The following is a 120,792-nucleotide window of genomic DNA, read 5'->3' on the forward strand; positions in this document are numbered from 1 at the left end:
AGGATACAACAGAGACAATTAAGGAAGGATTTCTAGAATCTGTGAGCAGGATAAGACTACACTCAATTACCAAAGGACAATGACTGCCTCTTGCCCCTGATTTTACCCCCAGACCTTCTTCAGTGAGTAGGTACAGTACTTCAACCACACAAATGAGATCTAGCTGGAAGACACTATAATAAACCCGCTACAGAAAGTACCATGGGCTTGGAAAGTGAAAACACCTTAGAAGAAAATTTAACAAGAGTTGGTGACTCCAGGACTGGGACTGAGAAAAGGTGAAGCAGGTACCCCAACACTCCCACCAAAGAAACTAGAAAAGCACAGAGCACTCTAAATGTGGGTCTATTTAGAAGGGAAGATGATGAGTTTGGCTGATGGGTTTCCGATGTTGTGAAAGTTCTAGTATTAAGAGAACTCTCCCAGAGGATCTTGGAGAGGGTGAAGAGTTGGTTGGGGAGTTGGTGCAAAAATAACTGATCTAATGAGAGAAAATGAATTCCACAAAATAAAATAATGAAAAGCAAGAAACTCATAGTTAAGAACATTTGGATAGAGAATGCCCTCCAAAGGTCCATGTGTTACAGTCAGCAACCAAAAAGAGGTTAAGCCTAGTGAGAAGTTTTGTGTCACTGGAGGAGAGGACTCAGAGAGTATTTGGCGATCCCATCCCCATCTCTTTCTCCTCTCTCCCTCCCTTTCTCCCTCCCCCCCTCTCCTCCTCCTCCCACCTTCCCTCTCTCCTTCCCTTCCTGCCCTTAGCAAATGTGCTGCCTCCCCACAGGCCCAAAACAATAAGTCCAACTGATGGACTGATGGGATGGAACCTCCAATGCTGTGAGATAGAAATCAACCACCATTTTCTCTTTACAAGTTAATCTATCTCGGTATTTGTTATAGTAATAAAGCTGACTTACACAAGCATCAACTCATAGAGATACATAGGCAGCATAAATGAAAGACAGAAGGTGAGAGAAATGTTTGGATCTTCTCGGTGGATAGCCCTCTGATTCACTTATCACTGCCTTTTGATGAACTCAGCATTGATGGCATTCAGAGTGAGGCTGAATCAAAGGACACCTACATCACTCAGAATGTTAGTACCACGTTAGCACAGAATGTTAGCTACAACCTTGTCCCAGTGGTTGTCAGGGAAACAGAAGTAATGCTCTCTCTGTTCACACTCTCCTAGAACACTGGAGACTGGTTTCCTGAGAGCACAAAAATTATTCTTTTGCACTTTAGAATCCATATTATGTACTTAGAAAAAAATCTCCTGGAGGAGACTGTCCAGCTGAAGAAAAGAGAAACAGACACACAGTCCCATGGGTTACCACAAACCACACTACAACCGTGAATAAATCAAATCACTGACCCTGGAGAAAGCTGGGAGAGGCCCAGCCTCCTCCCTGCTGCTGGTTTCTCTGAAGACTCTAGCAGGCTCACTTCTATTATAATCAGAATTCTCAAATGCAATAAATACTTGGTTGAATATGCAGGGAGCTGTTAAAATTGTGTGCTTTAAATTTGAACAGAAAAGACAGAAATAGCTCTGGGGTGGTTAGCACCCCTTGGAAGACAGAGTCCCAAGAAGCGAGCCTCTGCAGCCTTCAAGGCTGCAGTGTGTCCCGCAGAGCCCTGCTCCAGCAGGCAGAACCTGGCAGACACCGCGTTCCCGGTGAGGTCAGGCCGGTCCACCCTGATTGCTGGCTGTCCTCCACCAAATGCCTTGAGCGGCTTTCGCTTTTCTTTCTGTGAAAACATAACTGAGATTGGGGAAAGTTCTGCTTTTCTGTTACCAGTGCAGCCAAACTCTCCACAGACAGAGACGAGGAAGGCAGAGTTTTATGGGCAACAAGCTGACAAGCTGGAAAATGGGCTGAGGAAGGAAGATCGCTGAGTTTGGTTCTGATCTATACTACATAATGAGACACTGGCTCATAAAGGAGGAGGGGGAAAGAGAGGACCAGGGAAAGAAGGAGGAGGGGGGGAAGGCCAGATAGAAGGATAGGAAGGAGGGATGAAAGAAAGAAAAGAGAGATTGGAGGGAGGATAGGAAAAGAAAGGTAGGAAGAAAAAAAGAAAATACATTGAGTCTTTTTCTGAGTTGCTGGAGACTGCTCTAGTTTCCCTTCTGAGCAGATATTGTAGGTTCTAGACTTATTTGGCAATATGTGAGTAGTATGAAGATGAATCAGACACAGATCCCTTTCCTCTGGCATAAACACATAATTGCCTGAAGTGTCCTGAAAGGTCCTAGCAGGAGATAGATAGTGTACTCAAATGGATAATTGAGAATTTAGGAAGCTATTACACCTAAGTATGGCCAGATTGTTAAGGTAAAGAATTCAGTGACATTGAAGCACCAGTGTCCCCTATTCCCCCCTCCATACATAGCATTTAGGCAACTGGAATGAGGGAAGAAACAGCTGCTGGTACCTGGTAAGAGCGATACCCAGGCAGGGTGCCATCATCAAGCAAGAGCCATAACTACTTTCCAGAACCAGTCAGAAGAAGCCCTATGAGCCTTTCTCTATTCCCTGACAGCTTCAATTTCAACCAGTCATCTGAGAATGGAGCTGATTCAGTACTTACGGGTCAGCCTCCAATACTACCCCTAACGCAGCAGGGTGATTTGATTTCATATTTGCATTAGTAGAGACAAATAGAAATACATGATTCAATGTAATTTACATACAAGATGTAGAGAAAAGTTCCAATGTTAGTGGTATTTGAGTATAGGATTTCTAAAAAAAGAATGGGTAGAGGGACAAGCCAAAGAACACACAGGATAGAAATCAGAAGCATGAAAGCATCACTTGGGCTTTTGTAAAGCTGGTAGTCTGATGTGATTAGATTCTACTATTTCAGGGTGAGGAAAGGATTTGAAGTAAGCAAATAGAATGATGAATAGCTGATAGTCACACCACTGAGTTGAGTTTATTTTCTATGTTAGTGTTCTCAAAACCTTATTTCCAGACTAGCAGAATCAGTACCACCTGGGAATGTTTTAAAAATGTAAATCTTGCCCCAATGTCAAATCTATTGGAGGGTTATTCTCAGCAATCTGAGTCCAGGTGACTCTGATGCAAGGTCAAGTTTGGCAAGTGCTACAGTGGCTCAGGAAGCCAAAAAAGGACAAGGCCTCAGAGCTGCTTTCTGAAAAGGTAGTGAATCTGTTGATGTGCCAGCCTCTGCTCTCTTAGCAGTGTGCATGAAATTTCTGATTCCACTGTAAAGATGTTTACACCAACCTCCAAATAAGTAAGCACTGTTATTATGAGTTACATTTGTTACAGATGTCCTTATATTAGTACCTGACATAAGCTTATGATTGCAACAAACAAGTATCTTAATGAAAGGTTTGCTTGTTATTTGGATGATAAAAAGAATAAAGTATTTGGGTAGAAAGAGGAAAGATGTTTTCAATCATAACTAACCAGTAGCTACCCTACTTCAAGGAGAATAATTTTGTTTTATTCTTTCTCATTAAACAAGAAAGATAGAATGAACATAATCTCAATTTTTGACACTTGGAATCACTGGATCAACTGTCAACTTTGGTTTAGAATACTTTTTTCTCAGAATTTTAGAGCATGATAATTTGTATGTCCCAACATTCTATTCTTTTTTCTTTCTTTCTTTTTTGTTGATCATGGGGCTTGAACTCTGGGCCTGGATGCTGTCCCTGAGCTCTTCAGCACACAAGCACTTAAACCACAGTGCCACTTCTGGTTTTCTGGTGGTTAATTGGAGATAAGAGTCTCACGGATCGCTATTAAGAAAATTTCCGCCTGTGTCAAGGAGCCCTAGAGTTTCTCCTATTCCTTTCTGTAATATTTTCATGGAGTCTGCTTTTATTTCGAGGTCTTTGATCCATTTGGAATTGATTCTAGTGCAGGGTGATATATACAGATCTAGCTTTAGTTTTCTACAAGTGTTTAACCAATTTTACCAGCACCATTTACTGAAAAGGCTGTTTTTCTTCCATTCTATTTCTTTTGTTGTTGTTGTTTAATGTCTAGCCAAGCAATGTTTTATTACTTTCTTTTTTATTAATAAGTTTTCTATTGTGAAAATACAGTACAGAGGGGTTACAGTTACATGAGCAAGGTAATCGGTACATTTCTTATCAAGTGTTGTTGCCTCCTTCTTTGTTTTTTCCCTTACCATCCCTGCCCTCCATCTCCAAGACTACACTACCCCCACTCCCACCAAAGATGTAAAGTTCAGTTTTCGACATAGCATCTTGTACATTTCATTGTTGCAATGGGTCCATCTGTATCCCTATTGAAACAATTTGATTTTTTCTCTTCCCTTCCACAAATTATACCAACATCAAATACAGTGAAAACAGGGGTTATGCTAAGGGGGAGGGACATACAAAGCAATAAAAAATCACCTTATAAATATGTTAGAAACAATAGCAAGAAAGAAAAACCACTTGAGTCCTTATTTTTAGGTTAATTTCGCTTAACATCAACTTGTCTGACCTTTTCTGCCTGTCTCATACATATACTAGCTATGGCAAATAAGAGAAACCATGGGACCCATGTTTCTTTGGGCCTGGCTTACTTCACTTAATATAATTTTTTCCAAGTCTTTCCATTTCCTAACAAATAGGGCAGTGTCATGCTTTCTGATGGAGGTATAGAATTCCATTGTGTATATATACCACATTTTCTTGATCCATTCATCTACTGAGGGGCATCTGGGTTGGCTCCATATCTTAACTATGGTAAATAATGCTGCAATAAACATAGTTGTAATGGTAGCATTAGTATGCTCGTTTGTGATCATTTGGGTAAATGCCCAAAAGTGGGATTGCTGGGTCAAAGGGGAGCTCTTTGTGGAGTCTTTTAGGAACCTCCATACTACTTTCCAAACTGGTTGAACAAGTTTACACTCCCACCAACAATGCAGTAGGGTTTCCTTCTGGCCACATCCCCTCCAACATCTGTTGTTATTAGAGTTCTTGATTATAGCCATTCTAACTTGGGTGAGATGGTATCTCAGTGTTGTTTTGATTTGTATTTCTTTTATGGCTAGAGAGGTTGAGCTCTTCCTCATGTGTCTATTGACCATCTTTCTTTCCTCTTCAGTGTCATTTCTCTGTAACTCGTGCTTTTTCTTTTTCTTTTTTCTTTTTGTCGGTCATGGGGCTTGAACTCTGGACCTGTCCCTGCACTCTTCAGCTCAAGGTGAGCGCTCTACCACTTGAGCCACAGCACCACTTCTGGTTTTCTAGTGGTTTATTGGAGATAAGAGTCTCCGGACATTCCTGCCCAGGCTGGCTTTGAATCGCAATCCTCAGATGTCAGCCTCCTGAGTAGCTAGGATTACAGATGTGAGCCACCAGCAACCGGCTTCTCTGTAAATCTTTAGCCCACTTATTTATTGGGCAGTTGTTTCTTTGAGAATTTGTTGTTGGGGGATTTAATTTTTTGAGTTCTAGTTATATTTTAGATATGAGACCCTTGTCCATTGTATGGTTAGTGAAGATCTTCTCCCAATCCATAGGTTTTCTATTGATTTTGCTAGCTATGTCCTTTGCTATGCAGAAGCTCTGCAATTTCATGCAATCCCATTTGTCCAACTTTTCTTTGATTTGTTGTGTTTCTGGGAGCAGCAAGCTAAGCCCCAATCCAATAAGTGGATAGAAATAATTAAAATTAAATCAGAATTAAACCAATTAGAATCCAAAAAACTTACGAAAGCATCAACAAAACAAAGAGTTGGTCCTTTGAAAAAAAATTAACAAAATTGACAGACCCTTAGCAAATCTTAACAGACAAAGAAGAGAACACACCCAAATAAACAAACTCAGAGATGAGAATGGAAACATCACCACAAAAACAACCAAGATCTAGAACATTATAAGGGAATATTTCTCAAAACTTTATGCTAATAAGTTTGAGAACTTGGAAGAAATGGACCTTTTCCTAGCAAATATCAACATGCCGAAACTAAACCAAGATGAGTTAAACCAACTTAACAGGCCCATATCAACCATTGAAATAAAACAGCAATAAGAGACCTCCCATCTAAGAAAAGCCCAGGACCGGATGGATTTACAACGGAATTCTACAAGGCCTTCAAAGCAGAGCATTCTATTTCTTTAGCTCCCTTGTCAAAGATTAGGTGCTATAGGTCTGTGGGTTCATTTCTGAGTCTTCAGTCCTATTCTATTGGTCCTCAGGTCTGTTCTTGTGCCAGTACCAAGCTATTTTTGTTACTATGGCTTTGTAGTAGAGTTTGAAATTTGGAATTGATATTCCTCCAGCGCTGTTCTTTCTACTAAGGATTGCTTTTGCTATTCGGGGTCTTTTATTGTTCCATGTGAATTTTTGGATTGCTTCCTCTATTTCTTTTTTTATTTAATAAGTTTTTATTGTAAAAATACTGTACAGAGGGGTTACAATTACATGAGCAAGGTAATAAGTACATTTCTTATCAAACATTGTTGCCTCCTCCTTTATTTTTCCCCTACCATCCTTGTCCTCCCACGACTACACTCCCCCCCCCCAAGTTGTAAAGTTCGTTTTTCAACATAGCATTTTGTACATCTCATTGTTGCAATGGGTCAACCTGTATCCCTATTTAAACTATTTGTTTTTTTCCCTTCCAGCTAAATTATACCAACATCAAATACAGTGAAAACGGGTTATACCGTGAGGGAGGGACATACAAAGCAACAAAACAATCACCTTATAAATATGTTAGGAACAATAGCAAAAAAGAAAAAACTGCTTGTGTCCTTATCTTGGGGTTTATTTCGCCTAAGATCCACTTATCTGACTGTTTCTGCTTGTCTCATACGTTTTGCAAATAAAGGAAAGCATGGGACCTATGTTTCTTTGGGCCTGGCTTACTTCACTTAATATAATTTTTTCCAAGTCTTTCCACTTCCTAACAAATGAGGCAATGTCATTTTTGATGGGGGCATAGAATTCTATTGTGTATATATTGTTGGTGGGAGTGTAAACTTGTTCAACCACTTTGGAAAGTAGTGCGAAGGTTCCTCAAAAGACTCCACATAGAGCTACCCTATGATCCAGCAATCCCACTTTTGGGCATTTATCTGAATGATCACAAACAAGACCATTCTAAAGCTACCAGCACAACTATGTGTATCGCAGCTTTATTTACCATAGCTAAGATATGGAACCAACCCAGATGCCCCTCAGTAGATGAATGGATCAAGAAAATGTGATCTATATACATACATACATATATACATATATACATATATATATATATATATATATATATATATATATATATATATATAATGGAATCCTATGCCTCTGTCAGAAAGAATGACATTGCCTCAATTGTTAGGAAATGGAAAGACTTGGAAAAGTTATATTAAGTGAAGTAAGGAAGGCTCAAAGAAACATAGGTCCCATGGTTTCCCTTGTTTGCAATGACTAGTATATGTCTAGGACAGGCAGAGAAGGTCAAAGGCTATGTACATATGACCACATGAGATAATGTTAAGCAAAATGTACCCCAAGACTGGGACACAAGTGGTTTTCTTTCTTGCTAGTGTTTTTAATGTACTTACAATGCACTATGTGAGTCTTTGTTTCTTTTATATGTTCTTCCCCCACAGTATAACCCATTTTCACTGGATTTGATGCTGGTGTTCTGCACTTTGTATATACATTTTTGTAATTTGGGGAGGGGTAGGGATATTGGGGAACGCTTAAATGGGGATGCAGGCTGACCCATTGTGAGGATGACGATGAGATGTACAGGACACTATGTTGAAAACAAACTTTTCAATGTCAGGGTTGTGGGGGGCAGGAGGAGTTGTGGAGGTGGGGAAGGAAGTGATGGTAGGGAGAAAACAAAAGAGGAGGTAACAATGCCCCTACAAAATGTACTCATTACCTTACTCATGTAACTGTAACCTCTCTGTACAACATTTTTACAATAAATATATTTTTTAAAAAAAGAATCTCACAGACTCTCCTGCCTGAGCTGGCTTTGAGCCGCGAGTGTCAGATCTCAGCCTCCTCAGGAGCTAGGATTACATATGTGAGCCACCAGTACCCAGCTTCTATTCTTTTTAAGTATACAACAAAATACCTGCAAATACCATACTTTGGTTAATACATTTGTGTGTGCTTGCATGCAACCCCATATGTGTTTACTTGTACATTCATAATTAGCTCACATATGAGAGAGAAAGTACACCCTTTGTCTCTCTGAGCCTACCTTACTTCACTCCATGTATTTTCCCAAGTCCAACCAATTCTTTGTTAGATGGTAACTCCTATGTGCAAGTGCTTAAAGATAATAAAAATGTATTTAAACAAAAAAAGGTAGTGAAGTTGGTAGTGAAGAGGACCAGGACAGAGAGAGCCCATGAAAGTATTTCAGTCATCCTGGGGAGGCAACTTGGAAGATGTTAAAGGAAGGTGAAATTTGAAAATCTAAAAGGAGACTGGGTGCTGGTGGCTCACAACTGTAATCCTAGTTACTCAAGGAGACTGAGATCTGAGGAAGCTAGCCAGGCAGGAAAATCTGTGAGACTCTTATCTCCAATTAACAAGCAAAAAGCTAGAAATGGAGCTATAGATAAAACAGCTATACATAAAATCAGCTCAAGACATCCATATGGTATAAAATTATAAACTACATGTGGTATGGGAAACACTCAAAACCTCAATCTAAGGGAAAAGGAATAAAAAGAGTGAAGGAAAGAACACAGACAATATCTTCCAAATGGTTATATACTTTTATTTAAGGCAGATAGATCATGGCATCTTTCAAAGAGGAAAAGTAGTAATCCAAATGCTCACCAGCCTTTCACATCATGAAACTTACATATACCAAATGCAATACAATATCTGGAAGTTAGCAGAAATCAAACTTTTACATTTTTGGAGAAAATGTAACTAAAAGATCAAAAGATAAAAATCAATCATAAAAATAAAAAATTAACAACTAACTAGAAGTTAAAGGTATGTATCTGTAATCTCAGCTACTATGGAGGCTAAGGTGAGAAGATCTCAAGAGTAAGGCCACTCTGGGTAACATAGCCAACGTGTATCTTAAAAAAATTAAATGCATAATCTGATTAAAAGACATGTCATTTACCTTAACATTCTGGACCAATGAAAGGAAAGGACTCTGAGTTTTTAAGGTTTGTTTGTGCTGGCACTGAGGCTTGAACTCAGGCCCTGGGCATTGTCCCTTAGATTTTTTTGCTCAAGGCTGGTGCTCTATTACTTGATCCATGGCTTCTCTTCAGGTTTTTGGTGACTGAGTGGATGTGAGATTTCCCTGTCTTGGTGGGTTTCAAACTAATTCACCAGTGATATTCACTGGACACTATATTGGAGATGAAGGATACAATTTGGGGGGAAGGGGAACGGGGAGAGACAACACTGTAAAAAAATAAAGGAGGAGGTGACACTCTTCAAAAAGAAATGTACTCATGACCTGACTTATGTAACTTAACCCCTCTCTACATCACCTTTACACTTAAAAAAAACTGTGATCCTCACCTCCTGAGTGGGTAGGATATGTTCTTCAAATTGGACTTCTTAGCAGGAAGTTTGCTTTGAGCACTGTGCAGGAATCACTGAGGGAAGGACAAGACATAAGGAGCTCCTCAGCTTGCTCCATGGAGAAGCAACCCCTTTTGAAGGCTGTATGGCCCTGGGGTGCATGGATTCAAATGCCAGTACTTTGGTTGTTACCCTGTGACTCTGCTGAAATGCATAAAATGGAGATTTTATTAACCAAATAACATAAAACTCTTAGAAAAGGGACAGAATAAATACTTAATAAATATGAAGTATTGTTATCAGGCCAAAAAATTTTGTCAGTGTGCACATTTATCTTTAGGAAAAGAACAAGACAAGTCATATTCTTCTCATTTTGAGAGAGAGGTGTGGCACAGGTAACCAGATAATTTGCTTGTTACAACTTTCTTCTGACTTGGAGAATCAAATGAAAGTAAATTTTGACATGTCATATGTTCCTTATAGTGAATTGAACTCTCAACACTTTCTTTTCCTGTCTAGAGAGCTAAAATATTTCTAACTTGAGTGGTTGACATTTGTGAGGGTTACAAAAACTCTTACATATTAGACCATAAATGTTAGGTCTGGAAAGCAAGGTATATTGAAAAGTACAACATATCCAGAAGAATAAATAGATCAGAAATATATAACATTTCCATAGCAGGACAAATGCACCCCTTTAGGCAGGTTCCAAGAATCATGGAGGAACCAAGGGCCAGGCTTTGGGCTTAGTCAGAATTCAGCCAACAAGTACCCAGCCTAGGAAACAGTTTCTAATGAAAGTTCTAAGAATGATTTTGTAATTCCTGTTGCTGCTAAAGATATAGGAGAGTATATCCCTCCACCAACTATTAGGAACCTGAGTCAAGCAACAAAAATATAACAAGTAGCAAAAGTAAGCCAGGCTCTGTGTGACTAACAGTAATTTCCTTACTCCAGTTATTACCCAAAGTGGCCTAATCTTGGCTCCTTAGCCACTGCTATGAAGAAGTGAGTGGCGAATTCGGGTCTCCAATTTTCCACCACTAAAACCTGCTAAAAACATTTTCATTTATGCAAAGGTTTCGCTTTCATAGCTAGAGATTAAATGGAAGTTAAAGTAGTATCCTAGAGATGACAGTGAGAGAAGGCTCGAGAGGCTGTGGGTAGAACTCCACTGCCCTAGATTTGATTTCCAGAACCAACAGGAAAAAAAAAGAGAGAAGGGGAGGAAGAGAAAAGGGGAAGGGAAGAGAGGGAATAAAGGGGAAAGAGGACTTCATTGTATAATAGTAGCTAAACTGAAGGACAGAAATTTCAAACCACCCCATACTCTAACCATGACATAAGAATGAAACTAAATTTCTGCCATAAAATCACACTGTTCTTTATCTTTACCTTCCATAAAAAAAAGCAACATCCGGGGCTGGGAAGGTGGCTCAGTGGTAGAGCACTTGCCTTGCAGGCCTGAGGCCCTGGGTTCGATTCCTCAGCACCACATAAGCAAAAAGAAAAAAAAAGCCGGAAGTGGCACTGTAGCTCAAGTGGTAGAGCGCTAGCCTTGAGCTGAAGAGCTGAGGGAAGCACCCAGGCCCAGAGTTCAGGCCCCACGACCGGACCCAAAAAAAAAAAAAAAAAGCAACATCCAGAAATAAGAGGCTAGCAGAACTTTACTCTTACACAAACCATTTCTTGAGATGAAAAGATTTTGAAAGTATTTCTATAGAAGGATTTAGATTGGCATTCATTCAGCCTCCTAAAACACATCTTCTGAAGGCTTGGATTAGGACTTCCCTCCAGGAGTTTTCTTTTCAATTCCTTTAGCTTTCAGCTCCTCCTTGACACGTTCCAGGTACGTGGGATCAGGGTAACCAAAGCTGAAAAATGAAAAAAAACAAAAAAAACAAACAAACAACTCTTTAGTTTCACCATTAATGGTTCTTAAGAATCTATACAATAGATCTTCTGTATTTGAAGGTTACAAACATTCACAGGTTACGTCCTGATGGTAGATGATGTATAATCATTATTTTCTTTCTTTTTTTCTTTGTTTTTTTTTTCTTTTTTATAGGTTCAAGACCAGGACTTGAACTCAGTATCTGCCACTTTTGCTCACTGGCTAGCACTCTACCAATTGAGCCATATCTCTAACCTCTGCATAATCATTTTCAGTGTGCAGATATGACTCAGCTAGCTAATAAGTACATTTAGTCAGGCCAGCAGGCTTTAAACTTTTCAGTTCATTATAAGCTGTAATGCTTTTAAGATTATGACATGCTGTATTTTACAAATAAGATTGTAAACTTTGAGGGATAGGAAAAGCTCCCAAGATATAGTTTGAGCTGGGCACCTTTGGCTCATGGCTATAATTCTAGCTACTCAGGAAGCTGAGCTCTAAAGATCAAAGCTTTTAGCCAGCTGGGACAAGAGAATCCATGATATTCTTATCTCCAATTAACCAGCAAATAGCTGGAAGTGGAGCTGAAATAGAATGACAGCCTTTAGCAAAAAAGCTAAGGAATGGTGTCTAGGCCCTGAGTTTAAGTCTAGTACCAGCATGCGCGCGCGCGCGCGCGCACACACACACACACACACACACACACACACACGTCAAAAAATATTTCTTTTTTTTGTCTGAGGTACTCTGAGTTTCATAAAAAAAAAAAAAGCAACTTGATTCCCTGATATTTGTATGTGATAGCTTAAGAATGTAGTCCTAGCTATTTGAAAAGCAGAAATGAGGCAGAGGATTGCCATTGAAGTCAGCCAAGGCATTAAAAATATAAACAAACATACAAGAGTTTTTGAGACATAATCTCAACCAATGGTTTGTCACAGTGGCAGTTACTTGTCATCTCCAATGATTCAGAGAAGCACAAATAGGAGGATCGCAGCCCAGGAAGGATGGGCCAGGCATAAAGCAAGGCTCTAACTAATCAACACACACAACACAAAAAGGTTAGCAGAATAGCTCAAATGATAGAGCACCTGCCTAGAAAGCAGGAGGCCCTGAGAGTTTGACCCCCAGTACCACCAAGAAAAAAAAAATCAGAGCTCCTATTACACAGCTTCTACTACCAATTAGTTCCCTTTTTCTAGCATGCCTTTGGCCAAGTGAGTTCAGATTCTTTGTGGACTGTTAAAAAAAGAATGGGAAAAGATAGGACCTCAAAAGATGACCTTAAGCAAAAGCAAATAATATTCCTATGATCAGCCCTTCAAACAGACATAAAGCCCCAAACTAAGTCAACATGGATACCACTGTCCTGAGTACATAAAACTCTGTGATTGGCAAGAGAAAAGGTTATAGAGACCAATCTTTCTGGCTTTGAAATTATTATATCAAATTAGTATCTCCTAAAATACTGCAAAATACCACTGTTAATAAAGTCTACTTAATCCAGGCTCCAGTGGGCTCATGCCTATAATCTTAGCTACTCAGGAGGCTGAGATCTGAGGATCATGGTTCAAAGCCAGCCCTGGTAGGAAAGTCTGTGAGACTCTTATCTCCAATTAACTACCAGAAAACTGGAAGTGGCACCATGGCTTAAGTGGTAGAGCTCTTGCCTTGAGCTGAAGAGCTCAGGGTAGCACCCAGGCCCAGAGTTCAAGCCCCTCGACTGACAAAAAATAAATAAAGTCTACTTATATCCACACCCTGAAATTGCCACATTTCATCACCTCTACACTTCGTTTACCAACTGTTGTATTTCAAGAAGTTCTCACTTTTGTGGTCCTCCATATTTTGATGTTTTATGGTGGATATCATTCCATGTGACAACATCAGAGACTCCCAATACTCGAGAATCCCCCACTGTGAAAATCAGCTTTTGTTCAAAGGCGATTTTGAGCAGATCCAAAACTTCCCTTCCTTCCTTATTATTAGGCAAATATGCAGTTCTCTGTGTTCCATAATAAGGCTTTCCTGGGTTTGGATGTTCTTTCTGTAAGAAAACAAGAAAATATCATTTGAAAACAGTCTGCTGCTAAGCTTTACATATTTTTTTTTCTTTGTAGATAGAACAAACTAAAAGAAAGAAAAGTACTAAAGCTGTCATCAGATTCCCGATAATTCATGTATCTTCTCTTCAAATTCATTCTGGGAATATTACCATTCAACTCCCCACATCCCAACATGTAATCCCCACCTACCCTTCTTCTACCTTAAGAAACAGACACGAGTAGAAAACTCAAAGAGATGGGTGGGGTGCATATAGATGGGAAGGGAAGGAACTATAGAAGGGATAACTCTGATCAAGATGAACTTTACAGCACCAGCACTACACAGGAGGCTGAGATCTGAGGCGGTTCCAAAACAGCTTAGGCAGGAAAATCTGTGAGATTCTGATCTCCAATTAATCATCCCCAAAAAAGCTGAAAGTGGAAGCATGGCTCAAGTGGTAGAGTGGTAGCTTTAAAGGAAAAAGCTGCAGGACAGCACCCAGTTCAACTACAGTACTGCACCCATCCCCCACAAAAATTCATTTTACATATAACTGGACATGTTAGATCAAAACACCATTGTACAACTATTGGAAGTTAATAATAAAAAAAGAAGCATTTCAAAAAGGAACGAAATAGACATGAAATGCTGTGGTTTTAGGTTGGTAGTACAGTGTCTGTTTAGCCCTGGATTCAAACCCAAACATGGGAGAGGAAGAACAAGAGAGGGAGAGAAAAGGAGAGGGAGAGGGGCTGGGAAGGTGGCTCAGTGGTAGAGCGCTTGCCTTGCATGCCGGAGGCCCTGGGTTCAATTCCTCAGCACCACATAAGCAAAAAAAATAAAAATAAAAATAAAAATAAAAAAAAAAAAAAAGAAAAGGAGAGGGAGAGAGGGAGAGAGGGAGAGGAAAACAGGAATGATATCTCTTAAAAGCAAAGAATGTTCAATCCCTTGCACAATGTCCTTGAAATAATTCTCTGGGAAATCTATTATCTAAGAGGTAACAGAGAAATCACTTTTGCTCTGGTAATCCTAACATAATGGGGGAAAAAGCAGGGAACTCAGAAACTTACACTTTGTATGCCTTTTTCTATCTTATATTGAATCTCAATGGTGCCACAGCCTTCATAACCTGGAAGTGGCTCTTTCAAAATGGTGTGAGTCATGGATCCATTTGGTTGATTCCCTTTATGGACACCATAGGAAACTTGGCACACAGGACAAACTGGCTTATATGTCATGGACTTTCTGATACAATCATCACAGAATTCATGCTTGCACTTTGGCAACACATGCTTGTTTCTAATGGTATCAATGCAGATGACACAAATGGCTTTCTCCTTCTCATTAACTTCTGAGACCTCAGAACGTGCAGAGCTGCTGAGGGAGAGAGAAGTTGATTTTGATGCATTCTGATCAATTTCCATGGGTGTCTCCTGTTCCATATTCAATTTCCCTCCAGTGGATAATACCTCACTTTCTAAGAAGATATGCTGCTTAGCTTCAGCAAAATGCTTTGGCAAACCAATCAAAGTCATTGACTCTTTGTTCAATGCCAAGTGTATATATGGATGACTTTTCCTAAAGTCATCAACAAATTTGGTCCAATGTAAGTGCTTTTTATCCTGGCCCAGATGTTTCAGTGAAAGATCTTCTCTTACCAGCTGACTTGTGACATATTGAAAGGCATCAATGAAACTTGCAGACGCATGGGGAGACAGATCCATCTGCTTATCCACAGGATTAAATTGGATGAATGTTTTCTGACGTTTCCTACAAACTGTACCACTAGTGTTGTACTTTTGCTCTATCTCTTTTATCTCCTGGAGTAATTCAACTTCTAGAAGCTTATAGAGAACAGTATTAACCTCGATTTCATTCATCCAACTGGGTAACATGTTCACAGGTATCCTGACATTTTCAGAGATTTTTTTTTTGGCAGCTGAAATGTCATCTTGGGTCCCAAGGAGAGTTAACATTCCTCCTTGTTCTTTTATCAGAAGCTTTCTAAAACAGTGACTCAGTTCCTGTTTTGTCCACTGACTGTCTGCTAAAGAGACAGAGTCTTGATTCAGAGATTCTGTGTTCTTCTGAAACTCCTTGGTAAAATACTCTCGAGCTGCATCCGGATCACCTGATTGACCAGGGATAAAATCTACATAGACTGCATTGGGAGGTATATCTTGAATTTGGATATGTACACCAAATAGTGTCTGTATGGATTCTATTTTATCAGAACAAGTATGCCTGAAATATTCGAAGTAAGGCAAAGAAAGTTTAAAACCTGTATCTTCTGATCTGGTGTTTGGTTCTGAAGTGTACAGGTTGCTGTCCCAGCCCTGCAGGTCAGATGACACGGTCTCCACGGTGGAAAGGGAAGACATCTCTTCCTGCTCATGTTCTATCAGTTGCCTACTGAAGAAGTGGTAGATTTTTTCAATGTCTCTGAAATCACCAGAAACCTTCTCAATTCCATCTTCACCCTCCATCTTCTTGATACCAGGGCAGAGAATGGTCACTTGTGCCCTCTGTTCTTTGGAAAACAGGTCACAGTTCAGGCTAGCCTCCACCATCTGAAAGACCTGAGATTTTAAAAAGAAAAGGTAGAAATAAGATTTCTCCCACACCTACAGTCTTCTTTTCGAAAGGCTGTCTTTCCTTAGCAGGGAATTATTCTTTTCAAATCCTTTGAGAAGAATGTGTGCTATAACCCAGAAGTTCTTAGTCCTATATGCATATTAGAATCATGTTAGTGGTTTAAGAAAGAAAAAAAGCCAGGGCCCAGACTCATCTCAGAAATTCATGTAATTGGTTTGTAGTAAGGTATAGGAAATAACTGTTTTTGTATGTGTGCCAGTTCTGGGGCTTGAACTCAGGGCCTGAGTACCATGTCAGATTTTTCACTGTTCTATCATTTGAGCCACAGACCCACTTCCAAATCTTAGCTGTTTAAATGAAGTTAAGAGTCTCATGGATTTTCCTTCCCAGACTGGCTTTGAACTGATATCCTCAGATCTTAGGCTCCTGAGTAGCTAGGATTACAAGTGTGAACTACCAGCACTCAATAGGAATAAGTATTTTAAAGCCCTGTGGCTAAGAGAGCTATGTTGTAGAGCTGGCATTAACTACTTAGCCTTGGGGGATACAGGATGAGGGTAGAGAGAAAGTATTTCTGTACTCTAGACAAGTTGCTGTGGTCTCACAAGAGTCAAGAAGCTTAGAAGGTAGCCATATGACAAAGGAGGCTTTGCTTATTTATCAGTCTTTTTCCTCTTATTTTCTTACCTTCAATAAAGCAAAACAAAATAGTAAGCTTCTGACTTTATGCAGAGTTGTTAGTTCCTTTTAAACCTTGGTCTCTAGAGGCTCAGTTATAGGAAAGAAGGATCAGATTAGGATTAAAAGGACAGAGCCAAATCAGATGCAAGATAAAAGAGAATTTTCTCATTTTAATTTTGCAAGGAGGACTGTCTGGGGGGAGAGGGGCATGGATTATTGGTCCTCTAGATTTTCAGGTGTTTTTGTTTTTTCTTCAATCTAGCCTCTTCTCATCCCTCTAACAGGAATGGTTGCCACTGGCAGGCATTTTGTTGTGTATCTACTTGTTTATGATTATCTGTTCCTCTTATTAGAAAGTAAGGGCCTCAAGTGCAGAGGCTGTGGTTCACCTGGGTGTGTCCCCGCCCCGTAGCCTGTAATAATTAATGTCTGGCACACAGTAGGCAGTCAGTATCTATTTGTTGAAGAAATTTTGGATGTTCGCCTCCTTCTCATCATTTAAGTTTTAGGCCACATATCACCTTTTGCAGAAAAGTAGATTTTGCCTTTTCATCAGAAGTAGAACCATCTCTATCTTCCCCTTCCTCACCCTGGCCCTGTTCCTTTCTGAAGCAAAACTGCATTGTATTCTCTTCTTACCATGTACTAGTCTCTGAAATAGGTTTGTCCCATTAATTCCTTCGTTTATTGTTTATTATTTCTGTGTACCTCTCTATCTCCAATACAAGCTGAATGGCAGTAGGGACCTTTTTGTGCACACCTCTGTGTCCCAGTTCCTAAACTACAGTCAGTCCCCAGCAAGTGGTTATTAGACCAACAGAGCAGAAGGTATGGAGACCACAGGGGCAGTCACAGGAACAGAACAGACTCCTATCAACACTCACCCTTTGGACACAGGCGTTCCCAGCTCTAGGAACAAGTCCTACGTTTGGATGCTTCTCATCAGACAGTGCTTCCACTTGCCACTGTGTCAATGAAGGAATTCTGGGTCTTGTATTCTCTTTTGACTTTTTAGTGGTTTCCAGGAAAACAGTCACATGTTTATTGTCAACCTCAATCTGGTGCTTCTCTTTTTCCAACACTCTCTTCTTGGCTTTGAGGGAGACATAAAACAAATGTCCACACAGAAACAAGAGAGAGTTCAAAACAAAGGAGGGAGACCACCCGCCCGCCCGATCACGATCGCAACAACCCGGCGGGGTCACTTGGGCCCCAGAGGTACCGAGAAGAAGCTGCCTGAGCGTGGACACTCTTGACCCAACAGCTTCGACAGAGGCAGAGACAGAAAAGAATCACACAGAGCCACCACCGCCCAACCCAGCCCGGATTGCAACAACAACTGACGACCTACACCACACAGAAACAACCAGCTCCAGGCACCCGGACCACAGGACCCACTAAAACTGGGAACTGTTTGAGAGCTCCACCAGCCCATGGAGCACACTCAGCTGGCCAGGCTAGAGCAAGAGCACCCCTGGAAGGGAGCTTAAATGCCCAAGCCAGGAACAGCGCCCCTGGGTCAAGACTACCAACAGTAGAAGAAATTTGAACTGTGTCCCCCAGGCTGTATAACCTAGGGGGTATACACATCAGCACAGGCCTAACAAGCGCGCTCCAGGCTGGGGCCGGAACCAAGCCCGGGGATCCCGCACCTGAACAACACAACCAACTCCTCCCAATTGAAGTAAAAAGCTGAGCATACGCCTCAACAGAGGGGAGAAAACCAGGAAACAACACTCCCCCGGGAAGCACACCTGTGACAACAAAAGACCTGGAGGCCCAGGACAAGAGAAGCCCAAACCCCACCAAAACTCCACCCATATACCCTAGACTGGGAATTGGGCAACACAGGCTGCCAGCACCTGATAGTAAGCAGGAGCTCAGACTGTTAAGGCGGCTCAGCAATAGAGTGATAGTCTTGGATGTATGAGGCCCTGCATCTGATTCCTCAGCATCACAAAAGCAAAAAGGGTCAGAAGTGGTGCTGTGGCTCAAACGGTAGGGTGCCAGCCTTGAGCTGAAAAGCTGAGGGACAGCACCCAAACCTAGAGTTCAAGCCCACAACCAGCCCAAAACAAATAAACAAAAACACATCAGGAGCCCATAGCAGACTCCAGCATTTGGGAGAGTGCAGCCAGAGCATCTGTTCTTCACAAGAGCACCCGTAGGAGCAAACACAAGCAGTCTAGGCTGCTCAACCCTTCCAAAGGCGGGAACTGTCAGCAATCTACAGCAGAGAGCTGAGAATCCTAAGTAAGTCAGAATAGCAGCTGGAAATAGGCTCCCAACAGAACCCAGATCAGGCACAGACTCTCTCTACCAATACAGAATCAGCAACCAAGCAAAGACAGACACACCAAAACAAAATTGAAGAGCAGTCTCCTGAACCTCCATGCGAAAATCACAGAGAAAAATCACAAGGTTTACTACCACCCAGGACAGCAAGCTCACCTCAAAAGCCAGCAGCCACACAGGGGAGAGCCCCAGTGGGAGCAAAGCAGGAATGGAAGACAAAGGCTACTTCCAAGGGTTGCTGGAGGCAATGACTCAAGAAATAAAGCGAGAAATTTATCAGAAATTGAAAGAGCACAAGGATGAACTATCCAAAGAGATACAGGGTATCAAACAAGAGATGCATGCAAAAATAGAAGCTGCACAAACCTCAATAAGAAGTGAGATAAACGCCAAATTAGAGGTAATGCATACCTCATTGAGAGGTGAGATCAGTACTCTGAGAACCAACATTGAATCCATAAAGGGATCCATTTCCTCCATGCAAACCACAATAGAAGCCACTGTCAACAGAGTGAATGAAATGGAAGGTCGAGTGTCAGATACAGAAGACAGAATACACCAACTGAACCAAAAAGTGACAGATATGGAAAAATTACTCAAATTAAACCAAAGGGATATTCAAGAGCAAGCAGATAATGCTAAAAAATTTAACCTTCGCATAATTGGAGTGGACGAAGGTGAGGAATTCCAGAGCAAGGGAATGCAACACCTATTTAACAAGATAATCAATGAAAATTTTCCCCACCTAAAAAACGACCATCTTAACTACATCACAAAAGCTTATCGAACACCCAACAAGCAAGACCCCAGGAGAAACACTTCTAGACACATTATAGTAAAAATGATAGATCTGAATAATAAGGAAACAATCCTGCATGCAGCAAAAATGAAGAAGGAGCTATACTACAATGGGAAAAAAATAAGAATTACTGCAGATCTCTCCACACAAACAATGAATGCAAGAAAAGCCTGGGAAAGCACCATACGAGCCCTGAGAGCCAATAACTGCCAACCCAGACTGATCTACCCGGCAAAGCTAGCATTCACATTTGATGGAGAACTGAAAACTTTTAATAGCAAAGAAAAACTAAATGAATACATAAACATTAAGCCAGCATTACAAAGAATTCTAAGAGGGGGGACACAACCTGAAGAAAGCAGCCAGGAACTGGGGCCTGCCCCAAACAGGCATTACTCAAAGTCTAACTGAGCAAGCACAGGAGGAAAGGAAAAAAGAAAAACTTAGGAAAACGGAATGGCAGGGACAACAATGCATCTCTCTATACTTTCTCTTAATATAAATGGGCTGAATTCGCCAATTAAAAGAAAACGAACTGAGGACTGGATAAGAAAACAAGACCCATCCATCTGTTGCCTTCAGGAGACCCACCTCTCAGCCAAACATACAAACAAACTCAGAGTGAAGGGGTGGAAAAGGATCTACCAATCAAACGCCCCCAGTAAGAAAGCAGGTGTAGCTATCCTGATATCTGACAAAATAAACTTTTCATTAAAATCAGTACAGAAAGACAAGGACGGACACTACATATTAATAAAGGGAACAATCCAAGAGGAGGATATAACCATCATCAACTTATATGCCCCAAATATTGGTGCACCCAGATATGTCAAACAAATGCTCTCAAACTTACAGAATAAAATAGATCCCAATACGATAATACTAGGAGACTTTAACACACCACTCTCACCAAAGGACAGGTCTACCAACCAGAGGATTGGCAAAGAAGCTACCGAATTAAGAGAGGCCATACTGCAAGCGGAATTAACTGACATCTACCGAGTATTTCACCCTAAAACAACACAGTACACATTCTTCTCAGCAGCTCATGGAACTTTCTCCAAAATAGACCATATCATAGTTCATGCAAGGAACTTAAGCAAATACAAAGGGATCGACATAATCCCCTGTATCCTATCTGACCACAGTGGAATCAAGCTAGCTCTCAATAACAAAGCATACCGCAGAAATTTCTCCAATACATGGAAATTGAACAGCACACTCCTTAACAATGCCTGGATAACAGAAGAGATCAGAGAAGAAATAAAGCATTTCCTACAACTCAATGAAAATGAAAACACCTCACAAAGAAACTTGTGGGACACAGCAAAAGCAGTCCTGAGGGGCAAATTTATTGCCCTCAGTGCCCACAACAAGAGAATGGAGACAGACCAAGTAAATAATCTCATGTTGCAATTAAAACAGCTAGAAAAACAGGAAAAAATGGAACCTAAAGCTACTAGAAGAAGCCAGATAACCAAATTAAAAGCAGAGATTAACCAATTAGAAAATCAGAAAACCATAACCAAAATAAACCAAACAAAAAGCTGGTTCTTTGAAAAAATAAACAAAATTGATGGCCCATTGGCTAGATTAATTTAAAAAAGAAGAGAGGAAACCCATATTAATAGGATTAGGGATGCCACGGGAAACATCACCACACGTACCCAAGATATCCAAACAATTCTAACAGACTACTTTCAAAAGCTATACTCTCTAAAGGAAGAAAATCGGGCAGAAATGGATGCATTTTTAGAGAAATACAAGTTGCCCAAACTGAGCAAAGAAGAAGTTAACCAATTAAATAAGCCAATATCCTATAATGAGATACAGGAAGCTATCAAAAGTCTTCCAACAAAAAAAAGCCCAGGACCAGATGGATTCACAGCAGAATTCTATAAGACCTTTAAACAAGAACTAATACCCATACTCCTCAAGCTCTTCAGAGAAACAGAGAAGGAAGGAGCTATCCCAAACTCATTCTACGAAGCCAATATCACACTCATCCCCAAACCAGGCAAAGACCCAACCAAAAAGGAGAATTACAGGCCAATCTCCTTGATGAACACAGATGCAAAGATCCTTAACAAGATTCTAGCTAACAGAATCCAGAAACACATAAAAAAAATAATTCACTATGACCAGGTAGGCTTCATCCCAGAGACACAGGGATGGTTTAACATACGTAAGTCAATAAATGTAATCCAACATATCAACAGAGCCAAGGTCAAGAATCACATGATTATCGCTACAGATGCAGAAAAGGCCTTTGACAAAATTCAACATTCATTCATGCTAAAAGCTCTGGAGAAAATAGGAATAGAAGGAACATTTCTAAAAACAATAAAAGCCATTTATGACAGACCAATAGCCAATATTATACTTAATGGGGAAAAGCTACAACCAATTCTCCTAAAATCAGGAACAAGGCAAGGATGCCCACTGTCTCCACTCCTCTTCAATATAGTCCTAGAACCCTTAGCCAGGGCAATAAGGCAAGAAAAAGACATTAAAGGGATCCTCATAGGAAAAGAAGAAGTTAAACTATCCCTTTTTGCAGACGACATGATACTATACCTCCACGATCCCAAAAACTCCATCCCCAAACTCTTAGAAATCATAAATCACTTTGGCAAAATAGCAGGATACAAAATAAACCCACAAAAATCAGTTGCCTTCCTATACACTGATAATGTACAGGAAGAGAGGGAAATAAAGGGAGCAACCCCATTCACAATAACCTCCCAAAAAATAAAATATTTAGGAATTAACCTAACCAAAGATGTAAAAGAACTATTTAATGAGAACTATAAAAAGTTAAAGAAAGAAATTGCAGAAGACACTAGGAAATGGAAAGACCTCCCATGCTCCTGGATAGGCCGACTTAATATAGTAAAGATGGTAATACTTCCAAAACTAATATACAAATTCAACGCAATTCCTATTAAAATCCCAATGACGTACATCACTGAAATACAGAAAACAGTCCAAAAATTCATATGGAACAACAAAAGACCTAGAATAGCCAAAACAATTCTAGGGGATAAAGACAATATGGGAGGGCTATCCATGCCGAACTTCAAACTCTACTACAGAGCTATAATAACAAAGACAGCATGGTACTGGCACAAAAACAGACCCGAAGACCAATGGAACAGAATAGAAGATCCAGAAATAAATCCACAGGCCTACAGCCAGCTGATATTCGACAAAGGAGCCAAAGACATACAATGGAAGAAACACAGCCTCTTCAACCGCTGGTGCTGGGAAAACTGGGCAGCCACATGCAGAAAACTAAAAGTGGACCCCAGCCTATCACCATGCACCAACATCAACTCAAAATGGATTAAAGACCTTAACATTAAACCTGAATCTCTGAAACTACTGCAGGACAGAGTAGGAGAGACACTTGAACTAATAGGCACAGGAAGGAACTTCCTGAACAGAGTCCCAGGGTCACAACAAATTGGAGAGAGACTCGACAAATGGGACTACCTTAAAATAAAAAGCTTCTGCACAGATAAAGCTATCGCAACCAAGCTAGAAAGACAACCAACTAATTGGGAAAAAATATTTACCAGCAATATATCAGACAAGGGGTTAACATCCTGTATATACAGGGAACTCAAGAAACTAATCCCTCCCAAACCCAACACACCAATTACTAAATGGGCAAGGGAACTAAAGAGGGACTTCTCAAATGAAGAAATAAAAATGGCAAAGAAACACATGAGGAAATGTTCATCATCCCTGGTGGTGAAGGAAATGCAAATAAAGACAACCCTGAGATACCACCTTACCCCAGTCAGAATGTCCCACATCCACAAATCAGCCAACGACAAATGCTGGAGGGGATGTGGAGAACGAGGAACGCTATTACACTGCTGGTGGGAATGTACACTCATACAACCACTTTGGAAAGCAGTCTGGAGGGTCCTTAGAAAGCTAAAGATTGACCTCCCTTACGACCCAGTCATACCACTTCTAGGCATCTACCCTGAACAACAGGAACCAATATACAAGGACACGTGCACCTCCATGTTTATTGCAGCACTGTTCGCAATAGCTAGGATATGGAAACAACCTAGATGCCCCACCACAGATGAATGGATCCAAAAATTGTGGTATCTATACACAATGGAATATTATGCAGCCATTAGAAATGACAAAATAATGGCATTTGCAGGGAAATGGATGGAGCTAGAAGGAATCATGTTGAGCGAGGTAAGCCAAGAACGAAGAGACAAACAGTACATGGTCTCCCTGATAAGTGGATGATGAATCCAAAATGTTAGGTGATATGACAAAACTAACAGGACTTAAGAAACAAAGAACTCCCACTCATCTGGTTGAACCACTACTAAATATCCCCATGCTGCTGATCACATATATGGTATATAACATATGAGCACCGTTATATATTACAGACTGTGATAGACAATTTGCTCCAGGAAAGTTAGAATGAACTTGTGACTTTAAATGAGCATCATTATTCCACAATACTGTGAATTTCCGGAAATTAAGTAATCACTTAATCACGATCAAAAAAAAAAAAAAAAAGAACCTTGGGGAAGGGAGGGAGGGAGGGGATGGTAGGGGGAAAACAATGGAGGGGGTAACAATGTTCAAGAGGAAGTGGAAGTGTACTCATTACCTCACTCATGTAACTGTAACCCTCTGTATAGTATCTCTACAATAAAAAAAAATTAAAAAAAAAAACAAAACAAAACAAAGGAGGAAGCAACAATGCTCTATAGGTAATGTACTCATTACCTTACTCATGTAACTGTAACCCCTCTGTACAATATTTTTACAATATAAAAATGTATTTTAAAAAAGAGAAAAAAAGAGAGTTCAAATGTTTGGCCCTTGGTATTTCCTGTGAGTTGGTTCTGGGAACCCCCAAGGATGTACAAATTCATGAATGCTCAAGTTCTTGGCATAAAAACGGCTCAGTATGGGCCTATCTTCTACTCACATCTCCTATCTAGTTTAAACAAGTTCTAGGTTACCTGCAATACTGTATTACTTATTACACTAATTTGTTTAGGGAATGTTGGCAAGAAAAATATCTACATGTTCACTACAAATGCTTTTTTTTTCCTCAAGTATTTTCCATCCCTGGCTGGTTGAATCCATAGAGGCTGAACTCATGCATCCAGGCCTCTTTCATTCATCTGTTTGCTGTCCCAGCTAGGTGGCAGTCAAGCTGTCCCCCTGCATCCTGGTCTAAAGGTGAGCTGGTAAGAAGTATATGGAGTTGTTCAGAACTCTGAAGTAGGGAGCTTGAGTTTTACTGTAGAAATGAAAGCTTAAGCTAGATGCTGGTGCCTTATGCCTGTAATTCTAGCTGCTCAGAAGGCTGAGATCTGAGGATTGTGGTTCAAAGCCAGCATTGACAGACTAGTCTGTGAGACTCTTACCTCCAATTGACCAGCAAAAAGTAGAAAGTGGAGCTGTGGCTCAAGTATGCACCAGATTTGAGCACAAAAACCCAGTCCTTGAGTAAAAGCTCCAGTACCAGCACCAGAGAGAGGGGGGAGGAGGGAGGGAGGGAGAGTGAGAGGGAGGGAGGGAGAGAGGGGGGGAGGTAGAGAGAGAGAGGGAGGGAGAGCTTAATGATAATGGAACATCATCTCATTAAATTAATGGAACACCCTCTCCTCTGTAAAATTATGTTTCTGAAAATTGTCTCTAATTCCTCATTTCAACGATATGAAAAAAAAAAACCTCATTCATTATGTAGTTAAGAGGGGGAAAAAAAGAGAGAATCCAAAGTTCAGACTTACAATATTATAAAGGCACATATATTTGTTGACATTTATAGAAAATGACCAGAAGGAAATATACCAAAATGGTCTCACCGCAAATTTCCACATAATTTTCTTCTGTTCTCTCTTTTCTATGGTAAGCAAATACTACTTTCGCAATCCTCAAACACAAGTTAATGGATAATGATTTAAAACTTGAAAGTGGCCAGGGATGTAGCTCAGTAGTGTAACACAAAATAAAAATTTTAAAGGAAAGAAAGAAAAGAAGAAGATCAAAAGCAAATGAAAGTGGAAGGCTTGCATGAAACTCCAGCAGTGACCAGGAAGGGCTGGTGCTTGGCGAGCAGATGGAAAGGGACCTGACTTTAGTGTTAGTCCAGATAAGCACTTGGAAAGTGTGATTCCTGGGGGGCAATGAAATCAGACCAGGGGCTTGGTACAAAAGGGGAGTGGGGGAATCTATCCTCCACTGTGGGGCTGGGAAGTCTGCTGGGGTCCCTGTCTCCCCCCTTCCCCAGGGGCCACACTGTCCAGACCTCCCCTTCTAGGACCTGCAGGACCTGGGGCCTTTGCACCCCAGCCTGCCCCCCCCCCCCCCACTCACCTGCCCTATCTGCAAACTCCACCAGGAAGGTATCAGGGACGCTGTGGCTCCCGGGTCGCACACGGCACTCCCCGCCGCCCGAGTCCTTGCTCTGGAAGTACCTCTCCAGCTTCCTGGAGATTGCCCCAGGCCGTTTCTGGATGGTCTGGGACAATCTCACTACGAGCGGGGACGGCGGCGGGCTGAGGCTGGAGGCCATGACTCCAGGTGTGTCAGTCCGGGCTGGCGTGAAGACGGAGACCTGGGTAGCGGCTTGAGCCAGGACAGGGCAAAGGCGCGTTGCGTCCCGCCCCACCCTGCGAGATGGGGCGCAAAGTTTCAGTTTCGCTTCCCAGTTTGCTTCCTGTTCCCAGCAGAGCTGCCTCTCCTGCTCGGTGCTGTCTTCCAGAGGTCTTCCTCGGGAGTGAGTAGATTGAGAAGAGGCTGACCCCCGTGGGAAACTTGGGGGCCCCTCTTGCAGGCTCGGGGTGGGGGACAGGTGGAGGGGGGGAGCCAGCAAGGACAGGGGAGTCCCCAAGTGCCAGGGCTCCTATTTGAGGATGTAAAGGAGGCAGGGGAGAAGTTTCCTCCGCTTTTCTGTTCTTTAAATCCGTTACCATTATGATTTGTCATTCTGATGTAATTCACATTTTGAGTTCTTTTTGTTTGTTTGTTTGAGTTGTGTGTGCTTGTCTGCATGGTGACTTCTTACGCGCTTCCTCCCTGCAACGTGCCCATTAGATTGGCACTTGGGCTGCCTGACCCTCCCCCCTGGAGTTGGCCAACAACACTGTACTGTTTGCTGACCACCTAAGGGCTTGGTAATGGGGCCAGCGAACCTGAGAACAAAGAAGCAAAATCCCTGAAGACACTCTAGAAGAAGAAGTTTCTAGCAGGATCTTCAGTGCTGGGGCTGGATTAGGAAAAGAGTATCTGGTACTTAGGCAGAGAGGCCTGGGGGGAGATGAGAAAAACCTGCAAGATGACCTGCTCATTAGGTCCATAGTGAAAAGCACTTGGGTTAACTTAAAAATTCCCAGCTATATTTGCAATTTGGAGTCAAACAAACCAGGTACAAGTTGGGCACTAGGGCCTCATGCCTGCCATCCTGGGTACTCAGGAGGCTGAGCTCTGAGGATCACAGTTTGAAGCCTAAGCAGATAAAAGAAAATCATAAGAATCTGTGTGTGTGTGTGTGTGTGTGTGTGTGTGTGTGTGTGTGTGTGTCACATTTTCTTTTTTTTTTAATTTAATTTAATTTAATTTGTGAACATACTGTACAGAGGAGTTACAATTACATGGGCAGGATAATGCCTACATTTCTTACCAAGCATGTAGCCTCCTCCTTTGTTTACCCTTCACATCCCTTCCCTTCCTCTCCCCTCCCCCTCCCCCCCAATCCCAATCCTTCTTCCCCCCTTCCCCCCCCCCCACCGACGTTGTAAAGCTGGTTTTGGACATGACAACTTGTACTTCTCATTGTTGCAACAGGTCCACCTGTATCCTTAAACGACTTGTTTTTCCCCATCTCCTCCACAAGTTATACTGACATCAAATATAGTGAAAGCAGGGGTTATACTGTGGGGGAGGGACATACAAAGCAACAAAGAGATAATCTTATAAATGCGTTAGAAACACATGCATGAAAGAAAAAAACATTAAAATACACATCTAAGGGTTCATTTCCTGACATCACATTATCTGACCTTTTCCGCTTGACTCATACATCTACTAGATATTACAAATAAGGGAAACCATGGGACCTATGTTTCTTTGGGCCTGGCTTACTTCACTTAATATAATTTTTTCCAAGTTTTTCCATTTCCTAACAAATGGGGCAATGTCATTCTTTCTGATGGAGGCATAGAATTCCATTGTGTATATATACCACATTTTCTTGATCCATTCATCGACTGAGGGGCATCTGGGTTGGTTCCATATCTTAGCTATGGTAAATAATGCTGCAATAAACATAGTTGTGCTGGTAGCTTTAGTGTGGTCTTGTTTGTAAACATTTGGGTAAATGCCCAAAAGTGGGATTGCTGGGTCATAGGGGAGATCTATGTGAAGTCTTTTGAGGAACCTCCATACTGCTTTCCAAAGTGGTTGAACAAGTTTACATTCCCACCAACAATGAAGTAAGGTTCCTTTCTGTCCACATCCCCTCCAGCATCTGTTGTTAGAGTTCTTGATTTTTGCCATTCTAACTGGAGTGAGGTGATATCTCAATGTTGTTTTGAGTTGCATTTCTTTCATGGCTAGGGATGTTGAACATTTCTTCATGTGTCTATTGGCCATCCTTCTTTCTTCTTCAGAGAAGTTTCTCTTTAAGTCTTTCGCCCACTTATTTATTGGGCAGTTGTTTCTTTGAGGATTTGTTGTTGGGGGTTTAATTTTTTGAGTTCCAAGTATATTTTAGATATGAGACCCTTGTCCGTTGTATGGCTAGTAAAGATCTTCTCCCAATCCGTGGGCTTTCTAGTGATCTTGCTAGCTATGTCATTTGCCCTGCAGAAGCTCTGCAACTTTATGCAATCCCATTTGTCCAACCTTTCTTTGATTTGTTGTGTTTCCGGGTCTCTATTCAGAAAATTTCGGCCTGAGCCAAGGAGACCTAGGGTTTCTCCTATTCCATCCTGTAATGTTTTCAGAGTGTCTGCTTTGAGTTCAAGGTCTTTGATCCATTTGGAGTTGATTCTGGTGCAGGGTAATATATAAGGATCTAGCTTAAGTTTTCTACATGTAGTTAACCAATTTTGCCAGCACCATTTACTGAAGAGGTTGTCTTTCTTCCATTCTATTGTTTTAGCTCCCTTATCGAAGATTAGATGGCTATAGGTCTGTAGGTTCATTTCTGGGTTTTCAATTCTATTCCATTGGTCCTGAGGTCTGTTCTTATGCCAATACCAAGCTGTTTTGATTACTATGGCTTTATAGTAGAGTTTGAAGTTTGGTATTGATATTCCTCCAGCAGTGTTCTTTCCATTGTGGAGCGTTTTTGCTATTCGTGGTCTTTTATTGTTCCATATGAATTTTTGGATTGCCTCTTCTATTTCCTTGAAGAATGAGGTTGGAATTTTGATAGGTATTGCGTTGAATTTGTAGATAGCCTTGGGAAGTATTGCCATTTTCACGAAAAATCATAAGAATCTTATCTCCAATTAATCACTGAAAAGGTAAAAGGGGAGCTGTGGCTCAAGGGGTAGAGCTTCAGCCTTGAGGGGGAAAAAAAAGAAAAAGAAGGGAAAGGGACAGGGCCCAGAGCTCTGAGTTCAAACCTCAGTACTGACAGACACAAAAGAATGAAAGAAAAAGAAAAAGAAGTTAATTTTACTGTTGTTATATAAGTCAGTATATCTAAATTGTAGTCCTTTCAGCAGGCAATGGGATAGTTTATTCTTTTTTCCCCTTAGTTTTTGTTATTTGGTGTTTTGTACACTTAAGCCTTACATCTCATTTCACACTAATCTCATGCACAGGGCTCAATTGCTTCATATGCCCAATGCTACCTTGGATAGCATAGCTCTGAGGATCCAGAGAGGAGAAATGGAAGGATCAGAAAGCGGGAAGCAGGTGACTCACCAGGCTTGCATTTTAAAATAAGGGGGATGACAATTGTGTGGAGGACATTGTTTTTTCTTTTGTGACAGTACTAGTGCTAGAACTTAAGGCCTGGGCACTATCCTTTAGTTTTGGTGTTTTTGTTTTTGTTTTTCCTCAAGCCTGGTGCTCTACCACTTGAACCATACTTACACTTCCAGCCTTTTGGTAATTGGAGGTAAGAGTCTCATGGGCTTTCCTGCTCTGGCTTAGCTTCAACTTCAATCCTCAGGTCTTAGCCTCCTGAGTAGCTGGGATTGCAGGTGTGAGTCACCAGTATAGTGTTATGTTTTAAATGGAAGAGATTGACTATTTTAGTCAACGTGCTTTCTTGTTTTCACTTTCTTTGGTGTTAGATGGATGTCACTAACTTCTCCCCACACTCAAGTCAAGTCTATTTCTGGGTCCTTAGGGCCTGGTTGAAGGACAGATACAAGTGAAACAACATCTAAAGAAAAAGCTTTCCAGCACCCCTTGGCAAATGCAGCAACCCTCTTCTTTTTAAAAACAGCAGTGCCCTCTGGAGGCACAAATGCATCTTGTTCTTAAATTTTAGAATTGTGCTGGCCTTATTCCTTAAGACATGAATAATGGTGTTCCGGTGTTCTCTTGTTTCTATTGGAAAGAAATTATACATCACTTCAGAGACTTAAACACAGCAACAAATGTGAGCCACTGTGTCTTTAAGCATTTTAATTATCATTCGTTTAACAACTCACAGTCTTTAATTCTTAGGTTGAGTATATTTTTCCCAAGTTTCTAAATTTTGCCCCGATATGCCCTGTCTAATTAGGTAAAAGTTGTTGATCATAAACGCAGAAATATGTACCTGATACAGGCACAATTAGTGTTTCCTCTTTCTTCAGACACTGTTCTGGGCTCTCCACTCCCTCTAAGGCTGTTGCATGAATGCTGTGCTCAATTGGATCACTTTATTGTCATGTTCATCTGTGTATGTGTATGCATGGGGGGGTGTGCATGCATGTGTGTGTGTGTGTGTGTGTGTGTGTGTGTGTGTGTGTGTGTGTTTATCTGTACTAGGGCTTCAACTAAGTGCCTGGATACTGTCCCTTAGCTTCTTCATTCAAGGCTGATGCTCTACCACTTGAGCTACAGCTCTGTATACTTCTGTACAGCTATAGCTCTGTATACTCTGTACAGCTCTCTACATTTTCTGGCTTTTTGGTGTTTCATTGGAAATAAGAGTCTTATGGAATTCCCTGCCAAGGTTGGCTTTGAATCTCGATTCTGAGAGCTCAGCCTCCTGAGCAGTTAGGAGTATAGGCTTAAGCCAACAGCTATCATGAACATGTTCCATGTTCATCTTTTTTAAAATTTATTTATTTTGTCGGTCATGGAGCTTGAACTCTGGGCCTGGGTGCTTTCCCTGGCTCTTCAGCTGAAGGCAACCACTCTACTGCTTGAGCCACAACACCACTTCTAGTTTTCTAGTGGCTTATTGGAGATAAGAGTTTCATGGAGTTTCCTGCCTGGGCTGGCTTTGAACCGTGATCCATAGATCTCAGCCTCCTGAGTAGCTAGGATTACAGGCATGAGCCACCGGTGCCTGGATTCATCTTTTAATTTTGTAAAATTTTGTTGTATCCTGGCTCCTGTTTCACCTCCACAAAGCTTTCCCTGCTCTAACCCTTGAAGTATTTTCCCTTCTCCGATCTACCATTGGAGCTTCAGTTGGAACCTTTTCTAGAAAGGCAGAAGGTAAAGAATATCAATGAGAATACAATCTCCTCATCCTCACCTATGAAATGCAAACTATTCAAGATTAGAAATAATTTTCACTCTTTGTATATCTTTACCAAACTCCCTTAGCTTCTCGTCAGTGCTTACTGTGCTCTTTCTATTGATTCCTAGTAGGCCACCAGTTTACCCTTGGAAACACCAACAAACATTGAAAGATCCACTGGGACTGGGACAATGGACTTCTCAATGGTAAAAAGCTTAATCTCTATATATCATGAACCCTAATAGTTTTATCTACAACAGAAGAAATCAAGAAATCTTTGGACAAATCTCTTGAATTTTTCTGCTGAGGCTGGCTTTAAAGAATGATCTTCAGATCTCAGCTTCCTGGATAACTTGGATTAAAGAAATGAGCCACTAGCACCTGGCCCATATGGTTTGAAGAGCACCCTAAAAGTGTTCTCTTTAACAGGTTGGCTCTGAGAATAAAATTGATGTAAAAGCTGAAAAAACAAAAAGTTTTCTCTTTATAACATGTGGGAAATGGGGAATCAATATACTGATCTAAAAATATAATATATGTATATGCATATTCAAAACTCCGTGTGCCTGGTGAAACTCCATGGTACAAGTAATACACTAAAATAAATAAATGACAGGAAAATAAAATGGGCTCTGTTAGGGCTTGTTTTTTGGAGAAAAGAGATGATGAATATGGTCAAAGTACCTTATATGCATGTATAAAAATAAGCCAATGAAACCTGTTGACATTGTTTTAAGAAGGAATAAGGGGCAAAGATAGGTGTTGTGTTTGATGTGATACACTCTGTGCATATATGGAAACATCACCATGGAACTCCTCTTATATAACTCGTGTATGCTAAGAAGAATACAACAAAAATAAAATATGCTAATCAATGCTTTCATAACATATATATGAGGCTCTAGGTTAAATCCTAATACTAAAAAGAAATCAAGGATGTATAATTTCTTTTTGGTCATGGGGCTTGAACTCTGGGCTTGGCACTGTCCCTATACTCTTCAGCTCAAGGGGAGTGCTCTACCACTTGAGCCACAGCACCAGTTCTGGTTTTCTAGTTGTTTATTGGAGATAAGAGTCTCATGGACTTTCCTGCCTGCGCTGGCTTTGAACCATGATTCTCAGACCTCAGCCTCCTTAGTAGCTAGGATTATAGGCATGAGCCATGGGTGCCCAGCTTGTAAAATCTTAAAAAAAAAAACTGTTTTCTCCGAAGTGCCTAGTATGACCTATCAATAAATGTCTTCTCCTTCTCTTCTAGATGTTCTTTACTCTTTCAGTAATTTTGTTTCCACATGGGATAAGGAGGTTGATGGAGGAGGAATGAAAACAAGGGACTAGAGAAAGGTCCCTTATGTCATGAAATAGGCAGTTGGAGGTGGCCCTGCGTGGTGGGAGATAGAGCTGTTGAGGCTTATGTCTTCAGGCTCTCTATTCTGTCTAGAGAGAGTCCAGGAGACTTCAGATGCTGGAGACTGAGAGCTTTGGGTCATTTTGATCTATGACCTTTGGGTTTCTTCAAGGGTTAATCGACAACCCTTCACAGGGCATCTGTGGCTCAAACTCATAATCCTAGCTATCCAGGAAGCTGAGATCAAAGCCAGCCCAGTAGCAAAGTCTGTGAGACTCTTGCCCTCAGTTAACCAGCAAATAGCTAGAAGTGGAGCTGAAGCTCACAGGGTAGAGTCGTAGCCTTGAGTGAAATTGCTCAGGGATAGAGCCCAGGCCTTGAGTTCAACCTCCAGTACACACACACTCAATCCAACTCTTCATCTCCTTCTGAATTAGAAGTGCATTGACTTCTAAAAAAGTAGGATAAGGTCAATGTTCAATGGAAATTTCAATGTTTCAGGCACAGATAAAATCAAAGTATGAAACAAGAAAAAGATCCAAGCTTAGTACTTTGAACAGATCTTCTGTTTTGTTGTGTTAGTTATAAGTAATCTGTACTTATTCTATGTCACTTAAAAAAATCCATTCTCATTTTCACAGGGTGTTGGAGCAGCAGCTTCCAGTGAAAGCTCAGGTAAGAGCACTACACTGTCACTCGTACTACAGAGAGGCTTTGCTCAGATCTTTCCTCAGTGAAGAAAAGGGTATACAAAGGGGACTGTGTCCTGCAAGTGCTCCTGTGAATCAAGGCAACCTCTTGTGGAGGCTCCAGTCCATACTTCAGAAGGGGACTGCTCCAGTGTGGCACCCATACACATGTTCTTTCCTTTGCTTTTCTCCCTTATCCAAAGTTGTTAGGACCCTTCTGATCACAACCATATGGCCAAATGCCAGAAGAGGTGACCAACTTATTGTCCCCTTGATCAGCAAGGCTGAAAGGCCAGATACTATCTAGGTCTAATCCAAGGAGTGGTCCATTTGAGATTTCTGACCAAAGCTCAGTTCATTTGGGGCCAACTGCTTATTTGGAGTATCTGAGACCACCAGAGGTCTTTTTAGGTGGCTCAAACTATAAATGAAATTCAAGTAACAAGTATTTAAAATCTAGTTTGTGGTGCACATTTCTCCATATTTTAACATCTCTGGAAGAGCAGTTTCATTTGTACCATTTTTCCTCTCTCAGAAGCATATACTATCTACTACTACTACTACTATTAACAATAATAATGTCTTAAACTCCATGAAAAACAATGTGGAAGTTAGGTTTTCCAGGAACTAGAATTGGAAATGGAATTAGATGTGCAAAAGATTCCTGATGAAAAAGAAAGAAAGCAGTAGCTGGAAGAGGCTGGGCTAACCATTAGGGTAAATATGGATAAATATGGTCAAAGTAAATTATTTGCATATATGAAAATAGCATAATGAAACCTGCTGAAATTGTTCTAGGAGAGGGGAAAGGAAGAGGGACATGGGGTGAGATTGACTGAAATACCTGAGTAGAAATGTCAAAATGAAAGCCTTCCTCCTGTATAACTAGTGCATGCTAATTAAAAGGGGAGGAGAAAAAGGAGAAGAAGAAGATAAAAAGGACAAGGAGGTAGAGGGAGAGGAGGAGGAGTAGGAAAAGGAGGAAGAAGAAGAGAAAGAAAAGATGGAAGAAGATGATAGGAGGAGAAGGAGGAGGAGGAGGAGGAGGAGGAAGAAAAGGAGGAAGAGAAGGAGGAGGAGGAGGAGGAAGAGGAGGCGGCCTCTGCCAGAATGGGCATATGGAGCCACCCAATTGTAATGAAAGCCTGACAGTCTCAGGCAGCCTGACATTGCCTGGCAGGTGTCTCATGTTGGGTGTGCATGGCCTTTGCTCCATCCCTATAGGGACTGCTCTTGGAACAGCCTGACCTTGGCTGAGAGCTGAGCTGAGCCCTTGAGAAGCTGCACTAATAGGCACTAATCACTCTTTCTACTTCATCACCAAACCAAGTTGGCAGAGGGAGCTGAGCAGCACATCATCATGTCTGCGATATACTGTAAATAACTTTTCGTCAATTAGTTTTACTTCTACATTAGTTTTAGTCATGTCATAGAATTCAAGTACTACAACGCATTCTTTAACAGACTTTTCAGTGTTCCATCTACCTGCTGGTTTAATTACTCCTTCACGCTTCCCTCACTAAGAAACAGCTTACACTAATAATCCATGGGAGTCAGTTACTTATCTCAGCTCCTGTATTGGCCCTCTAGGGGGTCTTACTCAGAGGCTCAGATCTACATTGTCTCTACCTGGAGTTAAGCTAACACACATTTTATTTATTTATTTTCTTTTTCTTCATTTCTTCTCTTCTCTACCTGTACCCTTTTACCAGAGCTTTTGTACCTACTAAGGTCACCTCCCAAATAAACTACTACCACTCAAATACTTGCCCCAAGGTGTACTTTGAGAATTCAAACTAAGATGCTGAAAAGGGAAAACAGTTCTTCTGAATATCACCTCCTTACATTTGTGAATCATAATTACTTTCTAGTACATGTGCATCTGACATGACCATCCCCAAGCTCACTGATTTCACATGACTTAAAGACATTTGTGAGTTCACATGCACATGGTTTACTCACCATCATTGTACACAGAGCTATCACTTATGGAATACTAAGTGCCAGGTACAAGTGATCAGCCATGGAAAACTCTTGGATATTCTTTGTCTAATTGTATGTCTAGATGAGTGAAAAGAATCAATGAGGAGGCTAGAGGAAGCTTGTCTATCTTTTGTAAATGAACTCCATCTCCTAATGTGAAGAGAAATGACATTATTTTTATTTGTTTGTTTGTTTTATCTGATGTGGGGCTTGAATTCAGAGCCTGGACATTGTCCTTGAACTTTTTTGTTTAAGGCTAGTACTCTACCACACTGAGCCACTACTCCACTTCCAATTTTTCTGGTGATAAATTGAAGATAAGAATCATACACTTTCCTACCTGGGCTGGCTTTGAACCATAATCCTCAGCAGCCTCCTGAGTAGCTACGATTAGTGGAATGAGCCACCAATGCCTAGCTGTCATTCTCCCCCACCCTTTTTTTTCCCAAGGAATCTTTGCTCATTCCTTTATTGTTTTGTCTTCTTTTCTAGATACCACATCTCTTGAAGAAAACTATACTTGGCTAGTTTCCACTAGTCATGATGCTTTCCAAATTTTAAAAGAGAATGAAAGTCTGCTGTGTGAAGTCCTCCTGAAAAAGTTTGGCTGTGTCTCTACCCTGTTCTTTCCAGCTCTGGAAGGAAACAGCAAATCTCTTGTTGAGCCAGTCTTCAGAAAAAGGCTGGTCCCTAGACTGGAGTTATCTGTTTGGAAGGATGACCTCACCAAACATGTGGTTGACGCTGTGGTGAATGCAGCCAATGAAGATCTTCTCCATGTGGGAGGCCTGGCAGGGGCCCTGGAGAGAGCTGGTGGCCCTGACATCCGGGAGGAGAGCAGAAGATTTGTGACCACCCATGGTAAAATACCAGTTGGTATGATAGCTGTTACTGGAGCAGGGAAGCTTCCCTGCAAAATGATTATCCATGCTGTGGGGCCTCAGTGGCACATTCTGGGTCCAGAGATATCTATGGAGAAGCTACAAACTGCTATTATAAATATTCTGAACTATGTCAACTATAAAAAACCATCCATTAGAACAATAGCTATTCCAGCTCTGGGCTCTGGAATTTATCAAGTTCCTGTGGACTTGTGTACACGTATCATTTTAGAAACAATCTACTTTTATTTACAAAAGCATCAAGTCGTGGGTCATTTGCAAGAAATTCACCTGGTGAGCAACGAGGAGCGTACTGTTGCTGCTTTCAAAGCTGCTTCAGAATTTGTCCTAGGGGAGAATGAGCGGGACCTCTGCAAGAGTCAAGAAACCACTCCTCCTTTCAATACGAAACTCCAGCTTGTCCAGGGCCACATTGAACAGCAGAAGGTAAATATTTGCTTCTGTTTTCCAGCTCTGCTCAAGGGGATCTGGAATGGTTTACTATGTATTGAGAGATTTTAGAGTATATAGGATCTAAAACTGTGTAGGCAGCACTTCGTTGGTGTTAAACATGTGGGCTTCACAGCCTGGCCATCTGGATTTGAATATCAGTGTTGCCATGGTTTTTTGCTTTTTTTTTTTTAACTCACTACTTAGGTTTTCCTTTCCCCCTTTTTTTGCGTTCATTCTTCCTTCTCTGCTCCTTGAAGATATAAGCAACCTCCTTATCACTTAGCAAGGCTGGTACTCTATCACTTGAGCCACAGCTCCACTTTCACTTTTTTGGTAGTTAATTGGATAAGAGTCTCTTTCCTGCTTGGGTTGCCTTGAATCTCTAGCCTGAGAGCTCAGCTTCCTGAGTATCTAGGATCACAGGTGTTAGGTACCAATCCCTTATCCACTGTTGGCCTTCTTATAAACGTTTCTTTTCATCCTAAATAAAGTCATACAATGAGAAATGTGTTTACGGAAAGAACAGAAGACCACATATCCGGGTCTTCATTATCTCAGGGTGTGTTAACTTGACAGAGTCCCCACATCCCAGAAAATGGATTTATCAGATATCCAATTGATATGGCTCAACCAGACCAACTTAAGATGAAGTAGAATTTATATTCACATACTCATTATTCAACTTAAGATGAAGTAGAATTTATATTCACATACTCATTATTTTCCAGTTCCAAATTGAAGTGAATAAATGAGTCCTCAGAAGATTGAAATCCTTGTGTTTACTAGTATTTCATGATGTTAAGGGTCTAGGCAGAACTGGGTATCTATAAACGAAAATGGACAGCTATTTGACATATCTTGCATATCTATCTTTCACCAGACATTGTATCTCAGAATAAGGAACAACTTATTCTGAAATATCTCTTATTATCTCATGGTTGCTATCTCTCAGACCAGGTGTTGTTCACTGGCAGACAGAGCTGGTGGAACACCACTGCCAAATTCATATCATTTGACTCTACTTTTCTGCGCTCCTTGCAGATTATCATCTAATTGCTATGAACATAGTCTTTCTTCAAAGTCATTGCTAGTGATTTATAGTTTTCCTTTACATTCTGTTCAAAAGTCTTGTCTAATTCTTTCTAATCCCACAACCCATTCTGTTTTTAAATTACCTTCTAGAGAAATTTTTAATCCAAGTGTATGGCAGCTCTTTATCAGCAGATGTTTCTTTATCAGCAGATGATATTACCTTATTTGTTTTATTTTCAAGTTTTTGAATGGAGAGGACAAGGAAATACCATGTAACTAAACATGGGAAGAACAAAGGCTTTTTGCTCTGGAAACAGTAGCTACAAATACAAGTTATGAAGAACATTCCCCATAGATTAAGAAACTTCATTGTTAAAGTTCAGATGGGAAGCAAATTTAATACCTCATTAATAACCATATGTCCACTAAATTAAACACTGACAACTCTGTTAGTCTTGAACAAGGAATAGACAGGAGAAAGTGGTTCTAAACTATAGGAAATATGATTGCAAATAGTCACTACAAGTGCTTACTGAGTGCTTACTGTGTGTCAGGTATAATTTTAAATACTTTGCAGGAACTAACTCATATAAAACAAACCATTCATTCTATCTATATAGTTTGATGAATGTAGAACATTTAAAGATGAATTTGTATTTGAAGTTCCTCTCTAATCCAGGCCTAACATAATAGTGCCTATAGTAAACAGGACATTAATATCTGTTACTATATTTTTACCTAGTTATATAAATTCTTTTTCATATTAGACTTTGTTTTTTCCTTATCTCTCCTGTACTTGTTTCCCTTAGATATTGAGATTGTGCAATTGCTGTTCACTAGAACTTTTCTACCACCTGTTTTAGATGCAGAGAGAGGGAGGCTGTCAACATCAGCAAACTCAAGTGTGGTGTGTACAGGTAGAAGTAGGTAGATTTTGGTGGCAATGATGATAAGCCCTACTTATGACTCTTTTTGTGTTTTTCTTACTATAGGCTTTCAAAGCTGAAATGACAAAATTCAACTCACACAATCCCAATGATAACAATGGTAAGAGATCCACAGGTCTAAAAGTACAGTTTGCTACAATAGGCACATTTTGCTCTTGATCATCTCAACTAATAGAAGAGAAATGAATAAGTAAAGCCAAAAGAAATTCATTGTGCTCCTGCTAGGATATTATCAACCTGCTTTCTTCCTTAACTATGATTCTACTCTTGCTCAGTCTAATTCCATGATACCAACAGGGAATGCTAGATTGTAGTAGATAATCTACAGCATGAGTAGTTCATTCACAAATGGCTGTCTAGAGTTTTTTCCCCATTTGGTAATTCTGCACCAGGCATGATTTTCACACCTCTAATCCTAGCACATAGATAGAAGGATTGTGAGTTTAAGGCTAGTATGGATATATACTGTGACCCGAGAGAGAGCAAGAGAGAGAGAGAGAGAGAGAGAGAGAGAGAGAGAGAGAGAGAGAGAGAGAGGGAGAGGGAGAGGGAGAGGGAGAGGGAGAAGGAGAGGGAGAGGGAGAGGGAGAGGGAGAGGGAGAGGGAGAGGGAGAGAGAGAGAGAGAGAGAGAGAGAGAGAGAGAGAGAGAGAGAGAGAGAGAGAGAGAGAGAGAGAGAGAGACCCAGAAAGTTTGTCCTCCAAAAGCTGTCTAAGCTAGTCCATACTTTCTGCTCCAAACACTTATTGATAATTATACAAAATGCATTTTGGTAATACCAGATAAACAGGTTAACCCATTGCTACTCAAATCAGAGTAATCACTGGGATCACCTTAACAAACAGAGAAAGATGGACAGAGAGAAAGGAGAAATCATATAGGCCCCAGATCTAAAGATTTTGATTAATAAACTCTGGCTGTAGGCCAAGCAGACCTTGTTATGAAAGCTCTCTAGTCAGTTTTGCAGCTGGGCTATATTTGGGATCCTTGGATAAACTTGTCCTGGTAGGTGTGGTGGTGAAGGATTAGCTATAACTCGTAATTCCATTCTTTTGATGGAAATTGAATGGACAGAGATGGAATATTCAATGGCTCAGTGATAGTGGAAATGAAGAAAAGGGAATTCTAGGAGTTCTGGTTTGATACTGAGCCTCTTAAGAGTCTATCTCTTTGTTTACAAAATAATGATTATAGCTAGGTGCTGCTAACTTACACCTGTAATCTAGCTACTGATGAGGCTAAGATCTGAGGATAATAGATCCAAGCCAACCTGGGCAGAAAAATCTGTAGGGCTGGTATCTCTACTTAACCAGCAAAAAAGCCAGAAGTGGAGGTGTGGCTCAAGAGGTATAGCACCATCCTTGTGCAAAAAGTTAAGTTCAAATCCCAGTACCAGTACAAAAAAAAAAAGGAAGGAAAATGATGACTATAACAGATTTTTATGAGGATAATTAGAGATAGATGTGAAGATTCTGTAAATTACAAAACATTAAACAAATGCAAGGGGACAAATAATGAATTAGAAGATGAACAAGCCTTCCTCCAGATAGACCAGGAGGAGACAGTCCCTCTGAAAGAGGGCTCAAAAATGGCTTTATGAACTAGAAGTGGAGCTGTGGCTCAAGCAGAGGAGCACTAGCCTTGCACAAAAAAGTTCGGGGTCAGCACCCAGCCCCTACTTCAAGCTTGAAGACTAGCATATATTTGTTTCTAAGTATGTGCGTATGTGTGTGTGCACATGGACACACACACACACACACACACACACACACACACACACACACAAAATGACTTTAGCTGGGTGCTGGTGGACTCACACCTGTAATACTAGCTACTCTGGACGCTGAGATCTGAGGAGCAAGGTTCAAAGCCAGCCCAGGCAGGAAAGTCTGTGAGACTCTTATCATCAATTAATCACAGAAAAAGCCACAAGTAATGCTATGGATCAAGTGGAAGAGTGCTAGCCTTGAGCAAAAAAATGAGCTCAGGGATAGTGTCCAGGTCCAGAGTTCAAGCCCCAGGACAGGCAAAAAAATGAAACAAACAAAAGAATGGCTTTATGAGCAGGGTGCCAGAGGCTTATGTTTGTAATTCTAGCTATTCAAGAGACTGAGATCTAAGGATCCCAGTTTGGAGTCAGCCAGGGCAGTAAAGTTCTTGAGACTCATCCAATTAACTTGCAAAAAGCAGGAAGTGGAGCTGTGGCTCAAGTGGTAGAGTACTGCCACTGAGCAAAAAAGCTAAAGGACAGTGCCCAGCCCCAGTAACAGCACAAGAAAGAGAAGAAAGAGAAAGGAAAAGAAGAGAAAAGCTTTATGGATTAGAATGGTTTTAAATTAGGCGTTAGGATAATAAAGGTTTTCAATGGTCAGTGGCAGAGGGGAGGCACCCAAAGTGAAGAAAACCCACAGGAGAACACAAATGCAGTATATATTTGGGGAACCTCAATACAGGCTATCAAGATAGAGGAGTAGTTTCAGGTGGGCCTAATATAGAAAAGGAACATAGGAAACTTCACTTATAATTAATCTAAAGTGTGGATGCAAGTCACTATTTCAACAATTCTTGAGTACATCTGTTAGTTCACATAGGGCAATAATCAACATCCATAACAACTGATGATGATTTTCTCATCAAGAAAAAGTTAACTAGTTAGAAAGGCAGACATATGTTTTCATTAGAAAGATTTAATATATAATTAAAGGTAAATTTAATTCTGGTGCTTAGAAGATTATCGTTTTGTGATCTGAACAATATAGCTATCTAGAAGAATAAGTCTTCTTAATAATGACAGATTAATACATTGTTTTTGTTTAAAAAAATAATGCTGGGTGCCAGTGGCTCATGCCTGTAACACTAGCTACTCAGGAGGCTGAGATCTGAAGATTGTGGTTCAAAGCCAGCCCAGGCAGGAAAGTTTGTGAGACGCTTATCACCAAAAGGCCAGAAATGGTACTGTGACTCAAAGTGGTAAAGCACTATGCTCAAGCATAATATAGCTCTGGGACAGCACCCAGGCCCTGAGTTCAAGCCCCAGGGCAGGTGCATGCATGCGCACGTGCACACACACACACACACACACACACACACACACACACACACACACACACACACACACACACACACACACACACTATATAAACTCCTAGGGAAGGGAATATAGTTTTTTATTTTCTCCTAAAAAGTAATGTAAAACACAATTAAAATATCTTTGTCATTTCTGTTGTTGAGAACATCCACTTTTCTTTTACTTTGAGTGAGGCCTTTGTTTCCCACTTACTTCTAGTTCTGTCCTAATGATTTTTCCTAGTTCCTAACACTACTCAGCTACAACATTGGGAGAAAGATGCTAGCTACCCAATTGTCCCACACCACATCTGCTAATTTTATAACTAACACTAACAAGTTTTATAGCAGTGGTTACTTAAGGATTTTTTTGAGTTTCCACTGACTTTCTTCGTTTAAATAATAGACTTGTAAGGATTGAATAAAATAATGCACATATATTGAACCAATGCCTAGAGCTTTAGCGATCAACTTACTTTTTTTTCCTCCTCAAAATATATTTCCTAGATTCCTCCATGCAAAGCTCATTTCTTTTTATTTATTACTATAATAATATTCCATTGTTGAGGGATATTTGGTTCTTTTCAGGGAATTTTTTTTTTTTGCTATGCCCAACAGTATGTCAAGTTTCTTGTATACTTTTCTTGTTAAACTAGTGGTTAGTGGAATTATAGATATTTTTCCTTTTGTTATACTTTGATAATTTTCTAGTTTTCCAATAATAAGCATATTAGGTTTGGGGCTTTTTTTGTCTGAGACCAGGATTTAAACTCTTGATCCAACACTTCTGCTCTTTGGCTGATGCTCTACCACCCAAGCCAGGCCTGCAACCTCTAAACATGTTAGTTTTATAATCAGAAATTCTTTTTTTTTTAATTGTATTTTATTTTATTTGAGAACATACTGTACAGGGGGGCTACAATTACATGGGCAGGATAATGCATACATTTCTTACCAAATATAATCAGAAATTCTTGGTGGTTGCTTTTATTTTTTAAAAAGTCTTTCCAAGATATTTGATTTTCAAACCTATTAGAAGATATTAAAGACACTTAGCAGGAAAAAGTTCAATATCCTAGTTGAGATCAGAAGATGAACTCCCCTGTGGGTTGACAGATGCTAGCAGGAGCCAGATATGATGAGGCCAGCCCCTTCTAAGCTAAATTTTGTATTCCTAAGATAAAATGTCCCTATGTGTTTCCTGTATATCTAGTGCACCTTCTAGAGATATGTATTTAAAAGCAGGGTTGTTACTGTTGGCAATGATGACAATATTCTTGGGCAAATAGTGGCCAGAGTGGTTTGTTCTGCGTTATTTAAAAACTCACTACCTTTCCATGTTACTTACAATGGTCCTATCAGTCTTCCAGTGGACCACAGAGGAGCAAAGAATAAATGGCCTTGAAGCTGGATCGCCTACTGTCAATCTGATGGGAGCCACCAAAGAAAAGATGCAAGAGGCTGAAGCATGGATCAAAAGGTTACTGACTTTCCAGGACCACTACATCATTGAGAATAATCATATTCTCTACCTTGGGAAAAAAGAACATGAAAAACTGGCTCTGCTCCAGAAAACCACAAGTGTCTCCATCAAAGAACCTATCCTTATAGGAAAGACATATTTGGAAATTAAAGGAGACCGATCTAACCTCATGAAGGTGGTTATGAAAGTTGAATGTATGTTGTGTGATGTTCAGGAGGAAGTGGTAAGAAAAAATGAGAAAGCCCTTTATAGCTTTTTAGGTGAGTAACTTCTTACTAAGTTAAAAAGTTAACTCTCTCAATTGTTCCTTCTTTGTGATGTGTGGAGAAGAGGTAAAATGGGAAAGAAGAAAGCAAACCATTCTAACTGTGTTAAGTCACTAAGGTTTTTTGTCCCCTTGTGTGTGGCTTGAACTGACGGCCTGGGGCCTGTCTTTGAACTTATTTTTCCTCAGTGTTAGCACTCTACTACTGACCCACAGCTCCATTTCCAGCTTCTTGGTGTTTAATTGGAGATAAGAGTCTCATGAACTTTCCAACCCAAGCTGGCTTTAGACCTGCACAATCCTTAGTCCTCAGCCTGTTGGGGGCTACAGACATAAGCCACTGGTATCCAGTTTAGGTCATTGAGTGGTAGAGTGCTAGCCCTACCACTGTATGCCAGCCCTGGCACTTGAACTCAGGGTCTGGCATACACACAGAAAAAAGTTTATCCCTAATTCTGTAAATTAAGCATTCAAATGTAGATAATTCTACTTGATTATTTCTTGTATTGAATTTTATTATACCTTTTTATTGCTGGCAGCATTAGGATCCATAAAACAAACTTTGTTCTTTCTTTTCTTCTTGCCTCCCTCCCTTCTTCCCTCCTTCCTTCTTTCCCTCACTCCTGTCCTCTTTTCCTTCCTTCCACAGACTTGCTAGGTAGCTCTTCAGGTTGGCTTTGAACTTTCAGTCCTGTCTCAGCCTCCCTAGTGCTGGGATTATAAGTGTGTACCACCATGCCTAGCCAGCATCCCCAACATTTCTTTGAACTCTGTCACCAATTAATGTATTTGTTAGTTCTGTAACATAGCTCCTTTCAAAGGATAATAAGGGGATTAGGACCCAGAGAAATCATTTTAATAGATCCCTAGTGCTAACTGGGAAACTGTGTCATCTAAACCCCATCCTAGGGAAACAGCTCAAATGATAGAGTACCTTCGTACAAAGGGGTGGTTCTGAGTTCAAATGTTAGTAATGCTGAGACACAAAAATAACTATACCATTGGTGGTAGTGCACCCTAAAATACTATGACTCAGGAGGCTGAGGCAGGATTTTTTTTGTGAGTTTGAGGCCAGCTTGGGTTACATAGTAAGTTCCAGACCAGTCTGAGCTAATTGTCTTAAAAAAAATCAGCCAGGTGCTAGTGGCTCATAAGTATAATCCTAGCTACTCAGGAGCCTTGAGATCTGAGCATCATGATTCAAAACTAGCCGGGGCAGAAAAGTCTGTGAGACTCTTATCTCTAACTAAATATTTTTAATAAACTGGAAGTTGAGCTGTGGTTCAAGTAGAGTTCGAGCCTGAATGCATAAAGCTCAAAGACAGCACCTAGGCCCTGAGTTCAATCCCCAAGTCCAACACAAAAACAAACAAACAAGCCAAACACACACACACAAAAAGTGACACCTGGAAGAGAAGATTATTTCATGTATTCATATATGTGTCAAACTGTGTAAATGGTATAAACAGATGGACATTGTCCTTGCTCAGAGTCTAATTGGGGATATTGACAAATGATCTAGTGAGCTATGGACACAGGGGGTAAAAGTAAAATGGACACAAAGGTGAGGCACTTCTCATGGATTTGGGAAGTCTGGAGAAAGGTCATTGACAACATAAGAGATGTTATGAATGAAGAATTTAATTGTCTGTGGTAAATAACCAGGCAATGAAAGAAAATCTTAAGAAATAACACTAGAACTCAGATCCAGTGGCTCACACTTGTAACCAATCCCAGATACTTGGGGAGCAGAGAATGGGAGGATTGTGGTTCCAGGCTAGACTGTACAGAAAAGTCCCTAAGAATGTGCTCCATGGAGGGAAGCTGACAGCACATGTCTGTGATCCAGAGAAAATGGGAAGCCTAAAAGTAGGCAGATCAAGAATAGTGCTTGCATCTAGGTGGAAAGCAAGACTACCTCAAAAGGTAACCAGTGAGAACAGAGCTGGAGACACTGCTCTTTTGATCCTTGCTAGTGAATGCTTCTGACTGAAGTTTATGGGACTTTGGGTCCCCCGTGTCCAGTACAATGGCTGGCATGTATGAGAAGCTTGAATTCAAAGAATTGGATTCTAATCTTATACTTTGTAAATGTGAGGTCTTAGTCTCCAGACTTAATTTACAGTCTCTTCCTTGAAGTTTTGAGATTTTGGAGCTCCTCTATCATGGAGCTCCTTTTCTTCGTCTTCGTCTTCGTCTTCGTCTTCGTCTTCTTCTTCTTCTTCTTCTTCTTCTTCTTCTTCTTCTTCTTCTTCTTCTTCTTCTTCTTCTTCTTCTTCTTCTTCTTCTTCTTCTTCCTCCTCCTCCTCTTCTTCCTCCTCTTCTTCCTCCTCTTCTTCCTCCTCTTCTTCCTCCTCCTCTTCTTCTTCTTCTTCTTCTTCTTCTTCTTCTTCTTCTTCTTCTTCTTCTTCTTCTTCTTCTTCTTCTTCTTCTTCTTCTTCTTCTTCTTCATCTTCCTCTTCTTCCTCTTCCTCTTCTTCCTCTTCCTCTTCCTCCTCCTCCTCCTCCTCCTCCTCCTCCTCCTCCTCCTCCTCCTTTTCCTCCTCCATCTGCTTCCTTTTCCTCTTCCTCTTCTTCCTCTCTTTCCTCTCCTTCTTTCTCTTCATCTTCTTCTCCTCCTCCACATTCTCCTCCTCCTCCTCCTCTTCCTCCTCCTCCTCCTCCTCCTCCTCCTCCTCCTCCTCCTCCTCCTCTTCCTCCTCCTCCTCCTCCTCCTCCACCTCCTTCTTCTTTTTGTGCTAGTCCTAGGACTTAAACTCAGAGCCTGGGTCCTGTCCCAGAGCTTTTAGGCTTGAGAGTAGTGCTCTATCACTTTGGATCACAGTACCATTTCTGGCTTTTTAGTAGTTAATTGGAGATAAGAGTCTCACAAACTTTCCTGCCTGGGCTGGCTTTGAACTGCAATTCTAAAAGCTCAGCCTAGTGAGTAGCTAGGATTACAAGCATGAGCCATAGGGACCTGGCTAAGTGATCCTTTCCTTGCAAGCACAACTTGCTTTTTAGTGAATTACTCTGGTCACCTGATTTTCATGGTAAACTTATTCAATTAGATAATATACCAGGGATTGGGCCATTTCAATATATTTAGTCTTAAGCCAAACTGAAAATAAACTGAGATAAATCAAGCTTTTAAAAATTTATTTATCTATTTATTTATTTATTGTTTCCATTTGTTTACCTGTATAAGGAGCTCACGTGCATCAAAACAAGTTGTCTATTCTGTTTTTAAAAGGAAACGGAGAGGCTGGAATGTGACTCAGTGGTAGAGTGTTTTCCTTGCAAGCATGAGGCCCTGGGTTTGATTCCTCAGCTCCACATAAGCAGAAAAAGCCAGAAGTGGCACTGTGGCTCAAGTGGCAGAGCTCTAGCCTGAGCTGAAGAGCTGAGGAACAGCGCCCAGGCCCAGAGTTCAGGCCCCACAACTGGCAAAAAAAAAAAAAAAAAAAAAAAAAAAAAGGAAAGGGAGAAGAAGAAAGGAAGGAGAAAGAGAGGAGGAAATAGAAAGAAGGCACAAAAGGGAGGAAGATTTAATCTTCAAATTTTATCTTTCTTGCTTGGGTGGTGAATGAGTGATACTTGTTCCCAGTCTTTTGCCTTGTCTTTTCAGAGAGCAATGGTGAAAGCCAGATTTCTAATCTTATCTTTGCTTACTAGCTTTTTGAATTATTGGACAAGTGACTTAATTTGTCAGAACTTTAATTTCCTTATTTATAAAGTTGGGTTAATTATTTCAATAATGGTGTTGTGACGATCAAATGAAGTAGAGAAATGAAATCTCCTTGAAAACTTTGAAGTGTTACATTAATGTCCTACTGTTTTCTATCATTCAGGTTTTCTTAACAATCTTTTTGCTGGGCTGGGAAGGTGGCTCAGTGGTAGAGTGCTTCCCTTGCATGCATGAGGCCCTGGGTTCCATTCCTCAGCACCACATAAGCAAAAAGAAAAAAGCCGGAAGTGGCGCTGTGGCTCAAGTGGTAGAGCGCTAGCCTTGAGCTGAAGAGCTGAGGGACAGCGCCCAGGCCCAGAGTTCAGGCCCCACTACCGGACCCAAAAAACAACAACAACAACAAAACAAACAAACAAAAACAATCTTTTTGCTGATAGCTATCCTGACCAGAAATACAAATAATTCTAACCAGTTTCACAATCTTATATCCTTCACAGTACTGATCCTGCAAGGAGGAATGTAATTAATGCTTGTTTTCTCTCGCATCCTTTGGCTTCTTAATCCAAACTATCGAAGGACAAGTTTTTTAACCCCTTCATTTTATTCTATGACTTATTTTTGTTGTAGTTCTTGTATATCCTAAACAATCTGAGGCATTTGCTTTAAATGGGCTAGTCCTCTAAGTTTCTAGAATTCATTTTATTAATTTTGTTTTTTAATTTTTATTAGCATAAATTAATTGTACAAATGGCTTCATTATGATATGCAGAACATGTATATAATTTACTTTCATCAAGTTGACCTCATCTAGATTACTCTTCCTTAATCCCTTCCATTTCCCCTCCTTTTATGCAGTTTTTGGTGGGTTTTATTATGCTATTTTCATACATATATGTAATGTTTCTGTAATATTCACTCTGTCACCTTTTATTTTCTCACTCCCCCTACTGTTTTATAGTCTAGTCATATTGCTTTAAGTCTAGTTTCCACAGATGAGCAACAGGATGTGATATAATGTCTATCTGAACTTGGCTTATCTCACTTAACATGATGATCCCTAGATACATCCACTTTACTGTAAAGACAATTTAATTTCACTTTTCTTTATGGCTAAATAAATGGAATAAATGTAGAACATTTTCTTATCCTAGCATTGGCTGTTCGGCACGTAAGCAGGTTCCATGCCTTGGCTATTGTTAATAGTGATGCTATAAACGTGGGTGTTCAGTTATTTCTATTGTATATTGACTTACACTTATTGCATGTTGACTGTATTGTATGTTGAGTTATATTCATTTAGATACATGCCCAAGAATTAAATTTCCTTAAATTTCTTTACAAGCTTTTTTTCTTGATACAGTGCATTGAGACACAGTTTTATCTTACTCATTTTTAGGACAATGGACTGGTCAGCATCCCAAACTACAAAATGAAAAGATAGAAAAGATCTTATATCTTCGATATCTAGTGCCTTCATGTCCAGAACATCAACGTGAAAAGAAGATATTTGAAAAATGTGGTTTGCAAGTTATAAAGGTAAAATCTAATTAAGAAGAGAATTTGGCTCATGTTGCTATTCATTAACTTGGTCTGTAGACAATAGAAAAGCTCACCTGACAGTGACTCAGCTAACTGCTCTGTGCCCTGGAATCCCAGGAGTAAGACTGGCAGGAAGGCAAGCATGAGGGTATAGTTGGAATTAGGAGGTAGAAATGATATCAGAACATACAAAATGTAGATTAAAGATCCATTTAAGGTGAGTGATCTGCCCATCTTTGAGCAAAATAAAAGAAAGTAGAAAACATATTAGTATAGCATGTCTTATGCTGTATTATAACTGCACTTGGGTTTGAACTCAGGGCCTTGAATTTACCAGGCAGGTAATCTACCCAAGCCATTTCCCTAGACTTTGTTTACCTATTTTTGCGTCTCAATAAACCCTGAGCTTTAACAAGGCAGATACTATATCTGTATTATTGACCATTATATCACCAGTGCCTCTGACATAGAGATCGTCAGTGAATGTTTATGAAATAAATATATTAAAGCAGCAGCAGAGGGTTTTAAGAAGACAAAAAATAGTCCGATTAGATGATTATGAGTATGAGAGTATGCCATGTAGTTTTATATGAAAAGCAAATGGCATGCAAAATAGGATGCACAAAAGTGACTCTTTTTGAGGTAGAACAGAGGTGATTTAAATTGCTTTTTTAAAAGTTTTTATTATCTTTAAGTAGTTGTACAAGTAGGTGCCATTAACATTAGCTAGGTGCTATTTAACAAAGTAGTTTATAAACACTAAGTATCTTGATCAGTGTCATCCTTCAACGTTCTCACCCTCCTTTGACTTACTCCTTCCCTTACTTTTCTTTTTTCTTTTCTTTTCTTTTTCTTTTTCTTCCTTTTTTTTTTTTTTTTTTTTTGTGTGGTCATAGGGCTTGAACTCTGGGCCTGGGTGTTGTCCCTGGGCTCTTTAGTTCAAGGCGAGTGCTCTACCACTTGAGCCACAGCACCACTTTCGGTTTTCTAGTGGTTTATTGGAGATAAAAGTCTCATGGACTTTCCTGCCTGGGCTGGCTTTGAACTTTGATCCTCAGCTCTCAGACTCCTGAGTAGCTAGGATTACAGGTGTGAGCCACCGGTGCCTGGCCTTCCCTTACTTTTCTAATTTTTGTGGCAAATACAATGAATTCTTGATTGTGTTCTCCCTCTTCCCAGCCCCCTTCATTCACTTATCCCTTTCCATTTAGCTCCATCCCCTCCCCTTCTTGCATATACCCATTTCTTTGTGTTGACCTAATCTATCTATCTTTCCTTCCTTATTCCCTCCCTTCCTCCCTCCCTTCCTCCCTCTCTTCGTTCCTTCCTTCCTTCCTTCCTTCCTTCCTTCCTTCCTTCCTTCCTTCCTTCCTTCCTTCCTCCCTTCCTCCCTTCCTCCCTTCCTCTCTTCCTTCCTTCCTTCTGTCAGTCATGGAGCTTGAACTATGGACCTGGGCACTGTCCTTGAGCTCTTCATCTCAAGGCTAGCATTCTACCACTTGAGCCACTGCACCACTTCCAGTGTTCTGATAGTTTCTTGGAGATAAGAGTCGCATGGACTTTCCTGCCCAGGCTGGCTTTGAACCATGATCCTCAGATCTTAGCCTCCTGAGTAGCTAGGATTACAGGCATGAGCCACCAGCACCTGGCTTTGACCTAATCTTTCTCAAAAAAAAAAAAAGTATACTATTTAAGTTCTCTCTAGAGTCTATTATACTTCAGTTAATTCATCCAGTTTCTTGTCCTCCCCCCCCCCACCTTGGTCATAGGTGGAGGAGTTACAAAATCCATTACTCATGGCTGCCTACCAAGAGAAGAAGAAAATTATGGAAGTGAGAACCCAGCAATCACCTGTGTGCCTCAGGGCATTCCAGCAAGTTCCATACCAGTTCCTTGATGCTGTGTGCAGAGTTGGCTTTCACAGATTCTATACTGCATCCTATAGTAGGTGTCAGTCCATCATCCTCAGGGCTTCCCAATGTGGGTGTTGGCAAGCACTCATTCAGGTAGCAGGTGGCTTGCAATTAAAAACATCTCTTGCTGTAGAGAGGGAATCATTGTAATTGGACTATAGAAATGATGTGTTTTGGAAAGGGTTGTTTTGATCCTTTATATCTCTTTGTTGATGGGTTTTACATTGATGAATGCAGAAGCAGTGGGATCCATGGTTCACTGTTTTTTCTCATCTCTGTTTCTGTGTCCTATTTGCAGCTTTTATTATTATGGTCATTGTTGTTATTGCTATTATTGGTTTACTTATCTCAACATCACTGAGCCATCCTAATCCCTTAATTAAAAGATATTTTCCTGAAGTTAAGACAATCCACATTTTCTCTTTCATCTTCTTTCTCTCATGTAGTCTACTAGTGAATGAATTAGATATCATGTGGCAGGTGAAGTAAATAGTATCTCAAGATCCTTCCCAGCCATGGGAGTTCTATATGAAGCTTCCTCAACTCAGTGGTATAAAAATGTTAGATACATTATTGCTATGTTGTGCCTTTTCCTCTCTCCATGGGAGACTAACAACTTGAGTAATACTCATGGAGAGATGCCTACCTATGCTTTTGCTTGGCTCATTAAATATGCAGCCCTTTATCTTTACCTTTTAATTTCTACAAAGCAAAGGTTCTGGAAATTATCTTTATGCCAGGTAAAAATTGAGCATAGATAATTTCTGGGTATGTGATAGATAAATGACTCCTCATAAGAAAGTCTTTTGAGTGAAACCAAAAAGACTGTCTTTTTCTCTCATGTCTATAATTGAGGGTTTCTCTCTCTCTCTCTCTCTCTCTCTGTTACTCTGTTACTCTGTGTGTGTGTGTGTGTGTGTGTGTGTGTGTGTGTGTGTGTGTGTGTGTGTGTGTGTGTGTGTGTGTGTGTGTGTGTGTGTGTGTGTGTGTGTGTGTGTGTGTGTGTGTGTGTTAGTACTGAAGTTTGATCTCAAGGCCTGGATGCTGTCCCTTAACTTTATATCTCAAGGCTGGCACTCTACTTCTTGAACCACATCTCTTCTTTCAGCTTTTGGATAGTTAATTGGAAATAAGAGTCTCTCCCACTTTTTCCGCCTGGCTGGCCTCGAACCTTAATCCTCAGATCTCAGCCTCCTTAGTACCTAGGGTTACAGGAGTGAGCCACAGGTACCTGGCTTATTTTCAGTTCCTTAACTGGCTTCTCTGCATCCCTACTTTTACTTAAAATATTCTCTCCAAGATTGTCACTATTTTCCTAATCTGGTAAATGCCCTCTTTCATTCCCAAGCCCAGAATTTTCTGCCCACTATCTATACACATTCTTCTTCTCCAGACATCCAAGGCATTTATTATCCTCTCAAGAAAACAGTCCCACACACTTATTCAGTCTCTTTATCAGCCTTAAGTTCAGACATTCTCTGTTAAAGCATAAAAGCAAAGGATCACCCTTATATACTCATTACATAATGACACTTAAAGGGCAGAAACACTGCCAAGAGAACTCCTATATTGAAGGATTATTAAGGGATGAGCATGGCTCAGATAGGACACAGAAGCAGAAATGCAGCAGTCCTTGCCATGTGCTGCTGGATGCTAGGAGCAGGGAGGACTCTTTGCTCTGGGAGTGGATTGAGTGGATACTTATTTGCACTCCAGAAAGAAAATGTTCTTTATGTATTGTGATTTTTGACCATTTCAAGGCTGACTGCCTACTAGTGGGCTCAGAACTGCCTTAACTGCATAGATGAGAGAATGAAGATTGCAGAGCCGGGTAGTGATTCCTTTTTCCCTGGGAATTCCTCTAGTTTTTCTGAGATTTCTATTTTTCTGCTTGTCTTGACTCTGAGGGCACTCTTGAATAAAGTGAATTCCTTCTCAAAAATTTTAAGAGCTCTAGTCACATTTCCTCAGATTCTTTTCTAATAGAAGAAGAACTTTTGTGCTGAAGTGAGAAAATTGCTCTTGGTTTAGTTTTGCTTTATTCCCTCGTCTCTCATTTATGGTAAGACCTTTTATTGTGTGCCAGTCCTAGGGTTTGAACTCAGGGCTGCTTGAGCCACAGCTCCACTTCTGGCTTTTTGATAGTTAAAGATGTGAATCTCCTGGACTTTCTGCCTAGGCTGGGTTTGAACCTTGATTCTCAGATCTAAGCCTCCTAAGCAGTTAGGATTACAGGTGTGAGCCACCAGTGTCTGGCTCAAGAACTCCATTTTCATGTGAAAAAAAAAATCCTTCCAGTTTTAGCCTTTACCTCAAAAGGCCCTTTCCTTCACAGGAACTCTGAAAGCCATAATTTCAAGATTATATTTTCTCTGTGAATATATATATATATACATATATATATATATAAACACACACATTCTAAACTTTTTTTGCCCTTGAGGTAATAGGTAGCAACAAAGCAATGGAGAAGGAAGATCAAGAAGACACTCTTGAGAAGGAAAATTCTTTTATTTTTCTTTTTTTTAAAGCAGTCCTAGAGCTGGGAAGGTGGCTCAGTGGTAGAGTGCTTGCCTTGCATGCTTGAGGCCCTGGGTTCGATTCCTCAGCACCACATAACCAGAAAAGGCCAGAAGAGGTGCTGTGGCTCAAGTGGTAGAGTGCTAGCCTTGAGCTGAAGAGCTGAGGGACAGCGCCCAGGCCCAGAGTTCAAGCCCCACAACCGGTCCCAACAAAACAAAACAAACAAAAAAGCAGTCCTAACCTTGGATGCCTTCTGCTTGTTGAGCAAACGCTCTACTACTGAGCCACATCCCCAGCTTTTTTTGTGCTCTTTAGTTTTGAGGTTAGTCTCACTTCCTCCCAGATATACATCTGGACTACAGTCTGCCTGTTTTAGGCTTTCTTTAGTAACTGGGATGACATGCATGTGTCACCACTCCTAGCTTCTTCTGTTGAGACATTTTCAAGAACTTTTCTGTCCAAGGTAACCTGGAGCTGTGATCCTCCTGATCTTGATCTCCCACATAGTTAGATGACAGGCACATGTTGCCATGCCCAGCTATGGATCAAGGAACTTGTCTTTTTTGCTTGTCTGGCCTCAAACCATGATCCTCTGGCGATCAGCCTCCCAAATAGGATTGTAAGGCAACAGTTCCTGTCAAGAAGGAAAATCTTGGGCTGGGAATGTGACTTAGTGGTAGAGTGCTTGCCTAGCATGCATGAAGCACTGTGTTCCATTCCTCAGTACCACATAAACAGAAAAAGCTGGACGTGGTTCTGTGGCTGAAGTGGTAAAGTGCTAGCATAGAGCAAAATAAGGTTGAGGACAGTGCCCAGGACCTGAGTTCAAGCCCCAGGACTGGCAAAAAAAAAGGAAAATCTTTTTCCCTCAAAATATTACTTTGTATTGTATTATTTTTTATTACTTTGTATTGTATTATATTTTATTTGTTTTGGGGAAGGGAGTTCCATTTGTGAAGTTTAAAGAACAAGGATGATATCATGGTGATTTTTGAATTTGTATAGCTGCACTATTCAATATTATAACTGCTAGCCACATGTCTACTGAACATGGGAAATGTGGCTAATATGAATTGAGATATACTGTACATAGGAAATGTGTACAGGATTTCAAAGACAGATTACAAAATATGGGTACTAGAAAATAGCTCATGCTTGTAATTCTAGCTTCTCAGGAGGCTGACATCTGAGAAATGTGGTTCCAATCCAGCATGAGCAGGTAAGCCTGGGAGACTTACCTCCAATTAACCATCAAAAAAGAGAAGTGGAGCTGTGGCTCAAGTGGTAGAACACTAACCTTGAGCAAAAAACAGCTCAAGGACAGAGACCAGGCTCTGAGTTCAAGCCCCAGAACTGGCATATATATGCATATACATACAAATTACATTTGTAACTTATATTTTATTCAGTGCAGCTTTACTACCTAAACCAGTATTTGGTTAAGTGACAAAAATTTCCAGGAGAAGGAAGGAAAGAGAAAGGAAGGATAAGAATATATGTTTAAAGAAGTTTAATTTTTACCCATCTGAGGTTTATTTTTTCAGTGCTGGGGACTAAACCAGGGCTTTGTACATGAACTCTCTCCCCCAAGTGACTTTGAAATGGGCATTGAACAGGATTGCCTTGAGGTCCAGAATTTGATTCTTAGCCCAGAGTGTTGGGATTATAGGCATGCACTGCCATATAGGCTCATTCTTGAGTATCTTAATACTCCAGAAAAATAGTACAGATAACACACAGTATGCCAGAATGAAGAATATTCATTTCTTCTAGTTGGAATTGGACATCTCCTCCTTAGTATCATAGTCTCTCAAATGCCTGATGGGTGGAATGCCTCGTAAGCATGAACCTACATGAGAAACGTGTGGAGAATTCTTGGTGCGATATTGGGCTATGCCAGAGTGAAAGCTGATGTCCATTACCTGACCCACAGTACAGAATACAATTGCATTCTCAAACATTTAGATAAGACTATTTATGGGTTATAGAACCTATAAATGTTCTAAGAAAAACATAATTTTCTTCTACTGTGCAACTGCTTGATTAATGTTCTTGTTCTTCTCTCTCTCTCCTCCCACCTCCCTCTCTTGCATCTTGATAACCAGGGCTTGAATTCAGGGCCTCTCATTTCTTGGGCTTGCTTGCTCAAGTTGGTACTCTACCATTCTTGCCCTGCTTGGTCTATGTTAAATTGAATCATAATTTACTTGAATTTCAGATTTTTCATCTTTTAAATGGAAGTACAGATTAATTGAATCTGATCAGTGTAAAAATGCTTTGAAAGTTAGAGACTTCCCCATAAACTTGAATGATGAATTCAAATGTAAACTATTATTATACTAATGATATAAGTGCTGACTCATCCTAAGGGAACAACTTGGGGGGGGGGTTGGCTATAGGATCAGCAGTCTTGAGACCAGGAGGATATGATTATTTGAAAGACTAGTGAGAGATACACGGGAAACCCAGATTGGCAATATCTTTTGCCTGATCAGAAGAATCTTTTATGTTTCTTCTCTTTTCAGACCCACAATATGGAGCTGGCATATACTTCACCACAAATCTCAAAAACCTAGCTGATAAAGTCAAGACTTCTAACACCGACAAGTTCATCTATGTGTTTGAGGCTGAGGTCCTCAAAGGCTTCTCCTGCCCAGGTCATCGGTCAAATATTGTCCCCCCACCATTGTCTCGTGAAGCTGTAGATTGCTATGACAGTGTTGTTGACAGTGAGTCCATGCCTGAAACCGTTGTTATTTTTAATGGTATGCAAGCTTTACCCCAATATTTGTGGATTTGCACTCAGGATCATGCAGGGCCACAGGGTTACTCAACAGGACCAGTATGCTCTTCAGGGCAGGATTGGAAAAAATTGTCAAATGGCAGCTCTGTTGATTAATCTCCACATCATTTTAACAACTGGTATGATCTTGCTTTGGGGGAACCAACCAAGTGGTCATTATTAATGACTCAAAGAGTAGCTTACATACGTTGAATGGATTATCTGTTGGGATTGGCTGGGCTGTTGCAAGGACCCATCCTGCATGAATTTCTGATTTCATCTTGGAGTTGGGATGGAAAAATACCAACTGATACACTTCTATGATTGTTCCTTCTCCTTGCACAATGTTCTTTCATATTTCTTTTAGCTACAGTCAACAGTAAGTATTAATGTAAAGAAGAGATTATTCCCAAGTAAAATCTAAATCTTTATTTGCTATACAGGATAGTATGACATTATTTGGACAGGAAAATAGCTTAAGATTTTCCAGAGAATCATATGACATGCCTTGGATCCCAAAATAAATAAACTTTGTTGGAGTGACCTTTGTCTGAATAATTATTTGTAAAATGAAATACTCTGAATTTGAAGGATGAGAAAAGACTGATATTCAGTTTAGATTCAGTCATATCAAGCAATGCTGTCCAAACACCATGTGGCCTAAGTAATAATTAACCAAGCATTTATTGATCACCAGAAGTGTGTCAGTCACTTTCTGGGTTCTTAGGATATGATACTAGACAAGACAAATAGCTTCACAAATCTTTTAGCCTAAATAATCAGAAAGGTAGATACAGACAACTTAAATTACAAATTGCTTGAAAAAAATTAAGAAGGAGGAGAAGGATAAATTAATCGATGATTGGAAGAAACCCTTCAAAAGAAAACAAATTCAATCTGAGACCATTAGGAATGTGGCAAATGAGGGAGAGAGTAGGAGGAGTGTTTTAGGAAAAGAAAATAGCTTTTATAAAGGGTGACTCCACTGTGACTGGGCCTCAAGTTGACTCGAAGGTCTGTTTGTAATATGAAAACCAGCTAATCTCTCTTCCAAATCCAGACTCAGCTCCACTTCTAAAGTCTTCTAATCTTACATCTTCACCCACTGGCACAGGGTATATCTTCCTTCTCCTCTGTGTCATTTCTTAACTTGCTTTTCAGCAATGAGGATTAAATGCAGGGCCTTATGCTTCCTAGTCAAGTATTCTACTAGTTGAGGTATGTTCCCAGCCCTTGCATTGTTATTTGGTTTTTAAGATAGGAACACTATCTTGGCTTTTTGGCTAAGATCCAGTGTAAGGTAGGGGTCTCCCTACCTTTGTGTTTTATCTCTGATTCCAGAGTAGCTGAGATTACCATGGTGGGATTCATTCATCTTCCTGAATCATCCTGATAGTCTTGCATGGTGCTTTGCTTGGATATACCTCTGAAGGGCTCTGTCTTAGATACATGACTTGAAAGGTATCTTGCCTTGGTCCCATGTCTCAGAAAGTCCCATTCAGGCCTTCTTCTACCTGATTCTATTATCATAAAATGACCAGTCTACAGGGCATACAAAATAGGTCTGTCTAGAACCATCATTACTCAGTACTAAGCTCCCTGTTCAGAACCAAGAACTCCTCATTTCCTATTGGCACAGGTGAATCTATTTCCAGGGTCTAATTGTATCTGTTTCTTGGGTATCCCCTCCCAAGGTGGGCCATGCAACAATCGGCATCAAGAATGGCAAAGGGGATAAAATGTGCTAGCATGAATACAATCTCAGACACTTGGAAGGAAGAAATCATTAGGATGGTGATCTGGACAAAACTCAGACTCCTGTTTAATGGGCATCATCTTGTCTTCATGGTGGAGGAAGATTAAGGACCACCTCCCAGGTGATGGGTGTGCCTGAATTCCTAGAGGCAGGGGCAGGCAGGGACTTGGTTACTGGACCTGTCAGTCCTGTGCTTTGACATTGAGAGACTCTCTAGTTTCCTGTGACCCTGACCCCTGACCCTATCTAGGCTCAGACCAGCTCAGGCGCCATTATGCGATGCCTCTTGTTCCTGTGTCTTATGTCTCCTTGGTCTTCTCCCTCCTCCAGTCACTTCCCACTTCAGCTCTCCATTGGGTTGATCTGGTTTGTTAGTATTGTTTTTCTGCTTCCACCCCACCCCCCCTTGCTCTCTTGGTTCAGTTTTCTGACAGTTTTAAGTGTACAGGTCTTTGGGATAGGAATCTACCTGTAGTCACTGGCTTTCCAATAAAGACTCCTGATTTGACCTCAAAAAAAAAAAACAAAAAAAACTCAGGCTCCCAAGTAGCTAGGATTAACCCAACTACTCTATTATTTTTATCATTACATAAAAGAAAAAATGGCTCCCAATAAAGCAAAACAGAAAATAAATAAAAATGATCAATAATATCATGGGACAGAAATAAGTCATTATTTTAATTAATATAGGTTACCTAGTTAATTGGTTATATTTGCATATACAGAATAGTACAGCCTCTAAGATTTAAACATGCAATAATTAAAATAACTTGCTGCACTAAAGGATAGGAACATTTTTAAAATATTGCTATTTTTCATGTTTTTATTACTTGCTTAACTGGTGCTTAACTCATTATTATTAGTTGCTGATACTATTACTAGTATTATTGCTATTTGTTTAAGTAATAGAAAGTATGTAACAGAGAAACCTGGAATGCATGATTCCAAGTCAATGCCTATTTTTATTTATGTTCAAGAAATATATGAATATATTTTGATTTATATCATTTTTATTTATTTGCATACCTTCTTATTGACAATTCTTTTTTTTTAATTTTTTTATTGTAAAGATACTATACAGAGGGTTACAGTTACATGAGTGAGGTAATGAGTACACTTCCTCTTGAGCATTGTTACCCCCTCCATTGTTTTCCCCCTACCATCCCCTCCCTCCCTCCCTTCCCCAATGTTCTTTTTTTTTTTTTTTTTGATTGTGATTAAGTGATTACTTAACTTCCGGTAATTCACAGTATTGTGGAATAATGATGCTCGTTTAAAGTCACAAGTTCATTCTAACTTTCCTGGAGCAAATTGTCTATCACAGTCTGTAATATATAATGGTGCTCACATGTTATATACCATATATGTGATCAGCAGCATGGGGATATTTAGTAGTGGTTCAACCAGATGAGTGGGAGTTCTTTGTTTCTTAAGTCCTGTTAGTTTTGTCATATCACCTAACATTTTGGATTTATCATCCACTTATCAGGGAGACCATGTACTGTTTGTCTCTTCGTTCTTGGCTTACCTCGCTCAACATGATTCCTTCTAGCTCCATCCATTTCCCTGCAAATGCCATTATTTTGTCATTTCTAATGGCTGCATAATATTCCATTGTGTATAGATACCACAATTTTTGGATCCATTCATCTGTGGTGGGGCATCTAGGTTGTTTCCATATCCTAGCTATTGCGAACAGTGCTGCAATAAACATGGAGGTGCACGTGTCCTTGTATATTGGTTCCTGTTGTTCAGGGTAGATGCCTAGAAGTGGTATGACTGGGTCGTAAGGGAGGTCAATCTTTAGCTTTCTAAGGACCCTCCAGACTGCTTTCCAAAGTGGTTGTATGAGTTCTTTTTAAAGCAGGCATTTCCAAATATTAGCAAGAATGTGTCAAAAAGGGAATCTTACACAGTGTGGAGTATAAAATTGGTGCATTTTGGAAATTAGTCCAGCAATATCTAGTGCATTCATTTTCTATTGCCTTGTAACAAACCTAATGGCCTAACAACCACTTATCTCACTGTTCCTCTGAGCCAGGAGTACAGACACAGCTTAGCTTGTTTCTCTGCTCAGGCTCTAACAAGGTTCAGGAAAGTATAAGGTCAGACTGTCATGTCTGGAGGTTTGGCTGAGGATGAATCTTTTTCTAACCTCTCACAGGCTATTGACAGAATTCATTTGCATGTAGTTGTGTGCTTGAGGGCCCTGGACTCTTACTGATAGCTAAAGGCTACACTCAGGTCCTAGAGGCTATCAGTGGTTACCTGTCACGTAGCTATCTCCACAGTCAGCTGACAACATGATGACTTGTTTATTCAAGTGCAGCAGGCAAGTGTGTAGCTCTAGTCTAAGAAGACCATGAAATGAATGAATGCAATGAAATGTCATCACGGGAGGTCTCTGCTTCTTTGGTCATATTCTATTGGGTTGAAGTGAGAGGACCCATCTACATTCAGGGAGTGGAGATACACATAGAAACACCAAGGGGCAGAGATCATGGGAGGGGCTGGTATCTTAGAATTCTGCCTACCTCATCTGATGATTATAATGCTGTGAGTTGGATGTGGTGAAGCATATCAGTAATCCAGTTAATTAGAAAGTGGAGGAGGAGGATAGTGAGTTCAAGGCCAGCCAGCTTGAGCATAGTTATTGAAATCCTATTTTAAAAATATGAGGGGCATGGCTCAATTGGCAGAGTGCTTGCCTATCATGTGTGAGGCCCTGGATTCAATCTCCAGTACTACAAAAATGTAGTCAACATATTGTCATTTAGCAGTTTTCCTGTCTATAGTATGGATGTATAAGAATGTTAGTAATAACACTACTTGTGGTGGCAAAAATTATTCTATAGCTTTAAAATTTCTCAAAATAACAAAATATACAGTTAGGGAGCTATTCTTATAAAATGCTGCTCTTCAAGGCTGGCCTTAAACTCCTGATCCACCTGCCTCAGCTTCCCTAATTGCTGGGATATATAGTGTACCAGCACACCTGGCTCAAGAATTAATTTCTTTTTATACTACTTACAAATCATCAGGCAGAGGGGATGGGTGTGAACTAAAAAGAGAATAGCAAGAAGCTTCCACGTGCTCTCTTTGGCCATGAGACACTGACTTAATACTTCCATTATATTCTTCGCCCTTCAACCATGCCATCATTCCTTAAAAAAAAAAAATCAGGTGCCTACTATGTGAGAGGCTATATCTGGAAAAGTAGGGGGAGAGCTGTGCATTCTATAATAGCTTAGTAAAGGAGGTTCGTTGACATTACTCCCTCCCACCCTCCCACCCCCGCCTCATTCCCGCTATGGCTATGGGCGGACCCCAATCCTCCGGGTCAGTGAGATCCTATCCTTGGACCCAAGATTCTGAGACTCTGGGCGGTGGGACGCCTAACAACCAGAAAACTACATCTCCCGGCAGGCTCTGCGGTGGGCGTCGCAGGGGCGTACGCAGGCGCGTAGGCCGGCCCCCTGCACGCAGGCGCATTGCGCACGCCGGCTGAGCTGGGTCTCGCTGCTCGGTGCGCGGCGGCGGCGGAAGGCGAGGCCTGGTGCGGTGCGCACCGCTGAGGCCGGGATCGGCTTGTTTAGGTGGTGGGTGAAAGAGGCGCGGCGGAGGGGCGAGAGAGCCAGCGTTTCACTCTTAGCAGTGGCACCAGGGTCGGTTGCCTCGAGCCGGTGAGTGCGGCCGCGGCCCCTCCCCCTCCCGCCGACGGATCCGGGGTGTCCACGGCGGGATCTGGGAGAGGCCCCGGGGCGACGGGGTAAGGGGAGGGGGGGCGGTGGGGCGCCGGCAGGAGCTCGAGCTCAGCTCCCTGGGCCCGGACGCTCGCGGTGCGTCCGTGCGTCACCGGTCCGGGGGTGTCTTTAACGGCCGCGCGGCCGGCGGAGGGGAGGGTGGGGGCGGGGAGCGCCGGAGTGTGCGCCGCCATCGGGATCCGCCGGTCGAGGCGGGGCGGGTGGAAGGAAACGACGCCGAGGACGGCGGGGCGCGGAGGCTGCGGGGCGGCGATGAGGCCGCGCGGAGCCTGCGCCGGGGCCGTGGCGCGCGCGCTGGAGGGTGGGCGGCGCGAGGGCTGCGAGGGAGGCCGGGCAGAGCCGGGGAGGCGAGTCGGAAATCCCAGCACTCCCTCCCCTCTCCTCACCCCCCGGAAGGGACGGGCGGGGCGGGGGGGGGCGATGACCGGAGCCGGTGTGGGGTGTGGTGGGGTCGGTCGGCTGCAGTTCACCGACGTCGTGACCCCACGGGCCCTCCGCGGCCGGCCGGGGTGTGGTGATTATGGGAATGACAGAACTCGGTGTGCGCGGAGCCTGGGCGAGCGCGGACGCGGGGGAACCGCTAAGAACTACGGCGGAGTTCAGCCTGAGGGATGAGTCGCGCGAGTCCGGAGGGCGTCCTGAGAGCCGGTGCCAGGCCCCAGTGGAAAGGCTTCTGTTGGGGTGTTTTGTTTCTGGTGTTTTGTTTCTGGTGTTGTTGTTTTTTGGTCCTAGTTTTTCAATGAAAAGTTCCAAAATAATGGATGTTTACAACTCTCAGAATAAACAGTCAGGAAATAATCTTTCCGAGATGCCCTGTTACCTACTGTCACCAACATCGTTTTTTTCCCCCTTACAACAGTTTCTCCCCAAAACGAAAAAAAAAAAAAAAACCACCGGTAGCAGATGAATAGGTAAAAATTTTTTTCATTTTCCTATCTATGGAACATTTTTCATTGTTTTTGTTGCAGTACTGGGGCTTGAGCTCAAGGGCCTGGGCACTGTCCCTTAGCCTTTTCTCTTCAAGGTTTGCTCTATTACTTGAGCTGTCGCTTCACTTGGGGCTCTCGGGTGGTTAATTGGGAGAAGTCTAATGACTTTACTGCCTTCGAACTTCACTGGCTTAGAACCATGATCCTCAGAAGCTATGATACAAATGTGAGAGACATTGGCTCCGAGCTGCCATAGGTTCTTTCTTAACTGTTTTTGAGAGTCTCTTTGTGGAGCCAGATGAATCCTCCTGCGTCTGCCTTCTCAGTTGCTGAGATTTTAAATTTCCATATTCGGTTTAAGTTGTTCTTGCATTTGAAATTTTCTGAAAGTAATTCACGTTATTTCTCCTTCCACTTAAAAGATTGATGATATTTAAGCTTTTCCAAGAACAGTGAGAATGAGCTCTACTGTGTTTTTCTATTTTTGCTGAAATTGTTGGAAGACTGTGTTTATTTGATTTTATATATGGGTGGATGAGGATTTCCTTCAGCTTTCCAGCGTTGACACAAAACCACAGGTCCTTGAGATCCACTGATGAAAAGTATTTCAAGGCGTCTCACAAAAGGAAAGTCTCAGCAGGTGAAGTTTCAGCCAAGATTGGTTTTTCTTATAAGTTAAAATTGGGAGATATGGAAAATATGGAAGCCTTTCCTGTTCTCAAAAATGGAAGCCCCTATGTGTAATTTCTATACTAAGGGAATACAGCTTGTCTAGCAACTAACTATTCCACAAATGTTTTGCATAGATAAGATGGTAAGCCCCACCTAAAACATAGGGAACATTTAGTACTTTTTTTTTTATGCCAGATATGCCTTTTATGATTTCTGCCTTTGCACATCCATTTATAGCTACCAAAGTTTTGCCGTTTCAAACGATAGATTTAGACAGTCTCCTGTGCTTTGAAGAAAGAGAGACTATATTTCCTGATCTTCTAATTTTAAAAGTGAGGTATGGTGATAGAAAAGCTTATCTGCTTTTTCAGTTTACTTTCTGGTTTTAACTTATGACTCTGGCCTTTTTGATATATTGTTGAAGATGAAATGATTTTCTGTCTTCTTACCTGTCATGCTTCAGTTTTAAGATAGAAGGCATGAGAAAATAATGAACACTTAGGGAACTTCTTTCCAGATAATGTGCTAAAAGCATGTGTTTTAAACACTCAATACTTAAAGTACATACTCATTTTCCCTAATTTTCAGATGTATGGACTGTCATTCTTTTTTGTTGTTGTTGTTCATTCATTCTTGTTGTTGTTGTTGTCAGTTGTGGGGTCTGGGCACTGTCCCTCAGCTCTTCAGCTCAAGGCTAGCACTCTACCACTTGAGCTACAGTGCCAACTTCCCTTCTCTGAGTGGTTTATTGGAGATGAGTCTCCTGGCCTTTCCTGCCCTGGCTGGCTTTGAACCATGATCCTCAGATCTCAGTCTCCAGAGTAGCTAGTATTACAGGTGTGAGCCACTGACGCCCTGCTGTCATTTTTTGTTGTTGTTGTTGTTGGTACTATGATTAGAATTTTTTCTCCATCCCCAACACTGAAAAGAAAAAGAAAAAGAAAATGCTGGGCCATGGTGACTCAGCCTCACACTAAGGAGGTTGAGATCTGAGGATTAGGGTTCCAAGCCAGTCCAGGCAGCTACATCTGTGAGACTTTCATCTCCAATTAACCATCAAAAAGCTGGAAGTGGAGTTGTGGCTCTAGTGGTAGAGTGCTATCCTTGAGCAAAAAGCTCAAGGACAGAACCCAAGTTCTGAGTTCAAGCCCCTGGACTGGAACAGAACAAAAACAACAAGAAAAAAGAAAACTAGTCTAGCCAACAGAGGCTCATACCTGTAATCCTAGCTACTCAGGAGTCTAAGATCTGAGGATTGCTGTTAAAAGCCAGACCCAGCAAAAAGTCTTAAGTCTTTTTATCCAGTTATCCAGCAGAAAAGCTGGGTATCCAGCTTTGGCTCAAGTGGTAGACCACTAGCCTTTAGCAAAAAAGCTCAAGGTGAGTATCCTGGACCTAAGTTCAAGCCCCAGGACTGGCACTAAATAAATAAGAAAACTAAAAATGAACCAAAAAAAAAATCTGCTTGTTGGTTTTGTCTTTGGTTTTTTGAGAATTTCTGACTGTGCAGCCTAGGCTGGCTTTGAACTTAAAATCTGCCACTGGCTTGTGTTACTCTACCTGGCCCTGGTTGTGTTTATTTACTTAATCCATTTACTTATCCAGTACTTGGAGAGTGATTGTAACTAGTGTATCCTTATTCTCATGTCCTGATAGAATTTATAGCATAATGGGAAAGACTAACAGTTAATACAAATGTTAACCAAATGACATTTTAACAGTCATTGTAATTTAGCAGAAATGTAAAAAGGGACTTGACTACATATCAAGACAAGTTCAAATGAAAGCATAAGTTTTGAGGGTCTTATATGCATTGGGAAACAAAAAGCTCATGCTTATAATACTATCTTTTCAAAAGCTGAGGTAGGAGGATTCAGAGTGCCAGGCCAACCTAGGATACACATTAATGGTCAGTCTTAGAAAAGCAAACAAAAACAATTAAAAATAAAATCTTCCTCTACCCCCCAATAAAAAAACCCTAAATAGGGTTAAGGATGTTGCTCAATGGTAAGATTCTTGAGTGTCCAAAGTCCTGGTTTCCATTCCTAGAACCATTTTTAAAAAAAACTAGAATAAATTACGTGACAGTACCTGTAGTGTACTTGGATTACCTTTTTTCTTTTGATTTTGCTTTCTTCTGTATAAACTATGAAACCTGCTGACCACTGAGTAATGAGATCAGTAAGATTGCAAACTGAACAGACAAGGATTCATAAGCTTAATTAAAAAAAAAAAATCAGGGGCTGGGAAGGTGGCTCAGTGGTAGAGTGCTTGCCTTGCATGCATGAGGCCCTGGGTTCGATTCCAGATAAGCAGAAAAAGCTGGAAGTGGTGCTGTGGCTAAAGTGGTAGAGCGCTAGCCTTGAGCTGAATAGCTGAGGAACAGCACCTAGGCCCAGAGTTCAGGCCCCACAACCGGAAAAAAAAAATCAGATTTTTCAGATCCAAGATGCCAGTTCTTCATTTCTTCTTCCTCTGGAAAACATGGAGGTGATATTGTCTATAACAAGAGATAGCATACAAAATGGACATATATGTTAAAGGTTCAGAGTATTCTCCCAGACCATTTTGTTTTTATTTTATTCTATTTAAGTAGTTATACAAAGGGATTTCAGTTGTCAGTCTATGACATGACACCTTTCATCATTCTCCCTATCTCCCAACTCCACTCATATTATGACTGCATTTGCCTATACTTTCTTTCTCCATTGATCCCCAGTACATGTTCTACTTCTGGTATGCGTTCTGTTAACTTCTCTTAGTTCTTTAAAGGGGTTACAATAATGCACTGTGGGTATTTTTCCATGCATATAGCTAACTTTAGTAAATATGTTTGTGTATATATGCATGTGACCCTATATATGTTCACATATATATATATATATATATTTGTAATTTAGCTCTAACTTCCATGTGTAAGGGAAAACATACATCCTATGTGTCCTTAGTCTCTCTGAGCCTGACTTAACATAATTTTTTAAGGTACATTTATTTCCCTGCAAATGCCATAATATACTTCCTGATGGTTGAGAAAAATTCCATTATATATGTATATATATGTAGATAAATATTCATTCTTTCTGATGGATGAGTAAAATTCTATTATATATGTGTGTATATATATATACATAAATATGTGGATGTATTTCACACTCAGTTATATTTCTTGATTGGAGGGCATCTGGGCTGTGTCTATAACTTGGCTTCAGTGAATAGTGCAAGTATCTTTATCCTGACTTGTAAGGTGTTTTCTAAGGTGCCTTTTATGAAACTTGCTAGACTGATTTAATTATTTATATGCCTTAACATTCATTCAGAATTACTACATATAAAATGGCCATGAAAAAATTGTATTATTTACTTGCCATGTAAAACTTTCTAATTTGTTTGTTGGTCCCTATGAAATACAGGCTTAAAGCCAGACACTGGTATCTTATGCCTGTAATACTAATTACTAGGCTGAGAAACAGAGATAGAGATTTGAAATTAGCCCAGTCAGAAAAGTCCATGAGACTTCATCTCCAAAATAACTATCAAAAGGCTGAGCTGGAAGCTGGCTCATGTAGTAGAGCACCCATAGAGCAAGCCAAGCAAAGTCCTAAATTAAAACCTTACATTGTGCTTCGCCCCCCAAGACAGAGTCAAATTTTTTTTTCTAAAAAAAGAAAAATTAACAAATGACTTCATTAAATTGCTTTTTTTTTTTTTTTTTTTGGTCGGTCGTGGGGCTTGAACTCCAAGCTTGGGCGCTATTCCTGCACTCTTCAGCTCAAGGTGAGCTCTCTGCCTCTTGAGCCACAGTGCCACTTCCGGTTTTCGAGTGGTTTATTGGAGATGAGAGTCTCTCAGACTTTCCTGCCTGGGCTGGCTTTGAACTGAGATCCTCATATCTCAGCCTCCTGAGTAGCTAGGATTACAGGTGTGAGCCACCAGCACCCGGCTTAAATTGCTTTTTTAAAACTGTCTTTTTTTAAATTTTAACTTTAGGTGACATATAATGTGCTATGTGTTTAAGTTTTGTAATTTTTCTTAAATTAAGCTCAACTGTATTATGAATTGCTTTGTATTAGTTTGGAATCACTGCAGGTTTCTGGAGTTATTTTTGTTGTTGTTTTTCTGTTGGTCTTGATTATTTTGATCTTTTATGTTTTTCTTGTACATTTGAGAATAAGGTAATCTTTTACTTTTGATCGCCATGGTTTTAGCACAGGGTTATTGAGTTAATAAAAGCCTTAGTAATTTATGATGTTTGTGCTTTTAAATCTGTCAGATTGTGTTTAGAAGTATCTATATATAAATACTGTACATAAAATGAATTAAGACTTTTAATTGGCTATGCAAGTAAAGATGAGTAATCTAGTGATAAAGAACTCTAGGGGTTTTTGATTTTGTGTTAACTATCTTTGTACTTTGTTAGGATTAGGAATTTAGATATAATAATGGGAGAAAATATTGGGAATAGTAAATAAGTTAATTAGCTGCCAATTAGGGTATTAGAAAACTTTTGAGGTTGTGCACTGAAAGAGCAGAGATTGCCGGACTGATGGGATGTAGTTTGTTTTTCTTTTTAAAAATGTTAACACTATAAAATAGACCTCAGGGGAAAAATGGTTCTGATCTAATGTTGTAGACTAATTGGGACCATTCTTGAAAGCAGGCACTAATCCAGAATGTGGATAAAAGAGATAATCTCCTTCATATAACAAGAATAATGCTGTCCTTCATATACAAAGATAAGTCTGCTTACTCATCATGATTGATTTTCCAGCACTAATGGGGATATGTGCTGAGTTGTCCATGTATCTCTATGCTCTGACCAGCAAAGCGGCTTGAGATCAGAATGGGGGTTTGTAGCTGGGGAACAAACTCACAGAAAGTAATAGAATCTACAAATGTGTAAAGGCTAAGTGAGTTGGTTTCCCTTAATTATCTTTGCAAAACCACTCTGTGGAGGAGAGTATATGTGTACAGCATGATGAGGTAAGTTGCCTTACACTTAACTGACTGGTAGAGGTGGGATTCAAACATAGGCTATCTGTAATGTATTGAACTGCAGTCATTAAAACTTGATTTTATTCAGTTTTGTATCAGAATGGGTTAGATACTAGGTAGGTTTTGTTGTGTAGCTTTGGTGGCACTGGAAGTGAACTTAGAGCCTCATGATTGCTTGCAGCACTTTACAGCTGAACCTCCAGCTCCATTTGAACTAGAATTTTGCTTCCTGTCTGGGCATGCACTTGGATGGCAGTTGAGAATTTATTAGAAAAGAAAAATGGTAGAAATAACATGCAGCGTAGACATGTCATGGGGAAAACAGTACTTCAGCACACCTCAGCCATCTTTAGGATTAAAGAGCTTGGTTTTGGATTAAATTTGGAGAATTGGAGTACTTGAAGATGATAGCTTTCTGATTGGTGGGTCTTCTTTTTGTTTCATGGAGCCAAAAAGGTTCAGTAACCTCTGCATTTTCATTCTTTTGTAGCCCCCCCTTCCTCTATTTTCCTTTTTTTTTTTTTTTAATTTATTGACAGATTTTTGGCTTATGAGCTTATGCCATATACAAGTTGCATGGGCAATTCCCTGATTGCCTGCTTTTCTACTACTATCAAAATTCTGTATGTACATCTGACACATTTTACTTTTTATTTCCTAATAGTTGCCTTTCTTCGATCACAAATACCCGGTTGGTTATACATCTCTTCCAGAAGTCATAAAATTGAAAATATACCAAAAAAATCTTTTACCATGATAAATATAGTACCCTTTCTCCCTGAAAGAGAAGAAACTGTATCTTGTTAGCTATGGATACTGGTGTAGAGGTGATTAAGAAAAAATTAGCCAATAGAATTTAAAAAGGAGGGAAGTGGCGGGGGGGGGGGGGGGGAGCTGGGAGAAAGTAAAGGAAGGAGTGACATTGTCCCCCCCCACCGCCAAAAATGAAATGTACTTACTACCTGATTTAAGAAGTGGTAGCCTCTTTTCAAAACACTTTAATAATAACAATGAGATTATTTAAATAGAAGAATGTAAAAAGTGTGCAACACCATGTTTTCCCCAATCAGGATCATTTTTGAGGAATCTGTCAGTATAACTTGGTGTATTTAGTAATTCAAAGAAGAAAAACAATTATTTCAATAACTACCAGATAAAATTTGATATGCATTTCAGATTTTATCTTACTATTATATGTGAGGGATCTTATCTAGAGCTTCATATACCCTAGACAAGTGCTGTACCCCTGAGCTGCATCCCCAACTCTTCCACATTTTAGAAACAGTCAGCCAAGTCTCAGTGTATAGTACTTAGAGGTAGCAGTATTCCATACACTTACCTACACTGAGTACAGATCCTTGGCAGAGTAGATGGACGTTATAGAAGTTGATAAGCTGATTGTAAAATTGGTGTGGAATTGTAAGGAATTCACAAAAGGTAAATCAATCTTGTAAAAGAACTTAAATATTTAAATATTTCTTCATTTTAAAACTTTTTACAAGGCAGTGATGATCAAGACATTGTGGAATTGTTGAAACGATATGCATATATGGGTCAATGGAATTGAGAACCAAGAAACCATGTATGTAAACCAAATCACACCCACTTGCATACACACAGCTGCTTATTGATTACCATTTTGGCAGGTAATAAAGATCAGAAATTTAATAATCATAACATACATTTATTTCTTACAGTTCTGGAGGCTTGAAAGTCCAAGACCAAGGTACTAGCAGATTTATATTTGTTGAGAAATTGCACCTAATTTCATAGACGCTGTCCTTTCTTCTTTGAGATAAGGGCAGACTGGTCAAACTCAAGCTGGTTTTGAACATTAGTCTTCCTGCCTCAGCCTTCTCAATGTTGACACTACAGGTGTGAGGCATCATACCTGACTGATGTTCTTTTTTAAAAATCACACCAGACCCACCTTCAACATCATCCTACTAGGAATTAGGATTTCACATACAAATTTGGGACAGATGGGAACATTCAGTTTATAGCAAATACCAAGACCATTGAAAGGAGAAATAATAGGTTTGTTTTTGTTTTTTTTTTTTTTAACCAGATAATGTTAGTAAACTGCCCAGCTACATGAAAAAAAAAAATGAAGCTTGGCTCTTATACCATGTACAAAAAGTTAATTCAGAATGAATCTCAGATTTAAATGTATGAGGTAAACGAAAATAAAACTCCTGTAAGGAAACAAGATTACTGATTCTTAGATCTGACACCAAAAGCATGAATAAGAGAAAGACCAGTCTGGGCTCTGGTGGCCCATGTCTGTCACCCTTGATACTAAGGATTGAGAGTCAAAGGAACTGGTAGTTTAAAGCCAGCTTGGGCAGAAAGGTTTTAGAGACTTCCATTTCCAAAATATCCAACAAAAAACAGGGTTAGAAGTATAATTCAAGTCATAGAGGACTAGCCAAACAAGCCAATTAAGCACAAGGCCTGGTATTGCCCCCAAAAGGAAAAAGTAGATTAGTTTAGACTTCATCAAAATTAAAAGCTTTTATGCTCCAAAGAATACCATCAAGAATGTGAATTGGGGGTAGTGTTTCAGGTGGTCAAGCACCTATCCAGCCAGTATGGAGACCTTGAGGTCAAATCTCAGTACCTACAGAAAAAAAGGGTGGGGGGTGGAAAGGTAAAGGATTGGGGGACATTTTTGTTAGGCATATAGTTGAAATGTTTTATCTAAAATGTTAAACTATTATGACTCAGTAAAAAGACAACCTAGGTATCCAATTTAAAAATAGGTAAAGGATTTGAGTACAAGCTTTTAATGGGCAATATATAGCAAATAATTACCTAAAAAGATGGTTTACTTTATTCAGCTGGGGGTTACAAATCAAAACATGAGAAGATATTTTATCCCCACTAGTATGGCTTGGTTAAAAAAAGTCAATAATAGCCAAGTGTTGGTGATGTAGAGAAAGTGTAGCCTTCATATGCTACTGGTAGGAATACAAAATGATAAAGCCATTTTGGAAAAATAGTTGAGTAGTTCCTCAAGTGAGGAAATGGAGTTGTCATGATTTTAATTTGACCCATACATAAATACATGTTTACACATCTATATATATATAATGTCTATAGGTGTATGTGGAAGCATTGCTCATAATAGCCAAAGGTAAAAGTAGTTTAAATACCTGTTAGTTGAAAGGATAAATGTAATTGGGTATATGCATACAATGGAATATTTAGCCCTAAAAAGAACAAAATACTGATACATGCTACAGTGTAAATGTACCTTGTGTATGTTAGTCCACATAAAGAAGCAGCTAGTCACAACAGATTGTGTATTACATGATTTTTGTCCATATGAAATGAAATACCCAGAGTAAGAATAACAGCTAACCAATACAGGATTTCTGGTTCTTGTTTATTTTTTGGCAGTCCTGGGTTTGAACTCCTGGGGTTTTGTGCTTACTAGGCAGGGACGCTTCCATTTAAACTATACTTTCAGCCCCAAGATTTCTTTTTGAGGTGATGAAATACTGTAAAACTAATTGTGGAAAGGGTTGCACATATGTGTGAGTCCTAAAATGATTGTATTGTACCTTTTAATAGCAGTAAAAAAGGAACTTTTTGATGTCCCTATTGAATGAGTCTGGGCCTATATATGTGATTAAGGCTGAGCCTACAAAATAGAACACTTTAAGTAAGCTCATGTGTTCTCTGTTCTTATAGAAATCATGACCACCCCAGGAAAAGAGAACTTTCGCCTAAAAAGTTACAAGAACAAATCTCTGAATCCTGATGAGATGCGCAGGAGGAGGGAAGAAGAAGGACTGCAGTTACGCAAGCAGAAAAGAGAAGAACAAGTAAGTCCTTGATGTGTTTACTCATTCCATTTTAAAGTGGGAGCCATCCTCTTTATATTTTAGCAATATTTAATAAATGTTTGTCCCTTTCATCAAATCAACACTTTTTTTAGAATAGGGAAGAGGTATTGAAAAATAGAATAGAGAAATCTCAGGTGGGAACCAATGGGGTGGGGGAGGATCGGTGAAGGGGTGTTACATAGGATTGAAGTACTTTATATTCATGTGAAAGTAGAATAATAAAGCCAGTTAAGAAATGATTTTAAAAAGGAGAAAGGGGGGGCTGGGACGGTGGCTCAGTGGTAGAGCGCTTGCCTTGCATGCATGAGGCCCTGGGTTCGATTCCTCAGCACCACATAAGCAAAAAGAAAAAAGCCAGAAGAGGCACTTTGGCTCAAGTGGTAGAGCACTAGCCTTGAGTTGAAGAGCTGAGGGACAGCGCCCAGGCCCAGAGTTCAGGCCCCACGACCAGATGCCCCCACACCCCAAAAAAAGAATATGCTATGGGCCTTTTTACATATAGTCACTTATTCAACAACCTGAAATGGAGTTGTTTCATGTCAGTAAATAAAAAGGAGAAAGGATAAGAAACAGGAATAGAGGGGATAAACTTGGTCAGAGTACATTGTATCAGTGTATGAAATATAGCACAATAAAATTTCCTTGAAAATACTATTCATTGTAAAAAGGATTGCATGTATGTGTGAATACAGTAAAAGTTACTGAATTGTATACCAGTAAGAAAAAAGAGGAAATCTCTTGTTCTTGTTTTCTTTTTTCTCTTCTTTTTTGGTGCTTCTGGGGATTGCATTCATCAGCTTTGTACTTGCTGAGCAGATGCTCTACCATGAGTCATGCCTCCAGCCCACATTCCTATTTTCTTAATATAACCACTGTTTAATATTTTGACCTGTTTTTAGTGTATTTCATTTTTCTAATATTTCAATTTGTTAAAGATTTTTGTGTATGTTAATTAATGAATTATCAAATAACCCAACAGTGCATTCATTAATTTTCATTATAAACTTAATTTGAAAAGTTGCAAACATAAAAAATGGAAGGATAGTGAACCTCATAAACTTTGAATCTAGTAATTGTCTCCAGTTTGCTGTACTTCATATTTATTTTTATATGTATTTAGTAAGTTGGTATAAAAAAGCTTTATTCATAAGGACATTTAGGTGTTGATTTCTTTTAAAATTATTATTATTTTTTCTTAGTTAAAATTATTTTTTAACCTGAGAATATAGGAGCACATGGGATTTCACTTCACTTTATGGTTCTTTGAAAATGCTTAGGACAACTGGGTGCTGGTGGCTCATGCCTGTAATTCTAGCTATTCAGGAGGCAGAGGTCTGAGAAATCACAGTTCAAAGCCAGCCTGGATAGGAAATCTGTGAGACTTTTACCTCTTAATTAACTATCATAAAAAGCCAGAATTGGATCTGTGGCTCAAAGCGGAACATACATAAATGGTCTTGGTATTTGCCATAAAGTGAATGTTCCCATCTGTCCCAAATTTGAATGTGAAATCCTAATTCCTAGTGTGATGATGCTGGTGGATCTACTATGATTAAAGTAATGATCACAGAACCTTCATGAATAGCCCTAAGCACAAAAGGTAAGGGACAGCACCCAAGCCCTGAGTTCAAGCCTTAGCACCTGCACAGAAAAAAAAAAAAAAGCTTAGGACAAAGAAATTTAAAGACATAAACATTTGGTGACTTTTTATTTATTTTTGAATGAAGAGACTTTAGTTTGTAAGAATCATTTGTCTCTCTGGCCACACACATCCATAAAAACTTCATAAAGTTAAAGGCAAATGAAGTAGCTATAACTCTTTACACCTGAGAAATAAGGTAATCTTTCATAAACATTTTGCAGTTACAGTAAAATAGTTTCAACAAATACTCTTGAGAAGCCCTTACTGGCTAATTCAGTTAAATTAAGTCCTAGAGTACATTATAACTTCAGTATTTGTTGTTAGCATTGTAGATGTTTGAATCAAGCACTTAATTAGTATTGTTACTGGGAAAGGTAGTTTGTAAATACAGTAGACTTTGAGTTTCTTTAGATGAACTTAAGTATTATTACTGTCTTTTATATCTGGAATAAATTTCCTTTTTATTTTTGAATCAAGCAACATTTTTCTATACTTATATTCACTTAGGTAAAAGTAAATACATGTATATGTAGGTGAATGCACCTGTAGATGTGAATGTAACTGCTAGTCTGGGGATCATAGTTGGCACAAAGGACTAATTTTTTCATTTAAAAAATTTCATCTTTTAGCTGGGCGCTGGTGGCTCACGCCTGTAATCCTAGCTACTTAGGAGGCTGAGATCTGAGGATCACGGTTCAAAGCCAGCCCGGGCAGAAGAGACCGTGAGACTCCTATCTCCAATAAACCACCAGAAAACCGGAAGTGGCGCTGTAGCTCGAGTGGTAGAGCACTCGCCTTGAGCTGAAGAGCTGAGGGACAGCGCCCAGGCCCAGAGTTCAAGCCCCATGACCAACAACAACAACAAAAAATTCATCTTTTATCATAGGAAGAACTTATAAAACGAATCAGGCTTCCCAATAGCACAGCCATACTTACTTCATGTCTAATATTTAAAATAGTGAACATCAGGAAAATGCAAATTCATTTAGCTACTGTTTATCTTTCTACAACTGCTTTGTCATCTATCTGGAGAAGTCAACAGGTTTATGTCAACCAACTAATAGGATGTTGCATTTGTAGAAAGTATAGCAGTTGATGCGGTCAGATACACAGACAATTAGTGTCATCATTTTAGCAGAATATTTTGTTATCTAGCCAGCACTATATAAAAGAACCTCTGTCTTGTTTGACAGTGACAGTCAGATTGCATTTACTGTTAAAATATAGTCTGAATTATATAGATTCTTGCTGACTCAGTGTGAGTGACATAGTATGTCTAAAAAAATCGTGGAAACCAAAGTGATGAAGAATAGAGGCTTGTTTGGGATTGCTAGTTATAAGAAATATCATCTGGAATAACAAGTTGATAAACTTTTGAATAGTCAGCATTTCTCAACTTGGCTGGTAAGTTTAGGCAATTATTTTCTATAAATTATATATATATATTATATGTAGTCCACTAGTTAAGATTATCAGGCCTTTTTTCAAAAACCTGGGCTTATCTGAATGTGTGTGTGTGTGTGTGTGTGTGTGTGTATACAGTATGTCTATGTACATATATATGTACACATATAGATACACACATACATATATAATATACATGGTTGAGAAAGTTAAAGTAGGGCTAAAATACCCAAAAATAAACAGTTTCCTGGCTTTATTTCCAGGTCATCTACTTTCTCAGCTCTGTAACTGTTCAATGTGGCTTATACTGCTATGTTTCTAAGTAATATTATTTATTATATGTAAATTGAAAATATCTGATGATGTTCTATTGTAATGAAGATGTAAGTATTCTTTGTATCCGTCCGTCCGTCCGTCTGTCCTTCTATTCTTCCTCATAGTACAATTATATTTCAGTATGGTTGCATTTTCCGTTGCTGAGCTGAGCTGAAATAATGTGGCAATATTACTTATGTTTTTCCTGGAGTTCACTTTTTTTTTTTTGCTAGCTCTTTAATTTTTTTTCTAGTTTTCTACTTATTCAACTATTATATAATTCATTCACTGTCACTGGAGATCTCCCCTTTTTATTTTCTGTCTTGTTCCAATTAGCATTGCTTATTGGAGGGCTCAATTGTGGGGCTACTGTGCTAAGTACTTTTGTGGGAAATTTCTGTCTTTCTTGTAGTTATGCTTCATTTTCTGGTTCTGTTTTCCCTCTTTTAAGTTTACTTTTTTTCCCTCCTTTCCTCCCTCCCTCCCTCCCTCCCTCCCTCCCTCCCTCCCTCCCTCCCTCTCTCCCTCCCTTCCTCCCTCCCTCCTTCCCTCCCTCCCTCCCAGTTCCAGAATAGTATACTGGTTAGTAATTATGAAGCATGGGTAATAGTTAACGGTTAAGTGTTTGATATACCAGGCACTGTGTGGATAAGGATTTTATGACTAACATACTCATTCTCTGAGCCAGACTCTTGATTGTGAACCAAAAATGAAACAAAAAATTCATTGAATGAAATTGAAGTGTCTTTAAATATATGATCCTTGGCAAAATAAAGTATAATATGTGCATGAAAACATTGAAAAGGAAAAAATATAAATTTGTTAATTGCTGGAGTTGGATGCCTGGCTCAGGCAGTAGAGCATCAGCAGTCACTGAAAGCCTCAGACACAGTTTGAATCCAGTCTCAGATAAATAAATAATTTCATTGCATTCTTCATGCTTTAGCTGAAGTCCAGCAACTTCAGTGGTTGCAACAATTCATTGAAAATAACATGGGAAGGAACCTTTGGGCATCATCTAGGCCAGTTAACATTCAAATTGTATTCTGAAGGTTTGGCGTTTTAGGTATGTCTCATGCTTCTTCTATTTCTCTGCAAAACAAAAAACAAAAAACCTGTTGAACTATATGTCCAATATGGTAGCCTCTTATATATAACATTCATATGTGGCTAGTTCAAATTGAAATGTGTTCTTATAAAATTTACATTGAATTACTACAAAGAAAAACATGTGAAGTAATCTTTTTTTTTTTTCTCTTGACTTTGAAATAGAACTCTGTGCTTGTTGGGTTAAATAAGGTATATTTCTACATATTGCCTTTTTTTTTAAGATCTCACTTTTTGCCTGGCCTGGATTATAATCCTCCTATTTAGGCATTCCTTCCATTTATGCATTCTGTTATGTCAGAATCAGAGACACGTGACACCACATACAGTTTTTTCTGTTGAGACACTATTTTACAAACTTATCCTTGGCTGGCCCTCAAACTACTGTCTTCTCAATTGTAGCCTCCCAAGTAGCTAGGATTATAATAATAAGCCATCATACCAGCTTTGTTTTTCTTTTTAAAATGTGACTACTAGAATTTTTGAAAATTTAGTTTGTGACGTTTCTGTTGGACAATGAGTATATAAATCATGTACTAGAAAACAGTTTGAGTTTGAATGATTTTCCAAAGACTAGTTAGATTAGTGAACCAAAACTCCCATTATATGTGGAGGTACACTTTCCACAGTATTGTCTATATTTTTAGGATCATCTGATGAAAATTACTTGCTAAACAACACTTACACACAACTTGTGTTTGTTTTTCAGGGCAGAATAGAAATAGACTGTAGTTTGAAATGGAGGCTTAAAACTTTTTGACTCCTTAAAACTACTAAATATTAAATGATATTGATAACAACTATTGGAAATTGATGGTACATGTCTAATCCTGTGTGATTGCAGTTGTACTTATAGACTTACTTATTAATGATGAAAGATTTTCCTATCCAGCATGTTAGAAATTTTTCACTTTAACAGTTACATTAACTTGCATTTTTACCCCTTCTTGGTACTTAGTACTCTCTGCAGAATTCTTCCCTCCTGGGTATAGGACTAGACCCTCCCATGGAATGAGGATAGTCTTCTCATATATCAAATTGTGGCTATAGAGTATTCTGTATTATGCACCCTCTCTTCAATTTCTGACATTAGCATTTTTTGTGTCCTCTGACTTTTTTTTTTCTTAATTTGCTTGCCTAGAGGTTTGTAGATTTTATTGATGTTTGCAAGAGCCAGCTCTTTTGGTTTTGTAGGTTTTACTCTGTTGAGTTCCTCTTCTCAATGTCTTTGATACTCCTCATTTTTATGCCTTCCTGAATTTATTTTGGATTTAATTTGTTATTTTGGTTTCCTTATTTGAAATCTTTTCTATTTTCTAATACATTATAGCAGCCAATGCTAACAAGTTTCTCTCTAAACATTACTTTTGCTTTATCCCACACATTTTAATAGGTGTTTTATTTTTTTCTTCGTAATTTCTTCATTAATCTATGTGTTATTATAAATGTTTAGTCAGAGGGACCCAAGATGGTGCCAAAACAATAGGGAATCACCCTAGTTCTCTCCAACCAAATAGAGAGTGGAGAATCCCAACGTACAACTAGCCCCTCACCCCCCAAGAGATCAACAACAATGAAAAGCTGAACAAGAGAACCAATCAAAGGAGAAAAGAGAAAAAAGAGCTCATAAACTGCATACACAAAGAGGGAAGTCCACGAAGGCCTCTCCTGCACCCATCACTAGAGCGGGGCTTGAAAAGCGGCAGAAGCTGCTCGCCACTAAAGGATCGCAGTGGACTGCAGAAATCAGAGGCATGGCACTGCGACACCAAGAAGCGGAGAACTCCCACAGCACCGCTGGAAACCAACAACTAGTCCCAGGATCAGTGAGTACCCTGCTGGGGACCTCCCCTATGGGAGACCAATGCCAGTAACCCACAGAGCTTGAACTGGACCTCTCACTCCTCCTCCCAAGAAGAAACACTGCACCTTAAGGGGAAAATGAGGACAGAGCCATCCCCCATGCTCCACCTACTAACGTTCAGTGGGAGGTTATAGGGACCCATCCTTGATGGGTGCTAGGACTTAGTCTGCCCAGAGTTCTGGCTACCTGGATTGCGTGCACAGGGCAGCAGCTGGTGGAGGGCTCTCCTGCTGGAGAACTGAGGTGCCTGCAGGCCTGTAGCGGCTAATAGTTGGAGGAACGTTCTTCCCCCTCTACAGAACCTGCAAGTTGGGGAGCCGAAGTGCACACAGTCTAGCAGCAGCCAGTGGCAGAAGTCCATTCCCCTCTCCCTTCAGCCGGGACACCGAGGTATGCCTGCCGTGGCCAGTGGCCGAAGAACCATCCCTGGCCCTGGCAAAATCTGCCAAGCCTGGGATCCTAGGTATGCGCTGCACTTGGCAGCACCCAGTAGCTAAGAGGACTGGTCCTCCCCCCATACATCTGTCAAGCCAGTTCACCTGCATTCCAATTCCTGTAAGGAAACAAGATACATGGCAACGCAGGCAGCACACTCCCATTGGGAGGCACTGTCCCCTGAAGGGAGCCACTAAAATCTCTGCCTTGTCTAGAAATGCGCTTTGTGTGAATGCACTGAGAGTGGGTGGAGCATGCACTTGTGCATGAGACAAGGTAGCCTAAGTAGCGAACCAAGCACCAACCACTGGAGAGGAGAGAACCTGGGGCCAAGGTTCACCCCCACCCAACCAAAAACATCCCCAGTGTACTGGTTGGAAGCCCATCCCTCATGAAACCAATGACTATAGGAAGCCTGAACTCAACTGGCTCATTCTTAGCTGCAGACTGGGCAAATTCCTTTCAGCCTGCTGGCACCTGAGCACACTCATGGCCAGGGCAAACCAACCCAGAACCAAGTGAAGGCCGCCACCTATCAGCCAAAAAACAGTCAGAGCTCGGGATTCAACTCTAATAATCCTTGAGCCCCGAAGTGTAAGTCATAGCAAAAAATTACAAGATTGAAGAATAGTTAAGACAGTAACCAACCCCAAACCAGCAGCAACCCAGAAAAGAACTCCAGTGACAGGGAAGAAGAAACAGAACAAACGATCAATTATAGAATTGATGGAGGAATTGGCCAAAGAAATAAAAGGAGAGATACAACAGCAATTTCCAGGGGTTTGGAAGTTGGCTCAGTGGTCGAGTTCTTGCCTCGCATGCACAAGGCTCTGGGTTCGATTCCTCAGCACCACATAAGCAGAAAAAAGCTGGAAGTGATGCTGTGGTTCAAGTGGTAGGGCTCTAGTCTTGAACTGAAGAGTTTAGGGGCAGTGCCCAGGTCCAGAGTTCAAGTCCCATGACCGACCCCCTCCACCCCCCAAAATACAAAGAAATGTCAAAGGAATTTGAAGACCTAAAAAGATGCAGTCAAGAATAGACAAAGGATTCAAATGGTTTTTCTTTCTTGCTATTGTTTCTAACATGTTTATAAGAAAGATGATTTTTCTGTTGTTTTGTATGTCCCTCCCCCACAGTGTAACCCCTGCTTTCACTGTATTTCATGATGGTATAATTTGTGGAGGAGAAGGGAAAATCAAATCATTTAAATAGGGATACAGGTAGACCCATTGCAAAAAGGGGATGTACAAGTTGTTATGTAGAAAAATGAACTTTACAACTTTGGGCGGGAGTGGGAGGGGTGGGAAGGGGAAACAAAGGAGGAGGCAACAATGCTTGGTAAGAAATGTAATTACCTTACCCATGTAATTGTAACCCCTCTGTACAGTATTTTCACAATAAAAAAAAATAGACACAGTATATAACCAGATGAAATTAACACTTTGAGAACCGACATAGAAACCATAAATCATTCAATTTCCACTGTGCAAACCACAATGGAAGCCACAGGTAACAGAATAAATGAGATGGAAAATAGAAGACAAACCACAGCAGCTGGAGAAAAACAGTCACAGATTTGTTAAAAACATTCAAAACTTAACAACAGTCCAAGAACAGGCACACAATGCCAAGAAGTTCAATCTTCATATAATTGGGATTGATGAAGGAGAGGAATACCAGAGTAGAGGGATGACACTTATTCAACCAAGTTATTACCAAAATTTCTCCAATCTTAAAAGAGAAAAATCTCACCTACATAACAGAAGCATACAGAACTCTAGCAAATAGGATCCTAAAAGGAACACTTCTAGACACATCAGTAAAAATACTAGACTTGAGTAGAAAGAGATGAGCTTAAATGCTGCACAAATCAAAGAAGGAGCTATTCTACAATGGAAAGAAAATCAGAATCACTGTGGACCTCTGCACACAAACCCTCAATGCAAGGAGAGCGTGAAACATTGCTATCCAAACCCTGAGAACCAACAATTGCCAACCCAGACTGATATTTCCAGTGAAGCTAGCATTCGCTTTTGATGGACAAACTAAAATTTTTAATAGTAAAGAAAAACTGAAGGGTCAGGTGCCGTTGGCTCATGCCTGTAATCCTAGCTACTCTGGAGGCTGAGATCTGAAGATCGCAGTTCAAAGCCAGCCCGGTCAGGAAAGTTCGTGAGACTCTTATCTACAATAAACCACTCGAAAATCAGAAGTGGCGCAGTGTGGCTCAAGCGGTAGAGTGCTAGCTTTGAGCTGAAGAGCGCAGGGACAATGCCCAGGCCCAGAGTTCAAGCCCCACGACCGACCAAAAAATAAAATAGAATTTTTAATAGTAAAGAAAAATGAAGGGCCAGGTGCCATTGGCTCATGCCTATAATCCTAACTACTCTGGAGGCTGAGATCTGAGGATCGAAGTTCAAAGCCAGCCAGGCAGGAAAGTCTGTGAGACACTTTATCTCTAATAAACCACCAGAAATCTGGAAGAGGCACTGTAGCTCAAATGGTAGAGTGCTCACCTTGAGCTGAAGAGCTGGGGGATAGCGCCCAGGCCCAGAGTTCAAGCCCCATGACTGACACACAAAGAAAAAAAAACTACAGGAATTCATGAACAGTAAGCCAGAATTATTTAAAAAAAAAAAAATTAAAAGGAAAGAATAGTGTGAAAAAAACAAGATCAGGAAACCTCATCATATAGATATCACTAGGAGATCAATTTAGTAAGCACAGGAGAAGGAAAGAAGCAAAACTCAGGAAAACAAGAAAATGACAGGAAACATAACACATTTCTCCATAATAACCATAAACATTAGTGGACTCTTCACCAATTAAAAGAAAAAGAACTGCAGAGTGGGTCAGAAAAACAAGATCCATCCATTTGTTGTCTCCAAGAAACCCGTCTTGCAGTCAAAGAAAAAAACTGAGTGGGGGGGGGGGGGGGTGGAAGAAGATCTTCCATGCAAATGTACCCAGCAAGAAGGCAGGGGTTGCCATCTTGACATCTGACAAAATAAAATTCTCATTAAAATCAGTATAAAAAGACAAAGGTCACCACACAATTAATACAGGAACAATCCAAGAAGAGGTTAAACAAATACACTCAGACTTACAGAAAAAAATAGACCCGACTAATAGTAGGAGACTGATACCCCTCTTTCCCCAAAGGACAGGTCTGCCAATCAGAAGATCTGCAAAGAGGCCTCTGAACTACATGACCCCATATTCCAAATGGACTTAATAGACATCTACAGAGTTCCCACCCAACACACCCAGTACACATTCTGCTCAGCAGCCCATGGAATGTTCTCCCAAATAGACCAGATCATAGTTCACATGAAGAGCCTAAGCAAATACAAGATAATCGATTCAATCCTTGTTTTCTGTCCAACCATAGTGGAATGAAACTAAGTCTCAACAACAAAGCATACTGTAGAAATTACTCAAATACATGGAGATTGAACAGCACACTAATCAATGCTTGGGTTGATTAACACTTGGGTTAATAAGTTTCTACATCACAAAGAAACCGCTGGGACACAGGAAAAGCAGTCCTGGGGGGAAATTCATTGCTCTCAGTGCACATAACAAGAAAACAGAGGCAGCTCAAGTAAATATTCTCATGATGCAACCAAAAATGTTAGAAAAGCAAGAAAAAAATTGAACTGAAAGTTTGTAGACAAGAGCAAGATAAACCAAAGAAATTAATGACATAGAGATTTTAAAAAATTAATAAAATTAATAAAATGAAAAAGCTTTTTTCCCCCCATCTGTCGTGGGGCTTGAACTCTAGGCCTGGGTGCTGTCCCTCAGCTCTTCAGCTCAAAGCTAGTACTCTGCCACTTGGGCCACAGCGCCACTTTCAGTTTTCTGGTGGTTAATTGGAGATGAGTCTCAAGTACTTTCCCGCCTGGGCTAGCTTTGAACCGCAATCCTCAGATCTCAGCCTACAGAGTAGCTAAGATTATAGGCATGAGCCACTGGCACCCAGCATGAAAAAGCTTTTTTTAAAAAATAATAAAATTGACAGACCTCTTGCAAGGTTAGTTAAGAAAAGAGAAAGAAACCTAAATTAGTAAGATTAGGGATGCCACAGGAAAAATTACACATCCAAGATATCCAAATGATCAAAGATGAACTCTTCCCAGAATCTTTACTCACTAAAGAAGAAAACCTAGCTGAAATGAACAAATTTTTAGAGAAAAACAAATTGCCCAAACCAAACCAATAATATTTAAGTCAACTAAATAAACCAATAACATAGAACAAAATAGAGGAAGCAATCAGAAGTCTTCCAATAAGGAAAAGCCCAGGACCAGATGGATTCACTATGGAATTCAATAAGAAAGAGGAACTAATACCCATAGTCCTCAGCTCTTCAGTGAAAAAACACTATAGGGAGCAATCCCAAACTCATTCTATGCAACCAATACCACATATCCCTAAACCAGCCAAGGACCCAACAACAAAAAAAAGAACTACAGACAAAACTCTCTGAACATAGATGCAAAAGTCCTCAATAAAATATTAGCATACAGAATCCAGAAACATAAAATCATAATTATGATTTGCATCCCACAGATGCAAAGCTGGTTTAACATACGTAAATCAATTAATGTAATCCACCACATCAATAGAGCCAAGGTCATTAATCACATGGTTAGCTCAATTTATGCAGAAAATGCTTTTTCCTTTTTTTCTTTTTTTTTTCTTTTTTTGTTAGTTGGGGGACTTGAATTCCTGGATCTGGGTGCTGTCCCTGAGTTCTTCAGCTCAAGGCAAGTGCTCTACCATTTGCACAACAGCTCCACTTACGGTTTTCTGCTGGTTAATTGGAGATAAGAGTCACAGACTTTCTTGCCCAGGCTGGCTTTGAGCTGTGACCCTCAGATATGTCTCCCAAGTAGCTAGGATTACAGGCATGAGCCATTGGTGCCCAACTTTGAAAAGGCTTTTGACAAAATATCACATCCATTTATGTTGAAAGCTCTGTAGAAAATAGGAATAGAAGAAAAAAATCATTCTTTAAAACAGTAAAAGCCACATAGGACATACCAATAGCCATACTAAATGGTGAAAAGTTAAAAACAATTCTTCTAAAATCCAGGAACAAGGCAAGGATACCCACTTCACTCCTCTTCAACATAGTTTTGGAATCCTAAGCCAGAGCAATAAGGCAAGAAAAGGATATTAAAGGGATCCACATATAGAAAGAAAAAATTAAACTATCCCTGCTTGCAGATGATATGATCTTATACCTAAATGACCCCAAAAAACTCTACTCCCTAACTCCTAGAATTAACCACTTAGGCAAAGTAGCAGGATACAAAATTAACCCACAAACATAAATTTCCTTTCTGTACACCAGCAATGTACAAACAGAAAACGAAATCAGGAAAACAACCCCATTCACAATAACCCCTAAAAGAATAAGATATCTAGGGGCTGGGAAGGTAGCTCAGTGGTAGAGTGCTTACCTTGCATGCCTGAGGCCCTGGGTTCGATTCCTCAGCACCACATAAGCAAAATGAAAAAAGCCGGAAGTGGCGCTATGGCTCAAGTGGTAGAGTGCTAGCCTTGAGCTGAAGAGCTGAGGGACAACGCCCAGGCCTAGAGTTCAGACCCTACGACCGGACCCCCCCCCCCCCCCGCAAAAAAAAAATAAGGTATCTAGGAATCACCCTAATCAAAGATGTAAAGGACCTATTTAGTGAAAACTATTAAAATCTAAAGTAATTAAAGATGTCACCAGAAAATGGAAAGACCTTCCATGATCATCAATAGGTAGAATCAATATTGTGAAAACAGCCATACTGCTATAAATGATACACAAATTCAACGCAATTCCCATCAAAATCCATATGGTGTTCTTCACTGAAATAGAGAAAACATTCCAAAAAATGCATAAGGAACAACAAAAGACCTAGAATAGCCGCAGTAATTCTAGGCAAAAGAAGCAATGCAGGATTTCAAGCTCTACTCTAGAACCATAATGACCAAAAAAAAAAAAAAAAAACCTGCTTGATATTGGTACAAAAATAGACCTGAAGACTAATAGAATAGAAGATCCATAAATAAAAGCACATATACTCATCTGACAATAGACAAAGGAGACAAAGACATACAGTGAAAAAAACATAGCCCCTTCAACCATTGGTGCTGGGAAAACTGGGCAGCCACATGTAGAAAACTAAAAGTGGACCCCAGCCTGTCACTATGCACTAACATTAATTCAAAATAGATTAAAGACCTCAACAGCAAAACTGAAACTCTGAAACTACTGTAGGACAGAGTAGGAGAGACACTAGACTAGAACTTCCTGAACAAAGTTCCAGGGTCATAGTAAATTGTAGAGAGACTCGACAAATGGAACTACTTCAAAATAAAAAGTTTCTGCACAGCTAAAGACATAGCTACCAAACCAGAAAAACAGCCAACCAACTGGGAGAAGATACTTACCAACAATATATCAGACCAAGGCCTAATACCCGTTATATACAGGGAACCCAAGGAATGAATCCCTCCCAAATCTATCATTACATGGGCAAGAGAGCAAAAGAGAGACTTCTCAGAAGAAGAGATAAAAATGGCAAAGAAACTCATGAGGAAATGTTCATCATCCCTGGCCGTAAAGGAAATACAAAGAAAAGCAACCCACTTTACCTTAGTCAGAATGGCCTATATCCTAAATTCAGGCAATAACAAATGCTGGCAGGAATTACTACACTGCTGGTAGAAATGTAAACTAATACAACTACTCTGGAAATTTTGGAGGTTCCTCAGAAAACTAAACGTGGAGCTTTCCTATGACCCAGCCATACTCCAAGGCATCTACCCTGAGGAGCAGGAACCAGGATACAACAAGGACACCTGTACTTCCATGTTCCATGATGCACTGTTCACAGTAGCTAAGATACTGAAACAACCCAGATGCCCCACCACAGATGGAAGGATCCAAAGATGGTGATACATATATACAATGGAATATTACATGGCCATTAGAAAGGACAAAATAATGATATTTGCAGGTACATGGATGGAACTTGAACAAATCAAGTTAAGATAAGCCAAGAACAGAGAAGACAAATGGCACGTGTTCTGATATGCTGATGTTAGATTCAAAACATGAGATATGACCAAGTAAACAGGATTCAAGAAACAAAGGAACTTTTCTTAATTTGTCATGTAGTTTCTAGATGACTCTCTGTTCTTGACCTCATACTTGGTGTATACACGTGCACATCTGAGAGAAGCTAGGAGGGAGGCACAGAACTAGAGGAAAATGGGCGGAAAAGTACAGCAGAGGGGCCCATCAGCTGTAGTGCACATTGATGAAAGTGAACTAAGCAACTCAGGGGTGGTAAGGAAGGGAGGGAATGAGAGAGAAAGTGGAAACAGCTGACCCTAAGCAAAAGGAAGGAAATATACAAATCACCCAATTTGGAAGAAATAGTTTTAGTCTTTAGAGGTCATAAGCTTTGTAGATCAAGACAATGATGACATTGTGAAGGTTAAAACATGTTTGTGATTTTAGCTAATTATCACTATGCCACAAGTTTTAGTCTGTAGAATTCATAAGCTTTGTAGATCAAGACAATGGCAGTTAGCATTGTGAAGGTTAAAACATGTTTGTGATTTTAACTAATTATCACTGTGCTCCAAAACTGTGAAATTTGTGTAAGTCCTTAATCTCAATAAAGAAAATAAATGTTTATATGTATTTGGAGATTTTTTCATCTATTTTTCTAGTTTTTTTTCTGACTTCTAGTTTAATTTCCATGTTATCTGGTAGACACTTTGATTTCTGTTTTATTTATTATGTTGAGTGTCTTATCTGCTTCATGATGTTGTATATGCTATCTTGATAAGTTTCATGTAAGGTTAATAATATATATTTTGTGGGTTTTGCATTAAGGAGTCTATAGAAACTAATTCTGTACAGTATTGCTGAGGTTATTGGGTGCAGTTACATTCTAATTGATAGATACTGTGCCTCCCGGTCTCCCTCCCTCCCTCCCTTCCTTCCTTCTTTTATCTTTGGACCTGTCAGTTTCTGATAGATTTTGAAGTCTCCAAATACAGTGAATTAATATATTTCTCCTTGTACATGTCTCAGATTTTGCCTATGTATTTTGACACTTTATTGTCACCTCATTCACGTTAAGGACTATTACGTCTTGAAGAATTGATGACTTCACTATATAATGCTTCTGAAGTTACTTTTCTTTAAAATCTGATCTGGTCTGAAGCTATTTTATCTACTCTTTATTTTGATTAGTGTTAACATACATGGCTAATTTACTTTTAGTTGATGTATGTTCTCTATTTAACATGGGTATTTTTGATTGAGAAAATATTTCTTGATACACTTTGACAATCTTTCATTTAATTGGTGCATTTATAAAATTGGCATATAGAGTAATTACTAATATGGCTAGATCTTTACCATATGTTACCAATTATGTATATATTTGTTGCGCGTGCGTGCGTGCGTGCGTGCGTGCGTGCGTGCGTGTGTGTGTGTACTGGGGCTTGAACTCAGGGCCTGGGTGCCATTCCTGAGCTTTTTTCTCTCAAGGCTGATACTTTACTCCTTGAGCCATAGCTTCACTTCTGCCTTTTTGGTGGTTAATTGAAGATTAGAAACTTAGGGATTTTCTTGCCTGGGCTGGCTTTGAACTGTGATCCTCAGATCTCAGCCTCCTGAGTAGGTAGGATTATGAATTACAGGCATGACCCCCCATTAGTGGTCATCTTTTGTGATTTAATTAAGGATATATGATTTTCATTCTTCTCCCTTCCTTATTGTATTGGAATTTGATCTCAGAGACTTAGGCTTTCTAAGTAGAAACTATACTAATTGAGCCATACTCTCAGCCTTATTTTGCTTTCTAAGTTATTTTTTAAGTAGGTCTTTAGGTTTTTGCCCCAGATTAGCCTCAGATAAAATCCTTCTATTTATGGTGTTCTCTGTATCAAACCGTGAGTGTATATCACAATGCCTGGCTTGTTGGTAGGAATGGCATTTTGGTAACAGAATGCCCAGGCTATCCTGGAACCAAGGATCCTCTTGGCCTACTTAAGCCTCTGTGATATTTCTTCTATTCATCCTTTCTTGTTTGCAGTTATGTTATTTATTTACGCATGCATTTTTGTCTTTTTTTTTTCTTACTTGCTTTTTTGGTTTGGCATTCTGGTCTCCTTTTCCCTATAGTAAAGGCCTGGTGTATACTAGACCAATAATCCTTTACCACTTGAAACTGTACTCAGCCCTTTTGCTTTTTTGAGATACGATCCCTGTAACTTTCCCCAGGCTGGCCTGAACACATGAATAATCCTTCTGCCTCTTAATTCCTCTGAGTAGGTAGAATTATAAATGTGATCCACCAACTTTGACTCCATCATTGCTTTTTCTTTTTTTTTTTTTTCTGAGGCAAAGTCTTGCTATGTAGCCCAGGCTGGACTTCATCTCCAGATATTCCTGCCTTTTCCCCCAAGTTCTGAGATTACAGTTGTGCTGTAACAGAGTAGACATGGCTACTCTTGGAAGTTTCTGACATAGCCTAAAGCTCTGAGATGATTTCCTCAGGTAATAAGCCACCAAAAACATTCTTCAGGGGCTGGGAAGGTGGCTTAGTGGTGGAGTGCTTGCCTTGCATGCATGAGGCCCTGGGTTCAATTCTTTAGCACCACATAAGCAGAAAAATCCAGAAGTGGCACTGTGGCTCAAAAGGTAGAGTGTTAGCCTTGAACTGAGGAACATGCCCTGGCCCAGAGTTCAGGTTTCACAACCCCCCCCCCCCAAAAAAAAAAAATTCTTCATTTCTGTTACAGTATTTTTAAGTGATTTCATTTCTTCTTTCTTACTTAGAGCTTTTGTTTCTCTGCTTTAGGTTCCTATCCTTTCTTATATTCTTAAATCCTTAGAGTCTTTAGCATATTGGTCATAGTTCACAAATTTGAGTCTCATAATTCCAACATCCCTGAAATAGTCTAGTTCTGATACTTTGTCTTGTCAAGCTGTTTTTCTGTCTGTTTTTAGTCATTTAGTTTGCCTTGTAATTTTTTCCCTTGGCAACTTGGACATAATATACCAAGTAAAGGGGACCAAGGTGGTTTTGTGTTAGAGTAATGCTGTCCCTATAGAATAAGTTGGAAAGTATTTCCTCTGCTTCTGTCTTCTGGAAGAACATGATTGTGCGCTGATAAGTACCTAATTGTCAAAGGGGGGACCTCCTGTTTGGAATATTCTCACTGTGTTGCATCTCTACTCTGATTTGAGACTTTTTTGAGCCTTAATAGTTCCAACCTCTTACTTGTCTGTGTTAAGTTGTTTGGGTTTACTCTCCCTGAACTACAGTCTGAAAACTGTCTAGGCAGTTATCTGAGGGAGTTGAGGGTTAATCTTGGATATTTTGAAAAATCACTTCCTGGTGGTACATACTTTTTTAAAGGTAGGAAAACAGTATTTTATTATTTTTGTATTGTCTGCTTTTTGGCTGTTTAGATTGGAGGACAGGTTCCTATGGTTTGATGAGTGTGTGTTGCCTAGGACTCTTGAGGATATAATAGAAGCACCTTACTTATAGATGCTTTATAGAACTCAAGTAGTTGTCCTTCCTTATTACTGATTGCTAGAGAGATAGGGAGGTCAGAAGTTTCAGTCCATTATCCTTGAAGACCAATATTGTTCTAATCTTTTTTTTCTTGCTTGCTTGGTTATTTGCTTTCTTGTGACAGTACTGGGGCTTGCTCAGGGCCTTGTGCGTACTCTTACTTGGCTTTTTTACTCAAGGTTGGCACTTTTCCACATTTCTACTTTTAATAGCATTTTTGTCCTCCTTTTCCCTGAAAATGTTTAAGATTGTTATTTGTTGTCTAGTTCACATAAAAAGGTGAGGCAAATGGCAAAGAAAGATTACCAGACCATTTTCTTTTTTTTTTTTTTTTTTGTCGGCCGTGGGGCTTGAACTCTGGGCCGGGGCGCTGTCCCTCAGCTCTTCAGCTCAAGGCGAGCGCTCTACCACTTGAGCTACAGCGCCACTTCCGGTTTTCTGGTGGTTTATTGGAGATAGGAGTCTCACGGTCTCTCCTGTCCGGGCTGGCTTTGAACCGCGATCCTCAGATCTCAGCCTCCTGAGTAGCTAGGATTACAGGCGTGAGCCACCAGCGCCCGGCTACCGACCATTTTCCAACCTTATATATTTTTGTTTTTACCAGTGTTACTATTTTTTTGTTATTCACTGTAAGACCTCTCAAGTTTTATGCCACCAAGTATTAATTGTATACATGGTTGTAGCCAATAGTATTAGACAAAGACTATGGAGAAGCCTGAAATTGTACTTCATCAGGAAAGTCTAAGGGCTGTACAGTGTTTAGAATTTTTTAAATGACTTGAAGAGCTTCATTCCTATTGCTGTTTGGAAAGGAGTACTTAATAAATTTGCATGTTGAACTCCCTTTGGGTTAAAATTACATTATTCATTATCTTACTTTTCAGTTATTCAAGCGAAGAAATGTTGCTACAGCAGAAGAGGAGACAGAAGAGGAAGTTATGTCAGATGGTGGCTTTCATGAGGCCCAGATTAATAACATGGAGATGGCACCAGTAAGTAAGATATTAAAAGGAACTTATTTTATTGTTGAAGATAGGAGATTTTTCTCTTTTTATAGTTAATTTTGAAAATTATTTTTTATAATGGGGCTCTGAACGCACCACCTATTCTTTCCCTTGGGTTTTTGCTCATAGCTGGTGCCCTACCACTAGAGTCTCTCCAGTTTTTGCAAGTCTCTATGAGTTTTATAAAACATTATGTTAGATGGCTATAAAAGGCACTTACTATTTTAGGTTACATATTTAATCATCTTGGCTTATTACATGCTTATTGTATTTTGGTGTAGTATGCAGTAAAAAATCAACTAAATTAGAAAGATAACTCAGCTATAAAACTTAAACGCCTGTAATCCTAGCTACCCAGGAGACTGAGATCCAAGGATTGCAGTTCAAAGCCAGCCTATCTCCAAAACAACCAGCAGAAAACAGAAGTGGCATGTGGCTCAAGTGGTAGAGTGCTCACCTTGAGCTGAAGAACTTAGGGACAGAACCTACCTCAGAGTTCAAGCCCCACGACCAACAGAAAATAAATAAAAACTTACATAGAGCCAGGTGTGGTGGTATATATTTGTAGTCTAGTACTGGATTAGCTGAGGCAAGAGTGGGAGGTCAGTGAGAAACCCTGTCTCAACTTAAAAAATAGTATGTGTGGCAAAACGTCTCATTGTACCCCATAAAATTGTAGTTATGTGTGTCATTAAAAAAAAATTCCCTTCAAAATTAAAAAAAATATGTAAAATTGAATTCTTCAAAATTTATAGCTATAAAATTACCATATAAATTGAAAAATTGAATTTATATCAGAACTATTAGGATATTCTGTTGTAAAATGTTAGCAGCCAATAAAGATATAGAACTTATGATTTATTTACATACCTCATATATGTGTAGGATTTCTGTGTAATTAATTTAAAAGTAGATCATAGGTTTGGGTGCTAGTGGCTCATGCCTGTAATCCTAGCTGTTCAGAAGGCCTCTGAGCTCTAAGGATCATAGTTCAAAGCCAGTCTGGGTAGGAAAATTCATGAGATTCTTACCTCCAGTTAATCACGAGAAAACTGGAAGTGGAACTGTGGCTCAAAATGGTAGAGTACTATCCTTGAGCAAAAGAACTCAAGGATAGTGCCCAGACCATGAGTTCAAGTCCCATGACAGACCAAAAAAATTTTTAAAAAAAGCAGATCACACAGTACATTATACAAATATATGAAAATGTCACAATGGTCCGTCTGCTCCCCCCTGGCCTCCCCACACACACCTCTTTGAGATATAAGACAGACAGGTGAGTGGTGGGGGGAATGCAGGAAATAAACCAAAATTGAGTAATAGTGGCATAATGGTACTGAAGGAAAACGTTAGGATAATTAAAGTAGACAGTATTTTCTTTAAAAACATACAAAAACCCCCAAACAAATGAAAATACCTGTACAGGGCTGGGGTTCAACCTCCAAAACAAAAAAAATTTTCTTTAAATTTAAAGGAAAAAAAAATCCTGGGCATGGTAAATCACATCTATCTATAATACTAGCACTTGGAAGGCTGAATTCCTAGGTTAGTCAGAGCTGAATAGAAACTTTATCTTAAAGGTTTGTGTGTGGCATTTTCATATAGTTGTATAATGTACTCTGTGTGATCTGCTTTTTTTTCTTTTCGGTCTGTCATAGTTTGTTATTTTTTTATTTATTTTATCTGAATTAAGGTTTATATTGTTATATTTGCTTTTTGTTTGTGATCCAGGGTGGTGTCATTACTTCTGACATGATAGAAATGATATTTTCTAATAGCCCAGAGCAACAGCTTTCTGCAACACAGAAATTCAGAAAGCTGCTTTCAAAAGGTAAGATCTGAGTATGTTTCTTTCCATATGAAAGAATACTTTCTTTTCTGTAAAATATTCCTTCTGGGCACTGGTGGTACATACCTGTAATCCTAGCAACTCAGACCAGCTCAGGCAGGAAAGTCCATCTCTAATTAACCACCAAAAAGAGCTAGAAGTAGAGCTGTGGCTGAAGTGGTAGAATGCTGTCTTGATCAATAAAGCTAGAGGACAGAGCTAAAGCCCTGAGTTCAAGCCCCATGACTGGCACCAAAAAAATTTTAACTTTCCCATTACCTCTTTTCAGACTACAGGCAATTTCATTTTTATAGTGTTATGACCAACATGTTAAAAAAATTTTTTAATGTTACTTGAAAAATAGTATGATGTTTCTAATGCTAGTTTACTACTGAAAGTTACCATGGATTTGTTAGTGGTTAAGTTTAAACCCATCTGTTTGGTGTAATAAGTATAGAATAGGACTGAAGTATGGTACTTGTCATCCTAGGCAAATAAAAATAATTAAAATGTTGATGCTAGTAAATAATTTTCCAGTGATAAGTTCTGGTTATTAGTGATGTAAAATATTAATATGCTAGGTGCCAGAGTCTCATGCTTATTATCCTAGCTATTCAGGAGTCTGAGATCTGAGGACTGTGGTCAGTCTGGGCAGAAAAGTCCAATAGACTCTATTTTTAATTAACCAGTGGCTCAGCTGTGAGCAAAAGAAAGCCAACAATAGGGCCTTGGATTCAAGACTTGGTATTAGCACAAAAAAACCCAAAGTACTTCCTTTGAAGTTAAATAAAAGGAAAACCCACTACCATAATGCACATACCTAAAAACTCTTGTTTTACACGACAACTTACCAGTATTCGAATAGAAAGTATATGTCCCATATCTCTATAACTATTGTCTCTTTAGCATGATAATGATTTCTCACAAAATTGGGCTTTTTAAGACTTTCACCACTACTACCTTACATATATTTTGATTTAAAGAAAAGTATACAAGCTGGGCATGGTGGCATACCCAGAACTCAGGAAGAGTCTGTGTCTGGAGGATTACAAATTTAAGATCAGTCTGAGCTACATACTGAGTCCCTGTGTACAAAAATGTACATTACAAAACATTAGAATACAAAACACCATATATGCTCTTTCTAGTGTAGAGCATGATGAGAGGTGTTACCTTCTTTGTCCTGAAATTATTCATGCCAATGATAGAAGAGACTGTAGTGTTTTTGGTAGTCATTGCATGGTAGTAGTATTTTGAATTTTCATTAAATTTACTAGTGGTTTTCTTCATGAATTGTATTTTGCTTGTATTTTGTGAGATTGCTTTTCGTAAAATTTAGTTGCTAAATGGCAGATATGCCTAGAGTCTTTAGACTCTCAGGAGTCTAAAAAGTATCATTGAGCCTAAGAGTTTGAAGCTAGCTTGGTCAACATAGGGAGAAGACCAGACTTTGTGTCAAACATACAAACAAAACCAAATATTAGATTGACACTTGGCTTATGCCTGTAATCCTAGCTACTCAATAGGCTGAGATCTGAGGATTGTAGTTCAAAGCCACCCCAAGTAGGAAAGTCTATAAGACTCTTACCAACAGTTAACTATCAGAAGGAGCCAGAAATGAAGCTGTAGCTCAAGTGGTAAGAGCACTAGTCCTGAGCAAAAAAGCCAGGGGACAGTATCCAGACCCTGAATTCAAGCCCCAGGACTTCACTGAACTTTCTCTCCTCTTTTCCTCCATTCTCCTCTATCCCCCCCTCTTTCTCTCTTTCTTTCTCTCACCCTTTCTTCTTCTCTCTCTCACTCTCTTTCTCTCTGTCTCTGTCTCTGTCTCTGTCTCTGTCACTCTCTCTCTCTCTCTCTCTCTCTCTCTCTCTCTCTCTCTCTCTCTCTCTCTCTCTCTCTCTCTCTCTCTCTCTCTCTCTCTCTCTCTCCCTCCCTCCCTCCCTGCCCTCTGCTGGAGCTCAGAATGTGAACAGTAGAGTGCTTACCTAGTATTCATAGGCACTATAAAACAACAAAAGAGTCTTCGCTGAATTTTGTGTTATTACTCTTGTTTTATTATCAGTTTGGGTATATATTTCTACAATTTATCCTATTAACCAATTTATTGTAACAAATTTATTTAGTTGAGTGATTGATAAAAATGTAGAAACAGACAAAGTTATGTCATTAGGATCCTTGTCAAACTAAACCTCTTTCAATAAGACTTCTAACTTGGCTATGATTCTGTACAGATAATGCAGTGAAATTACTGCATTTTTTCTGGCATTGCCCCATGTACATTCAAAATTTGCTGTGTCTCTGCTGTGATTACTCTCATTATCTGCCATTTCCAATATGTTACCCAATAAATTTATTGAAATACTTCATTTATAAAGTACTTATTGTCATAACTAAAAATGAGATTAATTTGGCGAGTAAATCTTAATGAATTCCTGCTGGCATTCATCATGACAGATACTAATTGTATTCTATAAGCACACTATAAATTCTGTAAGGCAGTTTCCCTCAAGACAGTCCATGATAAAAAACAGTATGAAAAACAAAAATGATAAACTGAAAGCTCATGGACAGAAAACCAGCAGAAAGGATACAAAATGCTGATTGCAATTGTCTGGGTGTTGTTGTTATTTTTGCAGTTGTTGTTGTTTTCCATTGCTTTCTGGGTTTCCTAAAAATAGTAGTTGGAGTAATTTTAATTTTTAAGAATTTTTACAGTGTAGGTGTATAGTTCATCAAGGCCCCATACCACAAAACGAAAGAAAGCTTCCTACCACTTAAGACACAATGAATACTGCCCATTCTTCATTTTCCTATTAAAACTTGTTGGTTTATGTGAAACCTTTCACCTTGCCCTAGTCTTGAAGTGGCAAGGCCCAGTAAATAAAGGAGGGAGTATTGTGAAATAATTTTGAGCTATAAAGTCCTTACATTGAAATTAAAGGATTGTTTTTCTTTTTATTTTATGTGGAAACAGAGCCGAATCCTCCTATTGATGAAGTTATCAGCACACCAGGCGTAGTTGCCAGGTTTGTGGAGTTCCTCAAACGAAAAGAGAACTGTACACTGCAGGTGCGAACATTTTCATTTCTTAGCTCTTGGAAAATTTCATTTTGTATATGAATTTTTTATTTACTTTGATCTTTGTGGAGGTTATATTTGTTTATAATGATATTCCTGATGACTACATTGTAAGCTGTTATAGCTTTATTGACGTAACATAATACCCCTGGCTGTGCTCTTCAGAGTTTGTTTTTAGTCATTTAAACTATCTTGTGATTATTATTGTAGGTAATATGTAAGAAGGAAATGTGTAAAGTAGAGGAGCCATGATAAATAAGAACCTTATAAATAGGCTGCATAAAATTTGGTTTTGAGGGCTGGGAATGTGGCTTAGTGGTAGAGTGCTTGCCTAGCATGCATGGAGCCCTAGGTTCTATTTCTCAGTACCACATAAGCAGAAAAAGCCGGAAGTGGTGCTGTGGCTCAAGTGGGTAGAGTGCTAGGAGCAAAAGAAGCTCAGGGACAGTGTCCAGGTCCTGAGTTCAAGCCCCAGGATTGGGGGAAAAAATGGTTTTGAGGGTCTTATAGATTACACTTGTTAATTTCAAGATGATGTTAGTCTCAAGAACTGGATCAAAAACTCAACTTTCAATCCTCCTTCTACCTTAAAAGAGCTGATGGGAAAGACTGTTTTGTCAGAGTCTGTATTTGTGCTTCCTGCCAGTATCATTTTGATATTTCAGTACTATTTTGTGTAGAGATTAAAGAAGAAATTCTGCAGCCTCTGAATTAGATTGGTTTCACAGTAAAAGGAACCAACTGCCAACCATTCTTCATCCTTGGAATTATGTAGAATTAAAATTTAAAAACCTGTATGTTTTTCCTGAATAAGAGCTGAATTTTTTTCTTGTGGGTTTTTCAATGTCTAGACTTCATTAGAGTAGCCAGTAGAGTCAGTATCAATATGTATTAACAGGTGTCTGGGATCTCAGAATTCTCAGCCTTGCATCTAATCAGAATGCCTCAGACCCTCTTAGAGACTGCAGCTATAAAATTGGGTTAGGTGTCAAGGAGATCACAAAGTGAGATTATTTTTTCTACAGTAATAATTGACAATAAGTTAATCATAAAGATAACTCCCATTGTACTTTGTGTGCTTTTACCATATTTTAATAGTTTTTTTTTTGTAGGGAGTGGGGCATTTTTGTACAAGGTAACCCATATCTCCAGGCTTCTAACTGGCCAGATCATTCCTAATCTTAATGCTTTTTCTTGGTGTTTTCTCTCTTTTTACCCTTCTGTCTTTCTTTTACATCTTTATTACCATTTTGATTTCCTTACAGGGAAAACAAGCAGTATAGAAAAGGTAGAATACTTCGATTTCCCATCAATTTTTTAGAATACTTCGATGTCCCATCAGTTTTTCTTTTCCAGTTTGACATTTGCCAGTCCCTGTGTTTATTTGAATTAAGATTCTGTTTTGCTAGCTGCTTCCTGGATTGTAATTCTGGTCCTCATCTAAGGCCAAAATCACCAGACACCTGAAAAATCCTGTTCACCCTGAACACAAGGGAAGAAAGAGACTTTTCTCAGAAAAAAAGGAAATCCAGACAACCAACACTGCAGAGAACAGAGCCTGAGCCCCTAAGCAACCTGCCAAGAAAACCAGAGGGACCAAATGAGGAGCCTTACTGCAGTTTATCATTTGAAATGCTTTGTAGGAAAAGGGAGGTAGGGAAAATTATCATTTTGTTCATGCTAACAAAAATGTTTCTGTCCTGTCTCTGGGAATGAGTAGAGTTGAGAGATAAACTGATTTTTACTGTTCTAGTAGCGGTTCTTCCTAGGTGATTGCAAAGATCCAATTTCTTATGCATTAAAGAAAGTTTACCCAAAATGAAAAGTCAGAGAAATGAGTCTTATCTTTATATTCTCTACATAAGAAATGAATCTTATTTCTATTCTACAAAAGTACAATATGTTCTCAGAGTGCCCTCTCTTAACTAGCACATGTAAATGAGGCATCATTTTTTGATTCAGTGCTCTCTAATACTAGAATATACATTTAACATGTCTGAAGATGAAAACCTTCAGAAATACTACTTTGCTTCTATCTAAATTTCTAGATGGTACTCTTGTGCAAACTAATAGGCTAACAGATTGAAAATGACTCCTGTGCAAGTGACCACCTCATGATCTCATGATTTTCATCTTAAATATTCTAAAGACCAAGAAATAACTTATTTGAAGAATTGTCCTCTCCAGCTTTCTTTCTTGCCAGTTTAAGCACAGGATGGCATTCTCTGTCCACTGTGAATAATGGTTAACTTCTGAAGCAGAAAGAGCAAGAATATTCATTCAAGAAGGCTTAGAGTCAGGAGACTTGATGCTGTGCTATGTATTCAGATAATTAGACTTGCTCTTGTACGCTGAGAGGGTCTGCCCTGTTTTCTTAGCAGTAAAATACATAAGCTAGCTCTCAATACTCTTGTCTACTTAACCAGAGCTACAAATAAAGCATATTTGGAATAGGGATTTTGCCAATTCTCTTCCAGAAAGAGAGTCAGTACTGTATAGAAAGAGGAAATTCGTTGAGACAACTCATTAATTAGTCTGAGGGACAAACTTGATTTCTTCATTCTGACTTTCCTAATCAATAGCTGGGGTTTTTTTTGTTTGTTTTGTTTTTAGCATTACTACCCAGGGACAAACTTACCCTCAAAGTAGAAGTGAGTTTGGATCTAATACAGGATTTGAAAGCAGCCAGTGACATCTAGATCAGACATACTTAATTGAGCCTTTGACATGAAACTGGTCTTTATCTATGGACCCATTGTTCTACAGTGCTACAATTTTGCATTCTCAAGCCCTTTTTAATAATGGCTTATAAAAATATCTACTACAGATTAGCAAATTACCTTCTGCTTCTAAACAGTAGATAGGTACTTTTCCAAAAGTTGTAAATTTGAATTGAGTTGACTTAGTTTCCCCTTTCCTGCTTTACTTGTCCCCTCTAAAAGCTTAATGTGATAAACTGCAGTAAGCCTTCATCCTCCTATGCTTTTTCCCATCTTCATTGACCTCTCTGCCTTTCTGGAAGGTTGCTCAGATGACTCAAGCACTGTGCTCTGCAGAGTTTGATATCTGGGTTTATTTTTCTGATGCGAGCCTTTCTTTTCACTTGCTCTCCAGGTGAGCCTGGCATTTGCTAGGAACCAGAGTGGAACCGGCAAAGTGGCCAGCAACAGAGTCCTGATCCAAATGGAGAAAGGGAACCCAGGCGTACCTCAACCTGGAGTGGGAAACTTGATAGGAGGTCAGAAGTACTTCAGCTTTGGATTCTCATTTCCCTTATTTAAGGAACTGAGCACCAGAAGGTAGAAACTGAGAAAGGGTATAGAGAAAACATCAAATCTTCAGTATGTAGATTTCAGTGGCAGCCTTTAGCAGATTTTGGACAGTGAAAAATACTAGTGAAAATGCTAATTATAAGCAGTTTAGCGGCAAGCAGGTTCCTTCTGTGGTTCCATTCTTTGTTTATTGATAGTTTAAAACAACAAAGGAGGAGTGAAGGTTATAACTGTTTTGGCCACTGTATAGATATTAAAAGTGATACCATTTCTTAAATTTCTCCCTCCCCCAGGTTTTTTTTATTTTTCTATTGAGTCATAATATATTACATTAATTCTTTTAAGCTGCTTCTATTATTAATTTTACCATCTGTTCTGGGCTCTCTGATTTTATAATTCTAATCTAGTGCTCAAAGCTCTAAAGTGTTTCAAAATAATAAAAAAAAATGAAAATCTTAAGTGCAGACTAGACTCTGATGAAGGGAAGTTAAGTAGTTCAACTGCAAGTCTTCAAAAATCTACTTAACATTAAACATTGCTTTTTCCAACATTAACAGACCAATACTCTTAAGGGAATTGTCCTTTTCATTGCCTCAGACACACACACACACACATACACACGTAGAAACAGAAAATTTGTTTTTATATGGTGAAAATACCAAAGTACTTGTATCTTCATGCTTTATTAATGCATGGATACTGTATGTCTTCAGTGACCCTCATCTATAGTTATTATGTTTCTGTCTTTGAAAATAACAAAACTACCTTTCAATTTCCATTCTAAATATTCTTGCATTCAGTGGTTGTCATCATGAACTTCTCAGTAATAAACACAACTGTTTTTATTGTTCCTCTGCTATGATATAGTATTGATTTACTGGTTGATTGATTGATGGATTGATTGGCATAGGATGTCTCTAGGTAGCTCTGGTTGGCCTTAAATTCAAGTTCATCCTGCCTCAGCCTCCTGAGTGCTGAAATTAGAGGTGTGTGCCCTACACCTGGCTTAGTTTCCAGTCTTGTATCATCCATCTTCAGGACATTATTGACTTCTTTTTCTTTGCTATAGTCATTGTCACTTCATTTTGTTTTTGTTTAATTTACTTAAGTAGCTTCTGGATTTGCCTCATTTCCTCTGAGGTCTTTAATGGTAAACTCAGCAGTTTGAGTTCTGGTACCATTAATATTCAAATTGATTTTATTCAATAACTCTTTAACATGTCTTTTACTTATTTGGGTTATTATTTTGCATCAAAATCTCACTACAGCTGGGCAAGGTAGCTTATGCCTGTAATCTCACTTAAGAGGTTAGGAGGTTTTGTGGCTAGCCTAGGCAAAAATTTTAACAAATATACTAGGCATGATCGTTCATGCCTATAAGCTCAGCTACTCAGGAAGCATGGGTAGGAGAACTGAACAGAAGTCATAGATTAGAGGGATTGAAGTCAAGCTGACCCTCTATAAAAACCACTAGACCATCTGGGCGCTGATGGCTCATGCCTATAATCCTAGCTTCTCAGGCTGAGATCTGAGGATCAAGGTTTTCTGCATTGGCAGAAAAAGTCTGACACCCTTATCTCACAAACTAAGAAAAAGCCAGAAGTGGTATTGTGACTCAAGTGGTAGAGCACTAGACTTGAGCACAAAGAGGCTTGGGACAGAGCCCAGGCCCTGAGTTCAAGCCACAGGACCAGTTAAGAAAACACCAAAAACCTCTTCCTATCTGAAAAGTAACTAAAACTAAAAATGTCTAGGGGTGTAGTAATTAGTAAAGTACCTGTATAATAAGTACAAGGCCTTGATTTCAAAACTTCAGTGTCACCAAAGCAAAAAAAACCTCACTGCAGATCTTTTTGTCTGTACTATATATAGTATATATAGTATATGTAATATATATTGTATAGTATTTGTTACCTATTATATATCATATATAATATTTGTTATATATTACATATTATATAGATTTTATTTCCAAAAGACTTTTACTCACAGTTTTTATTTCTTTTGACATGATCTCTGCAGGGATTGGTGATGGTTGAACTTTGGGGTAATCTTCTGGCAGGATCCTTGCTTTTATACTTACGTTATATTTCTCTTAATTTTCCTAGTAAGCAAAAGAAACTACTTTAGGTGAACTCTTGTTTCTTTAGCCCATACTGTCTGGCATATCACTATTTTATTTCTGAGAAATAAAAATAAAAGCAATTAAATGTTCCTGTGGCAGTGTTACAGATATGTTTTAGAGAGATTTTATTAGTAAGTTCCTTACAGAGATGAATGTGTCTAAGTTTTGTGGGAGTGTTCAGGGTTTAAACCGTAAGTTTCCTGAACTTCTGCTACAACAAAATCCTACCTTTTCAGATAAAATTTATAGTTCTCTTTAACCTTGTGATACTCCTAGTCTGGGCCTCCTTGGCTGCTGTAACTAACCTCCATATCTAGGCTATCAGCTACTCCATCTACCTGTTTTGTCACTTACTGGCTTTGAACATCCTCCTTTCCCCTCCCCTCCCTTCTTTCCCTTTCTTTCTTTTCGCTCAGTATGAATTGATTGCCCTTGCTAGGTAGCCCACCACATTAGCCATGCTGTCAATCTTTTAAGTGCCTTCTGCTATTCTATGCATTTGTTATCATTCACATGGCTTTGAACTGTGTCAATTCACTTGTCTGCCCATTTCTTCCTCTGATGGCTCTGTTTTCCCTTATGGCCCCTGCTTTTTTAGTTTATCTGAAAGCTTAGAAAAAGTTAGAAGTACTGTTGACCTGTTAGATAAAAAAAGGAAAGGAATGTTAATTTTTTTTTCTTTCTATGTGTTTTGTTAAATAAGTATGAGAACTATGGACTATCTAGAAATACAAGCTTTCAGTTGGGTGCTGGTGGCTCATGCCTATAATCCTAGCTGCTCAGGAGTCTGAGATCTGAAGATTGTGGTTCAAAGCCATTCCTGGCAGGAAAGTCTATGAGACTCTTATCTATAACCATTAGCTAACCAGAAAATGGAGCTGTGACTCTTAAGTGGTAGAGTCCCTAGTTCTAGACTTGAGCAAAAGATCTCAGGACAGTGCCCAGGCTCTGAGTTCAAGGCCCAGGACTGACCAAAACCAAGAAAGAAATATTTATTAACTTCTACTTTCTAACACTAAGTTAGTGAGACAAGTGACTGCTAGAGATTTGTAGAATTAGTAGCATGCTGTAGTTTGCTGACTATAATTTTGTTCATATCTTCTGTTTACTAGTGTTATAATACTCCATATCTGCCTTTTTTCTCAATACTTGGAATGCTCTTTAAGAAAAACTTTTATATCTTTGGTTTGGAGTCTTCTCATTTATTGGAAGCTCTTATGTATTGAAGCTGTTATTTCTATGAATTCCCTGTTAACTCATTTTGACCTATTTAACATTTAAAATACTTTTTGCCTTTCTTGCTATAACCACATTTTATACACTTTACACTAATATCTTTCTATTTTGCTTTGCCAGTCTTGCAGAAATTATGTATGATACCATATACATAGATTAAGGCCCAAGGGAACATAGTTTTCAGTGAAAATTTTTTTATCTTATCCCTATTCTGATGTCATCCAAGATTCTTTGTATAAGTAATACATATTTTATAGTTTCTTGTAATTGCATTCAGATATAATCTGTGCAATAATTACATTAAAGGCTAGGCTCAGTGGCTTATACCTGTAATTTCAGGTACTCGGGAGGCAGAAATCCAGTCAATACTAAAGCTTAGCCTGGGCACAAAAGTTAGTAAGATACTATCTAAGTAAATAAGCCAGGCTTGGTGGCATGCACTTGTGGTCTCAGCAATGTGGGAGGTATAGGTAGGGGAATTCTCATCTGAGGCCTGGTCTGGGGGAAAATTTAAAACTTTAGAAAAAATAGCTAGATCTAAAAAGGGCTGAAAGTGTAGCTCAAGTGGTAGAGCAACTTGCATATTATCAAACATTGAGTCCCTAAGTTCAAAAATCTTAAGTGCCTCAAAATAAAAGTGTATTAACTCATAGTATTTTTAACCCTGTTTGGTAATGTGATTTTGCACCATATTTATTTATGTATATTATTTTGCATTTAGTTTTTTTTGCGGGGGTGGGGGGTCAGGTCGTGGGGCCTGAACTCTGGGCCTGGGCACTGTCCTTCAGCTCTTCAGCTCAAGGCTAGCGCTCTACCACTTGTGCCACAGCGCCACTTCCAGCTTTTTTCTTTTTGCTTATGTGGTGCTGAGGAATTGAACCCAGGGCCTCAGGCATGCAAGGCAAGCGCTCTACCACTGAGCCACCTTCCCAGCCCCTCATTTAGTTTTTTTTATTTGAACCTCAGGAGTCTATTTTATAGCCTACGCAACATTTTCTCATTTTTTTATGGTCTCATGTTAACTGTAACTTGATTTGAAATGTTAGACACCCTGAATATAGGGTGTACTAATTCTCTGAAGTTCTTTTAAAGTTAATATGGTCAGTAGTAGGGGTGTGTGGTTCAGTAATAGGAGCACCAGCCTTGAACAGAAAAGCCATGCAAGAGCACGAAGCCCTGAGTTCAAGCCCCAGTACTGGCATAAAATTATAATTGTATTCAGCTGATAAGAGCTGCAAATAACAATCTCAGATTCTTCTTTATATATAGAAATCATTATGAGCAAGATTTTAAGTTGTTAGGATGATGAAAATTATTCTTATTTTTCTAGTTTGAATCAGCTTGGGTACTGACAAACATTGCTTCAGGAAATTCCCTTCAGACCCGGATTGTGATCCAGGCAGGAGCAGTACCCATCTTCATAGAGTTGCTCAGCTCAGAGTTTGAAGATGTCCAGGAACAGGTAAACAAAACAAGTAAAATTAAGTAAAAATACAGTAAGTAAGGAGTAGCAGATGAACTTATGAATGACTAAAACCTTCCTGTTAGTCATATTCAGGACTTGAGTGGGTGGTACTGTGATAATCCAGTTTGTTCCTGGGACTGTTCTAGAAATTTATCAAAATAGAATATATTTTGTGAATATAAGCACACTTCTAGCCGCATAAAACTATTTAGTCTCTATAAGCTTTTTAGTCTCTATAAGAGGGTTTCTTGGGAGTTTCTAATTGAAGTCTTCAGTCATTTTACTAGAAAAGACAAAAACAACATTAATTTTTTTATTATTGCCAGCCTTATCACATTTTAAAAGATATTACCACTAAGTGAATATGGCTTTTTATCACATCCAAAAGTTTAATAAAATTATCTGTATTTTGATAGCACTTGAATTCTCTTTAAGGACAAATCAACTCAGCTTAGTAAGGTACTTGAATCTCTGCTGGTTGCCAAGAGCTATATAAAATGTTACTTAGGAATGAGAATGGGTCCTATAGAAAGAAAGAATATAAATATTGGTTCATCTCTTCATAAATGTTATTTAACTCATTTTCTTTGTTTAAAGTATTACTGTGATATATTGGCCCCTTTGAAAGATTTATGAGGGAATTAAGTTACACATTATTATTAACGAATTAATTCTTTCACAGGCAGTCTGGGCCCTGGGCAACATTGCTGGTGATAGTACCATGTGCAGGGACTATGTTTTAGACTGCAATATCCTTCCTCCTCTTTTGCAGTAAGTTTCATTTCTTTTTTTGCTTGCTAGCCTTTTTTCCCCTTTCCATGAGTAATAAGAACAAGAAAGTTCCTCAGAAAGCATTATCTTTGGAAATTACTTTGTATTTTTTAGTGTTACTTTCCATATGCCTTTTTTTCCTTCCAATTTTTTATTGTTATTTAAAAGATGGTGTACAGAGGGGTTTCTTTTTGGACAATGTTACCCCTTCCCCTGATGCTTTCTTATTAATTTGTTAGATCATTTCTTCAGACACTTACTCCAGTGCTAAAATTCCAAACTACTTATAATGGAGTTAATGAATTTTTTTGTCCTGGAGAAAATCTATTTGAAGTCTACTGTTTTATCATAACACTAGTTTATTACTTATTTTATGCAGTCAGTGAATTAATATCTGTTGTATAACTTACCATCACACTCTCATGCTTGTAGGTTATTTTCAAAGCAAAATCGTTTGACCATGACCCGGAATGCAGTGTGGGCATTGTCTAATCTCTGTAGAGGGAAAAGTCCACCTCCAGAATTTGCAAAGGTAAGCACTATACTTGTGGGAAATTGGCAGGAAAAGTGCTGTTAAAAGACCTCAGCAACCAATTTAATGATTACAGAGAGATAATTTTGAATAGTAAAATTTAGAATGTTAGAATTTTATCAGTTTTGTACAGAAATAGATTTTTTTGGTCATTTCTGGTTTTTATTTAAATTTGAGATCATTTCTTGCTGCCTGGAAAAAACTCCAAATTCATCTTTAATAATTCATCTTTAGTAATTTTTGTTAACAACTAAGTATCTAAAATACAGCATTTCCTAGCAGTGGCATATGTGAGATTCTTTTACCTGGTTGACAAAGACTAGGCCAAAGAATTTAACCCTAAGAATAGGTATATATAAAATTTGGTTTCTGAATTTATATTCTGAACCTTTTTTGTTGTTGTTGGTCATGGGGCTTGAACTCTGGGCTTGAGCGCTGTCCTTGGTGAGTCCTCTAACGCTTGTGCCACTCTGAATTTATATTCCTCTGAATTTATATTCTGATTCTGGATTCTGATTACCTCAGCGAAGTAAACAAGACCACAGACAGCATTCCCAAAGACAGAAATGCAATTAGTTATCAAGTGATTGCCTGGCAGCCTTCTTAAGTATCTTACTTCTGCTTTTTATTCTGTTCAATTTCTTCATAATGTCTTTTTTTTAATAGGTCTCCCCCTGTCTGAATGTCCTTTCCTGGTTGCTGTTTGTCAGCGACACTGATGTACTGGCTGATGCCTGTTGGGCTCTTTCTTATCTATCAGATGGACCCAATGATAAAATTCAGGCAGTCATTGATGCAGGAGTATGTAGGAGACTTGTGGAGCTGCTGATGTAAGATATCTTTTTTTTTTTTAAACGTGTTAGTTATAAGGGGGGGCCCAAAGTATTCATTGTTGAATTTCCACACATTTACAATGTATTGTAATGAATCTCACCCTTTCTAATCACTCTGCCTGCCTTTTTCCCCCTTCTAAAAGAATTTCAACGGGATTCATTGTGTGTTTTTATTATTGTTTTACTGTCCAAATATGTATCTTTTTTTAAAAACGTATCTGCTTTTTTCCCCTTCGTAGTACTTTTCTTTCTGTTCATACTTTATATTAGTTGATTGTATTTTTATTGACTTATTGTGCTTGGGACTGTTTTGTCATTGTTTTTTTTTTTTTTTTTTTTTTTTTTTGTCGGTCGTGGGACTTGAACTCTGGGCCTGAGCGCTGTCCCTCAGCTCTTCAGCTCAAGGCGAGCGCTCTACCACTTGAGCTACAGCGCCACTTCCGGTTTTCTGGTGGTTTTATTGGAGATAGGAGTCTCACGGTCTTTCCTGCCCGGGCTGGCTTTGAACCGCGATCCTCAGATCTCAGCCTCCTGAGTAGCTAGGATTATAGGCGTGAGCCACCAGCGCCCGGCTTGTCATTGTTTCTTATTTGTGTCTTTGCGCCCGGCTTGTCATTGTTTCTTATTTGTGTCTTTTTGTTTGTTTCATTTGTTGTTTTGTAGCTTCTATAAGATCTTTTTGCTCTGCTAATAGCAGTCTTTTAGTAGAAACATTTGGAAAACTTCATGTAAAATCAGAAGGCTTATTGTCACTAAAAATAGTCATCCTTTATCTGTCTCTCTTAGAGCTACTAGTAACAGACATTGAATCTTATTTTATCCTTTATAGTGCCTTTGGTGATGAAATGAGAGACTTACTCATGGCATAAATAATTTGAAAGTATAGTAATTACATTTTTAGGTAGTACTTAGAAAAAAATAGACTGGTAAGGTAATGAGGAAGTGTATTTGCAACAAATGAAATTTAATTGAAATACAAAGTAGATATACATTTTTCTGAATGACATTGAATTGGGTAGTTGAGTTTAATGTACAGACACAAAATTCAGGGATTGTACAAAGCTGGCCAATAGACTTAATGGCAAGAAAGTAATGCTATAGTGAATTAAAGGCAACATGATGCTGCTAGAGTCAGAAGCTATCCAAGTCTGGGAAGTAATCCTTTTATGTTTCTATGCATTTTAATTATTGTATTTTAGTTATTAAATCTTAAATGTAAAGAAACTGTTTTAAGAATAACCAATCTCATTAAAGGAGAAGAAAGTAGGACCTTTAAGGAAAGTTAAATAATACTGACTTATTCTGAAATTAGGACTTAGTATCTATGTTTTGCATATAAAATGCCTTTGTGGAAAGTGTTTTTGACCAGTAAGTCAGCTTTGTAGAGTTAGTAGGAAGAGTTCAGTATTTGAGGTACTAATTCTCACTTTTATTTTCAGCTTAGTTAAGCAGCTGACTTATCAGTATCACTGCTAAAAAAATAAATTATAAAATTATATAAACGTTACTCTTTGCTCTTTATTATCTCAGCAACTATAGAAGACTAAAGAGGAAGCCCACATTAGGAATGAAAAAGGAAATTGTGCAATCAGGGTGCTGAAATGCCTGGGAAAGATTACTAGAAATTATTTGTAGTTTTTCCCAAAGAATTAAAGGGAAAAGGCCACTCTGCTAGAGGATACCAAGCATTTTGTCATTGTGTTAGGGTTTCCTTAATAACTAATAGGTATGTTTTCTCTAAAATCTTAACCACTAATTATGTTTTCAGATTTTATCCCTTTAGAAAAGGAACTGTGGATAGAGCTGTTAGCTATAACATTTCTTTTTATGGTTGCAGGCACGATGACTATAAAGTAGTTTCTCCTGCTTTGCGAGCTGTAGGAAACATTGTCACAGGGGATGATATTCAGACACAGGTATGAATAAGTAACTATATTTTGCCCTTCCAAAACAGCATATTGAGCTTTAGACATCAGTGGCTCATGCCTATAGTCCTAGCTACTCAGGAGGCTGAGATCTGAGGATCCAGGTTTGAAGCCAGCCCTGGCAGACAAATATAAGAAACTTATCTCCAATCTAACCAGCAAAGAACTGGAATTGGAGGTGTGGCTTAAGTGGTAGAGCACCAGCCATGAGCAAAAAAAGCCTAGTGAGAAAATGAGGTGCTCTGAGTTAATGCTGTAGTACTGGCACACAGAAAAGCAAAAACAGAAATATTTTCCTTAGGTATCTCTGTTCTCAATAACTTGTATCTCTGTATTGGCCTGTTACTTGACTCCCTCCCTCCCTCCCACCCCTCCTTTTGGAGGCAAATGTTTGTTTATTATACGTTACTTGAAATGACTAATTGTTGAATTAATTATCTTTTTGATAGCTTCCTCATTTTTTATGTAAGAAAAATTTTTTCTAGTGCCCACTCAACTTTGATATCAAGATACAGTGGATTGTTCTGGACATTTTTCTTCGAGATGTCTTAAAACTTACCTTCCTAGATAGTTGTTCGTGATATTGACATGTTTTGGTTCTTTGTTTCATTGACCATTTATTTCTTCTTACCAACTTTACTTTTTCTTGTTCTCTTTGTGAGATCATTCTCCACAGGGAAGTTCTTCAGCTTATTCATAAATCTTAACAACTTTAATGATAACCCTTTTGTGCATGGATTGTGAAAATTAGGAAAAATTTTGAACTTAGCTTTTTCTTAACCAGTTCTAACTTTTTATTCAATGTTTTGTGCTTTCCTTGTCTCTATATAATTAAATAGACTACATTTGTTGTCTTAAATTTTTCCAGCTATAATTATTTATTTGCAGTATACTTCCAAATTATTCTGTTCTTCATGTATCTGAACTCCTGCTTCTGTACCCTATCTCAGTGAGTGGCATTAACAGTTGTCCATGCCAGAAACCTGGACATCAGCTTGATTCTCCCCTCTCTGCTTATTCCCTACAGTGTTAGTTTAGACATTTTAGAAAAGAATAAAAGAATACATGTTTGATTGTACTTGGGTGAAATCTCTTTAGAAGAATAGGACTAATGGCATTTATTTCTGAGGGAACCATGGTAGCTTGGGGTATGGAATCGAAAGGAGTGTTGCAACTAATTTTTTGTGTTCCTCAAATTTTGAGCCATGTGCTTAATAGTCTTCAGTGGTTTCTAGGACTGGGTCTGTAACGCACTAAGAATGTGTTTGGGGGTGGGGGGGATTAAAAAGCAAGTTTTTGTATTTCCTCACTGCCACATAGGCTTTAGGTGCTTACCATATGTGTTCCTTTAATTAAGTATAACAACTCACCACCATGAGCTTTTGTTTTGGTTTTTGGTTGTTTTTTTCTTTTTTTGTCATGGGCTTGAACTCTAGGCCTGGGCACTGTACTGTCCCTCAGCTCTTCAGCTCAGGGTTCTAGCGCTTTACCACTTGAGCCACAGCGTCACTTCACTTTTCTGGTGGTTTATTGGAGATAAGAGTCTCATGGAGGGGCTGGAAAGTTGGCTCAGTGGTAAAGCTCTTGCCTTGCATGACTGAGGCCCTGGGTTTGATTCCTCAGCACCACATAAGCAAAAAGAAAAAAGCCAGAAGTGGCGCTGTGGCTCCAGTGGTAGAGTGCTATCCTTGAGCTGAAGAGCTGAGGGACAGTGCCCAGGCCCAGAGTTCAGGCCCCATGACCGGACCCCACCCCTTGCCCCCCCCAAAAAAAGTCTCATGGGCTTTCTTGCCCAGGCTGGCTTTGAACCGTGATCCTCAGATCTCAGCCTCCTGAGTAGCTAGGATTACAGGTGTGAGCCACCGGTACCCGGCCACCATGAGCTTTTATACCTACTTTTTTCCATCAGCATAGGACACTTGTCTCTGCTGATCTATCATGATCTTATGCATAACCTATATTCTGCCAGTAATGTTTCCTTTTGTAGGGGGAGAGGGTCCCAGGGTCAGGAGACACCCCCTCCCCCCAGTAAAGAGTTTGTGAACTCATATTTGGTATTTTTTTAATATTTGTATTCTATATTTGATACAGATTTCATTGAGTATGTATTTCACTGCAAGATAGTTATTTGAGGGCTTAAAAATCTTAGAATACTTCTTATTTTCTGATCTCTAGGTATATTTATCCTTGTTAGCTGTAGTGACACTAAAATAAATGAATAATTGTAATTATTAATAGTGCATCTGTGTAGCCAAGGCTGGCCTCAAACTTGTGAATCTCATCTCATCCTCCCCTGACTACTAGGAATATAGGCATATTGCCAACATACTTGGTTCAGTATTACATTTTATAAACTGCAATTTTAGCAGTTGTGAAAGTACATAATGAAACTAGTTTGATGACCTAGAAACTAATTCTAACTCTAGTACTTTCTTATGTATATGAAAGTATATAAAGTCCAAGAGAAGATTTTGATATTTTCCTAAAATAAGTTTGGAATAATGCAGTCAGTGAACATTTTAAACTTTTCCTTTTAGGTAATTTTGAATTGCTCAGCTCTTCAGAGTTTATTCCATTTGCTGAGTAGCCCAAAAGAATCTATTAAAAAGGAAGCATGCTGGACTATATCTAACATCACGGCTGGAAATAGGGCACAAATCCAGGTAATGTCAAAAAGTACCTGCTTTTATTTCTATTGATTGGTAGTTTTTTTCACCAAACCTTTAAACACACACACATTTAGGCCTTGATTTTTCCCTTTGCCTTTAATAAGTAATGATTTATTAAAGATCCTAGAAAAAATATCTTACATTTTTTAAACAATCTGATGGACTTTATGCTAAATAGATTTAATTGACTCATGCTTATTAAAATGTTTATTTTTACAATGAACTCATGTATTATGTTGCTAGAATTTTCAGAAACTTTAGGAGACTGGCTTTCCTTTCCTTTTTTTCCAAGTGATTATTTGCCCTTTAATTTTGCCTTTTTGTCACTGGGAAAATAACTGAAGGAAAAGCACTGTGCCAAGTGCTCAGCACAAGTCATGATCAGGTCTGGAAAAATGGGTTGGAAAAGGTATAATAAGAGACTCAGGGGACTTGGTGTTGAGTGGAGTCATAAGGTTTGTCTCACCAGAATTTTAATCACAATAAATTCACATCTCCTACCGGGAGCTGGTGGCTCACGCCTGTAATCCTAGCTACTCAGGAGGCTGAGATCTGAAGATCGGGTTCAAAGCCAGACCAGGCAGGAAAGTCCATGAGACTTTTTTTTTTTTTTTTTGTCAGTCGTGGGGCTTGGACTCTGGGCCTGGGCGCTGTCCCTCAGCTCTTCAGCTCAAGGCGAGCGCTCTACCACTTGAGCTACAGCCCCACTTCCGGTTTTCTGGTGGTTTTATTGGAGATAGGAGTCTCACGGTCTTTCCTGCCTGGGCTGGCTTTGAACCTCGATCCTCAGATCTCAGCCTCCTGAGTAGCTAGGATTACAGGCGTGAGCCACCAGCGCCCGGCTTCCATGAGACTTTTTATCTCCAATAAACCACCAGAAAGCTGGAAGCAGCTCTGGCTCAAGTGGTAGAGCACTTGCCTTGAGCTGGAGAGCTGAGAGACAGCGCCCAGGCCCAGAGTTGAAGCCCCACAACCGACAAAAAAAAAAAGAAAAAGAAAAAAATCACATCTCCCATGTTATACCCACTATCTATATACAGTTATTACTAATGAATGTAGCAGTTTAGAACATGATAAGACAGTCTCATAGAAATTAGTTTTCTCAAGGACATCTCCAGTAAATGACATATCAGATTAGGATTCTTTCTGTTAAATATTGCTGGCTTTCATCACTGACAAAAAGTTTTGGCCATGAATGGTATTAGTCTCCCCATAAAACTGAATTAGGAACTGAGATTGATAACCATAGCCATTTGTAGTATGCCTATAAAATCATGTTATTGGAATTGAGCCAGAGTATTTCAAATAATGAATGACCTTCTTCTAATCTCATTGAGAGGTAGCAGTTTGGAATAAGATGGAGTAGAAATCCTAAAGAACAGAAAAGCTAGACTTGGGATGCTTCCAATTGATAGTGATAACTGATTGAGTGAATACAGAATGAAGATAAATAGCCTTTGTAAACTGGAGAGGCTTAAAAGGAGATGATAGAGAGGACAGATGATGTGTTTGAGATGTGTAGTAAGCTGCTGGGTACCCTCGGTGGACTTCAGCGACAAATGATTAACTTGAGAGTCACAACATATATGCAAGAGTGCATACAAGGGAACCAATAAGATTAACAGTAGAAGTGTGTAACTGTGTAATTGTATCAATCATAATATACAATAGTATATTTTAATTGTATTATATAATTTATATAATTTGTTGTATAATTATGCAATTTATAATTTACACAGTTATATATAAATTGTATAATTTGTTATGGGAGTAGAATGAAGAAAAGAGCTCAGGAAGAATACTTGGAGAATAACATCACAAACTGTGTATTATATTATCCCTGATACCACTAATAGCCTAAAGGTTAATGATAATAAAGACTTCTTCCAATGTATTTAATCTCTAGGATTTGTCATCCCAGGTTGGCTTCAAATGATTCTTAGATTTCAGCCTCCTGGTAGCTTAGGATTACAGGTGTGAGCCACTGGCATCCAGCCCCACTAGTTTAGTTTTGTTTTGTTTCTTTTTTTTTTGTCAGTCATGGGGTTTGAACTCTGAGCTTGGGCTCTGTCCCTGAGTTCTTTAGCTCAAGGCGAGTGCTCTACCACTTGAACTACAGTGCCACTTCAGGTTTTCTGGTGGTTTATTGGAGATAGGAGTCTCATGGACTTTCCTGCCCAGGCTGGCTTTGAATTGTGATCCTCAGATCTCAGCCTCCTGAGTAGCTAGGATTATAGGCAGTGAGCGCCTGGCACCTGGCTAGCCCCATTAGTTTTCACAGGTGGCCTCGGGGTGTGATTAGTGAACTAGTTAAAAGTTAAAATTAATATTAGGATTAATTTCCTGTTCTATTTAAATTTTGCTTTAATTTCAGACTGTGATAGACGCCAACATTTTTCCAGCCCTTATTAGTATATTACAAACTGCTGAGTTTCGAACAAGGAAAGAAGCTGCTTGGGCCATCACAAATGCAACTTCTGGAGGATCAGCTGAACAGATCAAGTACGTTCTGACCATGTAATATTTTGCAAATTGAAGGAAACACTGTTTCCATCTCTCCCCAATATATTACTTAGAATGAAAGATTAACTATATTTGAGGAATAAGGTGAGATATTATTAATTAAATATGCTTAATTCTAGCCCTTTTTAACACTTACTTTTAGTGTTATAGACTCAAATGTACATTTAATGTCCTAATACCTACCTCATTGGTTTTTTATTTTGTGATTTAGTGAGACAGGGTTTTACTCTGAGCCCAGGCTGGTCTTAAACTTACCTGATACCCCAGGCTGGTCTCTAACTCATTATGCTGCTACCTGTATCTCTAAACATGAAGATGATGGGCATGGACCTCCATACCTGGTCTACCTGTCTTTCTTTTGGTCAGAGTCTTCTTTAAGTTTGTTCTATTCTTCTCATAGTCTTCTCAGCAACTTTCATAAAATTTTAATTACATTGGGAAGATAATCTGTTGGGCTTGTGCTGGCTTTTCAAACCAAATACGTTGTCATATTTGAGAATTGTGGCTTATCTATAGTAACAAATATGACAGCCCAGGAAAACTACTTTTTTGAAAAAATACTCTTATTCATAGTTAGAAAGAATTCTTATTTCTTACTTTTTGCAATCCAAGAATTGTGAAGAGGAAAATAGATGTCAGGATAATTGGTTTTGGTTAATTTTTGAAGCTTTTTGTATAGTTGATTGAGTACTTAATTTCATTCAGTAAGTTTGAAGTTGAGTCTCACCATTTTACAAAATGAGGTATGTTGTTTGACCACATTGTTCTTTGTATTGATTTAGGTACCTAGTAGAACTGGGTTGTATCAAGCCACTCTGTGATCTCCTCACTGTCATGGACTCTAAGATTGTACAGGTTGCCCTAAATGGTTTGGAAAATATCCTGAGGCTTGGAGAACAAGAGGCCAAAAGAAATGGCTCTGGCATTAATCCGTACTGTGCTTTGATTGAAGAAGCTTATGGTAAGATGCTTTGTGTGAAGAAGCTTATTGCTAAGAATTAAGCCATAGATGATTTCAATAAAAATACTAAAATTAGCTGGGCGCTGGTGGCTCACGCCTGTAATCCTAGCTACTCAGGAGGCTGAGATCTGAGGATCGCGGTTCAAAGCCAGCCCGGGCAGGAGAGACCGTGAGACTCCTATCTCCAATAAACCACCAGAAAACCGGAAGTGGCGCTGTAGCTCAAGTGGTAGAGCGCTCGCCTTGAGCTGAAGAGCTGAGGGACAGCGCTCAGGCCCAGAGTTCAAGCCCCACGACCGACAAAAAAAAAAAAAAAATACTAAAATTTTTGAGTACTAGGTGATGTAAGAACTCTTAAAAAAACATTTCTGTTTCTGCTGGCCACTGGTGGCTCATGTCTGTAATCCTAGCTACTTAGGAGACTGAGATCTGAGCATCTCAATTCAGAGCCAGCCCAGGTAAGAGACTCTTATCTTCAAATAACCATCAGAAAACTGGAAGTGGCGCTGTGGCTCAAGTGATGAAGTGCTCACCTTGAGCTGAAGAGCTGAGGGGGACAGCACCCAGGCCCATGGATCAAGCCCCACAACTAATCAAAAAAAAAAAAAAAATCTGTTTCTATGGACAGGGTGTTGCTTGCCTGTGTTTTTAAGAGGTCAGATTTTTTTTTTTCTATGTCTTATTTTGTGCTGGGTCTGGGCACTGGGCCTGGCCACTGTCCCTCAATTCTTTTTGTGCAAGGCTAGTGCTTTATCACTTGAGCCACAACTCCATTTCTGGCTTTTTCTGAGTAGTTTATTGGAGATAAGAGTTATTACATGGACTTTCCTGCCTACGCTGGCTTTAACCACAATCCTCAGATAGATCTAAGCCTCCTGAGTAGCTAGAATTAAATATGAGCCACCAGCACCTGGCTGGAGACCTTTACTAGCTTTCACATGTAATACCACCAACCATTTCTATACTGGCATAGAATATAAGATATATGTAAGTAGAGATTTTTCCTTTAAATCAAGAAAGGAAGTATATGCAAAATAATTTATTGGAATTGCCAGTCAAGAGTTTCCTTTATTCTTCATTCTAGGTCTGGACAAAATTGAATTCCTACAGAGTCATGAAAACCAGGAGATTTACCAGAAGGCCTTTGATCTTATTGAGCATTACTTTGGGACCGAAGATGAGGATAGCAGCATTGCACCCCAGGTTGACCTTAGCCAGCAGCAGTACATCTTCCAGCAGTGTGAGGCTCCTATGGAAGGTTTCCAGCTTTGAAGGAATATTCAACTTTCATGTTCCTGTGTAAGACCAGGCTACTCAGTTGAGTCCTCTTGTGGAGCCCACAGTCCTCATGGAGCTATCTTCTCAAATGTTTTCCATAATACTGTTTGCGCTCATTTGCTTGCCTTGCGCACCTGCTCTCTTACACACATTGGAAAACCTCTGGCTCTCTGTGGTGGAATACCCTTATAATAAAAGGGTAACCAGAATGGCCCACTCTCTTATGGAAAAATCCCTAGGCTTTGGAGATCCGCATTTACATTAGAGTCATGGGAATATACACATATTAATGTGGCTCCCTTTTTTGTGGGGAAAAAAGAGGACTTCCTCCTCATTCCCTTTATAGAGTGGGGAAAAATACTGACATTAAAAGATAAAACTAAACCTTTTATCTTGAATTTCACACAACTACTTGCAACAAGGGAGGTGTTTAGACCTGTTATGTATACTTCAGAGTACTTTTCATGAGTTCTTCCACAGTGAACCTTTGGATTACCTGGTGGCTTTTTCTAGCCAAATTTGCATTAATCCTTACTGAGATTGGATGGTTTTCTTTCCTCTATTGGCGCCATTCTTCAGATACTAAAGTTAAACCATCCACTCCCTCACCTTCAGCCTTCAGTGAATGTGCTTTCTAGTTGTCAGGAATGCTGAAGAATTAACTCTGATTCTTAAATGTGATACTGGTTTGCAGATTCCCTTTAAAGCAGAAAGGAGAGGAGCACATACTAATTTGAATGACTTTGCTTCTCTTTGGTCTTATGTGTCTTAGGATTTGGAAGTGGTTTCAATTCTCAAGATTTAGAGTTCTTAGTAAAAACCATATCCTATAATTTAATAAAGGAATAAGAAGAAAACCAAACCTTTTGCTTTTCCCAAACTCAACCAGTGTGACTAGAGGCTGTTGTCTGCATTGCAGCAAATATTTCAGGTTTTGTGATCTGATCAAGGTCCTCAGTAAGTTGGAGGTCACCCTAGGTGCTTTCTGCTCCATGCCTGGAAAATAACATACTTTGAAAGATTACTTAGGGATTTGTTTTTCTTAGCCAGTGTACCTTGATTTTAATGTGTTTGCGCTGCATATAGGATCCCTATAATGTAACATCTTTATCCTCAAAAAAATAACCATCTTTTCAACGAGACCTGCTTAACTCAAGGGCAATGATCTTTTTCTAATAACCTCAGTGTTCTCTAACGATTTTATTTCAACTTCTACTAGTACCCTACAAGTCTGCATCTACAAATGGCTCTTCTAGTACTGTGTTCACTGATCCACATTGTGCTTGGACGGGAATGGAAAACAAAATGTATTAATTGCCAAGAGAACTGCAAATGAGTTCAATAAGACTTCTCGGTGCTAGTTGGCCATCTTGACTCAAATGTTGGGATACGTGATCAGAGAAGATTTTTGGTGATATCTGTTCAAAATGAATTCCGAAGGAAAAGTTGCTCACTTCATTCAGAGCATATATCCTTTTTAATCCTCTTTAGACTTACTCATACCCTTCTAGAATTCATTATAATCCCAAAGTGTAAAAACTATTGGACAGTTGCCCCTGACAAGCTGTTACACATCTCTGGTAAATCCTGCTGAATGTAAGGAATACAGAGCTTTCATACCTCATCATGATGTTATTTAAACAGCCAACTTATATGACCTGATTTACTTTTTTAAAAGTCCATTTCATTCAAACTAGAAAGATTCCGAGACAAAGGACATTTATCAGCCAAGAGTGTGATGCATTCTTCGCCTCTAGTCTGTAGTTGTGTCTGTGCTCTGGGATGGATACTGTCTGATGTCTGTTATTGATGGAGCAGCCACTGCAAAATTAGTCAAGTCCCATCTGTACTGTTATTTTTCTAGTGCTGCTTTGTGCTGAGAGAAAATTTTAGTTTACTGCACTTGACCTGTAAAAGACTTTGATTCTTTGTAATTTTAGGGATTAATTAGGTGGTTAATTTAAAGAACTTTCAATGTTGCCTTTACATCACATTAACTCCTTTCAGAAGGATAATAGAAGCACTGAATCATAGTAAAAATCTTGTTTTTAGCTTTGACTCTTTTCGTGGCTGAGTTTGTTTTTTTATTGTAAATTACTGGTAACATGTCATTTCTATAGATTGTTTTAAATGATGTACCTTCTGTTGAATAGCTAAAAAAAAATCCATTTTATTAACCAATTTGAAAGTTGTGCCCCCATGTTAGCCAGGGTAGCATACTATGGGAATTTTTGCTAGCAATTTCAGGTGTCTCAGTGATTAAATTAAAACAAACCCCATTAACTGCTATGATTTATTTTTTCAAGTAGAAAAGTTTATTTTGTTTCTAGTCCTGGGAGTTCATGAACTGTAATGTCTGAAGTAAACTTCAAAATAAGTTTTTAAATATAAAATTAGAACTAAGTTAAATACCAGTATAATACAAATATGCTGGATTTTGGTACTGATAAAAACAGCCTTTTAAGTAATAGAAGTGGCATTTAAACTCCCTTTTACCTGGCAGAGATTCTTACTTGGTTTTGGTTTAAAAATTGAATACTTTTATCATAAAGGTGTTATTCATTACAAAAGCATGTTAATTTTAACACAAGAAAATTCTTGTGATTTTATTAATACTGTTCTGAAAGAAAATGGCTATTGGCTTTTCCTTTTTATTCCCCCCTCTGTCTCCAAACTTTCAAAATGAATTTCTTATAGTAAGACTTTGGTGAGGCATTTGGGGGCGGGGGTGTGTGATATGGAACACATTGAAAAAATAAAGGTACCTAGTATATGAAGTACCAACAAGTAGCTATAGTTGGATCGAGAAATAATAGGAAAGACAATATGAATGATATAAAGAAAAGATATATATTTAGGAGACAGTTCTCTGTGGAACATTATATGTCCTTGTCACCAGTCAAAACCCTTTATAATTATTACCTTTATCAATAATACTGCTTTCGAAAGTTCTGTTATTCTAGGATTATTTCTTCCATACATCAGAAAAATCTGATTGGATTCAGCTGCACTGTCAAAGAGGAAAAAACATAATACATAATGTCCCATAATACATCTGAAGTATTATAGATTTCTGCTGATTTCGATGAAGCAAAAAAAAAGTCAGTATAATTTATTGATCAGATCTGTCAAATAAATCCTCTATGGTATGTGGCTACCTACAGGCAGCTTTGGATTTGTTTCTCCAGTAATAAATAAACATTATCACCTGTTGGATTTCCAAACTTGGGGACCACATTATAAAAGGTTTTCCTTGGGTCAAGGGATTTATTTTCTTGCTGATAAACTTTGTGGAAACTGTTATCAATAAGCAAATCATTATAGCTGTTTTAGGGATTGATTTTTTTTTTTTTTGTAAATTGGATATTGTGTATCTAAGGATACTGTTAAGTAAAGCAAAGGGACTCACTTTTTGAAAGGAGTATTTTTCATTTTAACTGTAGACTGTGCTAACTCCTGCATTCCAGAAACTCATTTGCATAGATAAATGCACCCATATGTGGATATTTCAAATCTAAATGTTTTGAAGTCCTAAATTACTAAGGTCATACCATTGGTTGTGAGGTAAATAGGCTAACTATACATCACCTACACAGTTAGGTTTTTAGGCTCCCTTTTCCTGTCATCAAATGTCAAAAGTAAGTTTTGAAGTTAAAGCTAGGGATGTGTCACACACACAAAATAAAATATTGTATATTATCTTGACTGTAAAGGATATTGGATATTTTTAACATACTTTCTTGCCAAGAAAGGATGGACTATGAGAACAGTATTTGGGTATTGGGATAATGCTACCTGGGCACCAAAATAATGCTAATAAAGCAAATATCTATATACTACTAGAAAGTATCAAATTGCTATTCAGCCTAAGATGCATCTTGGAAGCTTTGATAAGAAAGTATTAAGGACTGTTAGTGGAATAAAAGTTCCAATTCTTTGGCCAGGTGCTGATGGTTCATGCCTGTAATCCTAACTACTCAGGATGCTGAGATCTGAGGATCAAAGCCAGCCTAGGCAGGTAAGTCCATGAGACTAATTTTGAATTAGCTACTAAAAAACCACAAGTGGGGTTGTGACTCAAGTAGTAGACCACTAACCTTAAGCACAAAAGCTCAGGAACAGCCCCACACCCTGAGTTTATGCCCAGGATCTGCACCAAGAAAATTCTATTTTTCAGTTAAGTGTGTGTGTGTGTGTGTGTGAAAATTCTATTTTTCAGTTAAGTGTGTGTGTGTGTGTTTAAGGCTGGCATTCTTACCGTGTGTGTGTGTGTGTGTGTGTGTGTGTGTGTGTGTGTGTGTGTGTGTGTGTGTGTGTGTGTGTGTGTGTGTGTGTGTGTGTGTGTGTGTGTGTGTGTGTGTGTGTGTGTGTGTGTGTGTGTGTGTCCTCTGTCTGGGTTGGCTGTTTATCTTAAGGCTGGCATTCTTACCACTTCAGCCACACCTTCACTTTTGGCTTTTTGGTAGTTAAATAGAGATAAATGTCTTAAGGACTTTCTGCCCATGCTGGACTCAAACCAAGGTCCTAGCCTCTTGAGTAGATAGGATTACAGGCATGAGCCACTCACTGTTGCCCGGTAAGGACAATTTGTCTTTACTCTCAATACAGCATCCTTCTACTGTGTACCAGCTGCTTGGCTAAAAGATTTCCTTTGTTTCAAATTAATCCCTTACTTTAAATTTAATTAATCCGCTAGCTGCTCTTTGAGGTGAATTATTATCACTACATTATAGATGACAAAGTCACATCTTAGAAGAAATTATCTTTGCCCCAAGGCAACATTCCTTAGATACTGGCTAGCTAAGGGAAGAAAATCACTCTGCAAGTTCTATGTCTTGAACATGGCCATTCAGCCATTTTGTGCCCATGAACTGCAGAACTACCTTCAGCAGCTACAGGTAGGCAAGCCCCTTTTTTTTTTTTTGGGGGGGGGGGGGGTCCGGTTGTGGGGCCTGAACTCTGGGCCTGGGCGCTGTCCCTCAGCTCTTCAGCTCAAGGCTAGCGCTCTACCACTTGAGCCACAGCGCCACTTCCGGCTTTTTTCTTTTTTGCTTATGTAGTGCTGAGGAATCGAACCCAGGGCCTCAGGCATGCGAGGCAAGCACTCTACCACTGAGCCACCTTCCCAGCCCCTAGGCAAGCCCTTTTTGTGGACCATTCTTCCGTGAATCTTATCAGTGACTCAGCGACACCTTAAAATAATGCCATTGGGCTGGGAGGATGTGACCTAGTCGTAGAGTGCTTACCTAGCATGCATGAAGCTCTGGGTTCCATTCCTCAGTACAGAAAAAGCTGTAAGGAGCACTGCAGCTCAATCGGTAGAGTTAGTCTTGAGCAAAAGAAGCTCAGAGACAGTGCCCAGGCCCTGAGCTCAGTTCCCAGGCCTGGCAAAAAAAGCCATTGGGTGTTAGTTTAGTTTACATAATCTGATCTGTAGGACCACCCAGCCATCCATATTTTCATTTCTGCAGTCTATAATTTGGTACTAGATAGTCCAACAGAGGTTAAAAAAAAATGTACAAGTGGCCATGCACCAGTGCCTCGTAGCTGTAATCCTAGCTACTCAGGAGTCTGAGATCTGAGGATTCCTGTTCAAAGCTAGCCCAGGCAGGAAAGTCTGTGAGAGTCATCGCCAACTGACAACCAGAAAACTGGAAGTGTTGCTTGGGCTCAACGCTTGCCTTGAGCTGAAGAGCTGAGGGACAGTGTCCAGGCCCAGAGTTCACCCATGACCTACCCTTCCCCCTCCACCCCCCCCAAAAAAATGCACAAGTGATTGATTTTGAATTGAGTAATAAAATGGCTAAGGTCTACCCATTGAAATGTAAACACAGGAATGTTTGACA

At 39.4% G+C, this 120,792-nt stretch overlaps 3 protein-coding genes across 6 annotated transcripts; 2 read left to right on the forward strand and 1 right to left on the reverse strand.

The window, feature by feature from the left end:
• Positions 1 to 8,727: 8,727 nt before the first annotated feature.
• On the reverse strand, positions 8,728 to 26,494 carry Dtx3l (deltex E3 ubiquitin ligase 3L). Of its 2 annotated transcripts, none has more exons than XM_070030077.1 (5): positions 26,210 to 26,494; positions 17,625 to 17,833; positions 14,535 to 16,043; positions 13,245 to 13,462; positions 8,728 to 11,395 (listed from the first exon to the last, which is right to left on the reverse strand). In XM_070030077.1, exons 1-5 carry the CDS (start codon positions 26,406 to 26,408, stop codon positions 11,302 to 11,304), a joined length of 2,229 nt encoding a protein of 742 aa, XP_069886178.1. In that variant the 5' UTR covers positions 26,409 to 26,494; the 3' UTR covers positions 8,728 to 11,301. The 2 variants fall into 2 exon arrangements, with proteins under 2 accessions (XP_069886178.1, XP_069886179.1); XM_070030078.1 differs by having other exon boundaries at positions 11,312 to 11,395; positions 13,200 to 13,462.
• Parp9 (poly(ADP-ribose) polymerase family member 9) lies at positions 26,411 to 56,646 on the forward strand. 2 transcript variants are annotated; one of them, XM_070030079.1, is made up of 9 exons: positions 26,411 to 26,612; positions 31,661 to 31,738; positions 33,522 to 33,555; positions 36,045 to 36,880; positions 38,911 to 38,965; positions 43,293 to 43,673; positions 48,742 to 48,881; positions 50,654 to 50,828; positions 55,846 to 56,646. In XM_070030079.1, exons 2-9 carry the CDS (start codon positions 31,724 to 31,726, stop codon positions 56,217 to 56,219), a joined length of 2,010 nt encoding a protein of 669 aa, XP_069886180.1. In that variant the 5' UTR covers positions 26,411 to 26,612; positions 31,661 to 31,723; the 3' UTR covers positions 56,220 to 56,646. The 2 variants fall into 2 exon arrangements, with proteins under 2 accessions (XP_069886180.1, XP_069886182.1); XM_070030081.1 differs by having other exon boundaries at positions 26,470 to 26,612; positions 31,664 to 31,738.
• A 4,724-nt stretch (positions 56,647 to 61,370) lies between these two features.
• On the forward strand, positions 61,371 to 117,004 carry Kpna1 (karyopherin subunit alpha 1). 2 transcript variants are annotated; one of them, XM_070030083.1, is made up of 14 exons: positions 61,371 to 61,541; positions 71,912 to 72,045; positions 90,328 to 90,435; positions 92,179 to 92,278; positions 95,253 to 95,347; positions 103,320 to 103,451; positions 104,137 to 104,225; positions 104,658 to 104,757; positions 105,424 to 105,587; positions 107,428 to 107,506; positions 110,053 to 110,178; positions 112,559 to 112,686; positions 113,490 to 113,668; positions 114,753 to 117,004. In XM_070030083.1, exons 2-14 carry the CDS (start codon positions 71,917 to 71,919, stop codon positions 114,938 to 114,940), a joined length of 1,617 nt encoding a protein of 538 aa, XP_069886184.1. In that variant the 5' UTR covers positions 61,371 to 61,541; positions 71,912 to 71,916; the 3' UTR covers positions 114,941 to 117,004. The 2 variants fall into 2 exon arrangements, with proteins under 2 accessions (XP_069886184.1, XP_069886183.1); XM_070030082.1 differs by lacking the exon at positions 61,371 to 61,541 and adding an exon at positions 63,015 to 63,191.
• The last annotated feature ends 3,788 nt before the right edge of the window (positions 117,005 to 120,792 follow it).

The sequence above is a fragment of the Dipodomys merriami genome, unplaced genomic scaffold (genome assembly GCF_024711535.1).
Source record: "Dipodomys merriami isolate MVZ:Mamm:240054 unplaced genomic scaffold, mDipMer1.0.p SCAF_2, whole genome shotgun sequence".
In the NCBI taxonomy this organism is placed as follows: Eukaryota; Metazoa; Chordata; class Mammalia; order Rodentia; family Heteromyidae; genus Dipodomys; species Dipodomys merriami.

Bases quoted from the DNA above. Each gene is read 5' to 3' on its own strand.
- Dtx3l (XM_070030077.1), bottom strand. From the start codon at position 26,408: ATGGCCTCCAGCCTCAGCCCGCCGCCGTCCCCGCTCGTAGTGAGATTG. The intron at 17,834-26,209 runs GTGAGTGGGGGG...TCTCCCTCAAAG, and splicing joins GGAGTTTGCAGATAGGGCAG to CCAAGAAGAGAGTGTTGGAA. The intron at 13,463-14,534 runs GTAAGTTTCTGA...GTTTTCTTACAG, and splicing joins TAGAAAAAGGCATACAAAGT to AAAGAACATCCAAACCCAGG.
- Parp9 (XM_070030079.1), top strand. The intron at 33,556-36,044 runs GTAAGAGCACTA...CTTCTTTTCTAG, and splicing joins AGCTTCCAGTGAAAGCTCAG to ATACCACATCTCTTGAAGAA. The intron at 43,674-48,741 runs GTGAGTAACTTC...ACTCATTTTTAG, and splicing joins AGCCCTTTATAGCTTTTTAG to GACAATGGACTGGTCAGCAT.
- Kpna1 (XM_070030082.1), top strand. From the start codon at position 63,086: ATGAGGATTTCCTTCAGCTTTCCAGCGTTGACACAAAACCACAGGTCC. The intron at 104,758-105,423 runs GTAAGCACTATA...TTTTTTTAATAG, and splicing joins CACCTCCAGAATTTGCAAAG to GTCTCCCCCTGTCTGAATGT. The intron at 113,669-114,752 runs GTAAGATGCTTT...TCTTCATTCTAG, and splicing joins TTTGATTGAAGAAGCTTATG to GTCTGGACAAAATTGAATTC.